General features: G+C 35.3%; 9 protein-coding genes and 2 long non-coding RNA genes across 17 annotated transcripts; 6 read left to right on the plus strand and 5 right to left on the minus strand.

Annotated features, from left to right (window-relative positions):
- The first annotated feature begins 30,434 nt into the window (after positions 1 to 30,434).
- On the plus strand, positions 30,435 to 78,065 carry LOC107066250 (dachsous cadherin-related 1). The gene is made up of 16 exons (XM_015320721.2): positions 30,435 to 30,594; positions 35,003 to 35,470; positions 49,308 to 49,471; positions 49,594 to 49,998; positions 52,075 to 52,483; positions 55,841 to 56,119; positions 56,816 to 57,039; positions 57,224 to 57,890; positions 57,964 to 58,314; positions 60,614 to 60,940; positions 61,033 to 61,516; positions 64,678 to 65,623; positions 65,699 to 65,984; positions 70,255 to 70,551; positions 73,067 to 73,523; positions 73,610 to 78,065. Exons 1-16 carry the CDS (start codon positions 30,450 to 30,452, stop codon positions 75,933 to 75,935), a joined length of 8,235 nt encoding a protein of 2,744 aa, XP_015176207.2. The 5' UTR covers positions 30,435 to 30,449; the 3' UTR covers positions 75,936 to 78,065.
- Positions 52,527 to 57,726, minus strand: LOC149031814 (uncharacterized). Its single transcript, XR_016177356.1, has 3 exons — positions 57,596 to 57,726; positions 57,301 to 57,434; positions 52,527 to 56,038 (listed from the first exon to the last, which is right to left on the minus strand). It is a non-coding gene; the product is annotated as an uncharacterized LOC149031814 (long non-coding RNA).
- Positions 77,914 to 91,442, minus strand: Eaat2 (Excitatory amino acid transporter 2). Of its 2 annotated transcripts, none has more exons than XM_015320645.2 (11): positions 90,102 to 91,442; positions 87,171 to 87,296; positions 86,871 to 87,078; positions 86,264 to 86,306; positions 85,925 to 86,178; positions 85,605 to 85,838; positions 82,777 to 82,971; positions 82,570 to 82,704; positions 82,381 to 82,489; positions 82,179 to 82,297; positions 77,914 to 81,433 (listed from the first exon to the last, which is right to left on the minus strand). In XM_015320645.2, the coding sequence occupies exons 1-11, from the start codon at positions 90,274 to 90,276 to the stop codon at positions 81,385 to 81,387; spliced, it is 1,647 nt and encodes a 548-aa protein (XP_015176131.1). In that variant the 5' UTR covers positions 90,277 to 91,442; the 3' UTR covers positions 77,914 to 81,384. The 2 variants fall into 2 exon arrangements, with proteins under 2 accessions (XP_015176131.1, XP_015176132.1); XM_015320646.2 differs by having other exon boundaries at positions 82,163 to 82,297; positions 90,102 to 91,434.
- Positions 91,443 to 93,097: 1,655 nt separating this feature from the next.
- On the minus strand, positions 93,098 to 94,747 carry LOC107066238 (uncharacterized). The gene is made up of 3 exons (XR_016177380.1): positions 94,609 to 94,747; positions 93,368 to 93,445; positions 93,098 to 93,271 (listed from the first exon to the last, which is right to left on the minus strand). It is a non-coding gene; the product is annotated as an uncharacterized LOC107066238 (long non-coding RNA).
- Positions 94,748 to 94,773: 26 nt separating this feature from the next.
- On the plus strand, positions 94,774 to 101,898 carry Rho1 (ras-like GTP-binding protein Rho1). 4 transcript variants are annotated; one of them, XM_015320686.2, is made up of 6 exons: positions 94,776 to 94,915; positions 95,904 to 95,933; positions 97,941 to 98,023; positions 100,051 to 100,211; positions 100,315 to 100,698; positions 100,870 to 101,898. In XM_015320686.2, the coding sequence occupies exons 3-6, from the start codon at positions 97,966 to 97,968 to the stop codon at positions 100,906 to 100,908; spliced, it is 642 nt and encodes a 213-aa protein (XP_015176172.1). In that variant the 5' UTR covers positions 94,776 to 94,915; positions 95,904 to 95,933; positions 97,941 to 97,965; the 3' UTR covers positions 100,909 to 101,898. The 4 variants fall into 4 exon arrangements, with proteins under 4 accessions (XP_015176171.1, XP_015176173.1, XP_015176172.1 ...); XM_015320685.2 differs by lacking the exon at positions 95,904 to 95,933 and having other exon boundaries at positions 94,774 to 94,915; XM_089174862.1 differs by lacking the exon at positions 97,941 to 98,023.
- Positions 101,899 to 103,131: 1,233 nt separating this feature from the next.
- On the plus strand, positions 103,132 to 104,368 carry Alg13 (Alg13 UDP-N-acetylglucosaminyltransferase subunit). Its single transcript, XM_015320499.2, has 2 exons — positions 103,132 to 103,840; positions 103,922 to 104,368. Exons 1-2 carry the CDS (start codon positions 103,754 to 103,756, stop codon positions 104,336 to 104,338), a joined length of 504 nt encoding a protein of 167 aa, XP_015175985.1. The 5' UTR covers positions 103,132 to 103,753; the 3' UTR covers positions 104,339 to 104,368.
- A 567-nt stretch (positions 104,369 to 104,935) lies between these two features.
- On the minus strand, positions 104,936 to 107,796 carry Scsalpha1 (Succinyl-coenzyme A synthetase alpha subunit 1). The gene is made up of 7 exons (XM_015320731.2): positions 107,430 to 107,796; positions 106,411 to 106,646; positions 106,093 to 106,314; positions 105,901 to 106,005; positions 105,637 to 105,816; positions 105,247 to 105,381; positions 104,936 to 105,166 (listed from the first exon to the last, which is right to left on the minus strand). The coding sequence occupies exons 1-7, from the start codon at positions 107,464 to 107,466 to the stop codon at positions 105,080 to 105,082; spliced, it is 1,002 nt and encodes a 333-aa protein (XP_015176217.1). The 5' UTR covers positions 107,467 to 107,796; the 3' UTR covers positions 104,936 to 105,079.
- A 155-nt stretch (positions 107,797 to 107,951) lies between these two features.
- mago (mago, exon junction complex subunit) lies at positions 107,952 to 108,680 on the plus strand. The gene has a single exon (XM_015320732.2). It carries the CDS (start codon positions 108,124 to 108,126, stop codon positions 108,562 to 108,564), a length of 441 nt encoding a protein of 146 aa, XP_015176218.1. The 5' UTR covers positions 107,952 to 108,123; the 3' UTR covers positions 108,565 to 108,680.
- A 147-nt stretch (positions 108,681 to 108,827) lies between these two features.
- LOC149031815 (uncharacterized) lies at positions 108,828 to 109,615 on the plus strand. Its single transcript, XM_089174863.1, has 2 exons — positions 108,828 to 109,125; positions 109,202 to 109,615. The coding sequence occupies exon 2, from the start codon at positions 109,230 to 109,232 to the stop codon at positions 109,524 to 109,526; it is 297 nt and encodes a 98-aa protein (XP_089030989.1). The 5' UTR covers positions 108,828 to 109,125; positions 109,202 to 109,229; the 3' UTR covers positions 109,527 to 109,615.
- An 8-nt stretch (positions 109,616 to 109,623) lies between these two features.
- Positions 109,624 to 112,211, minus strand: LOC107066254 (lysophospholipase D GDPD1). Of its 2 annotated transcripts, none has more exons than XM_089174861.1 (7): positions 112,077 to 112,211; positions 111,938 to 111,980; positions 111,600 to 111,781; positions 111,310 to 111,530; positions 111,090 to 111,223; positions 110,899 to 111,016; positions 109,624 to 110,814 (listed from the first exon to the last, which is right to left on the minus strand). In XM_089174861.1, the coding sequence occupies exons 1-7, from the start codon at positions 112,195 to 112,197 to the stop codon at positions 110,689 to 110,691; spliced, it is 945 nt and encodes a 314-aa protein (XP_089030987.1). In that variant the 5' UTR covers positions 112,198 to 112,211; the 3' UTR covers positions 109,624 to 110,688. The 2 variants fall into 2 exon arrangements, with proteins under 2 accessions (XP_089030987.1, XP_015176209.1); XM_015320723.2 differs by having other exon boundaries at positions 112,074 to 112,208.
- A 508-nt stretch (positions 112,212 to 112,719) lies between these two features.
- On the plus strand, positions 112,720 to 116,457 carry LOC107066252 (uncharacterized). 2 transcript variants are annotated; one of them, XM_089174859.1, is made up of 9 exons: positions 112,720 to 112,859; positions 113,961 to 114,056; positions 114,148 to 114,361; positions 114,440 to 114,739; positions 114,823 to 115,016; positions 115,093 to 115,248; positions 115,340 to 115,628; positions 115,707 to 115,835; positions 115,922 to 116,457. In XM_089174859.1, the coding sequence occupies exons 2-9, from the start codon at positions 113,986 to 113,988 to the stop codon at positions 116,141 to 116,143; spliced, it is 1,575 nt and encodes a 524-aa protein (XP_089030985.1). In that variant the 5' UTR covers positions 112,720 to 112,859; positions 113,961 to 113,985; the 3' UTR covers positions 116,144 to 116,457. The 2 variants fall into 2 exon arrangements, with proteins under 2 accessions (XP_089030985.1, XP_015176208.1); XM_015320722.2 differs by lacking the exon at positions 112,720 to 112,859 and adding an exon at positions 112,925 to 113,266.
- The last annotated feature ends 5,439 nt before the right edge of the window (positions 116,458 to 121,896 follow it).

Here is a 121,896-nt window from a genome sequence, read left to right on the forward strand (position 1 = left end):
CGAAATCGCGTTTTCTGAATTTTCTTTAAAAGTCATGCGGAAGGTAAAGTCTTTCTAAATAATCTAAGAATTTTGTTTTTTAAGTTTTATGCGATGGAGATAAGACTATAAAATAATGTGAAAGTTATAAAATTAAACAAGATGCAATTATAAATTAAAAATTAACCATTATTAATCGTGCAAGCGTAATGATGTATGGCTAATCATAGATGCATATTACTAAGTTATCTGAAACATTTTTCTATCGAAGAAAAAAACAGAGAAAGAGAGAGATAGAAAGGATGTAGTAAAAGAAAGGAAGTACGATATAAATTATGTCATATGCAGACTTTGAAACAAAAAGCCATAGATGTATACGTTCTCGCAAATGTAAATTATCCGATTAATCGGAGCTCTTCGATTACTGCACGTCGAAAGGCAAACAGGTAATACGCAGTCAAGCGAGCAGACCAAAAGACGACTACGACGACGACGACGACGACGACGACGACGACGACGACGACGACGAAGACGAATCTTTAAAAGAAAAAGCCACACGTTCGTCTAGAATCACCATGAGCCGTTTTCTCAGCAATAAACGCAACTCTCGAGCTCGATGCAAAACATTGGTGAATACGATAAGGGCGACAAGCACATGCATACATAAAAAGATGCATATGTACGTACGCATACATATATATAAATACATATAAACGTATAAAAGAAAGAGAGATAGAGGGTTGCAGAAAGGTTGTGCGATGCGTAGGTATATGCTTCATGCGCATGGCGGATATAAAAATAAATCAAAGCTCCAGCGGGCATAATTCATCATCTCGATGATATTAATGCGATTGCGCGGCCGCGTTAGCCGGAACGTAGGCTCCTTGCGTCGTCGTACGTGTACGAGAACGACCACGGACTTTCGACGGGCCCACTCCCGAGAGAAACGAGAAAAGAAGAAGAAAAAGAGAAAAGGAAAAAGAGAGAAAGAGAGAGAGAGAGAGAGTATGTAACATCCCGGGCCCCGGGATGTTTTCGCAGATGAGAGGCGATACCGCGAAGGCTCTACCTGCGCGCGGAACTTTATTGATGACGAAATACGCAATCTCCGCGATCTACCACCGCGCTACGTACCCTTAATTATATATAAATAATTAACTTTCCGTACCGGTAGACCGATGCGGTCCAATTAAATCCACGCGATGCGGATCGATTCGCTCCAGTTGATTCGCCGAAACGAGTGAAATCTATAGAAAAAGCTTTCTTTCTTTCTTTCTTTTTATTTCTATTCCTTGTTTTTTCTTTGGTTTTTCTTTTATTGTTATTTTCTTATCTTCTTATTTCATCGTTGAAAGTTGCTAAACGAGAAACTCGCGTGTTTCGTATTTGTAACAGGTGTTCATGATTCTATAAAAGGGTGGGAGGAGGAAGAAATAATGCGTTCGTAATCTTTTTTATGAATCTAATCTATTTGAAATACAAGATAACACACAGATCGAGAAACGACTTGATCATCTAGAAATGTTTCACGAAATCAAATCATCCGTGGAAATATCACGCGAATAAGAAAAAAAAAATTCAAGATTTGAGAAACTTTTCGTCTTTTACAACGAGTATATCTAATGTTAAGACATATATATAATATACGTAGAAGCAAGTATATATATGCGTATACGCTTGGAGTAACTAATTATACAGATAACGACGGAGTGCTGGAAAAAAGGACTCCATTGAGATACGTGTGCCACCTTTCTTGTGCCTTTTCAGCAAAGCCACTCTCTTCGATATACATTTACAACCATAGAGACGTTCGCGGTTCACCTTACGAGCCAGATAAACGCGATTCGAGGTGCGGTAAAACGAGTCAGGATTAAAATTCAACTAAACAGAGTTTTATCTATAAATATATTTTTATATATATATATATATATATATATGTCGTTAATTATGACAGTGGACTAATTGTAAGTTCAAAAATTATGCCAATTTATTTGATGATTTATTTTATAATACAAATAATGTTAATATTTTACACAACTATCCTAATTTATAAATGAAAATTATGTTTTTAAATTTCAGTGAAAAGTCTCGTGCCGATAAATAATATTTTAATAGAAATACAATTGTATCTACAAATTGGCAAGAATTTTGTGTATCTCGTTTAATGCATAAATATAAATATATTATATAGGTGCATATAATGCATATAAATGTCAAGGATTGTTTTAAAAATTTATTTGGAAAAACAAATACGAGCAAGATCGAAGGATTTTAGTAAGCCATTCCCGTTAACCAGTGGTAAGATCATTGGTCCAGAGTCTTTCTCTCTCTCTCTCTCTCTCTCTTTCTGTCCCAAGATTGCACTCACACTGACATAGTGCAGCCTGTTAGAGGAAAGAGCGCAGCAGTTTCTCATTAGCGCGGCCGCTTTTTCTCTCAACGAATTATGAATCGTTTTTATTACTTTTAAAATTGCTAATCAACCGCCACGGCCATCGAGGGCAGTCCCATACTCGTTACACGAGTCAGAGAAAGAGAGAAAGAAAGGAGAGTATCGAAAAGCAAGCGTAGTGCCCTTTACGTTGAAAAGCAAGGCCGCTTTTAAACGCTTCTCTTCCCTCGATCCAGACTTTTCTCCTTATTTCGGTATCCTTTGTTTCGTCGAATTAGAAGGTATGCGAGCTATAAACGCGATTTTTATTCGTCGTTATCTTAATTGGATAATTCGTTGTTCATTTCTATCTTTTTCTTTTCAGTATTTATATAGGAATATTAAGAAAAAAAAAAGGAAATTTTAATTCGATATATTATAATAATAAAAAATCTTATTTATATACGTTCATAAAAATCGAAATAAATTATTGTTAAATTATATAGGACAGGTCGGTAGTCGATAGTAAACGATTATTCTAATTTAAAGCTGATATTATAAGGTATCAACGATTCGTTTCGATCAATAATAAAATAATCTTTTGTTATGAGAATTACGAGAAGACAAAAGGAAGATACTTTCATGCTTGTTTGAGTGGTAGCGCCACTCCTACGCCTTTCGAAACATCATTTTCCATCTTTCATGGACATGATTCGAAGACTCTGATTCCTCGGTAAGATATCTTTTAGCAAAGGTACCTACTAGCGATCGTCGAAATGTCAGCGATAAATTTTCACGGGCTTATACGGCACGACATTTCTTCGGTTGCGTTTCATTTCATTTCGTTTCGTTTCGTTCGATTAACATAAAAGCTTGAAGAGAGTATGTAAGGATTTAACTAAGTCACGTTCCACAAAAAAGAAAGAAAGGAAGAAAGAAAGAAAGAAAAATCATTGATCGTCATACCCACACGTCATACCTAGTTCTAGTGTCGTGTTTAGAATGAAAGATGGTTATTAAATCTTATAGATACCTACATGCATAAGTTTGTTTTGTAAAGATAATAAAAGAATAATAGAAGAAGCGTGACACGTATGTCGAGAAAACTTTAATCCTGCTTTATAACGTAATGGAGATATCAATTATATTGCGTCGAAGTAGATGTTAATGCCAGATATGTAATTGCTGTATTAACGTCTCTCTACGCATATATGTTTCACGTCTTTTATGTTTTATCCTATTTTCTTTATTTTTTTAATTTTCTTTTTATTTTATTATTCTGTTATGTTAAGCTTTGTGGACGACAAAAATCATAAGTCGTATTTGTACGATATATATATGTATATATATATATATATATATAGGAATGCATAAATTAAGTAGTAACATCTGTATTGAATCAGACATCCTAACGTGCAAGTACTTATTTACTTACATACAACTCGAGAAACCTGATGGTTTCTTCTTAACGATGATAATATACATCGTAGTTCGATCGATCTTTTTCGTACATGTACATAATCTCTTTCTTTATTTATTTGTCCCTTTACATGCAGTAGGTACTTTGGAATAAATTATTTAACTCGAAGGTTAACTCTCATATGTATCTATAAATAATTTTTGATTCATATTGTAAAGAATATATATTCGACGAAGCAGACATTAACATAACGGGCGTGGTCCCGTTGACATCTTTGCACGTCGAATCGATCGATCGTTGAGGTAGAAGAGGGGTGTGAACACGCGCGGGGGTGTCTTCATGAGAACGTTCACGTGGGTCCAACGATTCGAGAGTATCCTTTGCTACGAAGGGATGTTCCAGACGGAGTTTCGGACGTTAGGTGATTGATCGGTTCCAATATAATGAGAACCGATAATGACCGACACGGAACAAGGCTCGGCACGAACGGAAACCGATCGGTCCAGACGATAGGAACATCACTGAGAATACACTAACCTGTTCTTTACACTTCTTTTCTTTTTATCCAAAATTTAACTTAAACAATAAAATGAAATATTTTATAAATGAGTAAAATATTTATAGAAAAATTTGCTGATCATCTTTTTGTGTCTTTTTCTGTTTAAACGGGAATAAAACAAAGAAGAGAAGCTTTATAAAGATTTACCTTGCAACCAGTTGTTACCCAGTGACACAACGAGTATTATGTTTGCACAAATGGCCATCGTGGATGATGTTGTCGACCCTGGTGTCGGCATTATCTCGACATGGAAGGGCACTTACCTACCGATAATATCTATCCCTCTCTTTTCTTAACTTTCCTTCTTTTTTTCTTGATTATGTGTACGCAGTACATTCATATTTATTTTTATTACCTATTGATACGTCAATCATAATGTTATTATTGTATTTTGTATATAATTGTAAAAAGAAAATAATCTTTGACGAGTTTAAATCGGTCAAATTGAGGTTTGAATTCTGTTAGAAGTAAAAGTAAAGGAAAGAAAAGCAAGAGTAACGATGGTAGATGAATGGAACAAAAAAAAAAGGAAGAAAGTAAAATAAGAGGAATGAAGAAGCAAGGCTAAGGAGTCTCTCTAAGTCCGAGCTGACTTGTGGGTAATGAGACGAGGAGAGGTTATCCTCCTACCAGCACCGTGGGTGCTGTTTATGCAAATGCAACCACGAATCACGTCGACGGTGGCAGTCGCTTCGGGAATTATTCCGAGATCGGCATAAAATGATTATTCCATGGCGTTAAACTTAACTCTTCTAGTTGGCCCAACTCATGGGCTATTGATATGTTATAACATCTAACACGTCCTGTGTTATTACACTTTTTATTTTTACATTTTTTCTCATAGTTACTCATGTATGATTCAAAAATCGAATAAATATATACGGTGATCGATATTGCATTATTTTATTCGTATAATAATAAGAAGGATAAAATCTTAAGATAATAATCATTGAAAACAAGAAAAGAAAGTATCATTCCATGTTAAGTTCGATAAGATTGATCCAAACTTTCATTATAATTTTCAAAACTTGTTCCTAAGATAAGAGAGTAGTCATATGTTTGTTCTTTCTTTCATCATCTACAAAACGGAAGTGTTATTTTCGAGAGAAACCATTTGGAACTTGACCGAACACAAAAATACAAACACATGTAGAAAGAAACACATATATACATAATCTCCAATTAAGCGGATTTAATACTTCCTTTTTTGAGAATCGGCAGGACCTTTTACCAAGTCCCGTGACAATTCCAATTAAGATTTCGTCGCTCGAATAAGAAAATATGTTAGCCTTGGTTCGAGAAGAGCGACAAAGGACAACACTTTGGTTGGGGGCAGCTTTTCCGTTCCACAAGAGCATATACACGAACAAGAGTGAGAAAGAGAGAGGAGGAGAAGGAGATGAAAGAAGAAGAAGAAGAAGAAGAAGAAGAAGAAGAAGAAGAAGAAGAAGAAAAGGGAGAAGAGTAAGAGGTGGTGAGAAGTCGAAGAGGTGCAGCGTGGTCGTGGCCCATTAGGGACTATCGGCTGAGCGGCGAACCGGGGCATAAACATGCTCGACACCTCGCCGCCTCGTGGTAATGCGTTCGTAACTCCTGCCAATATCCTTCTCTTTCTCTCTTATTCTCCGTTGGCTTCTTCTTCCTTCTCACCTTTAGCTCCCTGAGTCCAACCCTATTCCTTCGCAGTTCCGATATCGAAATGCACCGGACACACATTTCTTCTTTTCTTCGTTTGTTATTTGCAAGTGTATAACCCTCTTTGGGTATTTCAGAAGAAAATTAATTCTAAAGATAGAAATATGAGATTATAATTTCTTTTTTATTTTTTATTTCTACAAGAATTAAAATAATAACGGGTGACACTATCTTTTTTTTTTTAATTACATTAAATGTTGTTATATTTATTTATTTTAATAATTGAATTTATCCGTGTGATCGTTCGCTTTCTACTTTTGAATTTCTTCAAATACATTTTATAAAAAAAATAAATCCGTGTTATAAATCGATCGATAGATCGTTGAGTATACAAGACACTAAACGCGTTTTCTCCATTAAAGAGAATACTTTGAACACTTTGAAGAATAAAGAAAAAAGAATAAGTTTATAATTCGGTCCGACGTATCGGTGATTTGAAAGTTTGGTCTTCTGAGGTCTCTCTCATATAATTTTGAAGTTGAAGAGATCGCGTTTTCCATCTCTCTTTCTCTCTTAACTTAGATAGGTTTGGTGTTCTTTTCTAACGATATATCACCGTCCTAGATACCAGGATCCATCGAGGCGCGTTAGATCAACGTCACAAGGCATTAGCCTTATACCACCTCGAAGGGTACACGTGAACGGCTCAAAGAAATGGGCGGTCGATGATCAAAAGACGGGACCTTTGGTATCCGTTTCGAAGGTTCTCCTGTATCCTCCAGGGCAAGAATTAATTTTCAACATTTTATTACTTTTTTTTTCAAGAGTATATTATCAAAATGTGAACAATTTTTTAATCAAATATTTGAAAATATTTGATCTAAACATAGTACAGGAGTGATGAAAAAAATAAAAATAAAAATACTAACATACTTAGATATGATTTGAGAATAAAGAATGAAGAAAGGAATGTGGTAGCATAAAATGGATCATTAAGGATAAGTCAAAGGATCATTTCGATGAGTAGTACGACACGTACTCTTTAGAAGGAAAGTAACAAATCTTTACCGATATCTCGGAAGTTGTATAGTCGTTGTGGTTCGACACTTTGAGTTCGAGGTCGATGAGGAAAAAAAAGAAGAAAAAGAAGAAGATGATGATGGTAACGTAACGAGGGCCGAGATACATTGAGACGTAAGTTTTTCGTCGTCGGCTAATAGCGACATTAGTCATTTCGTTTCGCGTCACTGATATACAAATGGAAGCATCAATAACAGAAAAAAAAAGAAATAAGATGATATTTCGAAAGAAAAAGAAAAAGAGAGAGAAACTAACCGGTCAATTCCAGCCACTGGTAGAAACATTTTAGCGTTTAGGAGACTGAGTGAAATTAAGATTAAGATTCCATCTTATTTCGTTCTCCTTCATTTTGATTTAATTCTTTAAACTGTTTCCATAGAAACTCAAAGAAAAATAAGAGAGAAAGGGTGAAATTTGAGCGATGTATATTATTTCGGAAGATAAGTATTTATCGATCTTGAAATATATATAATAATCGGAAAAGAGAGGGAAAAAGGGCAACCTCGTTACTAAGGATTATTTACGAGTAATTAGTTGAGGATCGTTCGCGTACCGGGTGCACGGTAATTGCGGTAGGTACCATTAATATCGGGCGCCTATAATTTCGGCGGACGTACCTTTCGTGTTCTCACTTGCGCTACAAGGAACTTGTTACCGTCGAAGAGAAAGAAAAAGAGAGAAAAATGTTCGTTTTGAGATCGAGCAACAATCATAGCTCGTAAACCGTATGAACCAGCTCCTCTCTCTCTCTCTCTCTCTCTCTCCCTCTCTCTCTCTCTCTCTCCCTCTCTCTCTCTCTCCCTCTCTCTCTCTCTCTTTTGGCACGACGGCTCGCAATCTCAGGAGAAACGCGATACACCAGAGAAACGAATATAACGGGCCGCGAAGATGCACGGATTAATTACTCATAAATCGCAATCAAATTACGAAAGCGCGTATCCCATCGAATTGCTTTTGCCATTCTTTCTATCTTTCTTTCTTTGTCTTTATTTTTTGTACTCTCTTTCTCTCTATCTTTCTCTCTCTTTTTGTGAATATTGCCATTACGTCCAATCACCAATTCGAATCCGTTAATTTCGCGTTTAATTACGCGAGACTGCGATCGAGTTCTCTTACTCCGAACCCTCCTCGAAGTAAAGAAACGATAAAGAAGGAAAATAAGAGTGAGGGAGAAAGTGTATGTGTGTGTGAGAGAAAGAAAGAAAGAACTATACGACATGTTAATTGGAAACGCGTGAAACGCGTGAATCTAATCGCTCGTGCCGAGACGAACGTTGAGATAAGCCGTCGAGCGAAACTATAAATTCTGATCGAGCCGCATTAGCGAGTAGTGTCTCTTTTACATTGGGCCCCACTCGTCCAGGGCCGTATCGTAGACGGTTTTTCTTTAGATTTCACCCCATCCAAGTAACTACGACCTACGCGAAGGACTTTCTGCGATATCGTTTCTACAAATGAAACACATAACCATCTTCGATTTCTAATGAAACTAATGGAAAACTTGATAATAATTTGGAAAATTGTTTAGAAAAAGATATTAATTATCTTTGAAATCTTAGAAAAAATGATTCCCTGGAACGATTAAGCCCCTGTGTCTCATTAATAACCAACCCCGGAGTTAGAACATCGATAAATATTCATATGAGAGTACAACTCGTGCGCTAAACGATAGCTTTAACAGGAGATTAGAATAAATAAAAGGTAAAACGTTCCCAATGTCGACTTATCTTCGACAATGGTCTATAAAGTGTGCTTTATTACGGAGAGTCAAGCGTTTAAATAAAAACACCAATGCATTTCGCAAAACTAAGATGAAAGAAAATGCAAAGAAGAGGAAGATAAAGAAATAAATAAACTAATATAAAAAAGAAACAGAGAGAAAGATACACACATACATATATATAAAATACCTGAGGCAGTGAAAGGCCAAGTAGTAGATGAGTATCGTGCCAATGTAAATGTCCGTGACAATAGATCGTTTTGTGCTATTGGTTGCATACTTGACACGATTCTTAGATACATGAACGGTGTTAACAGATAATTACAATACATTCTCTTCTCTCTCTCAGTAGCTGCAAGGTGTACGTAGATCTTTTACCTTGAACTCATCATACACTCTTATATTCTCCCACGATTCCGATAAATCTTTGTTTTAAATAGACAATAGGATGTTCAAGATATTCGTTCCAATTCGTATACAGTAGATACACAACGCGTTTTAAATGATATTTCATTTAAGACAAACTTATTCCTATAGCAAGCAAATAAATAAATTCAATGATAATTTATAATCTCTAATTTGTTTTAAAATACACCACTGGAATGATATTTGCATCTAGATTATTCTAATATACGAGTAGTACAAATCGTGTATTCGTATTGCCAGAGGTCTCACTCCATTAGTTGTAAAACCCCATGTAATTCGTTTATACGACCACCTACCGATAATTAGATATTGTATAGAATGAGATAGATAGATAGAATGCTGCGTTATTACGTTTACACACACACATATATGTACCTATCGAAATTGTTGAAGTAATCTTCGTTCGAAACTAACAAATTTGTTATTAAACTTTCTATTAGTCAAATGTAATTAGACACGTATACAGGTACTAACACCGAATAGAAAGTAGAAGCATATTTCAGGACGATCGTAAAGGTAATTCTCTCTCTCTAAAGAATAAGAATAAGAAGAAGAAGAAGAAGAAGAAGGAGAGTCCAATGTGGTCTGCCTTTTATCTTTAAACCGGAGCCAACCTGAGTGGAGGCTACTGAGAGAAGAAACGATCGCGTTCCATGAATTCAATCGAATCTCCTTTTATACTTCGCTTGGGATAGCGTTTTACTCCGCCAGTAATAAATTAGACCGTGATCTATCTAGTCGATACCAAATGGCGAGCCAGTTTTAACGAGTAAAACGCGTTACGACACACCGACTACCTCCTTCTCAATCCTCTTTTAAAAAAACACTAACAGGTAATATAATTACCCAGATTGTCGCCAGTTTTGTTTTTCTCTTTCTTTTTTTGCGTACTTTCCCTTATGCAATAAATTATTTTATAGGAAAAGATTAAAACAACTCTGAGATGTATCTTCTCTTTTTCTTTCATTTTAATATTTAAACAATTGTCGTTTAATTAATTTTGATAATTATTATCATATATCTTATCGTAGTGTTGTGTTAATTAATTAAAAAAAATGAACACACACAAAGAAAAATTGGTTTAGAAGAATAGAAGAATTTGGTGGAATTTAAAGGGAGAAGAAAGATATTAAATACAAGGATAGGAGACATAGATCACAGTGGATTCTCGCCTTGAACTACTATTAGTTCTACCTATATCGTACCGGTCCATTACGTTGCACCGTGTGCGGTGTACTCTCACACTCGACCGCCCGCCGATAATTAGGTACGGTCTGCGTGAGTTTCTCCAATCGTACGCGCGTCTAACGTCGATTCGATGCTTGCAACAACCCCTTTTCTTCCGAAACTTCTATCTCTCTTTATTTCCCCACTCTTTCTTTATCATATGAAAAAGTAAGAGAAAAAAACTTGCAGATGCGTACGAGTAGGCAGTTTGTGACCCGCCGAGCGGGACGAATCGAAAAACCCGTGGGAGATCTTGGAAAGAATTAAATTCAATATCCACAGAGAAAAAGAGAGAGAGAGAGAGAGAAAGTGGCACCCTTTTTGGAAAGCACGAAAGTAGTAAATGAGGTCTCATGAATAATACTTGTCAATTTAATTAAAAACGCAAACTATATTATTTACCATTTTTTTCTAAATGAATTTCACTAAAGGAAGGTGTTCGTGTTTCAGGATACAATTATTAAATTTAATTTCCGGTTAGATGAAAGTACCTTCTTAGGAGGGTTAATGGAGGAACAAATGGCGGACAAGGTTGCTTCTCTTACGTATCAGCTCTTTTTGCCTTTCCAATTCCGGAATTCAATTTCCGTTACTCGTTTTCCTCGAGTCTGTAAGAAGAGCAGAGAATGGGGACGATTATGAGAATACTTGGATATTCTTTTCATTCCATTTTTCTTTTAGTCTCGTTCGATACGCAAGGAAGAATCTAATTTTATTTTAAGACTCTTTCTTCTCTTGAAAATGTTCAAGTATTTTCTATCCTCTTCGCAACATTCTTTCGATGCAATTTTTTGTTTTCTATCTTCTCTTTGAAGGGATCATACGCAAAAAATAGTGAAAGAGAGACCGCAGGAGATAATATTCATCGTCTATTGTCCTTCTCACCTGTGGGCTCGTAACACAAGTTATTATCTTTCGTTTTACGGGTCCCATTCTCATAATATTTATTCCCATATATTTCTTAGAACTTTCAAAAGGAAAATCAATGGAAAAACTTATTTTCTATGTTTTTTAGAATTTTATTTTACAACGTAAGAAAGAAAAAGTGATCGCATTCTCTGTCATTTCAAAATATGCATTTCATATCATTCGATTGGAAACAATTTGATTGGAAGCTGTTTGATGCATTTTAAAGAGACACGATTCTTCAGGATCGTTTGCGTGTTGGTTCATACCACTCGTAAATGCCTGGACCAATCATTAAACTCTGTTGAAGTGAACGACACGATCGATCGTTCAATATCCGCGTTCCACGATCCAATGGATCGTCCCGTATACCAGACGATCATACGAGTATTTTTCTTTTTATCGTTAAAATCGAATATCTTCTCAAAGAGTTTTACAGTTTTATTTAAATCGGATCGTACAAAAACCAGTGATTTGAAGTAAGATGAAATAGTCGAGTATTAGCCGATGTAATCATAGTCATTTATTGGTGATAAACATTTTTTTATTTATATTTCAAAACAGAAATTCTTCTATATTTATCTATTTTAATCTTAAAAAAAAAATGAGTCCAAGAATTTTAATGTATTATAATAAATTTCTATTTCAATACATAACAATTTTCACTATCAGAAAATGATCTAAATCTGTACTTTAAGAAAATTTATTTAAGTGATTGAATAACCAGATTAAAGCTTAGAAATTTTATTACTATCCTTATCTCTTATTTTTAAAATTATCTTATCATTATTCTAAATATTTCAAATGAAAATATGTAAAAGGAAAGATCTGTCAACGTTAAAAAACTTTCTCATTTATTTTATTCTACCATGATGATAAAAAGATCGAGAGAGAGAAAGAGAATGGACGAAGGGCGAGCAAATGGTTGAAATAAAACAAAAGCAAAATAAAAAGAAAATAAAAAAGATACGCATTTATGCTAATTCGTTTGGCGCGCTGAGCTATCATCCGTTTGTTTTATTTTCTTTTGTCCAGAACGAATCGTCGAAACGTGAGCACTGAAAACCAGGTGGACACACCTGGGATACTTTGGTGCTTACGCTTATCATCTCTCATTCCGTCCTTCTTATTCTTCTTATTTTTATTCAGAAGTCATCTCTTAGTACGTTCAATTCATCATCCCCGCATCGATCTTATCGATTAGAGAATAATTCGGTAGCGTGGAACGAAATATCAGAGTCGATTTCTCTCGATGACAAGACCCAAATTCTCGACAAAAGAAAGAAAGTAAAAAAAAAAAAAATAACCATGTAAAAAATCATTCTGAAACTAACCTTCTCGTTAGAAATTTTTCAAACGAGTTTCATCGATTTATAATAATAATCCTTTGAGAAATATGAACACGTTTTATGTATGCATAGAGTAGAACATTTAACAATATATTATATCTAACTGTTCGTAATGAATTAAGAAAAAGAAAACTAATATGAAATATTAGATTGAGTTAGTTATCCTATGTAAAAGAAAAATAAAGAACAGAAAAGAAAATTAATAATCCTAAAAGAATTCAATAGATCGCAAGGAACGTTTCTGATTTTACGTAGGCGCACTGGTTCCTCAACGTTGACCGTCTATGCATGTCGGTGTGTTCTCATACACAGAATACAAGGAGGGAAAAAGAGGAGAAGAGAACAGAAGAGATAGAAAGAGATAGAAAGAGAGAGAGATGGAAGGAAGGAAGGAAGGAAAAGGGAGTCAGCACACGTCGTGGAAGTACAGTAGCGGCAGCCCCAGGCATCACCGCGAAGGGCACCTCATTATTTATCGCGATATCAACCTATATTTCACGCACACGCTTGTAACACGAGGAACAAGAATGCAAGTAGTGGAGGAAGAGGAGGAGGAGGAGAACCCTGATCGAGAATGCTTCTCCTTTCTTCCTTTCTTCCTTCCTTCCTTCCTTCCTTCTCTCCTTTCTCTTTTACTTTATCCACATAATGCTTAATGCTTAGGTATGCGTACCCTTTCTTTTTTACTTTACTAAAAAAAAAAAAAAAAAATATACGAATTTTTCTACTTGACTTGAGTTTTGTTTTCTTCTTGTCTACGAACCGATCAGACGCGTTTAGAGTTGACTTATGTGGATGTATGATAGCACATCAAATTTTTGTTCTTAGTTGTGTGCAAAAAAAAAAACTGGAAAAAACCATGGTAATATCCATTTCTTCGAGTCTTCGGACAAGATGGAAAAACGTGGTCGCGCTTAGGTGTCGATTATTGCGAGGTCCTCCGGTGCTTTAAACGTGGAACAGGATGGAATGGAAAGCAAAGATAGAATAGCACGAAACCGCACATTGCCAACATCCTATCTTGGATATTTACCACCACCACTACCAGCCATTACAGATATGATTTTACGAGGATGTCGAGGTTTTCCTTCTTCTCCCCCTGGTAAATGTAATCGTTGCTTCTTATACTTTTACCTTCTTTTACTGTCTCGAGCAAAATCTAATTCCTTCGTGAATTCTCATGAATCATGAGATCTTTTTTCTCTGTGTATTATTTTTTATTCAATTTTTTTTTATTTAATTTCAACAAAAAATAAATGGTTAAGGTATTCTAATCGAATGAGACACACTAGAGGAGCATAACACTTCTATACTATAGGTAGAAATAAATATAATGGTCGAATGAAATATCGAAGTACGACATGCTCTTGAAGATGAGGAAAGGAGACGCAAAAGAAAAGGCCGAAAGTTATGAAACCGCAGATTTTATAGCACACAGCGCATCACGCAGTGCGCATCGCATCACATCGCATAACATAGCGCATCTTTTCTACCGAGATGCATCTATTATGGCTATCGTTTTACGAGCTACGTCGACGTATCTCTCTACGTTCGAGAAACTCCAGTGTAATCTTCCTTCGCTTTTTCGATTTATATGAGCGCGTAAAGTGCCATCATCGCGTAGGTAAGTGATTCTGAAATAGCAACGGCCTCTGTTTTCTTACAGTTTCGTTTCGAGGAGTACGTTTCGTTCATGTGGAAACTTAATGAGGATATACCAATTATATATACATTTATACATGTAATATACAATGAGTATAAAATGATAAGAGTTCGATCAAAAAATCATTCTTTTCCAAGGTTGTAATTTTTTGGAAAAAATGTAATAAGCATAGGACAGTTATTGTATATATGAATAAATTATTTATTTTCTTTCGTAATTCTGTAAAGAAAAAATTTAATCAAATTGAATAATTCTTTTTAAATTCATTAGAAAAAAACTAAATAATAATAATAATAATAATAATAATAATAATAAAACTATTTTGTTGAAATAGTATTAGCACTGTCTTGAATGTTAATTTTTGGATAGCTCGTCTAATTAACTCCCACGATTGTCGGCCCTCGTAAGAAATCGTCGAGAGGTGCACGCTTACGACTAGAACTAATCTCGGTTAACTGAAAAACTGGGTCTCGCGATAATTGAGGAGAGCGTGCTAGTAGGTATGAAAGAAAGAAGGGAAAAGGAAAAAGCGGACATATATCTTTTTGCTAGGGGCCAGTCTTTAAGTTATTTCGCTTTACATGTGACCCGACTCACAGATATCCACTATGAATTTCTTCAAAGCTTGTGCACGTCATTTTACAACCATCCTCTTTCTACGTTTTCATCGTAAAACGTAATATGTAATCTATTATAATCTTATTGTTTGGTTGTTCATAATTTTGGTTCTTTGAATTTTCCTTTTTTCTCTTCGAAATATTGACACATTATCAAGTTCTTGGATCGATCGATCCTCTCGTTCTTCCAGATTGATATTGTGTAATACTTGTTTTCTTTCCTTTCGACGAGAGCGTGTAACAGCGTGATACCGGTGCGTTCTGTGCGAACAAAAGTTTCCTGGCGCCACGGAAGTTTCGACACGAGCGAAGACGACGTTATAAGCTGACACGTGGACCGCTAGAGTAACTGAGAGAAAAACAGAAAGAGAGAGAGAGAGTAAGATAGAGAGTGACAGGAGTAAAAGAAGAAAGAAAGAAGAAGAAGAAGAAGAGGCCCCCCGTGGGTCGGTATCCAGTGACAAATTGTTTCTCCTTCTACCTTCCTTCCTCTCAGAATCCTACCTCCTTCCAACAGGAAAGATGTTCATTCGTGATAATTTTGGATACTCGGTAGAATCAAAAATTTGCCTCGTAATTTGAAATTATTTCTAAAATATTCTCAAACAATGAATTACAATTTAGCTTAGAGTAATACATTCCAATTAATAATAATTAGAATTTGAAGTTGTAACACTTAACGAGATGTAAAATTGATAATTGTATTATTTTTACAAGCATTACAAGCCTAATTTAGGTTGGACGTACGATTATAGTGGTTCGTTCTCATCTTAGTAAATTTTGCCCAGTCGATTTCTTTGAAAAGATCCGAACGATTAATCAAGGATAAGAGTGACGAAGGTGATCATGCCAAATTAGTATAACGCAGGCCCCCATCTTCCTCTTATATACTTTTCAGCGAGTGGAAATACGGATCGACGTTTGGTATGCGCCAGTCAAAATGGATGAGCCTAAAGAAAGAGAGATAGAGAGTATAGACGTAGGGAAGATCGAAGTCAAAGAAAAAGAAAGGAACGAATTCGAATTCGATCCAAATGCAGCACGACTGGTTCTCCTCGCGCGATCGCAGGGAATCTTAAGCACCTGCCACTTAAGGACTGGATTGCATCGCGCGAATCAGAGAGAAAGAAAAAGAGAGAAATGTATCCTTAAGAATCGAACGATCCATGAACCTCTATCGACATACGTATAAATGAACGTTCTCGTGAAACGACGCGGCGTTACTATAAAACGAAATTGAAAATGCGCTATCGGCTACGACCAGGTATTAACTTATCATTAGCGTGCTCGTTGTTATCGTAAACTTTTGCAAACTTTCTTTCTCTTTTCAACAGCAGCGGCAGCAACGAGGCGGCAGCTCGTAGATTTGCAACTTTCTCAGTATGTGTATATACATATATATGTATATGTAGATAGCAGCATACGCGTACAATCTGGTTTAGTGAAGGAACAAAGAATACGTTATTGCACTTTAAAGATCGTGCCGGAGTATTTTCAACGATTAATATATCGTTGAACTTTTAAGGTAGTCTGACGTTATTAAAGCGACATCGGTGACCTCTCAGAAAAAAGGATATTTTATTAGTTGGACAGTTAGCGTATGATTTTACAAGGTGGAAAATTTCTATACAAGGCTAAAACTTAACGATAAAGAAAACTTAAGAATAAATTTCACTCGGTACACGATGATGAAGCTTGAATTCGCGTGGGAGAGTTTTAACCAAGATAAGAACCAGTTTTTCAAATGGGTATGACTCATTTATCGTATGAATATTTCTTTATATCTATATAAAGTAATCGTAGTAGAGATTATTTGAGTTCGTCTCTAAAAAAAATATTTTCATCGAATAGAAAAGGTTTATTGTATATGTGTATGTGTGTGTGTGTGGATCTATCGAACGGTGGCTATCCCGGTACACGTCCATTACTCCTTAATATAGTCGAAAATTTCAATTCCAATGAAATTTATCGATATTAAAGCCGTGGCAATTTGCGTTCCGTACATCGTGTATTCTCGCCTGCCGATATCTTCTCGGTGCCGATTATCCCTGTTAAAGGGGAAAAAGGGACAACAATGGTCGGCCCACGGCTCGTGGATCGAACTCCTCGAAGCAACCATATTCTCTATCTATCTCTCTTTCTCTTTCTTTATTCGAAGACTTGCCGCTTTTGCCGGGCGCCGTGTGCCACGGCACGACCGGCGATGAAATCATAAATTGGTGAACGCCGACCCGCCGGCACTGATAGCGAACAACCAATAATTATGCTAATACATACATCGTAATACATCCGAAGAGGCGGTCATTCGTACGTACACCGTAGGCTGCTAAGACCGGCCTTTTCCGAACCTGGCTCATTCCTTCGTTCTCGCCCTTTCTGTTCGGGGTTCCAAGTGTGTCTTATACGTATGATGAAATCGTAGAGATAGACGAGAGCTCCTAACCCCTCCTCCTCTATCCCGATTATGCGTGTCGCCTAACTATAAAGGACGTAAAACCTTCCCTATCTCTCTTCTATCGCTTTTATACATAAATATACGTGCGTGTATACACGTGTAGTCGAAAAGTCGCAACATTGCAACCAAGTAGAAACGTCGTGTTAACCGTTTTCTTGCTTTTAGTCGTCGATAACGCCTCCTCCTCTCGATGCTTGAGAAAGTTCCTATAAGCGTGTTAAAGTAAAGTACCAAGTATACTACTCGCGATACCAACGGACAGCAACATCCAAGGATTCATTATTTTCAATGATTTTGCTTCGTAAAACAAGCGTAGGATTGAAGAAAAATAACATCGAAGTAAGATAGTTGAACGATCTTAAGATTAATAACGGATCGACTCGCGATACACTTAACGCAATCATGTTACTAATGTTTCCTCGCTAGTATCCTGACGTTTCGACGTTCGTTCGAGATTCTCGAGAACCTCGTTTCGTTTCTCGATCGATATACGAACAAGCTAGGGAAATTTTCGCACAGGCAAACCAAGTTGTAGCTTTTAAAGTTCTTTGTGGAATTCTTTATGTAAAAACATTCCGTAAAACGTGCTCATTGACCGCAAAGATCGTTGATGTATTGAACCGCGTAGTCTTACCTAACAATATTTATGTATCTAAACTTAACTATACCGTTGGAACGAGAAAGAAGTTGATTTCAAGTTACGAGATAGGCGATCATTCTTCTTCTTCTTCTTCTTCTTCTTCTTCTTCTTCTTCTTCTTCTTCTTCTTATTCGTTCGTCTCTTTTTATCTTGTTCCCCTTCTTCTTATTGCTTTATTCGTACTTTTTCTTTTGTTTTTGTATTTGTTTTTCTCTACTTGCATCACTTCCTCGAGCGTGCGCTACCTCGTGTAATTACCGGTACAATGGAGCTGTTAATTGTCAACATTAATTGGCGCGAACGACTACAAGGAGCGAGCGAGCACGCTGCGTCCAGCCCCCGAGCCTCTTCTTGATGGAAGGATGGAAGGATCTATCGCTTCTGTTATTGAAGTACCGTTCTTTGCGACGATCTTATATACGCGCATCTTGATAGGCTAAGATCGTCGATAATTGACGCATTAAGTCCGGCTTTCTCTATCGAGAAGCGTTTCAGTTACAGTTAAGAGCCATGACCGGCCACGGTATTCAGTTTATCTATACTAACGCATTGATAACCGGTTAATAATACTTTTATAAATTACATACTCATTTAGGTAGCTCGAGCTAACTAATTAATCGTACCTTCTGTCTTTGCATCGAGTATTTCATTAAATTAAACTTCTATTTATGTATATACAAATGAGAAGATAAACTGTTCGTGTAATGTATATTAAGAATTGTAAAAAATATGAATTAATTGATCAAAAAATAACTGTCATTGTAGAAAATAAAAATGAATTTCATACATCGACTAAGACTTAACTTAACAGGTTAATGATTATTCAAGGAACTACTTTTGTTCGTAGACTTACTTCATGGCATAAATTGAAAGGGTTCACCCTAAGCGAAGAGAACCTTTCTCTCTCACCTTTCCCACCTTTACCATCCGCGTTCCATAGCTCAAGGTTCGTTCGGTAACGTTAAAATATTGATTACAAATGCGTCCTTATTATACGACAAGCCGTTACACGATAGCCTTACACATACTATTAACCAATATGCGTGTATGTTAGTGTTCACGATCGGAAATACGGTGCGGGTCGATCGACCAGAAGGTAGAACCGACGCCTCGTCGGCCATAATAAATTCGTCTCGCTATATTAGGTGCCAGGTCGTCGTTGGAGACGTTCCACGAGAGGTAAAGAGGGAATACCGAAGGGAATCTCGTACCGAAGGGAAGGGAAAGGGCGCGTTATTCGGAGACGCGATTATTAATCGGTACGATCAATTAAATCGCAATGGGATACGGAGGCTTGCGTGTGCAGGATCAATAACGTCTTCGACGGATGTACAAGGCGCAGAGGAATCCTTTAACGCGAGGATAGGTGTATCGATTATTGCGATCTTTCCCTTTCGTTCTTTTGTCGGCAACGAACAGTACCTCGCAAAGATACTTCTGAATTTATACCTTATTTATCTATTTCTTTTCTTTTTTTTTTTCTTTTTTAATAAATCTTCTTCATTACTCTCGGCATTTAAATTTAATCGATTCAACTTTTATTTTATATTTGGCAAATTTTTCTCCTTTCAAGTATCGTCGATTAATAAAAAAATTTCAAAAGAAAATAGTATAATTTCAGTAGCTTGATATTTAGGATTTTACGAAATGTTTTCTCTTATAGTCCATGACTATAGTAGCACGTGAATCCTAAGTTGAAGGATAATAAGAAGAAAGAGAGAAAGAGAGATAGTATGGGATGCACGCCAGAGAGCAGACAGCTATCTTAATCGACGACCTTTCTCTTAACCCGACGAAGGGAGACCCTCTGGTGGCGCAGCGCGTTCCCTCTGTCGCGACTTTGCTTTCAGCGAGGGTTCTCGCTGTGAAAGAGAAAAAGATAAAAAGAAAAAAATGTAAAAAACGAAAAGGACAGATAGAAATAAAGAAAGAGAGAGGGAGGGAGAGTCGCGGAACGCGGAATCTACAGACCAAGAGAAGAGAACGAGTCGAGGCAACCAGTTGGGACACGGAGAGATCGATCTGCGCGTGGGCGGTTGCCGAATAATAATAAACTGGCCTCTCCAAAGTCCAGACCCTTTGGGACCCTCCTCTCACCCTCTCCTCTCAACCCTACTCCTCCTCTTCTTCTTTTCTCTTTTTACATTTTTTTTGTTCTTTCTTCTTTGTATTGTTCCCTTTGAACATTGCTTTTATCTCGATACAAACTTCACCGTGAAGTATTAATGTACCAACTTCCTTTCCTACAGCTTCTCAAAATCAATGTTTTATAATCGATTTTCAGATAAGACTCAAACAGGACTCGAATGTGTTCGCTTTTGGGTCACCCCGTGTATGAACATATACGATTGTTGTATATCGATACCACTCTCCAAGTTGTAGGTATATGATAAAGACTATGTCTCTTCTCGATTCACCAACCCACTTACCTACGCTTCTGGTTATTCGTTATCGGATACGATTCCTTCCTTTGGTGCAATTCAACTTGCTCTCTCATACTTTACAGCATCATCCGCTCTTGCCATATTTTCATGTTTTTTATTTATTTAAAAGAGAATACTCTCCAACATACGAAAGGACAGAGAACTTAATAAAAGTCTTTTCTTCCATTGCTGTTTTATCTCAAAGAAAAAAAGAATTATTGTATCTCCTGTTAAAGTTATTTCGTTTTTATTTCAGTAGCTGACTGAAATACTTTCGTATTTTAACCGAGGTTTCACTTATTTCTTTCTTTACCAACCAAACGGAATCGTCGCATTCCAATTAGAGGTACAACTTGGAGTCGCGCGAGAGTTTTGACTCGCGGTTAATATGAGTAAAAAAAAGAAGAGAGAAAAGATTCTTCGCGGTACACCGTACAAACCAAGGTCCGCGTGTTTAAACTGCGAATTTAACTGTCGACATACGCCCACGGTTTTGCAAAGCATACGTTGCCTCGATTGTAAAGGCAGATTACTAACGAGCCCTTCTGCGTTACCGGTACTACTACCACCTCTTCACTCTACTTTTCCTCACGTCGATTTACTTACGAGAACAAGTATGAATTTGAAAAAAGATCTGCTATAAATTCACATAGAAAACTGTATTAGAAATCAGAATGTTTGATTTGTATCATGTAAAAAAAGGGTTCCAATGCTTACCAAATTTGGGGTTGGAAATTTAAATGAGGTACGATTAATTTGTCTATGTTTCAAAGGAGTACGAATTAAAACATTAAGATACGATTTTTCAAAACATAAATTCCCTTTTGGGACCTTTTTCCCAAGGATTCGTCAGGTGTGATTAAAGAAGGCAAATGCCGATCCGATCGGTGACAACGAGACAAACCAGCACCATTATACGAATGCCGAATTTGTGAAAAATAAAAGCACGTTCTTTCGATGCTTGGATTCTCCTCTCTCTTTTCGAGAGAGAAAAAGAAAGAGAGAGAGAGAACTGAAAGGGTGATAACGAATGGTGGAACATACGTCGCCGGGATAGCTTGACAAATATATATTAAACTATTTTAATGAGAAGTGGCCGCCATATCTCATCGCAATTACCGGCCACCGACCCGACAAGGTCCTCTCCCTTTCGACTTGGTGCTTCCCCAAAGGCTCGCCGGTATCCTGCGAAATCACACACCACCACTGGGGAGAGCAAAGGTTAAAAGACGGTGTGTACGGACTTGATTTTAAGTCTTTCCTTTTTTATCTTTGTTTTTCTTTTAAAAATTATACATATATTTTTTTGTTTAAAAAAAATCATTTCCGTACGAGAGAATATTTATATGCAATTTCAAACGATAAGTTTTAATATAAATTTTCTTTAACTACCTGTAGAACATAATTCTGCCGTAAGAAACGTAACGATGAAATAAGAAAAGAAGAAAAAATAAAAAGAAATAACAAAATAAATATATGGAAGAGATGAAATCGAAGAGAGCAATCGAAGGAACACCTTTGCTTACAACTCTTCCTTACGAGGAGAGAAGAAATGTGCAATGAAGGATAATAGTCGCGGAAGGGATCGATCTTCGACTTGCGATGGGTCCAGAGACGCGAGGTGCGGAAGAGACGTGGGTGCGATCGTGCGAGGAACACGATCCTTTCCACATTTAACCGATATTTCTCTCTCTCTCTCTCTCTCTCTCTCTCTCTTTTCTTTCCATAAGTCAGTACCTACATAACACGTACACGAACGTCGATACTTTCCATTGAAAATCAACGTCGATGAACCCGTTGTGGAACGTTGGCAGGACGCGAGAAGCGGAAAGTGCTGGTGAAAAAGAAGAAGAAGAAGAAGAAAAGAAAAGGAGGAAGAGAGATGAAAAAGAAAATGAAGGGAGAGAGAGACGAAAAGAGTGTGCCTCTCACGGCCGATTCTCTAAGCACAACAGTGAGTGACAGCTCTATAGAGTTCGTCGGGTTGGTAGCATTGTGCGAATTTCCTCCTTCTCCTCCTTCTCCTTTTTCTTCTATCTTTCTCTCTCTCTTTCTTTCTCTTTCTTTCTCGTTCACCCTGATCACTTCTGCCGTCTCGTGAGCTCGTATGTAAAGCATCGCACGGGTCTCGGCACCGGTTAGGACGTTTAGTACCGTACGTCGTGTATACCGGCTGTATAAACGAGTCGAGGCCAGGAGACGACGAGACACCGAGCCGTAGACACACCGAAGCTTCTTCTACCCGTCTAACGTCGTCTCCTACCTCACAGAAGACTTTCAATCGACTTTTTCTTTTTCTTCTTTTTTTCCTCATCTTCTATTTTTCTACTTTTTAATCGAGCCGAGTTTCACGTTTTCCCTTTTACACGATCACCACTGTGCATCCTTCGAATAATAACTTGTTCATTTCTTCTACAGTGGCACGCGTTGACGCGTTAAATATTTGACGATTTTCTGTTGGATAAATTAGACGATGTTTGTCGTTAATTGGAAATTCAGTGTTGTATAAACGATATTTGATGAAGCTTGACAAAAGAAATAAATTTCCATAGGGTTTACCTTTCAATCTAACAAAAATTCTTTTTTCTTAAACCACAGCAACCTATGTAAGATCGTACGATTGTGTACCGTATACGAAACGTACGAAGAAGAAGAAGAAGAAGAAGAAGAAGAAGAAGAAGAAGAAGAAGATGAACAAGACTCGGGATAAAAATGAAAAAGAAAGAATGAGAGAGAAAGAGAGAATACGAAAACGGTGGAAGGGAGCAAACACGCGCATATTTATTTATGCAAAGGAAATACGCATCCAGCTAATTGTGGGGCCGCACACCCGCGGTGACTCACGTGACGGGCTACCCGGGCATCGTTCCTGCATGTCAATTCGCGTGACAAAGGGTCGTGGTACTTTTGCTCGTCCACCCACGATACTTCCGGCTCGTCCTCCTTCTTATTCTTTCCTTCTCTCTTTTTCAAGGTTAAAAAGAAGATATGTGCGTGTCCAAGTGGTTTCACCTAGCGCGTAGTTGTGCTATTAGCTGCTCTTATGTGCAAATGAAATGGAATTTTAAGTACCACTTTTTACTTAAATTTAAATAATCTACTCCTAGAAAATAGGAAACTCATATATCAATGAAAATGTTTCACATTTGCTTAATAGCGCCGTATTTCTATCTTACTGATCGTGTAGAAAGTTTCGATTGAAGATGAAACTAGTTGATATATGAGAAAATACTTTCTTTTTTTCTTGGATAATAAAAATACAGAACAAGTTACGTATCAATTCTTTGTATATTAAATCCTCTAATGGAATTATATATACATATATATATATATATATATATATATATATATATATATATATATATATATATATATTATATGGAAATGTTTATTGACAAGATGATAAAAGCATCGTCGATCAATCGCAAAGAAGGAAAGCAAAAAAAAGATAAAGAGTTTAAACGAAGATGGAGGGTAGAATCGAAGTGGTTTGCGAAGCTTGGCGGGTAAGTGTCAGTCAGGCAGAATGAGAGAGCAGAGAAGAGAAGAAGGAAGGGGGAGGAGGAGGAGGAAGGGCTTTGGCGAGCCGGGAATACCGAGGATAGCTTGCCGGCTTAGTCGGAGCGAACAGCTCTATCTGTCGAGGAGTTCGAGCTGAACAAAAAGCTGCGGCCCGCGTGGTCGCACGCACGACGAGAGACGAACGGAAAGTCACCGACAACGACGACGGGGGGTTGGGTCCACCTCTCTTTTCTCTTCTCTTCTTCTTCTCCTACAAAGAAGAAGAAAAATTTCCTCCCCCCTCCGCCCCTGGATACTTGGAGTTGCAGGGTGCATTGCGGGCGTGCAATAATCGAAAGATTGATATATACGTAGAAATGTTTCATTTCCTTTTTTTAGTTTTTTTTTCTTTTATTTATAAAACAAATATGATGGAATGTATTATTAAGTTGCAAGGAAGATCATGTTTTTAAAAGATAATAAATGAATTTTTTTGTATTGAAATAATGATCAAGATATAAGTATTAGACATTTATATCAGGAAAGGTGATAAATTTTCAGGAAGAATGGCAAGTGATAATTCTATGAAATATCGGTATATTCAAGTATATTCTCTTATGTGAGAGTGTGGATAGCGCGGCGTGTTAAGTAGAAACGATAAAATGGCTATTCTCTTAGTATGGTTGACCCTAGGGAATGCAAGGTCCTTCGGTAGGTTCTCTTGGGTCTTTAAGAATTTCATGTAATATTGAAAAATATTTTACTTCTTTTTTTTATTGTTAGATAAAAATATCGTATACAGGTGGTGGCCATTAACTCCTTCAATCGCTCCCATTAATATCAAGTCAACGAACAGGCTGAACAGCAATCATTTAGGCTTCGTCTTTCTAGAAAAGATTCAGAAGGATTGGATATTAAACTTATCGCTTATTTTCTTCTAAAATAATAACTTAAGTACAAAGTTATGAATTTCGATAAATTTAATTTAAAGTATGCGGAAGTGTTTCGATAGGAAGATGATCTATTCCGGATGAAATAAATCCGTCTTTCTATGATCGAAGTATTCGATTGGAGATGAAATTGTTAGATAGATGAGAAGATACTTTTTTTCTTAAATAAAGATACAGAACAAGTTACATTTTAATTCTTTACGACGGTTAGATCGTATAAGACGTCGATGAAAACCGGTTCAGCAATTACATCGAATGACCGATTATAGTTTCTTAATAGAACCTCCCTAACGTTTTTCGTACTTCACTTTATCGTACCGTAACTTGGCAGTAATTGCATCGTACACGCGAACCTAATACGATTTCCCAAAAATAATATGGAAAATCCAGTTCATTGCTAGGTAATTAATAGAGATTTCAAATAATTCACATTGGTGAACTTGGTAAAGGGGGTTGCTTTCCTACGATAAGATCTTAACTAATGTTAAGATAAGCAGAAATGTTCATTAACCAGTTGAGAAAAATTATTATTGCACAACCTTAGCGAATATAAAAACTTTAATAATTATGTCGGATAGTTGTGATAATGGTTGATAATATGACTCTAGTGATTTTCTAAAATGTGTGATCGAAGTTAAAGGGAAATAAGAGTTATAAAATTGGCATGGTATTCGAGATCGATTAGGGTGGTCGAGGATCGTTCTCTTGTCGAAGAGAGTGTAGCGTTTGGTCAGGACCACGAGGAAGGGTCCTCGTGTTGTAGTGCAGAGGCAGAACTAAGGAGAGAATCGGCCGTACGTGCGGTGGCTGTCTACACCGGTTATAAAATACGATGCCTTGGAAGGTTCTCAGCATGCTCGCGCCTCTCTCGCTTAAAGGACGACGCGCGAGACTCCCCTTCTTGTTCTCCCTTTTCTACCCAGATATCCTCCTTGCCATTTTTCTTCTTTTATTCTTTTTTTTTCTTCTCCTTCTTCTTCTTATTCATGATCTTCTTGTTTTTTCCTAATGAAAGATACGATAGTTTTGCGAATTAAATTCAATTTCATTTTCATTGTAAAATACTTTTAATTTTTATTTAAATGATCGAACAATATAGTTAACAATGATGTTTGATTTTTAAATCATACCGTGACAATAGTATAGAAAATTAACTGAAGTTACATTGTAACATTTACAAATGATCGTAAGATTAAAGTTAATCGTAGAGTGCTTTGCGAGTATGTTGATTTTTAAAGACAAGAAATATTTCTCGAAGTGTATATCTCGTAAGAATGCAAAAGGATTTAACCCATGAAGAAGAAAGAAAAGAAAAGAAATGAAAAAGAAAAAAGAAAAAAAAAAGTATATGTCTTCTCACAGATCCCGAATTCAAGTCGAATGAAATCGTTGTGAGTTGGGCTTTAAGATAAAAGGGAGAAAGGGTAAAAAGGTAGAAGTAGAAGGAGAGAGATCCACGGCGCGGATTGTATTCCGCGTACACGCCGATTGAAATCGATATTCCTCGCAAGGTCGGCCGAAAACAAAACCATTTAAACAATGCGTCACGTGGTCCATGTTCACTGGGATATAGCAGGTAAGATTGCTCGCGATTTAATATACCCCTGTGATCATGCGTAAAGGTATGCGATATATACACATATGTATGTGTGATATTCAAAATCGAATTTGTATGTATTCGTGAACGTGTGCCTTTCGAACTTGTAGATCCGGTGATGCAAAATTGACACGAATAGAGGGTAAACGATATTAGAATAAATGTCGAAACTGAATTTGAAATAATTTAAAAAAAAATACAAGTGAATGTAAAATACAAACAATAATTATTCTTTCCTTGATCCCTTTTTTGAAAGCGATAATATTGGAAGAAAATAGACAAGGATCTAAATGGATCGAATTCGAATAGAAAGATAAAACTAACTAAAAGAGAGAGAGAGAATAAAAGATTTTTCAACGGGAAAAAAACGCAGCGTGGTCTCGGTGTGGTGGAGCCCCTGGAAGCGGCTTCGAATTAGCTGGCCAGATCAGCACCGATACTGCTCGGCAGTAATTCATTAGCATGATTGTTTGGGTGGAAAGAGGAGACCGAAATCTCTTTCTTTTTCTCTTCCTCTTCCTTCTTCTTCTTCTTCTTCTTCTTCTTCTTCTTCTTCTTCTTCTTCTTCTCCGGCACTACGGTCCTTACTCTTCGTCTAAGATCTTTTTTTCTCTCTTTCTTGTTCGACCAAGAAAAATAAAGAGAGAGAGAGAAAGAGAATACTCCTTCTCCTTCGGGAGGAGGTCTCGTGCACGAACCAACAAATTTCTCTTCTTCTGGCACCGCCTTTCCTCCTCTACCTTCTCCCCGGAGCTTCCTTTCTCGAGCACCGGCGTGTATCGGAGGCTGGGACCGAACCAACGAAGAAGAAGAAGAAGAAGAAGAAGAAGAAGGTAGAGCCTTCTTCAAGGTGGCAACAGTGTTGGCGGGAAAGTTATTCGAGCGGCTACCACTAAATCATTCCTTGCGGACTCCTGCTTTATTATCTTCCGTCTCTCTTCCTCTCGCCTTATTCTTATCCTCTTCTTTTTCGTTCGTACCTTTTGCCTCCGACTAGCGCCTACCAACCGCCTCCCGCGATATTCGCTCGATTCTTTCCTTTCAGTACCTTACTCCTTCTTGCCATACACGATACTCCCGTGTATACGCGTCTGTATGTCCCTTATGCATATTTATGAAAAGGAAAGGGCTCTTTAATTTTATTATGTGTAAGCTGGAACTTTCGATCGAATTCAAGAAATGTTGTTGTAAGTTTAAAAGTAAGATCGATGGATCTATCTAATGGTCCGAAATCACTACTTTTATCACTAGTCCATCTTATAATTATCCACTTTTCTTAATCGCGATATTATGATTTATGTAATACTTTATATACATATAATGTTGTTACTTTTTATTTTCTTTTCTTAAAGAGAGTTTTTTTACAATATCATTTCATAGCAGATGTAACTTTAAAAACGTGCTAGATCGAGACAGAAGTAGAGTATATGTCAGATATATACGAACGATCTACTTCAAATACAGAGAAAAATAAAGGATTCCAGCCAATTAAGAACCCTCAAACCGATCGTTATACGTATTCGGAACGAAACTCACGAAGACGACTACTGCTCTCTAAACAATTTTGTCCTCGACCCACTCTACGGGAAGAGTCTCTTCTTCAGACTTTCGTATCTCGTTAGAATCCCAAACGTTTCTACAAAGAGAAGAAGAAGAATCAATAATTTCCCATGGTAAGACAGCTGAGAATCTCAAACAACGATCATTCCTTTTTTTCATGAAGAAATCGTTAGATATTTATATATACACATATATATATATATATATATATATATATATATATATATATATATTATCTTTTGTCTTTTTCTATATGAAAAGGAGTGAGCCATTAAATTCGTCCCACCCACAACAAGAGAGAAAGAAAGAGAGAAGAGACTTGAGAATTTTCTCGACGACGAACGGTCTCCTTAATTACGTCTCGAGATCGCAATCGCATTCTTTCCGCGCACCCTCTCGACGATTCTCACGCACCTATGTTCCCTTAGCCGGAAAGTTCTTTAGTGCCATGTGCAAGCCTTATTTCCCAAGTGTTCATTTCGAAACCTATGCGACTCATTACGCTTCGAACGTTACTAGACGTTCTTACTTCTTGACGATGACGATAATAATACTCCTAACTACTTTTATATTATATATATACACATATATATATGTTTATCTCTTTTTACCATCTAATCAATTTAATAACAACATAAGCTATCAATCCTAGCGGATTATTCAATGTTCATTATATACACGATTGTATTGTATCACTTACATTAGTTTTCATACGAAATAGATTGCAATGAGATAACATTGGATACCTGAGTTGTTTTAATAAACACAATACTCTAATGTGTTGTCATTCCATAAGGAGTAGCACAACAAAGATCAAGTAAGAGTGCCGTCAGTCCAAGCTGCGTTTTGTAGACTCTGAACGAGTAGGACGTCCTTCGCGAAACAGGTTATCCTCACAATCGCATTCATTAGTAACTACCCCTCTTCCCCGTTAAATAACATTCTTCGATCCTATATGCAACATTTTATCGTATCTCGTATCTACGTTCTTCGTACCTAAACGTACCCTTCCATGAATATTTCTTCGAAAAGGAAAGTTCAACCACGGTCGTCTCCTGATGCACGTTATTTTATTTATTTAGTTAACTGTTCTTTTTTTCATTTTATTTTCTAACGATAAAAGGAAATATTCTTTCGTAGAGAAGGAGACCTCACGTCGCGAAACTCGAATATTCTCATTGGACAGGTCGTAACGAAGTAATCGATCATCGACGGGATCCGATCCTTCATCAGATCGAAAACGATTCTACGATCCTCGTATCAACTCAGGGCGTATCCCGAGTATTCAAGAATATCGTAGTTAGATCGTACTCGCGAGATATCGCGAGAGTACGCGAGAGGAAACTTTAAACTGTCATTAAGGCGACTCGCTCGGGTTAAGGGGTTCATTACCGTTCCTTAACTTGTTTCTATCTTTTATGCTACCTCTTTCTCTATTACTACTATCTTTTTCTCTACTAGGCTCGATTTCTTCTACACGAGGTACACGAGAAGACTACCACTGTGGTACAAATTACGTCTCGGTTGGATAAATTTACGGTCTCGTACTTCGTCTCGTTTCTTCTTAATCACACTTTCGATCGATTCTAATCTCTCTTTGGTCGCTGGATAATTCGAGTTACATATTCTTAGATCGAATCTTTATACCTTCTTAAAACATATGATCTATCTTGATAATCGAATAAAACTAGGGAATAAGGATATATATATATATATATATTTTATAAAGGAAGAATGATATGTAAATCGGGAAATAAAGGAGCATGGATTTTTCTTGTTTCGTTTCTTTTTTTATGCGTAAAATCACAAGGATCTCTCTTCCATCGGATTTGTTCGAGTCGACGATACATCCTCGTAGAAATAAACGAGCCAGTGGTTAACGCAACGGAGGCGTCCATCACCGCCTCCACGTCCGTCCACTAACGTCTTCTCGTGGTAGATACTTTTTATTTTTCTCTTTCAAGGGGGTAGGAAGACCGAAAGAAGCCACTCGCAAATTAGTCACCGGGTCCAGATTACGAATGGACCACCTCTCTGCAAAAAGGCCCCTTAGGTATCCCGTTTCAGGAACGTTAAGAGAAATTAAACGAAGTACTTCGACTCGAGCGACTCCACCTTTTAAAGGTGGTTCCCGATGACACGACTCTCTTCGTCATCCCTCATACTATGTTACTTTTGTTTCATCCTCATTCCGTTACATTGTACGAACATACAGAAAGAAAGAACCAAAAACAAAGAATTTGGAGAAAAATGATTGCTATTTATTTAAACGATAGACTAACTTGTTACTTATTAAATCACACATGTAATAAAATGAATTTTCTTTAATTTCCAGGTACAAGCTACCGATCCGGATTGCGGAGTTAATGCTATGGTGAATTATACCCTGGCAGCCGGAAGATTGGAAAGCGAATTGCTTCAAGCACGTAGCGACACAGGAGACATTTGCGTGAGAGCACCGCTAGATAGAGAAACTGCTCCCTACCTTGAGATTCCCGTAATCGCCACCGACAGAGGTGAGTTTCCCAAACAAGATATATTCCTACTCACTTACCATTAGGATATCGAAAATATTTGTTGTTCTTGAGGAAACTCCGCGTCACCTAAGTTAGATGAGTATCGACGTATATATAACATACGAACGTATATCGTAGAAAGTTTGAGTCAGATCATGATAATTTACGAGCGACATAGGCCCGTTAAGCCTTGTCAATTTGTTAAGCGATTTATCGAGCGCTTTTAGCGCTACGAACCGAGCAAGTTTGCCGAGTGTGTCTAACCAAAATAGGCGAACGCGACCTGCCCGTTAAACGCTGCGGGCGAACAATGCTTTCTTCCTGATGCTCGTATGTAGCTTTTATTCCTTCGTTGTGCGAGAGAACACGCGATCGGGCAGGTGAGCCGCACCGATACTAAACAGAAATAAACAAATAAACAAATAAAGAATGAAAAAGGGAAAAAGACAGAGATAGAAAAAGGATATGGAGAATGCACGCAACGAAGAAACACAAGAAGAAGAAGAAGAAGAAGAAGAAGAAGAAGAAGAAGAGAAGGAGAAAGAGAAGGAGGAGAATACGCAGGAGCAAAAGGAGCGAGGCGTGAGAGGTGGCTATCGCCGCGCCAACATCTAGTAGCCCTGTAATAGGCTTTATGATTTATGTCGTCGCTGAATTCTGTACCCATTTTCAATAGAATACGACTGCGTTCCTCTTCTTCTTCTTCTTCTTTTTCTTCTTCTTCTTCTTATGGGAAAACGTACGGCTTAGCTTAGCATCGATCCATTGATCGCGGAGATGTCCTGGCGCTACGTTCCTACGACAAGCTTTACCTACTTGCTTTTAGTCCTTTCAACTTTTCAACAAGTTTAACTTATCGTTTTACAAATTCTTTATAATATTATTAAAAGTGAATATTTTGAAATGTAACTTTTAGAAATTGATTTGAAAAAGAAAATTGAAAATACGTGTAAATTCTACGTGTTATTTATTTTACATATTTTTATATGAATAACCACGAATTTATTATTATCTAATGAACGGTCAGACGTTATGTACACGTACCACCATAATTCACGTAATTCTATACGTTTTAGTTTTAAGAATAATAAAAGGAAAAAAAAATATGAAAAAAGGAAGAAGAGTCAGAAAGAAGCCGCACGTATCCCATTGTCGCAAGTTCGCACCGTTTTGCAAATAAGCACGTTTGTATGTACTCGTAGCTCGTACCGTAATTGTCGCTCGTTATCGATACGATTGTTCGACGTGTGCATGCGCGCGCGTGCACACAAGAGTACTTGGGCTGGGGGTGTCACACATGAAGATCGAAGACTTTGCCGGCAAACACGAGATACACAATAGAAAAGGGCCCGGATATGACGGCGATCCCTGCAGCGCGTAGGAACCTTCCTTCCTTTTGCAAGATAGAGAAAGAGAAAGAGGAACGGTGCGGAGGTTGCACTTCTTCTCGTGTGATTTATATCACCCACTGGCGTAGCAGTGTATACTTACCTGCACTACCACAACTACTAACAGTATGTCTAGTAATACTACCACTACCACTACTCGTTACCGTCCCATGTTGTCTACACTTCTCTTCTTACCTTCCCTTTCCTCTCTCTCTCTCTTTGATCGTTCATGCTCCTGTTTGCTCTTAGCTACATGCTGGGATGGTGTAAGACACTGATGCTCATCTCTTTCTCTATGTCGATAGAATTTTCATTGATTGTACATTTTATCTATTAGATTATCTGCCTTATTTTTTAAATCGTTCTTTTTTTTACAAGTAAATATTTCAAACGTAGAATTTCAGCTGTTCGTAGGCACTACCTACTTACTTTGTCTGACCATATATTTCATTTATTACTTATGTCATTACATTGGATAGGATTACACATGAATATCTCCCGAACTAAAAATCGTAGACACTTCAAACAATTCTTATTAATGTTACCAATATACAAATTTGAAACAAAGAAGATATATTTGAATTTATATAAAGTAAAGGAGGTACGAAGATTCAGGATAAAAATGTATTTACGTAGATCGTTGGTCCGAAGATTACGAGAACTAGGAAAGTTAACCTATTGCTTCTTCGACGGAATCATCGAACAGAAAGGCTGAAGATAAGTCGAGTTGAGTCTTGTCTTGTATCTCGCGTTAATGGCGAAGGATAACGGTTGGATACGCGGTGGTGATCGATAATTATTACCTACGAGCGAGGTTGCTTTGAATCACGCGCTGAGATCCGCACCATCGAATGAACCATCATCCTATACGCGAGCTTATAAGATCACCTCGAGGTGTGTGTATGTGTGTGTGTTACTTTGTTTCAAGTTAGAAAAGAGAAAACAAGGAATATGAAAGATAACAGAACCTATACTTTTGAGTATAAATTATACAAACTATAAACGCAAATCTTCATTTAGTTCAATAAAACATTTTTAAAAAGTGTCCACCACACTTACAATTAGTATTATTATTCGTTCGCAAATTTCAAGCGTATCATTGATTTTCTTTTTCTACATTCTTTTTTATATCTTTAAAAATTTCTTTTTATATCATATACATATATATATTCCCTTAGGACTCACGATTACGTTTATTTAACTTCACATCGAAATCCTCTTATCGAGCCAAATAATGTCGGCGTAGTGAACGAAACTACGAGATTTACTTCGAGCAAAGTCGTCATAAATCACTAGAATCCTGCTTACCGTCGTCCTTTTTTCGAGTCCAATCAGCCGACCGTTTTTTATTTTTATTTTTTTTTATTCTCTCGCTTTCTCTATCGCATTTTGCATATAAGTACCTATACCTACTACCTCTCCTTCGACAGTTGAAAGAAAATTCATTCAAGGGAGAGGACTTCTTAATGAAAAATAAAAATAAAAAAATTGTTATCTTAATGAAAGACATCCAATGATAATCAAGATCATTGTATAACATAATTGTATAACATAAGAATGATAATGATTCAACAGTTTTGATTAATCGTAAACGATAAGTTAAGAATGTCTCCTTTAATCCAATTAAGAGGATTACTTTAGTCATATAAATTATAAACCTATAAATAATTCTTATCACGAGCGCATAATCGTAGGTCGATTGCTTTGACCGTAATATGGAATCTTCCGATTATAGAAGACATGTGTTCAACAAATGTATATCTATGTGTATCTATAAGCATGTGTGTGTATGTGAGAAAGAGCGAGAATGAGAGGGGTAAGTGTTAATATCAAAAGACAGTATGTAAATCGGGTAATCCGATGTTTAAACGGTTTACACCCGTAACTCATAGTAATGTATGGACTCGAGTGCTCGAAGGAGCTCCGAGCTGAGAGGAGATTTATAGGTACTAGTGTCATTGGAGTCATGCGTCAACGGCCAAGTTTTCCCCTTTCGTCCCTCGAACCTTTCGACCACCACAGCATCTTCACCAAGTCTGGGGGAGCTTATACTGAGAAGAAAAAAAATTACCTGGCTTTTGCTCGCTGAGAAGAAGACCAACTTCGTTGCATTCTCTGCAACAGTAACGAAGTCAATGGAAATTCTCATCGCTAAATGTATCAAATGAAAAGTAGAAATTAGAATACGAAACATAATGTAAATCAATATTTAGAAGTTTGATTATTTTTCATGATCGTTGCATCTTCTGCTTTTTTTTCTTGAAATTTCGTATTCAGCGTAGGATCAAAGGGCGGCAAAAGGGAATGGTTAGGTGTTTCCGAAGGACTCAGGGGTGTATCAAGTTTCAAGGCGAGTACATCGAGCACGAACACAGCGACATCGGAGGTGACTTTATTGACACCGGCATCATAAATCTTCGAGACTTAACTCCCACCTCCGTTATTCTCGACATTGTCGTACTCGTATTTCTTCCCCCTCGTCCCCTTTGAGTCTTTTTTTTTTAAGTTTGTGCGTGCGTGCACAATTCGGCGCACATTCGTAGCTAAGCATGAAATTTTCTTACCTTGTATAACGTTCGAACGAATGCGGGCGTACAACAAGCTCACAGAGGTTGTGATACAAACTCTAACAAGAGTTACTATTTTATTATTTATTTTTTTACTTTGAGCTGAATTACATTATACCATCGATATTGTGTATACATGATTATGTATTATATTTACGATCATCAATAGTTTACAATTGTTGAACATTTTAAAAGGTTCATTCGTTGAGAATATTTCAATACTTCCAAGTTGAGCACCGCGTTTAACCATCGATAGCATAAATCTTTCTTACATGTCTTCGTATTCTTCTCAGTACCGAAAATGGACTCATCTCTATGATCAGTTGCGTGAAATTAAAAAGACCAGGTTCACGAGTATCAAAGTACACCGAATCATTCCAAACATTCCTAAACCATTTCAAATAAAACTTATGAAAAATAAAACTTAATTAACATATTTTTATTTTGTTTCAGGTGGTCTCAGTACAATAGCAATCGTCCGAGTACAAATAACCGATGTTAATGACAACAGTCCAATATTTGAACCACAAAAGTACAACGTGACTTTAAGAAGTGACGTCCCATTTCAAGGACCAATATTAAGGGTAGTAGCGAGTGACCTAGATGCAGGATTATTTGGACAAGTTGCATATAGAATAACCAGTGGCAATGAAAATGGAATATTTCGAATAGATCGAAACACCGGTGAACTTCACGTTTCTAGGCCAAGTCTTCTTTCAAGATCAGCTTCACACCAACTTAATGTTACTGCCACCGATGCAGCTGGATTGAAAAGTACCGTCGATGCAGAAGTTAGAATAACGATGTCCTCGCAAGGACACAGGACTTGTGAAAGACCACGATACGTTCTCTCAGTTAAAGAAAATCAACCACAAGGTACTGTCGTCGGTGGTATCAAGGATACTACATCATCATTATCAGGTAAGTCAAACTCTATATCTTCACTTTTTCCATAAATACAATTTTTAGTTTAATCTTAGATTGAAATCGGCAATGAATCAATTTTATTAAAAATGAAAAACTACTGGCAGTAGTTAAACGATCTTTATCAGTTTTCTTTTAGATTGCGTTTCTAAATGTACCGTGTGAATGATCAAGGTTAAGATTCCGTTATGTTAGAAATACTCTCAATCTAAAAGATCCCAGAGAAAAAAAATATAGAAGTGCAACGTAGCATGTAACTCCAACGATCGTCGTCAGAAGTACCTAGTTCCGTAGTAATCGCAATAGCTTCGGGGGTCATCGAGAAGATCGGATAAAGAAGTTATCTAAAAAGTTTTAGAAACGCGTTGGCATCTTTTCCTCGAGCTAGGCAGACCTCGCGAAAACGTATTCCACGCGCTGTGCTACCGCTTTAGCATAGTCGCGTCACGAGAGTGGATACGAAGAGAGGAAGGACTGCGACGAAGAAGAAGAAGAAAAGGAGGTGGAGGATGCGAAAACGCCTACGTGGCGATTCGGTATACCTACAAGCACGTGCAAAGTACGATACACTATCGTAGGTAAAACGAGCTTGCTCTCGAGAATATTCTTCTCTTCTTCTTTCTTCCATTGCTTCTTCGGTTGGTTCTCTCCAACCAAGAGAAAGAGAGTAAGAAGAGGTAAGAGTAGTTGGTATGAGCAAACAGCATGTAAATCATACGAGAATATCTATTCAACGTGATAGGAACGTGGAACGCGCGTCTCGTAAGGATAACGCGCCATGCTCGTCACGGGTACTTCGTGCTTGGCTTCGTGCCCACAGGATTCGCAGTTTTCCTTATTGGTAACGACCCCATTTTGACTTCCATTCGGATAATTTAAACTCGTATTGTCGTACCTACCTACATCCTCTCCATCTCGTCTCTTTCTTTATTTATTTCTTTCGTGATCTTTTTTTATTTTTCTTTTTTTTTTCATTTCAATCAACTAACATAGAAAACCCTGATGGATTGTCTGGGATCTTTAAACTCGAACAAGTTGATTTTCACCATGCGGGTCCTTCGTTTTTTAACGAACGAAAAACCTTGAATCAATACCCAAGGTAGTAGAGTAGATTAAAATAATTTCATAAAAGAGTAAGAAGAAGAAAAAAATAAGGGAATAAGCGAAGGTCCGTCCTGATGCACCAAGTAGGGTTTGTAAGGCGAGTGGAGTGGGAGGTGGGAGGAGGGAGGGGTGGGTGAGGTACGTAAAGGAAAAGGTAAAAGGTAAATGGAGGGAGGATGAGAGGTACGTATCCGTGTTTCCACACTGGTGGTACATCCGATGCAAGATACGGCGCGTCACGACCTGCGCTCACCGCGCCATATACCCGGTGCACCGTGTAAAGTGTCTCGGCGTGCATCGAGCACGGCTCCACGGTACATTATAGTCCCGACAATGGCGGATAGTTTACACGGTGGTGCCTTACCGGTGGTGGTCGTATTGTTCGACCGCCATGGCCCGCATATGCAGACCTCTTGCATATCAATGCGGATACTTTCGCGAGAGGGAGAGAGAGAAAGAACGAAAGACCTTATCCACCTTCTTCTCTCTTTGTCATATTATTTTTTGCGAACATTTCTTTTTCATCGGAAATATAACACGAATTTCAAAGGTAATCTTGTTCTTTTTGTACCACTTTTTTTTATTGAAGAATTTGACGCAACGTTACGATCATTGCTATCCTTAATGACGTGAATTTTTGCACGTTTATTCGTAAAAAAAAATGCCATTCATGCATATTGAAATGAACTCATCTACTTTAAAGTAAGTACATTTACGTTTTTCTTTTTTTATACCCCGAAACGGTCTTCAACTCTTGCCATTTAAGCAAGATCGTTCCATTTATCGAAAGTCGCTGATATCCTCTGGATCGAATCGCTGATTTTAGTCGATGATGATGAGACAGACAGAGAGAGAGAGAGAGAGAGAGAGAGAGAGAGAGAGAGGAGAGAAAGGAGTGGGCCACGCGTCCACAGAAGAACCTGTTCGCGCGAGAAGATGCGGCCCGGCGTGCGAGTTCGCAATATTTGACACACAGCAGCCAATCAGATTATCAGATTAAAGTTGAAGGGAGCCGGTGAACGTTTGTGAGCGCTTGCGCACAAGGCACTCTATACGTACACACAGACACTACGATTCGCATCGATGCTCAGCAGCAATCTTTTCCCCTACCCCCCCATTTTACGACACCTGTTTCGATGAACACGAACTCGTTCTCCAGATGAAAGGAAAGGAAAAAGAAAAAAAAACACCATGAAAAAGTTTACGATAGCGAAAACAGGACAAAGGAATATTGTTGTTGCCCATTTGAATTTATCCTTGAACAAAAACTTCCAGAGAAATCGAAATATTTGAAATAATTGTGAAAATTAATCTAATGAATAATACACTCGCGAATTAAACCAACATGTCAAGTGTGGATGAAATCAAATGAAAGAAGAGGTGGAGATTCTAGAAATGGAGAAAAACGGATGACGCGGGACTTGTCCCCTCGAGGTCGATACTTAAAAACACTTGGAAGTAGACGAAGTCCTTATTGGGTGCGTCGTTCGAGAGGTGAACATGCCGGATACTGTATCCTTCCATAAAACCTCGCGACAAAATGAGGAACGGCTTTCATTTTACGGCCGAGTTTATAGCACCTCCAGAGAGGGAGAGAAGAAAATCATCGGTCCGCATCAGATCGGGTACAAATGAAATCTACCAGTCTTATCTTATCTAACAAAACAACTGGCCGCTCCTAACTTTTTAGATATTCTATGCATGTTTGAAAACAAATCTTCCAAAATCACTAAAACAGAGAGAACGAACGTTCTTTTTAACGTGGATCGATTCTGAATTTGAATCATTCAAAGGAAAGGATTCTCAAGAAATTCTGATATACCAGAGCTGAAGAGGAAGGAAACACAATCGAATACCATGACACCCGTGACATGAAACAAGATCGATATGAACGTACAACACGACGATAGTTTGTCTTTTCTCTCGGATGTACGAATCAAAGACAGAATGAGAAAGAAAGAAAGAGAGAGAGACCTTTCTCCGAATCGTTTGAAAGTACATCGGAAGAAACGATAACGACGGTAACAAGCGTCTTCGTTAAGGGTTTAAACGTAATCGCAATAACGATCAGGACTTTCGTATTCTCGCTTCGACGAACTTTCTCGTAACGATCGTAAGTCTCGTAAGAGTACCTAAGTTCTCAAATCCAATTCGATTTTCATCGTACTTTTAAAGGGTTAAAATCAAATAAAAGAAAAGTAAGTAAGTAAGAAGTATCCAGTCTTAAACGTCCATCTTGGTTAAACTCGTGTTCAAAGTTCCCCGAGTTAATCGAAAATACTGGTTAAAATGGTGGCAAGAGTTTGAGGACAGGCAAGGGATTCCATCCGAACTAGCAGTATTTCGTACTTTTCGGAGCCTGAGATTCTTCGTCCCAAGAGAATGCGCCTCGTGTGCCGTTGAGAGAAGGAATAAGATGAGAAGGAGGTGCAGGACCGTCGTCGTCGTCGTCGCCGTCGTCGTCGTCGTCGTCGTCGTCGTCGTCGTTGTCGAGGTCGCATAAATCGTCGCGAGTCGGATTCCGGGCAGCCGAACGCAAGCTGCCATTGTCCAAGACTTTTTGCCCCTCTCTTTCTACTATGAAAAAGAGAAAGAGAGTGAACTGCTAGCTGCTATGGAGCTGCACTCTTTGCATACGCTTTAAATATCACCGCTCCGTTCGCCTTTGAGGCCCCCTCACCCTCACCGAATCCTACTCCTCCCCTCTTTCTCGACGTGGAATGAGATACGAGGGATTGCCAATGTGAAACTTGACGATTCCTTTTCGTGAGAGAAATTTTTTGACTTAAATTCCATTTCATTTCCTTTTTTCTTTTTCTTTTTTGTTAACAACATGAAAGTTGAATTTTTTCGAAACGTTTTTATTGTTCCTGCTCGTGTCTTCGTAAATTCCACGATAACGAAAGCTTCGTACCCAGTTGCCGGTAACAATAACGTTAACGACAAATACGCTTACCAAAAAAAAAAAAAAACGATTCGGTTCCTCTAATGGAAAAAAATACTAGATGGAGATAATTATTTCTACACGATCAGGTCTAAACCAATGCTGATTGTATTAGCACCGGTTTATATTCCAAGATAATTTGAACTCCATGACAAGAGTCATTTAATTTATTTATCGCGTCTCGTAAAAAAAACCCTTCCTTTTTTTCACTCATTTATCCCTGCGTCTACTTAAATCTCATCATCGTACTTTCTGTCTTTTCATTCCAAAATAAACGAGATAGAAACAGGATTCATTTGATTTTTATCGAACATCTTTTGTACCGATAAAAAAGAAGATAATATGAACGATCGAGTGAGTCTCAGCGTTTCCAAAATTCTTTGTAAGCGACGAATCTTTTGGTTCGTTTAACGATTGCTATAAAGATTAAACTACTTTTTTCATGGTCGATTAAAATCCATTCTCGAGTTTCTTGAAAAATACGCGTGATGAGGTCTTTCCGAACTTGGTTGAGTACACAAATGGAATTGTGACAGGCCTACGTTGAGAATACTGGGATTGTTTTATTTCAATAAAATTGCTTAAAAAGGAAACCTTTTTCTTCATTTTTTTCTGTAACAAGATTTTATTATACGAATATGTAGTTGCCTTTAAAAGTTCTTCTCCATCGCAATCGTCTTGTCCACCTTACATTAACTTCGTGCTTACACCGGACTTGCAAATTTTCTGCGACCGTCGTCGTCGTCGTCGTCTGTTGGTTGGTTGGTTGTTCAGTCCACGAAACTACTCGCTGAATATCCTCGACTTTCTGCATCTCGAGCGAAGGGATTTCTCGAAGAGAGTTCCGTGCTGAAAGATCCGCGGTTTGAGATAGCAAAGAGTTTCTTTTCTCTCTCTCTCTCTCTCTCTCTCTTCACCATGCAACGACGAATGCTCGCGGTCTGATTTGCGTAACTCCGTTCCCGGAATTTTGTACACCCCCTTTCGTCCCTTTCTCTCTCTCTCTCTGTCTCGTTCACGTTTATATTTCTATCCTCTTTCGGCACGTAGAATTCGGAGTAGAAAGAATTTAAATAGAATCAAACTGATTCAATTACCATCGCGTTCAGAAAGTAAATTGGACCGTTTCGATGTAGAAAGGTTACAAATCGAGCAAAATCCGATCGGCAATAACGATCATTCTTTTTTCCCGATTGTTCGCCATGCGTATTTCGACTACTTTCTGCAATTCCTATATATATATCTAGCATAGAGAAATGTGCACTATTAATTAGATTGAAATTGCATAATCAAGGATATCGGTAATGATCGGTAAGTCTCGTAATTCGTACGAGTTTACCTCTATTAAGTTTTCCGTGATTGTAGGAAAGTAATAAAATCTATGTTAAGAAAATGGTTTTCGCATAAATACTTAAATATTTTCTAGATCGATACGTAAGCTCAATTACAGATAAAAGGATTCAGAAACTAATGTTTAGTTCTTCCTTTTCCTCTGGTATTAACATCGCCATGAGAGAGATGGGTAGACAAACGGGGAAGATGGGTGAAGGGAGAGTAAAAGAAGCTCAGCTCGGAGCACGTATGATAATCCCAGTTGGCTTCGCTCGGCGGGCCTCAGCACCCGTTTATATCATTTTCGACAGCGGCTGTTTATTGCCCGATGCAAATCGTTCTCTCTCTCCGTTTCGAGAGGGACGACCTCGTGGCATCTCGGCAAAGTACCGCGACGCTGTTGATCTTCTTGGGTTTTGCTCTTTCTCCATTCTACAACTCTTCTCGAAGAATCTTTTCCACTCTAGTTTATCACATCATTAGCAAATTTTATTGCACAATACCAACCCTCAATTCGTTCCACCGTTTAATCTCCGTTTAGAAATCCAAAACGTATTTCTTTTTTGCTTGCAACATTTACTAATAAATCAAATAACTAATTACAAGATTTGAAACAACGAAAATTTGAATAAAATAAAACGAAAGAAAAAAATAGAAAAGCGTCGATAGATTTGGAAAAGGAAACAACAACGTGCTTGATCGGGTTCTCTCAAGGCTAGAAAAAATGTTAAAGCGAGTAACCTCGGTGAATCGGTGGAATCCTTAGATGCTCGTAAGATATACCGAAGCGCGCGCACCTCGGTACGCCTCGGTATCTCGTCTGAACCGTATACGAAGCGTTTCTCTCCCTCGCACATATATACACATACAAGTTGAATGCATACACACCTATACCTATACCTATAGCACGATCGCTGGTTATTGGAAGACTCGGCTTGTACTACCGCAGTGGGTACGACGAAAAAAGTACGCTCGGGCGTGCAGAAATCACGGCTACTTTTACGACGTGAATCTAATGTGTATGTGAGAATTGATGTAGGATGTGTGCGTGTATGTATGTCTATGTGGGTATAGATACGCCGAAGATACGGTGCATATGCCGCGATCCTAGATGTTGTAAAAGGCCAACGATAGACCGGCTCTCCCTTTTTCCCTCTTCTTCCCTCACACAATCCCTCTTTCGTATATGATGCACCTCCTCGACCCTTATCTCGCGCCTCGTTATCGCCGTTTACCATCGCCGCTAGCATAGACGTTTTCTCCATCCCTTTTACTCCACCCTCTCTCTCTCTCTCTCTCTCTCTCTCTCTCTCTCTCTCTCTCTCTCTCTCTCTCTCTTTCTATCTTACTGACAATGTATGTGTGTGTATGTGAAAATATAGGTATCTATACGTCCTTCTTCTACTACTGATGCATTTCTCTCTCTACCCATCTCTTTCTATCTTCCTATCAGATATCTTATGCCGCTTCGATTCGAACCTCTTTAAGCTCGTGCCTCACTTTGGAATTTCGACGAGGGAGAATTACCACAGGGTAATACTAGATGAGATTGTTTCCTTGCAAAAGAGGATGGTAAACTCGTTCGAGAGAAAGAGAGAGAGAGATCGTTCAACGTTTTCACGCATTTAACTTTTTTCCACGTAATTGAGGAGGAAACTCTTGAAGAATATCTTTGATTATACGTCATCGAATACGAACGAATTTAATTTCAAGAAGTTAGTTCTATTTTTGAAAATATATATTCGTGTTTTGGAATGATAATTTTTGAAATAAATTATAGTAGAGTAACAATACAAGAGAAACATACGAATATTATTATTTATTCATCCCCCGTAGTTAGAAACACAGATCGAATAGGCTTGTGAATCTGAATCTAGGAGGCCCTAAGTTGGTAAGACAACGTCTACCGAGCCATGTACGCAGAGTTTTGAACTTGTAGGAAAGAAATCTTCTTCCTGCGAAAAAAGGGAATAGCAATGGTAGTAGTAATAGTCGTAGTCTTTGGTGGTAGGCTCGCGCTAGCTAATGTCGAGCATCATTTTAATTTATTTTCGCGTCGTTGGATGCCCAGCAGCCTTATTGTCGCCGTCCATTGTCTTGTCTTTCTTGCGGTGCAGCGTCTTGCTAGAGAAACTCTCTTTCTCTCTCTTCCGTTCTCTCTTCTTCCTCCTCCTCTTTCTACTCCTTATTCTCGTTTTTCTTGAGGGAACATAGCCAACCATTTAGCCGCGTCCTACTCCAGGACGTCTTACGCATGTACGAAGCCCTATTCGTTTGTTTACCGATCTCCAATGCGAGCGTACGTTTCTTGCACTATTGTGCACTACTCCGATGCACGGCTCTTGCTACGATCCTCGACGTAAGTTTATACGTGTATATCCTCCTACCAATGTTTTAAGAAAACGATTTCCCTTATAGTATTTGTAATCCCATTTAAATGTGATACCACATTTCAGTAAAATTATATTATATTTTGTGTTTTTTATTAGTTTGTAAAAAAAAACAGGAATAAGAACATTTCTTTAGTATATGTTTTATACGTGACACAAAACAATTTTTCAAATATTTACTCGAATGAGAAGTAAAACACGGGTTTGACTTTTTTTCAAGGAGACGTTACATTCGAACGACGACTCGCGACACTCTTCGAAACTGAAGGAAAAACGATCTCGTAATTAAATAATGATGATTAGCCCCGGGATTCGCGGTAGAGTCTAGCAACGCGATGAATGCGATGAAGAAGCGATATCGCGGGTAAAGGAACGTTGTCGTTGACGGGGGTCTGCTCGTTCTTCTTCTATCTTCTTCTTCTTCTCCTTCTCGAGACTATCCGGCTTTCTCCGAGCCGACTCGCGACCCTCTCCTCACATTTCAATCCTTTACGTCGATTCGTTTAAGGAATATATATTGACGTGTCGTGGCACATAGACGCTAGGAGGACTTTACGAGACAAGATCAGGCTAACTTCAATCCCATATACCTAAAACGATTTCTCTTACTATCGGTAACTTTAATAACTGTATAACATGCTATACACGCAAACATATACGAATTAGTATGAATTTCTTTTGATTAGATTAATAAGAAAATAATTGTTATATTACAATTAATCTAATTAGTAATTACCACGATCTTACATAATTCTAAATTGTAAAAATAAAATGAGGAAAATGAGAGGAGATGGAAAGAAGTTAGGTAGTTCTATAAGAAAAAAGATGCCCATATTTAGAGCGGTAGGGCTCGTAATTCGGCGGGTTACGGCTTTGCAAAATGGACTCCCCACTCTATCTCTGTTTCTTTATTTATGTTAATTTTTGTTTGATCGTCGATAGGGTAGCACGGTGATGTCGATGAAAATGTTTTCGTTGGTGTTGGTGGTTAAGAGATGGTCAGGCGACAAAGTATTTACCGTAGGCGATTACGACTTTTTCCTGAACGATCGTAAATGCGCGAGTTTCTCTCTCTCGTCGTTGGTGAGCCAGTGTGTGATGACGGCGCCGCCCATGAAAGAACGGCCGGTGACCGGACGACCGGCCACCGGAGTCCGACCTCGCTCGGTCCATGGGATGGCCCGTTACGAGTTAATTAGCAAAATAAAAGGAGCTCCAAACTTCACGACTACCATCTCGGTGAACCGAGTTATTGAGAATGCTGGAACGTAAAAGGGAGCACCGTTTACGATACGTATCTTATACCGATCTATCATTATTTTTTTTAAGTATATTTCACTCATTTTATATATTCTACTTCTATATAAGTTTTTTCTTTTATTTTTTTATTTTATAATTAATTCATCGTCAGTAGAAATATTTTAATATCGTACATAACTCTCGTAAAATTCGTGTCGATTTAAAATCGTTATCTCTCTCTCTCTCTCTCTCTCTTTATATATACATTTTATGAAATCGTCACCAACACATTTTAATGATGTTTTTTTTTGCAATATTTCTACGTATACTTGAAATATAGATATTATTGGATGACCGTCGATTAATGGAACATCTCTGTCTAAAGGATCATTAGAGATAAAGTCAATCTCATAGACGAAATTCACAGCTGATCGTTTGGAAATATATAAAAGAAAGATGATTGCTCTTAAATAAAAAGAAAAGAAAAATGAAAAAAAGAAAAAAGAAAGGAAGTTTAGAAAGAAGGTTGTGAGGTGTTTTATTAAAAGATAAACGTTTCGACCGGTTTATTATTCCGATCGGCGCTTCTGAAACACGAGAAGCGACAATAAAGGATAAGCGCTCGTCGTCGAGTAATGCCGATGGAAGAAGCAGCTTAAAGCCCGTGACAAATACGAGCCTGAACGACGACGTACAACTCGCTCTCTTACGATTTACGATCCTTCTACATTCCCTAACCCTCTTTCGATCCATCTCGCACCCGTACCAACAACCCACCCACCCTTGTCATCAACTTAGAACGATCTAATTTAAGAGATTTAAGCTGTAACCCTTGCAAAAAGGGAATAGTCAAAAAAAATTTATAAAACTTGGGGATAGATCGGTCATTCATTCCGATCTACGATCATTCGAAATGATTTCAACCAGTTTAGCAACGCCTTGATTTCAATATAACCACTCGGTACCAATTAGAAACTTTTTACCAAGATTAACGACGGGATCGAACTAGTAGCTACCAAGTAACCAAGCTACTCTCTTTCTTTTTCTCTTTCTCTTTCTCTGTGAGTATCTTTCTTTCTTTCTTCCACTCGATCCTTGCAAACTCACTCGACGTGTTTTCCGATCTACGCTCGATGCGGCGAACGCAAGAGCAAGAGAACTACATGGGCGCCGAAGGAAGAACACGAGGAGAATCTATACCATGCTCTGGATAGATATATACTTGCTATGGGAAAGAGGAAAATCGTTTTCGAGAGATAGAAAAAGAAAGAAAAAGAAACAGATCTCACGAGATAGTTCGATCGACCAGAACCGCTTTTCGTGTATGGTCTTTTCGGTTTTCTTGTGATCTTCTTAGATAAATGTACACTGTTTCACGTTTAGATCTTGATTAGAGCTTGATCTTGATCATCCAAAGAAGCTATTGGTATAGAGAAAAAAGTTACATACAATTATAGGATTGAGTCGTACTTATCCGAGTTAAGTTAGAATTTATCAGAAAAGTTGGCAAGAGAAGTTTTCAAGTCGACGCCCATGGTGATCGTTGTAGGGTGGCCTCTAGTGGACTCACGTGAAGACTATAGAACAAAAATAAATAATCAATAACGTACTACTACCGCGAGGACCCTTGCAGAGTCTTCCATGTCTCTGTCTTTCGCGGCCATCGTTGTTGAGTAAAAGAAAGAAAGAGAGAGAAGAGTAGTGCGTTGTACACGTGAGAACGAGGCGAGCAAGGTATCTGAAAGGAGAAGGAATTATACGTCGAACAAGAAGGGAGAGAATAAGAAGGAAAGAGAGAAGTAGGTACATGGGAGTCAAGGAACTAGAAATGGATTCCGTTTGCGCGATTGAGAAGGAGAAAAAGGGGAAGGAAAAGGATGGGGACACCAGAAGAAAAATAGAGAGAGAGAGAGGGGGGTTGAATAAAAAAAGTTGGCACGATGTCGGTTGCGAGAGACACTGCTAGGGCTAACGAGAGACTTTGTAAAAGAAGAGGAGGGTGAAGATGCTAGTAAATAAGGAAAGAGAACTCTGACCGAGACTTACCGTATACTTTAAGTCCCAACATTATACTACTAATCGTTTATAAGGTAGTTACCATGTAGAACGCGTGACTTTTTATATGTTTTCAAACTAACGAAACTAATTAAAAATATTTTTGTTATACTTTCAATACCCATATTTGTTTTTTTTTTTTTCAAATTATTTTTCGTTCTACATCCCACGACGAGTATTCATGAATATTAACAAAAGATAAAGGAAACGTAGTTTTAGCCAAGTTGCAAAAGGGGGCGAGAATCAGTAATGAGTAGGTTGCAGAATGGTTTTCTCTCAGTTGTCGACTCAGGGTGCTAGCAAAAACTCGCTCTCGATTCGCTTCACGAACGTTCATCGGTCTCAGAAAGAGAAAGAAGAGAAAGAGAAAGAAGAGAAAGAGAAATGAAAAAGGGAGAAAAAAAGAAGAGAAAGAGAGAGCGAGATATTCGGGAGAAAGGTTCCAGCGTATTAATCAAATACACGAGCGATTTGTCTTCGTTACACCCACGATGGCACCCTGATGAGAAGAAGGAGACCCTCGGGAGACATGAAGAAAGAAAGACAGAAAATGTTCTCTTCCACGTTCCGATGACCAGGAATCATTATTATTCGTTCGATCAAGCAAGCAAGCGAGCAAGCAAGCAAGCAAACCCCTTCTCGCAGATTTCGCTCAAACTCAGCACGCATACTTTCATGCATATATATATATATATAGCAATGGAACGATAAGCTCGATCGCTCGTTAGTCCCAAAGGATCGATTCTATGCACTGATGGTGTTGGAAAAACGATTCGTCTTTCTCGTGGCCATGAAACGTGAAAGAGTCATCGATTTTCTTCGATCTCTTTCGGAATCACGCGTCTGTCTCGTGTCGAGTGGATAATTAATCGAACTTCGAGCATTAACCTAAGCCATTGGCAAATTGCACTTTACATTACAGTACAGTTTAAAGATCCTTTAGATTTTTTCTTGTATAATACCAAAGGTCAACAGTCACGATATCATCGATCTTACCTTAAAGATACGCGGAAAGAGTATTGCGAAGGAACGATATATTGAATAAATGTTTTCTTCTTTTTAAGAATAAAAGCAAGTGTAATAAGATACCCGTGTCGGTCTCTTTTAACCAAAAACAAAACTATCGTATACGTCATAAATGTTAATCCATTTGATAGAAAAATCTATTAGATCTTTTTCTGTTCGATAAATTTTTATCGAATCCTTTGGTTTTTGTTTAATCGATCCAAGGATTTAGAATCAGATCGGTAGGATTGTATTACACGAGCACACATATTCGTAACACGTATATGTATATAGGGCGGAGTCTGAGGGAAAGGATGGTGACGAGGAAAACGAGTATAAATAGCGGTCAATAAATTATGCCGGTCACGTAAGGGAACGAGTAGCATCTTTAAGGACACTGCCTGAACGGCCCGATGTCACTCGATGTCACCGATGACGGTCATCCATGAGTAGGATGAGAAAGAGGTGGAACAGTTGCAGTAGGCTGAGCAACGGGGGAGAACGCCATCGGATATCGTGGAAATGGAAGAGATCGTTCTTAGACCGCCCAGCTACTCAACAAGACTTTTATATATATATATATATATATATATATATATCTCTTTCTCATGGACACCGTACACCACCAAGTCCACCTAGTTTTTCCTTCTTCTACTTGTACGAGAAAAACTCGTATGATACGTCGACGTAGATCGAGAACAACGCGGGAGATCCACAGGATTTGTCGGAAGCGTGATCGAGTAAAAGAAAGAGAGAGAGAGAGAGAGAAAGAGAAAGAAGAAAAGAGCGCGTGCTCCGTGATCTTACAGCAAAAGGGAAGATCCCGATTTGGATCAAAATCGTGGTGGATCGATCTATCGATCTCTACAATTACCCGTACGCGTGCACTGTATGTCTAACTCCATACCGTATTTGATGAACTGTCGATCACCCTCCTACGGTGAAGTACTTATTTCTCAATTGATTTTAAAATCATATTTTTAATAAATAATACAGCTTTATCGGAAGATAGATCTCTATCAAGAACCTGATCTTTAAAGTTAATTTACATCACACTTTATAAGTACCAATGAGATAGATTTTTAAAAAAGTCTACATAGTTTTTGTTCGATCAGTCTTTCCGAGAAAAAGAAAAATCATTAAGTTAAATTACTTGCGATCATGGGACAGAGAACATTGAAACAGGTACGAGTCTCGAATGTACATTTTGATGGAGCCGACTTAACAAACAACCATCGAGAGAAACCTTTTGGCTAATTAGCCAAATTAACGGGATACAAAGAGTTCGATCGTTATGTCGGTTACAAGGACACGTAGTCGAATTCGTTTTCGGTATCTTTCTTTTTCCAAAAGCGTTTACACATCCCCCATGCACTTTCCTACCCAAAAAGTCTTTTCATGCGTTCATTCGTTCGTTGGTACGAGTCTCTTGTCCGACCAAATCGAAGCCATTAATCGAATCCGAGTAAATAAATTGATTTGACATCCAGAACAAACCTCGAATTGTTACGCTACAAGTGGATCCTACATTTTATCTTTAAACGTTTCGCTGAAACATTCGATACAAAAATCTTAACAATTTTCTACGTTTTGTTTGTTTTATTTTTATTTATCCTTTATCGTTTAAATAGTTTGCTAAAAGTTCAATCAATTTCCTAAGCAATAAAATAACGAATTAATTAAGCAACGAAATAATTATTGTTAGTGTTACAATTTTTCTTTCTGGTTATATTAATATTTTCTTTTTATTATATTATATTTTCAGGTGAACGACCAAGTCGATTTTATTTAGCTACAAACGAACCTGATCTATCCATGGATCCCAACACGGGGATGCTGAGGATTCGATTACCCCTCGATCGAGAAACACGAGACAAATACATTTTAAGCGTCGAAGCGAGAAACGGTGTTTCAACTGGATATTGTCAAGTGAGTTTGGTTATTCTTTTTTTGGTAATACGATATTTTTCTAATCCGTACTGACAAAAAAAAAAGAAGATGATGTTATATTTGTTTTAACGTCAAACATTTGATATCAATTTGTCTCTTAGGTGGAATTATTAGTGGAAGATGTAAACGACAATGCACCTTACTTTCGAAGTGTAAGCTTACGAATTTCGGTACCAGAATCGCATCCCCTCCACACGGCCCTGTTCGTAGCACATGCAACAGATCGAGACTCAACACCACCATTACCAATTCGTTACGTGTTAGTACAAAACAGCAACGATTTATTCGGCATAGATGGACGTACTGGTGAACTTTATCTAGCAAGACGATTGGATTATGAAACTCAACAGAGGCATGGTTTGCTGATAAGAGCTTTGGATGGTGCAGGACTCTCCGCGAATCTCAGTTTGAGCGTGGAGGTTCAGGATGTGAATGACAACCCCCCAGTGTTCGAGAGGAACGAGTATCACGTGGAGGTTCCCGAAGGCGCCAGGCTCGATTCCCAAGTGAGAAAAATCTTCATTACACGCCCGTCACACGCCCATTTATTTGTCCAGTTGAATCCATTTCTTTTTCCACGATGTATGGGTGTCCGTATTAAATCTTTCTGCTCGTGATATTCACTACTACTGGTCAAAAAAGTTTATAATCGTTAGGTAAATTCAGAGAAATGAGACATATATATTTGTATATATTACCAAAATTAGAAATAGATCAGTTTGTCCAAATATCTTATGAGCACTATATTTTACATTTTTTATTATTTTTTGCTTATCAATTATTTTTTTTAAATATTTCTAATTGAATATTAGGAGCATACAATACAAAAGCATAATAGACAATAAAAATTCAACTTGTTAATAAGTTAGAAAAAAAAACTGAAAGATGAATCGTAGTAAGATTTAGAATCTTAGTAAAGTTAATAACCTTTTAACGTCGGAGTCTCCTTAACTTTATTATTCTCTTCATTTGGATTCAGTAAAATCTTCTTCAGCGAGTATGTAATTTCATTCGGTGGGAGTAATGTGTTTTAATAGATAATCGTCGGCCGTCTTCGTATTACGCTTCTGAATCAACTCTTTGAAGAAAGAGAAAAGAGTGAGAGAGAAAGTAACCTAGACGAACGAGTAGAAAGGGATTAGTTAAGTCGAATCTTACTCAAGAGGGATTAGCTTCGACCAACCAAGAGCTTAGGAAAGAAATTTTATTCGGAGATTAATAAGAAATAGCTTGATTATCTGATATATACAAATGTGAGTGAAGCAACATAAATGTCAGTTTATAGAAGTGATAGGTAACAGAGCTGAAATTAAATACGTACAAGATTTTCCGCGCTTGTCTCGATCAAATAAGTGATTTTCAAAAATAAAAAAAGAATGAAAAAGAAAGAAGAAGAAAAAAAACGTCTATCATTAAAGATGTGCTGTACTTGAACTAGTACGAAAAGATGATGAGAATGATCATCAAGTTATGGTATTTTTCTTTCTCTTTCAATGATCGTCATCGAAGAAGATCTTTCTGCGAGACGGATAACTCAGGCAGGTATCTTTCTCGCGATGTTAGCAACGAACGAACGTAATCCCGAATACGAGGATCCCGATGACGAATGACCCTGAGATCTTTGCCGCAAGATACGCCCGTTAAATGACGTCACATTTTTAATACAACTCGCACGAGAGAGCGATAGAAACGACCCTCTCTCTTTCTCTCTTTATTTCTGTCTGTCTCTCCTTTCTTGAACCTTCTCATTCTTCCTCATTTTGGTACTCGATCTTCAGTTTTATCTTTCTCTGGTGTACACGTATATATCGGTAGTATCTATCGGCGAAACAGATCTGTGAGCTGTCGGTGCTATCTGGACAATATCTTGGCTTACAGTGCTAAAGAAAGAAAGAGAAAGAGTACATAGCAAGAGTAACTTGGCTGCAGTGAGCGTAACCCTTCACCCGGTGCGAACTAATAACGTACAGTTAGACACATTACAGGCTGCTCCCACGTCAGGTTTTCTTCTAATGGTACTACCTCGTCTCCACCTTCAGTTTCATTCTGAAAATCTTCCTTTTTCTTCCTTCCTTCCTTCCTTCCTTCCTTCCTTCCTTCCTTCCTTCCTTCCTTCCTTCCTTCCTTCCTCTAATAATATTATTTCATTCTTTTACATACTCATTGGTATTTGAAATTTTATTGACCTTCTTAATGCGCGATACTCCCTCACTGGAAAAGATCGACCGGTTCGAACGTGTTTGAGGTTCACGGGGTCCTTGAGGAAGTGTAATTAATACTGAACGACCGGATCGACGAGTCTTTTCTCTCACTCTCTCTCTTTTTTCCTCTTATCTCATTGGATACTTTTTCTTTCTTCCCATAAAGCCCCTCGTACTATGAGAAACGTTTGACTAACACGTTTGAACCTACGTTTGATCCTTTATAATATCCACTTAAAAAGACTCAACATTACGAGATTCCTTTTATTAAACAACTTTGAATATGTAAAAGAAAATCCGATTAATTTTAATTCATCAATTTGTTCTTAACAAAAAAATATCTTTTCTTTACTTTAACGACGTTCATTTTATCTCTAATAGATTCTACAAGTGACTGCAGTGGATCTCGACACAGGAAACAACGCGAGATTGAGTTATCGTCTCCAGGGTTCCGCGGCGTTTCGCATCAGTCCAAACACCGGATGGATTTACCTGGCGCAGGTGCTCGATCGTGAAAGCGTCGATCGGTACGCGTTAACAGTACTGGCAACGGACAACGGTTCACCGGCAGCTACAGCAAGTGCTTCCGTTCTCGTATCCGTTCTCGATGACAATGACAACGAGCCACGTTTCGAAAAAGATTTTTATGCATTCGATTTATTGGAAAATTTACCATCCGATACCATAGTTGGTTCTGTCAGTGCAACCGATTCAGATCTTGGAAAAAACGCTTTACTAAGATACGCCATCGTTCAAGCTAACAGCAGTTTTTCTGTGGATCCTGATACAGGTAAGAAACACAATGTTGTTTTTTTTATCCTTTTGGTTTTTTTTAAGATCAATACTATATTTGTGATTCATTCATACTTCCATCACTAATCTCTAATCCGATTACACGCTTGAAATTTTCTATCATTGGTATCGTGCGAATAGAATACATAGACGTCATCTCGCTTTAGAAAATTTATTGCTAATTGGATACATTAAGCGGACCATTACCCAACGGCCACCGGCGTATACCTTTAAAGATTCTTCGAGAACTAAGAAGGAGAATAATACACGTGGGGATATCGATGACGAAGAAATAAACCATCTGAGAAATAATTTAACGGAAGTAATCTAACAATCCAAACGATTCCCTCTTACGTTCGAACCAATGATCCGATTCTCTTAATATCTTTTGTTTCCTTCTAAACTGTTTAGTATCTCAAGTATCTATTACTACTCAATCATCTTAAAAAAAAAAAATAGACATTTTATATAGCCTCATCTATCGTTGAAATACCGCAAAAACAAGCTGCGATCGTAAACCCAAGAATCTATAAATTTTGAAGACTCTTTTAAACTATACGACCGCAAAAACGTGTTAATATTTTGTACGTTGAAAATATTATTTAATCTCTTTTCTTTAACTTGATATCTTGACGATACAAAATAGAAAAAAAAGAAAAGAAAAATGCTTTTAAACGCATACCACGTTGATTAGTTGAAAATTATTAGTTATACGAAAGTATCAAATGAGTTTTGAAAACAAACGATACAAAATGACGAACAAAATCTTTTCATCAGACTTTTGAAAGCAAGAAAAAAAAATATTTTAGCAAAGAAAGTATCTTGAAAAGCTTTCTTCGATCTCTTCTTCTTCTTCTTTACACACTTGATATTGTCTGGTCCTATCAATGGATAATTACGGAACAAATTTAGCGAGACGATTCGATTTTATTTCTTCGCGTTAATTGCAACGACAGAATGTCTTGGTTGGAAGAGTTGAATGAAGAGACGGACACCAGGTAGAGGGATCGTATCATTAACAAGGAAAGGTGTGGTGCATTGCAACGCGAAACGCATCCTTCCGTGCAACTGCGCGAGAGCGTTCTCGAAACGACACGTAATAAGATGCAATGAGTGAGATAGCATGTGCTCGCGACCGCGTACGTGACGCTTTTTGCCCTTTGCATTCGTGTATCCTCTGGGTCATGGGTATCAGAGTATAATCTCGTAAGAGGTGGTGCTTTCGCTTCATCGGCGTGTAACGAATCATCGGAAACTGGCCCAAGAATTGCTTGCGTGTGTGTATTTGTATTTGTGTGCTGTGTTTGTGCACTGTGTGCGAGTAGTCGATCCTTTCCACTCTCTCTTTCTCGTTATATACCTTTGATTGGCATGCGACGTAAGAGTATTTGTGTATGTTCTCTCTTGGTACGTGGCAAGACCAGACCCTTACATTCTTCACGAAAAAGAAAAAAAGAAGCAAAAATAAAAAAGAAAGAGAGAAAGAGAAAGAAGAAGTGGGGGGGTCTCGTCGGACTGCCTGTTTGCGCTCGATGGAAAAAGTTAAAATAAAGAGGAGGATCCTACACTTGCCGGAAGGATCGGTCCTCTCCTCCACGGGTATTTATATGTTAATCCTTCGACAAAAGATGCTCCCTGCGTCGTTCCGTACAACTTGAAATACGAAATTAAGACGACGAGGAAATGAGACGAGAAATTCCTTTCTTACAACTTTATGATTTTGTAAATAGTCCGTAATTGTTCCTTTGGACAAATATCTTATTTCATTTTTTAAAAAGACAAGAATATAAACGAAAGAAAAACTTTTGTCAAAATGATCAAAAATGATATGTAAAAAGACTCGAAAGAAAATGGTTTTCAAAGTTCATTCGAAACGTGATTAGATTTGGGTCGGTAAACGATACGAATATATTCCCAAATATTGGAAGGTGGGAAGGGAGGGAAAATCCAGAAAGGTTGGGTCCCACGGCTAACACGAGAAACGCATTAGCACGCGTCCTACGATATACTTCTTATTGTTCCGCGATGGTATCCTTCGATGCCGGCGCGTTTGCATGTTTCTCGTCGATCGTTTGTCTTGTCGACGAGGTGGAGGACTACGAACGAACGAACGTACGAACGACGTCGACGACGACGACGACGTTTCTGCCGCGAACAGTCAAAAGGAAAAAAGAGAGAGAGAGAGAGAGAGAGAGAGAGAGAAAGAAAGAAAGAAACAGGGACCAAGCTACGTTGAGAATTCGTCGAGGCACGCGAGAATCTTTTTTCTTTCCTTCTCTCTCTCTCTCTCTCTCTCTCTTTCTGTCCACGAATTATTATCCTGATCCTTTTTCAGATCCTGGAATAGTTATGCCGGCAGACTAGGCGCTTCCTTAATTACCCATTAATACGCAGACCGGTCGAATGGACAGCCAACACTAGCTTTCTGTCTCTCTCTTTTTTCTGGTTCTGACTCTTTTCCACTTTTTTCATATTTCTTCTTCACCTTTCGTAATTACAAAGATGCTCGTTACAGACGATCCTACGTACGTCCTTGAAACGGTTATTATATACGCGAGAAAAGTCACTTACATATAGAATGAAAGAAAGAAAGAGAGAAAAGAGAGAGAGAAAGAGAATAAGGGGGGAATGTCAGAGACCATCACACGAATGACGATTATCCAATTAACCATACCTGGCGAAGAAAATTGATAAAGTCTCTCCCTTTCTCGTATTTGTCCTGTACCTCTCTATTTTATTACCCTAATCTCTTTTTGCTCTTTATACTGTAACTTCATGTTGGAATTTGAAGCTGAAAATCGCTTTAGTCTTATCGAAGGAAACTAAGACATTTGATGTCGAGCGTTTTAAGTCAATGTGGATATCCAGTATCCTTCGAGATTACTATTAAACCATAATCGATTTCATCACGGTTATATTGTGGGAATGAAAATTGCATTTGGACTTATCTATTTCATTAGACTCGATAGAGTATACGTATATATGTAATAATAATAATAATAATAATAGTAGTAACGAGGACAAAAATTCTTGAATGTATCTTAATTCGTATCCGCTCGAGGATAATCTTGGAAAATAAAATATATAAAATTATTCAAAAGCATAGTACATAAAACATAACTATCTTTTTAAGATCGAGACTGATGAACGCATTGCTTTTTGTCGTTGCTCGTAAACATCTAAGTCACTGGAATACTCGTTTTCTTCTAACAAAAAGAAATATAAGAAACATTCGTTCCTCTTTTTCAGAGGAATCACTCGTTAGGCAGTCCACTATAGCCAAAAGAACAAATTGGTTTTTTTTTACGTATCAATTATCATAACTTATATGTTAACTTTGTCAAACGATTTTCAGGCGAAATTACAACACGTGAGCCTCTTGATCGTGAGAGGAAAGGATCGCACGAGTTGGTACTAGAAGCAAGAGATCAAGGGACACCCTCGAGGGCAGCTAGAGTGTCCTTGAAAGTGACCGTACTCGACGTTAACGATAATTCGCCAGAGATCGTCGATCCTCAGGGTGACGTCGTCAGCGTGAGAGAGGAGCAACCACCTGGAACAGAAGTAGCAAGAGTCAGAGCTTTAGACACTGATCTCGGTGAAAATGCATCTGTAACTTACAGTATTTTGAAAGGTGAGTTAATATATCACTAAAGTAAAAGTTAAATATTGACCAACTAAATTTTTTACTTGACCAGTTTTTTCCAGCTTTCTTTCCTTTTTTATTTATCTATTAATTCATAATGTTTGAGTTTCCCTTTCGTTTTATTCCGGTGATGTTCGATCATTGTCCAATTACGATTATCTCGGAACGAGCTGAAAGCATCGCAGTCGCTAATTACGAGAAACGAGAGTGAAAGGCAATAATAATGTCTCGTACCTTAGTGGCTACGAAGCTGTTCCTTGGTTCTTTATTATCGACCAAAGGGTTGAACTTCTTAACGCTTTAATAGCCAAAGCGCAATTACCCAAACGATTATGCACGGCTTTAATGGCAAAGTTAAGTGTTTTTGTCTTACAATATCCAACAGCAATATAGTATCGATTAGAGAATGTCGCCGCGAGACATTCGTAATAACAACGATCGGAAATGAATTTTCTTTCTAACAAGTTTAAACAAGATTCCTCGATGCCATTTTCAGAGAGAAAAATCTTCAACAGTATTGACACTGACGAGTCCGTAACTTTGCATTATTTATTTTCAATTATTTCAATACTTTTGTCAAACATGTTTTTTGTTCAAATTATTCTGTAAATGGAAAGTTGATTTAAAGAAATCATCCTTTAGTTTTGGATTGTCAATGAATCTTTTGAAATTCTATTATCACAGATCGCGACTCCGATGGTTACAACGTCTTCACGATCGACCCGATCACCGGCATGATCAGGACCAAGGCCGTTCTGGATCACGAAGAACGCAATGTATACCGGGTGTCTGTGAAGGCAACGGACGCTGGCCGACCGCCACGACACAGTGTCCGTGCTTTGAGAGTCGAGGTTCTGGCACTAGCCGATAACCGGCCGACCTTCACCAGCAGCAGTTTTACCTTTAACGTGAGTATCATACATTTACCGCACTATAGGATACGTTCTTCCCTCGTTTACTTCCTCTACTAACCTCTGGATCGTTCATGACTTGACAGCTATACCTAACGGGAATATTCTAGTTTTTTTTTCATCCTATTCGGAAATGGTAATTTGAGATATCAACAAGTTTCGAACGAAAATAATTTCGCAGGTGTGCGAGGACGCAAATATTGGACAAGCAGTAGGATCGGTATCAGGAGCAGGTCCAGCAGGACGAGTGGCATTTACCTTGCATTCGTTAACACCCATCAGTGAATTCCCAGCTTTCGACGTAGATCGAGGTTCAGGTCAATTGGTGGTCGCCCATTCTCTTGATCGCGAAAATGTGAGCGAGTATCATCTGGAAATTCGTGCGTTGGACACTACGTCGATCGGAAATCCACAAAGTATAGCAGTTTCGGTGAAAATCGTCATCGAAGATGCCAATGATAATCCACCACGTTGGCCACAAGATCCAATAACGGTTCGAGTCTCAGAAAAAGCTACGATAGGCTCGACAATTTATAATCTAGTAGCTACTGACTTGGATAGCGGTTTAAATGGTGATCTGAGGTATGGCTTGGTTGCTGAGTTTCCTACGAGTGGTGGCTTCGTCGTTGATTCCTTAACTGGTGCCTTGTCTCTAACTAAACCTCTGGACAGGGAAGAAAGAGCGGAATATACTCTAATTCTTAAAGCTTACGATCGTGCACCACCTGGTGAACAATTGGCTTCAACTGTTACGGCTCGAATAATGGTACTTGATCAAAATGATAACGATCCTGTTTTCGTCGCTCCAGAGACCACTAAAATCGCAGTTACATCGGATATCTTACCAGGTAAGAACAAATTTACGAACTCTTATTTTTATAAAGATTCTTATTAACTTATTTGTCATATGTGACATTTCAGGAGCGACTTTAGTCAGAGTTGTCGCAATAGATAAGGATGCAGGTGACAATGGTCGAATATCTTACGTGATTACATCGGGAAACGACGAGGGAAGATTTTCAGTAGGTTACGAGTCCGGTATAGTGAGTCTGGCAAGACCCATGATCCGACCCACGGAACTCGAGATCACGGCCAACGATCACGGATCACCGCCACGCAAGGCCACCCTGAAGCTGACCTTGACCCTTGCCGCTGGACAAACCAGAGGACCTCCTCGACTACTGCTTTCTAATCCTGTCGCTCGGATCTCCGAGGATCTTCGAACTGGCGCATCCGTTATGGACGTTGCTGGACCAGCCATCGTCGATCAAGGTAAGAAAAGACTCTAATGATTATTTATTTTAGTAGTCTGTAAGAAAATTTGTCGAGCAATTTATAATCTCTTTTTGATAAATGATATATTTATCTTTCTTCGGCATTGTTAAAAGAATTAATCGAGTTCAAATGGCAGAGTTCCTGTTATTAGGAATATAATCATGATATTAGAGTGGATCACGTTTTAATACTTTCGTATCTACTCTTATTATTTTTTCACGATCTTTTCTAAAGAAACATATCACTCATCATCATCATCATCATCATCATCATCATTGAGTTCTAGTTGAAATTACAACCTCGGTTCTTCTATCTTCATCTCTTCTTTCATCCTCATACTCGATTCTCTTGATCTTCCTCTCTTTCAGCAAAGAGATATAATACTACTTTCCTGGTATACTCTATAAGACACCACCTACACGTACGGACACGCGAAGGGTACATAATCGGAGACCTCGTCCACGAAGGATGTCCGTTCTCGGCTAATAGAAAAGCCTTGCTATGAAAATACCTCGAATAATTGCCTTGAATCCGACCGGTACAAAGCATTATAGTAAATTCAACGAAATGACTCGCGGGACTACGTTGAACTCAAGAACGTGTTTCCTCCTTCCTTCCTTCCTTCCTTCCTTCCTTCCTTCCTTCCTTCCTTCCTTCCTTCCTTCCTTCCTTCCTTCCTTCCTTCCTTCCTTCCTTCTCGCGAAACTTTGCCTTATTCCGATAGATATAAAACAAAAAAAAAGTAGTATTTAACTTTGATCAACAAGATCATCGATTAGTTTACAATTGAATAAAAACAAAAATTAATTAAAAATTACAGTAAACACATTCAGATATTCACTAAACAAATTTAAAAAACAATAACTATTAATCCTAGTATTTCTCTTATTGCACATGAACACTATAGGGGAATGGTGTTAGGATTTTGAAAATAGTAATCCTAGTAGCAAAGCTTACGTACATACTTAGTAGTAAAAACAGTTGGACAACATGGTATATAGCTGGTTTGCCCTTATCTACGGGGGTGCTCGTGTATCAGACGAGCGCATTAGCGCAACCCCGAGAGAAGCGGCGGCAGGACGAGTGTTTCATGGGGCGGTGGGTTGGAAAAACAATGGTCACGTATATCATCGTGCCGCCAAGCTGCCGCCAAGCTATACGCATAGGCCATAGGGCCCATAGGCAAATCACCAAGCAAACACACCGACGACACATACTATCATCGTCTACGATTCTTTCTTTCTCGTATTAGTACCTGTTCTTAGATGCATGTGTATATACAGGTACTAGCAACCTATCACTGGTACGCACATGCTACCAAACGTGTTTAGCCTTCGCTTTGTTCTAAAACCGCTAAAAATCGACAAGCAGATAGGCCGATTTCTTCGTCCTATGGAATTTGAGAGCTTCGAACCTGCTCGTGTCTCTTTTCTCTTCCTCTTCTAGAAGGAAATTTTTATCGCATCAAGAATTCCTATGCTATTAAGGATCAGAGGAAACACAAAGAAAAAGTTATTTACCGATTATACTTACAATTAGTTTAATATCGTCGATCGGATCGATTAGAATATTTCGTTGATTTTTAGTTTTTTTCTTTTTTGACCCCCTAATGATTTTATATTCTTGATCTTGCGTCAGGGTTGTATGCAAAGTAGATTACAAGTACATGAGATATAACTACATGTTATAATAATTTATCCCTACATTAAATTCTTTCGGCGACTTCGAATTTGTTTTATTTTTTTTTTTCTTACAAGAGATCTTTTGCAAAACGTGAGAATTTATTGGAGGACTCGAGTTTCTTTTTGTACAAATGGAAATAAAGGAAACAGGTGAGATACGAGAAAGAAAAAAACCAAGGATCCTCTTCTTTCGACGAGGCCACCCAAATTCCGATTGAACAACGCGCGAATTTTTGGTCCTTGGTGTTAGCCGTCTTACAAAATTTATCCATTCAACATCTGGTTTTTCTCGATATTATTATTTTATAATAGACAAGAAAAAACCAAAAAATATCTTATCATGAAAGATTTAAAACGATAAAGAATCTCATAGCCAAAAACTTCGAAAGAGTTCAACGTTGTTTGATCTTTTTTGATTTAAAGGAGTGGTCAAGAAAGATCTGCATTTCATTTCCAACAGGTGAATTCATCCTACCGGAATAGTTGCATTCTTCAAAAAGATAAAACAGCTATTTATAATCCTAATCGAAATAAAAGAGATTCTTATCTAAATTATCTTAGTCATTTGACTTTTCTTTCATCTATATCATTAGAGAATCTTTCGTTTCTTCTAGGCAATATTAGCTTCAGCATACCGACAAACGTAGCCGCAAATAAATTCGCTATTTCACCAAATGGCCTTGTTACTCTTCGAGGATCTTTGGATAGAGAAGAAGTTTCGGAATACTATATACCAATCATCGCTAGATCCTCCAAACTTTTGGATATCACAACTTTGGAAGTACAGGTTTTAGATGAGAATGACAACAGTCCGAAATTTCGTGCTGGATCTTGCTACACTTTGGCTATACCTGAAAACGGAGAAAATTCTATTATTCATACGATTGCTGCTATGGATGCCGATGAAGGAAAAAATGGTGAACTATATTACAGCATTATTGGTAAGTTTTACATTGACGATAATAAAAACCATCTTCTTGCATCAAATAATACAATATAAATTTAAAAAAACACAAACTTTTTTATTTATCAGGTGGCAATATTGGAAATAAATTCAATTTGGATTCTACGACTGGTGAATTATCGATGATAAATCTGGATCGTGAAACCGTGCCAAAGTATGTTCTCACGATATCAGCAAAAGACAAAGGACGACCAAGCTTAGAAGCTCGTTGTAATCTGACAGTGATCATTCTCGATGTAAACGATAATGCACCAATCTTTTCCCAAAATCAATACACCGAATCACGTTCTCGTGGTGGACTTCAAATCGATTACAGTGGCTATAGTTTATCCGGTGGCTTTCAATATGGATCGTCAAATTATCCTACGAGTTATCATCCTGGAAAATACATCGCAACCATTTCGGAAGATGCTGCACCAGATTCAAGTGTAATGTCTGTTAGAGCAACTGATCCTGATCAAGGTGTCAATGGAAAAATCACATACGCGATTGCTGAAGAAAACAGCTGGTTGTTCAGGGTTGACAATTTGACTGGTGTTATAACTACAGCTGGGTGAGTAATATTTTATATTCAAATGGATCGTAAATTTATTTCACTAATCAACTAAAACGTGTTTGTCGCATATCATAAATATAACAATAATTCTTTTTCGATTCGCGCGTATTTCTTTATTTTTTCTTTTGGAATACTCGAAGCTCTGTTGTAAGATAAAACGAACTGATAGACCAAACAATTAAAACGTCCAATTTGTTTTATGACTTCCAAAGAATTTCATCCGACGAGTTTCTATTTCTCTTTTACTTTCTTTCTTTCTCTCTCGCATCACGTAGAATTACAGTCTAGAACTTGTCTACCTAACACCGAGGAGGAACGTATCTTCGACCAATTTCATCCAAGCGTTAATTGCCGCGACCTTTATTGCGCGATTAGGATCATCGTGAAGGGATATTACGTTCGTAATGCTACGTCGTAAAACGTAGAAGCTGAGAGAAAGAGAAAGGAATATATAGAAATAGATAGTGAATGGTAGACAAAGAAAATAGAAGATCCATTCTCAAAGAATGAAGAAGTCCGATGATATGGCGAGCGAGGGAGGATAAACGTAGAAAATGTTCTTAGGAAAGTCATAAAATTATAAAGTCCTCTGATGCGCTTCGCGGTCATTGTACTGTAGCCGATTAGATGATTCTGTATGCATAAGCCGTTCGTGTAGCTCGGTGACTAGAGAGACGGAAGAATAGATTCTTTTATTCTTCATCGCTATATCTCTCTCTTTGTTTTTTTATTTCTTCAGTTATCCTGTATCTTTTAGCAATGCGTATTCAAACTTTCCTTTTCCTTTTTGTTTTTTTCTTTTAAATTTATTTTATTCGTATAAAACTGCTTATTAAACTCATATCTCGGAACGTCGTTAAATCGAAAAGATTTTTCTAAACTTCCGTCTTCCCAACGGTGCATTACTAGAATCACGGTTTAACTAATTAATAGATGATTTCACCGTATAAATGCAACAAACTTTGATCTTAGCCGTGCATACTCGGTTCAATTTTCTTCGTTAACCTGTTCGTTAATAATAATGTTCGATCTGGCATCTTAGGATTCATTCGAATATTTAATTATGCGTTTAGAGAAGGAAAGAAAGAATAAAGGAAGAAGAAGAAGAGGGATAGATAGATAAATAGATAGAAAGAATCTCAATTGGTAAAACGTTCCGTGAACGGTGCACGCTTTTAACGATCGTATCTTATTCAGGACCGATCCATAAAGATAATCTTTAAGATATGGTAGATTCCTGTAAGAGATCCTCTTTCCCTCCTCCTCTGCCATCATCTTCGTCAACGTTGTCCTCGAGTTGTTTACTTGAAACGATTGCTCAACATATGCATAATGAGATCCGTTTCTTCATTAAAACCCTTGAAATTCGCTTCACAATAAATTTCGTCTAACTTAGGAAAGTACCAAGAATGGATAGAATTCAAAATGTATTTTTATTTTAACACACTCGATGACTCGAAAGGAGAACATCAAAATCTCCATCTTAGAACTACGTGTCAGGGTCTTAATTTAGAAAGCAAGAAGGAGGGTTGGTTAATCCCAATGGAGTCGGACATTCACTCGTTAGACCTTTTGTTTATTAATCCACGTTTCTCAAGAGCCTCTCTCATCCTCCTCTTGTCTCTTCTTCTTTCGTCTCTTTAAAAGACGCTCAACGGTGCGAGAGCGAAGGTAGAGAAGGTTCGACCGTAACAAGACGGAACTTTAAGGTAGAATGAGGGGGAGTGAAAAAGAAGGAGAGAAAGAGATGGTATTCGTAGCTGCGAAGGAGGAAGGCAAGGGCGTACTTTTGCGGCACGACAGCCGTGTGTCATTTCAGCGGGACACCATGTGGCATTTCAATGCATTATTTCAACCGGCAAAAAGGCTGATATGCAAAACGAGATCCCTAGTCTGGTTGGTCTCCTACCTCCTTCCTCTATCTTTCTCTCTTTCTCTCCTCTCTCTCTTTGTCCTTTTTTTAAGCGATCAGTAGCCAGGCAAAGCCGCACTCTCATGTCGCGTTGTTACTGTTGTTGCCGTTATTGTTGTTATTGTTTCCACTGCTGTTACCTTTGAAGGCCAACAGCGTCCACCGCCACGTACCCTGGTCAGCTCTAACGTGTACAGAACCCTGTTTATTTCCTGGACCTCCCGGTAGATAAAACGCGAATTCTCAAGTCGGATTTGGTCCTCGTTAGATCAACAAGATAGTACAGATTCGATGGAAGATCTGGAGTAAGGCTGATTCTGGTTGTATGATTCGCGACAAAGCTAGCGGATCTTTCTCTTCTTCTTCTCTTTCTTCTTCTCTTTATTGTTCTTGTCTCCTTGGAGAAGTCCTTCGAGAAGCCATTAACGCTCGTGCCGAGTCAAAGGGGACACCGAAATACTTTGTAAGCTATCTTGATCTCATGCAACTCGAGCAGCCCATTTAGAACGATTTGCTTGGGGTTTGGCTTAACGAGGTAAAACAGACGAGAAAGAGAAAGAGAGAAAAGACTTTGTGTGTTTTACGTAAGAAGCATTGACGACGACAAGGAGAAGGATAAGAAAAGAAAAAAATAAAGAAAAAGAAACAGAAACAGAAAGAAAATAAAAAGAAAAAAACAGAAATAAACGGGAGTTTATCAGGAATTGAATCGATCACAGTTCGAAAATGATAATTCACGCATTCCTTTTCTGCGAGTCCGCACGATTAAAGACGCGTATCGGTTCAGCACAACATCTACCGCTTAGAGTGGATCCGCAGAGTTATGGTAATGGTGGACGTGGATTACACAAGATCGCCGTGCGCGATTAAGGTTTCCGTCACACAAACAAGCTGCCCGCCACGGAGCCGCCATCTCCTACTTAAATCCGGACTTCCATAACCCCCGTGGACGTTTCCCTTGTCGATTCGTACTATCGCTTATTCCTCGATGAATCGCCCAATGAGAGAACGTACGAATGGCAGAAAGTGATAAATTCCTGCCATATTCGGACCCGACGTATTTTATCGTATTCCAAGTTTTACCCACCTAACAGTCGATCTACATTATCAAACATGAAACGTGTATGAAACGTGTGTGTATGCATTCTTTAACAAACAAACTAACAAAAGCCAGGAATCTCTTTTTCCTCCAAATGAATCTTATTTATTCAACGTGTTAGTAAAGTATCTTTATTGGTAATTTCAGGCCCCTCGATCGTGAACGTCAGAGTTTGTTCAACTTCTTAGTCGTAGCTACGGACAGTGGAAAATACGACGCTAAGAGTACGTCGATACCGATTGAGATCACCATCACCGACGTGAACGATAACGCACCGGTTTTCGAGGAATATCCTTTCCGTGCTAGAGTATCGATAGGTACTCAGCCAGGTCAGAATGTACTTCGAGTCGTGGCGAAAGATGCCGATCACGGTGCTAACGGTGAAGTCGTTTATTCGTTTGTGCACGAACAAGAGAAGCCAAAATTTCGTATACATCCAAGTACGGGAGTAGTCACGGCAACTTTATCATTGTCGCAAGACAACGGGAAGACCTATCGATTGGAAGTCCTAGCTCGGGACAAAGGAAATCCACCAAAAAGTGCTAAAGGTTTGATCGAAGTTCAAGTAGGAGAATCAGCCGATTTAGGCCCAACTTTAAAATTCCAAAATGAAACTTACGACGTGGTGGTCCAAGAGAATTCCTTATCTGGCACCGACATCGTCCAGATAACTGCCGTTCGTTCAGACGGCAGGAGACAACACGTGTCCTATTCGATAGGATCTGGAAACGACTTTGGTACATTTGCCATCGACGAGGATACAGGATTATTGCGTGTGAACGACCCAGCCAGACTGGACGCCGAGCTTTGGAACGATCTAACGGTCAGACCGAATGATGAACAACCAGACGAAGGCCGCACGAATACTTGGGGTAGATCTCTCGAGAATCAACAACCTAAGGAAGAACCGAGAGAAAGCTCCAAGCACACATTGACTGTCGTTGCTAGAACTGCAGGACCGGATTCCCTTGAGGCCTATGCCAAGGTCGTTGTAAGGGTCTCTGACGTCAACGATAATCCACCTATTTTCACACAAACGCAATATTCCGCGACGGTACTTGAGGGTAATACTAAAGGAGATTTTGTGGTCAAGGTGAGAATAAGATTGAAAATATATAATCAGTTATTTGTTTTAGTTATCTAATTTATAATCATTTTCATTTTACAGTTATCAGCAAGCGACGCGGATCAAGGATTGAATAGCAGAATACTTTATCATATAGTTGATGGTAATCCAGACAATGCCTTCACTATTAGTCCACCTTACAGTGGCATAGTTCGGACCAACATAGTACTCGATCGTGAGATTCGTGAAAAGTATAGATTAACGATCATTGCAACTGATCAAGGAAACCCACAGTTGACTGGTACAGCAGCTCTTAGCGTCAGAGTAATCGACATCAATGATAACCATCCGACATTTCCTGAGCATAACGTAATCTCCGTGTCTGAAGGTAAGTTTTGCAATAAGAAATTAAGACAGGAAAAAATGTAAAAGGAAAAGATAGAAATTTGGTGACTCGTCGTTTGCTAAGGTAGTCAGCAAGAAATATTTTCTCAGAGATTTATAAGAAGACGAAGGATACCGTGGCCTGTTTCGACACGGCACAGAGCACACAGTGATTAGCTTCTCCCTGTAACCACCCTACACGTATGCTGTAATAGCTTAATTACCTTGCTTTAATTAGCCAATAAAGTGGAGCGTTGGATGTGAGCCAAGTATATACGAGAAGAAATTCGCTGAGAGAGAGAGGGAGAAAGTCTTTTTAACGATTCGACGCGCGCGCACATCTCTTCACTACGAGATGCGAAGAGGTTATTATTAAAGGGGCGAGTTTCCAGCTTTCAGTTAAGCTCAGTGTGTCTTATTACCTTGCACTTTAAATCACAGGACTTGTCCCCAAGATAATTTGTTCGTTGATCGATCGCGTTTATATAATAAACAATTAGAATGAATACTATAAACAAGTTGAAAATAATAATTCATAACACTTGTCCATGAACCCATGTCAATAAATGATGACGTATGACGTGTTACTTATAGTAGTTTTCAAGCTAATCAAATTTACATCGTAACAAGTGAGGCTTAACATTTAGCCGGTAGCAAATTCCACCTTGAATCTATGAGGAAGAACCGATAGTACGTAGTAAGTACGGTTCGGGTTTCAATCGTCGGTCTCGCGTGCACTCGTCTTCACGTGCAGGTCTCTCGAAATCTAGCCGCTCCTATGCAACAGCGACTGCAGGTTAACCGGTCGCAAGGTCGCCCACGCGAAGAGAAAAAGAGACGTTCGTGCTGCAGGACGAAGTGTGCCACGATGATCCCCGTCCCCTAAGAACCTACAGGCAGAAAGAGAAAAAGATATATGTATACATGTACCTATATAGCAAAAGAGCGAGAACAGAGAGAAAGAGTTAAGTTAAAGAGGGACGAAAAGCGTAGAAAGAAAAGGTAGAGAAAGAAGAAGAAGAAGTACCACGAAGTGAGGTGGGAGTAGTGCGCTTTGCTCTCCAAGTATAAAGTTAAGTGGTAAAGGATTTATGCTGGCATTAAAGTCCGACTGTTCGGAACAATCTGCATAACTTAGGGCACGCTGCCGATGCGGGTTTCGTGGCTAACCATTTCTCTCCTTCTTCGACGTCCTCCCTCCCTCCCACCTCTTCCATTCACTTTCCCTCTCCGAAGTTCTTACTTGACGGATACGATTCAATGTTCTCGAACGTGTCCCGATCGAATTTATTTGTAATGTATATACACGAATATCGAGCCGAGTTTGAAACAACCAAATGGTTTATTCAATAGGATTAACAATTCATAAAGTACGGGATAAAAAAATCTAATGGAACATATCGTAGGAGGTGTGGAAGAAAAAAATAAAATCACGTAATAATTCGTTTAAAGTACAAAACCTACCATTCCCTTCGTCATGAAAAATCCTGATAGCGATCTTATAATTCGGATGATCCTTAATTCAAGTCCATGCTAATTGTCGGAACAAGTAAAGGACGCTTCCCCTTCTCCACTCGTTAGGTACCATTCCCTCTTACTCCTTTACTTGTATTTTTTTTTGTTTCTTCAGAACCTTGAAACCTTTCTTCAACATCCAAGAAGAAGCTCGCGCGTTTGTGTACTCTCGCGCGCCGATGGCGTAACGCGAGATTACTATCTAATTTGTATCGCCATAAAACTTGAAGCCGGTGTAAACGAGGCTACCTACCACTTCTGTCCGCGATGCCGTGCCCGATAGAATTTATTTAACACCGCCCGCACTCGTGCACAACGAAAGGGGACACGGAAAAAGAAAAGGATATACCGGTAGCGAGTTAGCGCCGCGGATCTTTTCAGAAAGCCACCTGCAAGAATCCCGTAGAAATGTCACTCGAACGAACGAGGATCTGATTAAGGACCGATTAACAATATTCTCTCTCAACCCCTCTTCGTTCAAAACTTTAACCTTTTTACCCTATCTCATCATATATAATAATTAATAAAAGAAAAATATTATATTCGCTTTTAATTCCCAGTAATTTTCCTCGTTACGATAAAAGATAGAAATTGGATTATTTTTATAGAGGATATTAATTCGCCCAGAGATCGTTCTGCCCCAATGGGAAATATGCTCGATGCGAGGAACATATCGATGAAATCCTTCTTATCCTTTTTAGTTGTTTTCTATCCCTTTCTCTCTCTCTCTCTCAGGATTTCCTTCGAGCGTAAATCCCCAACAACGTCGAGGCGATAATCATTAGGGTCTCTCGAAACGGAAATCGTCTCTATCGCGTCTCGAACGGCTGCTCCGATCTTATGCACATATGTATGTATATATGTATGTAATACCTTTCGCCGATGCGCAACAAGGTCGAATTTGAACGTGGCACGTAGTAATCGTTCTTTATTACCCCGCCCCGGAATAAGAAATTTAATTACCCGTTGCGTTAGAATGAGAGGTGCGGTCGTTGCTTGATAACTCGGAGCCTTGCTCGCGTTCTTGCTCGAAGGCTCTTTGAGGGCCACGTGCACCTATAGCGCAAGCGCGCGACCCTTTTGCCAGGGGAGGATTTAATCAAAGGCATCGATCGATTCCGAAAGTGGCATTGACACGAGATATCGAAACAATGGTAGACCACCGACGAGTAGATTTTCTTCCTTACATGGAACACACCGCGACCATCTTATTCCCATCTTGAGATTTCCGTTCTAGGAAGCTTCGGAAACAGATCCAGGTACTTCCAAGTAATCGAAATTAATTGTATTCGCGTTAGAGTTAAATGGGTCTTTCTAACATCCTCTAAGAACATTCTAAAAAAATATTTGGCTTGATGCTTAAGAGGTTCGTCATTAAACGATCGTTAAAACAAACGATCGTTCGGTATAATCCTCTTTTCTATGTACATATATGTATATACACAGTTATGTACTTACTTACGAGTAGTCTGCTTAGCGTCGAGATTAAAGGCAACGTTTATAATCTTCGCATCGTCTTTCATCGTTTCAATTCTAATACCCGCATTTCGAGAACGTAAATTTTCCACCCTGACAATATCTTTCTCCAGCGTTACGAGTTACGAGGTTGGAGGGGAAATTCAAAAGATTAGTCGATACGTAAGGCACACTCGAAACCGATTTACACGACTTTAACGATCCGCGTTGAAATTTATGAACGGATTCAGCCGCGTGCCAACTAGTTGCCGAGGCCCCCTCGGACACGTCGCGCTCCTACGGAATAATTCTTTCATCGCCGCAGGTGTTGCAAGCCAGTCGATGTTGCTGACTCCACCAAGAGTGTGAACTCTCCTTCGGAATCGAATTCGAATGTCTCGCGATTCAATGTCATCCATTTTCATGTAATTCTTTTACAATCTTCTAAGGTTTGCTTACACTAATACGAAGACTGTCGTACATTTTTATTAAAAATTGAATTATTTATTTATTTATTTAATTATTTATTTAACGAGTATAGGAAAGAGTCGTAAAATTCGATTACACTGTCGAGAAGAATGACGAATAACGAGGAACTTATGAACGGATGTTAATATCGATCGATGAAGAAATTTTTACGAGAATAAACGTCGAAGGCTCGTTACGCGTTTACGAGCCAAGAGAAATTATTACTACTAACCAAAATGGAGAGTCTTTGAAAAAGAGTTAGCTACTCGCGACAACTCCCCTGCGATCTCATTGCTGAGAAATCCATCTCATTCTCTCTAGAGTGCTTCTTCTTTGCACGAGAGCGAGATAAAACGACGCGATAGTAAGAATCCAATGCATTTTAAACGCGACTCCATTGAAGGGAGCTCCTTGCCATCGCAAAATGGCGCCACACGATCTTGTGAAAAGAATAAGAGAATGAAGAAAAACAAGAGAAAAAAGGCCAAGTTGATGCTCGACTTTCGTATCGGAAAAGATCGTCACCGTTGACAATGCGAGACGAAAGATGTCACGCGAATGAATAAAAATCATTTCTTAGTAACCACAACAAAGAATAATAACATTTTCGCGATAACTTCTTAATTGAAAGTCTCTTTGTATACAATATAATATTGTACTTGGATTAAAATGTTTCAATGGTTTCTACTTATTTAAGAATAATTGACTATTGTATAATATACAATGTAGAAATGTATTCGTAATATGAAATTATGAGATAGACTTTAAAATACATTTATATATTCTTACCTTAATCGTAAATAATGTTATTTCTAACAATCTTTTGTATTTGACAGGTACTGCAGTAGGAAGCGTATTAACGACCATGACAGCGAACGACGTGGACAGTTCACCTGCATTGATTTATCGCTTTAGCAATACAACGGATCCTGGTCCGTTCAGCATCGACAGATATGGTGGGAAAGTTATTTTACGAAAACCATTGGACGCAGAAAGAAAATTCGAATATACTTTAAGAGTAATTGCAAGCGATGGAATACACGAGGCAACAACAGATATGACGATACGCGTTGCTGATTTGAACGACAACGCTCCGAGATTTCAACAAACTGCCTACGTTGCTACACTCTCAGGTTGGTATCTAACCTTTATATACAAAGTATAGAAGAACTAAAAGTGAAATAGATAAAAGAATTCTCATCGAATAGGATTTCATTTTATCGCTTCGTCCTTTGATTTATCTCAAAATGATGCTTTTTCGAGATTACCCACGGCCTTCTTCTTATTATTATTCTTCTTCTTCTTCTCTAGCTGCCATATTTACTATAGTTGGACCGTATCTTGTTCAGAGTTCAATGTTATATCATCCGATAGCCTTTGTCGACCGTAAAGATCATAAGATTTTCTCAGATACATCGGCGATTCGATTCCAGTAAATTGTTCTACTACTCTTTCTATTTTCTTTCTCTTTATCGATGATAGAACAATGTGAGAAAGTTTCATTGCTTTTTAGTTGGCGTACAATTGCATTTATCTCGGTACACGATAACAAGAGATCAACGATTAATTGTCAAAGGACAATCCCTTTTCCCCCATTAATATAATAGTTTATGAAAATGATTGGTACTTAAATATCTTCTGCTGTTTCGCGTGATTATTCGCGATCTTCCAAAGACAAGGAAATTAAAATAAAAACTATCGATGTTGGTTGGAGAAGAAGAAAAAAAAACAAACTCGCAGCTTGATAACCGAGCCAAAGATTTCAGCTTGCTTTTGCATGTATTATTTTGCCGTTGAAGGACGAGGAAGAAGTAAGAGAGAAAGATGAAAAATGAAGAGAAAGAAAGAGAGAGAGAGAGAAAGAGAAACTTGGAACGAGCCCCCTCGGTGCGAAATAAACGCGCGTTTAAAAACTGGTTTTTAGTAGACACGCGTTGTCCTGTTGCCCGTGTTCCAAACTCGAATTGACACCGCGCCGAGATAAAGCGCGCAAAGAAGAAGAGGGAGAAGAGAAAGAAAAAGAATGAGAGAGAGAGAGAGAGAGAAAGCGATGAAAAGCTAGCTGCAAAAGAGAGAAGAGGATTGTCAAGGGGGGAAAGGAATAATGTGGGGTGAGGCGGTGGATTGCAAACGCCTCGCACATAAATAAACGCGGGGACACCGTTTGCGAGGCAGCCGAAAAGCCGCCTTCGTTCCAACCACCGGCCGAGATCGCCGGCTTCGAAGTCTTTCGAAACTTATTAAAAATACATAGGGCCAAGCCTAATGGTGTATTTGCTTGCCGGAGAATGGGAAACAGGGTGAAATCCGATTGGCAGAAGGATTCTCTCTAGAAGAACATGTTTTTGGACGATCTTACGAATTTACATCTTATTTTTTTCTTCTTTTTACACATCGTGAATTCGTGACACAAATAAAAAAATGTCTGCATAGATAAATATAATACAACATTTTAAAAATAATGTTACAATCGCGTTGTGTTCTCTCGACGAGATGAAACTGAAGGAACACATTCGTGTATGTATGTGAGAAAAGTTGGGATGGTCACGTGATACAATGAGAGAATTTGCAAAGCGGGTTCTTGTCCGGGGATCTTACGCACTCGGCAATAATTATACGGTCCGTCCCTCTCGAAAGGGTTTAAAGTCCCTTTTGCCATCTCGCGTTGTTCGAGGTCGTCCTACCACCTCACCTCCGAACATCCCCCAAAGGGCAACCGCGAGCTTTATATGCTCCTTATTTCCGATCCTACCAACCTTCCTACCTTCCTCCTTCTCCTTGGCCTCTCGCTTTACGCCGCGGCTTGGCACATTAATGCCGAGTTATCCGACGATTTGAAACGCATCGAAATGATTTTTGTGCGCACGGGGCCCTGGTCAGGCCCAGGGCTCCGCCGAGCGATTTATATAACTGGTTATTATTTCATACTTCCGTTCGGTCCGATGTCAGGACGGCTTATCCTCCTCCTTCGTCGGGAACGAGCCAAAGAAGAAGAAGAGGAAAAAGATGAAGAGGTGGAGGAGGACGTAGCTGGAAGAAGAAGAGCCTAAGGGTACTTGACCTCGACGCGCGTGATCTCTCGATCCTCTCTCGAGAACTCTTTTCGAGAGGTCCCGCGGCCTCCTACGATTCGATAATCGATTCTCACCGAGTGCGACGCAAACGTTTCTTTCTCTCTTCTACCTTATAAAGCTTTTCGGTGTCGCCAAGACCCACACTCAGTAGAAGAAGAAGAAGAAGAAGAAGAAGAAGAAGAAGAAGAAGAAGAAGAAGAAGAAGAAGAAATCGCGTCCCATGTCCGACGCGACAATAATTACGTGCTGGAAAATTTATTATCGGATCTCCCGAGCGTCATTCGCGTGAATTATCGTCTTTCGGGTTCTTGAGAATGTTTCTCTCTCTCTTTAACTCTTACTCATTCTCAAAACGTCTTAAACGACCAATAGAATATGTTTTCTAATGGAGCGGATTGGGTAGACCGAAATAAAAAATATTATTCTCTCTTTCTTTCTTTCTTCCTTGGTCTAATACGCATTGCACTTAGCATGGCTAATTTAATGCGTGGGTGACGCCATGAAACTTGCGTTGTGATTACAGTTACACGCTTTGTTCACGTTTGTTTAACTCCTTCTTTTATGTTTCCTGTAGAAGGACACGGTGGACTGCAAGAAATACTCACGGTCAACGCTACAGACGACGATTTCACGGAAGACAATAGTAGAATACGATATTATCTTTTACAACCTGTCAAGGGTTTCACCGTTCATCCAAGTACTGGTGTATTGACAGTTAATCGTACAGCAATACCAAGACCATTACCAAAAGAAGTAGAACTGACGATTGTGGCCGAAGATCATGGCAAACCATCGGCTTCAGCGACTTGTTCCGTCGTTGTAAGACTCAGCAGTCTTAAGAACACTTTACCTGGACGAGAATACAAAATCAATGCGAAGGAGAACTCATCGAGAGGCAAGACTTTGATGAGATTATCGGATGTCGATCTTTTGGACGGTGCTATCGTCGCTGGCGACGAGACTGGAGTTTTCGAAGTGTCCAGAGGAAGATTGATCTTGGCTAAATCGCTTGATCGAGAAACGAAAGACATGTGAGTATTATATTTCCTTTTTTTCTTTTACTATTATTTCACCAACTAGTTCAATTATTTAAATCTTTCTTTTTTTGGTTTTTTAGGTATACACTTAAACTTGGTTCGAGGGATGAAAACACAACAATGGGTTCCTTGGTAGGAGATGAACTTGTCACAGTGACAGTTATCGTCGAAGACATAAATGACAATTATCCAAGCTTCCTTGAAGAACTTTATCAAGTTTCGATTAAAGAAGACGCAGCATTTGATAGTACAGTGGCCATGTTACATGCCAAGGATGACGATTTAGCTGGCACCCCAGCAGCCACTTTGACGTATGATATCACGTCAGGAAATGATGCGGGACTCTTTCGTGTTGAGAAAAATACTGGTGCTATTTTGGTTAATGCAACTCTCGACTGCGATTTAGAACCAGAGATTCATAATCTCGTTGTCATGGCATGTGACAGCGATCCTTTGCTACCTCTTTGTGCTTTGGCAAGATTAAGAATTCGTTTGGAAGATGTGAATGATAATTCGCCTAAATTCCCTGTTTCTGAATATTTAGAATTCGTTGGTGAAAATGAGCCAGCTGGTACAATCGTTTTCTTGGCAAGAGCATCCGATCTTGATCGAGGAATATTTGGCTCGTTGAATTATTCGATCGTATCAGCAGCTGCAACTGGATTTTCTGACATCGACGATAGTTGGAAACTTTTTGAAGTTGATGCCAAATCAGGAACTGTTACTACGTGTGCTACGTTTGATTATGAACAACGAAATCGTTATGCGTTTACATTGCGAGCAACTGACATGGGTGGTCGTACGGCAGCAGTAAGAGTTAGAGTGGAGATCGAATCTAGGGATGAGTTCTTCCCTCAATTTACCGAGAAAATGTACAAATTTGGAATTCGAAGTGGTTCTCAGATGATGCCGGGTACTGTGATAGGTCACGTAACTGCTACCGATCGTGACAAGGGACCAGATGGACGAGTGGTTTATCAATTGACATCTCAACATCCTTATTTTAAATTAAATCGAACTACTGGTGCGTTAATTATCAAACAAAAATTAATACATATGGATATGGATGTTGAAGGGTCTTCTAGATTAGTAGTAAGCGCCAGTTCCGGAAGACAAGGTTCTCTGTCGAATAGTACTGTAGTAGAAATCACTTTGGTTGATAACGACAATAACGATTTCAGAGGAGTAAGTGCTACAGCAATACCAAATGATATTGGATCGAATATGGCCGTTGCCGCATCGAACGGTTTACCTGATTGGGCTCTTGGTCTTTTGATAACTTTACTTCTTTTGGTTCTCGCATTTGGCGCTGTATTTTTGTATTTTCACTTGCGAAATCGTCGTCACAAAAAGCCAGGAACAAAGCCAGGTTTAAACGGAGAAAACAACGCCACTGCCTCCAACAGTTATGTGGATCCCAGTGCCTTCGATACTATTCCAATAAGAAGCGTCGTTGGAGTAGGTGGAAACGGAAATGGAGGTTCTGCTGGAGGTGGTGGCGGAGGAGGTGGTGCTTCGTGTCAATTCGCACCACCCAAGTACGATGAGATACCACCTTATGGAACTTCAGGACAATCGGGTCAACAGCAAGCTACATCTGAACTCTCGGGTAGCGATCAATCAGGATCATCGGGACGAGGATCAGCAGAAGACGACGGTGAAGATGAAGAAATAAGAATGATCAACGAGGGACAACAAACGGGAGACTCAGCAAGCGATTTGTCCGTTCACAATACGCAGGAGTATTTAGCGAGGTTAGGTATCGTTGATCCACCAGCTGGTACTCCAAGAAGACCACCAGAAGCTCTTCCTTTAGATAGTCTCCATTTATTTGAAGATGAAGCTGCGACGGAAGCAGACATAGCTACATTAATATACGGAAAAATCGGCGAACCTGGAAGACCTACGTCTGGTCTGGAAGTACCTGGTGGACCCAGCATGAACGGTTCCTTAAGTTCCATTGTTCATAGTGAAGAAGAACTTACTGGGTCTTATAATTGGGATTATCTTTTAGATTGGGGTCCTCAATATCAACCATTAGCTCATGTTTTTGGTGAGATCGCTAGGCTCAAAGACGATGCTGCCAGCGTACAAAGCGGAAATTCTGGTAGTAGTGGTAGAGCCAAGTCTGTACATAAAGCACCACCGCCACCTCTTTTAACTTCTGTTGCCCCAAGATCCTTGGCAGCTCCAGCCTTGGCCAGAGCTATCTTGCCAAGATCACCAATCAGTCACGATGCTTCCACATTCCCTTCGGCAGCTCTAAGTCCAAGTTTCTCACCATCCTTGTCACCATTGGCTACTAGGAGTCCAAGTATCAGTCCTTTAGTTCCACCTACAACGCAGAGAGCCAGTCAAAGTGCCAATAGAGGTATCCCCGTTACCAACACTGAATTAAGGATCTAAATTAATTACTTTCTAAATTTGTGTGGAATAATATTAGTATTGTTATATTGTATATTTAAAGTTTAATGGCTAATGGCTGTTTTCATCGAAATCAATAACTTTATAGAAAGACAGTGTAAAGGAACATTTGTATACTAATTAATTTGAACAATTGCTGGAGACTCTTCGTTAAAACAGATCAAACGTGATAGTTTCGTATTGATTATTGGGTGCTGTTGGATAACGAAGATTGTATCACGAGTGAAATGTTTTTAAGTGAATGAATGTGTTTTTTAACTCCTTGTATGAATAATACATAATTTCTAATCGAATGTAATAGAATTTTGTTATTATAAAATATTGTAATTTAAAAAAGGAGTTTAAACATTTTCTTCAACGTTACTGTTTTCCGTTTAAATGAACTTGTATTTAAAATGTAAAAGAAGAATCTCTTTAGTAGATAATAATTTATAGATTTTTATTCGTAAAATCATGTATGTTCGACGACAAAAAAACAAACAAAATAAAAACTGGATGTGTTGTATGAATGTAAATCTGATGATAAAGAGAATACGCGCGAGAAGAAGACTGATCGCATTTTAAAAAGAGTTCTCAATAAGATTGTATTAATGTATAATAATTATCTCGATCGATAGTATAATAATAAAAAAAAGATAATAATACTCGTGCGAATATTGTAAATACGATAAATAGTATAAACGTTTAAGTAGACGTGTAAATAATTAATTCAATCGACGAAATCGTAACGAACTCGCCGTTATAATCAAAAACAAAAAAAAACAAAAAATATGAATTTCAAACAAAAGGTCTAGAGACTGTTTGTAAAATAGAACAAATAAGAAAAGAAGAAAAAAATTACGATCACAACGCGTTGAACGAAAATTAATTACGCTTTTGTACAGTTAAAACTAAATTCTTGTAATAATTTTTAATTATTTCTATAACGTAGAGTTCAAAATTCAAAATCGGTAGCGTATTTTTTCGTCGAACTCGTTGTGCTCGTTCGCATAATCGATTTAATGAAAACTAACGCATTGTCGTGATCGTACTGATCGCTATTAATTAAATATTCGCGACAATGTAACCTCCAAAAGCATCCCTTTTTTTCTTTTAATATCTCTTTTTGTTCATTTCTTTTCTCTCTCCCTCTATTTCTCTTTTCTTTATTTTTCTCTCATCCGGTTCTTGAAAAAAATCTCGATGTAACGAGAACCGGTTGTTTCATCTTGTTCAAGTAAATGAATATACATACTCATCAGCGAATATAGATAATTTCATATTTTGTATAAAAACAAACGTTCTCTCATTCCATTGTACAAAGACTCTTCCGAGCCGAAAAAGGGCCTACTTCATGGTGGGCTTTAATTAAATGAATTTTTTAACAAAAAAGAACACAATCACTTGTACTTACTTTCCTATTATCATCACAGACCCCTTCCATTTTCAATTAAAGGAGATTTAAACTTTTTCAAAGAAGTCACCACTACTAATTGATGAAAACAATAGGTGAAGACAAGGTAAAGGATTAATTAACAATCATCAATTTCTCCACGTACAAACCTGTATTTTATTATACAACACGTTAAGATGTTATATCTATATATTAACACGTAGTCTTTGAATATCTTGATAATTTGATAATAATTACTTATTTATTTATTTTTATTTTTGTTCCTGTTGTTGTTGTTATAGTTGTTGTTGTAGTTTTTGCGTTTAGTATGTTACTTTTAAATTATTCATTTTAAGAACACAGACAGAACGAAATTTGTTCTTTCATATATATATATATATATATATATATATATATATATATATATATATATATATGTATATATTATTAAGGTATACTGCACGCGAGCTTAAAAGGAATCATGTCCGATAATAATCTTGTAATCTGAACACGTTTTGTTTGAATTAAAACGTGCAAAATGTTATTTAAATATGTGTGTTTATAAGAATTCAAATGAAGAAATCGATCGAGATCGGAACACCGGTTTTATTTATATCTAAAATTATTTTCGAAGCTTTCGTAACGTGTGACAAAAAAAAAGAAGTGATCATTGGTCTCTAATCAATACCGTGTACACCGGTAAAGCGTTTGTTTTTTTTTTTTTTTTTTTCTTTATAATAGTACAAATCGAGTTGGCCAGCTTGCATGAAAGAGTTATTCACCAAAAAATTCAAAATAAAATAAAGAAAAAGTAAAAGAAAAAAAAAAGGAAAAAGAAAAGTGAAACTCGTCTCGTTTGAAAAATTCATACGAAATTGAAACAACGTACGTACCACCTACGTAAATGCTACGTACTCGAAATATTTTGTACATTGAAACAGCCTCTACGATAAAACACGTATCGACCTACCTATTTAACTTGTCTAAACTTAGCGAAACCTTATAGGAATCGTTTACCCATAATAATACATTATGCCGATGAAAAAGACGATAATATTTATCGTATGGCGTGTCCAGTCTTGATTATCGGTCCCACCGAAATGGGGACCTAACTAATTAACTTTCTTCCTTTCTTTCTCTCCCTCTCTATCATACTCTCTTTCACTTTCACTCTAAACCCTTTCGCTCCATTTCTCTCACTCTCTCTCTCTCTCTCTTTCTCTCTTTCTCTCTTTCTCTCTTTTTAACATCGAGATAAAAATTGCAATGGTATTTTCTGTTCTCGGACGAAATACTAACGACACTTTTCCTTCCTCGATATAACTCGTGAACGATGATAAAAGTGGGATGCATATGTTGCTGGTTTTGTTCTCTTTCTTTTTTTCCTTCCATTCGTTTAATCATTGTATGTGTGTGTTTATATATATATATATGTATGTATATATATATAATATATATATATATATATGTTTGTAGTGTATATATATACTTGGAAGGCGAGCTGTCTTATATATATACTGTGGAACACTCTAATTACAAAAGTGAGACAGAATAATTATTATCTTGATTGATCGTTGTTCATCGCATTCGTCGCTCGCGAAAAGTTCCAACTGATATGAACAACTTTTTAATCTTTTGAGGAGACTTCATTACTATCTTTTTCAATTTTTTTCTCGTCGATTAATTTACTTATATTATATTTATTAAAAAGTATCCTCTTATTTTTTCCACTCGTTTTCATTCCAAATCGATACTCGCAAGTTTTTACCCCCAGACCCCTTTCTCACCCCCGAAAGTTAATCGAGGATTATAAAGGGTCTCGAAAATGATAGTTAACGCTTTATACGATTAACCCTCTCGTGTTAATTTGACAAACAATTAAACGCGAAACGCGCGATATGACGTTTTATACCTGTATCAGTATTATTTTGAAATCCTCACTTCTCTTCTTATCTAACTCGTCGCACAAAAATCGATTTTAATTTCGATTCAAAAATCCTACACATAATCGACGAGAATGTAAAAAAGTCAACAACGTTTGTGTCCTTTTTGCGATACTTTCTTTCTTTCTTTTTTGTAATCAATTATTTGTTTCTTTTTTTTCTTTTTGATTATCATCATGTACCTTTACTTTTCTTCTGTTTCTTTCATTTTTTGTTTTTACTTTTTTTGTTTTTTATTATACAAGCATCGAATCGTCATAGCCAATGACGCGAACACTACGAGAAAAAGAATAAAAATAAAAGCTAGGCTAACTCTTTTCTTCCTTTCTTTCTTTCTTTCTTTTCTTCTTTCTTTCTTTCTTTTTCTTATTGGTGATAAGAAACAACGACGTCATTTCGTCTTTGCATAAACACCTCGTAGCACCTTTTGCTTATTTTTGTTTTTTTCTCTTACACGACTAGCAGCGCATCGCGGATATGTAATTATACTTAATTACAACGAACTTTGTTTAATATCTTAAGATATCTACGTATAATCCCATCTAATGTGGTGCATTATTCTTTTATAATCATCATCATTATTTTCATCCCCCCCTAAATGGGGAATGAAAATACGATTGAATAATTTGTAATTGCTAAAAACTATCGGACGAGGCTTGTATTTGTTTAATGCATTTTTTTTTATATTATGAATGATTTTTTTTTTGTTTTTTCTTTATGTATTTTTTTTCTCAAAGGGTTCGATGATGCTAAACACACGTTTAACACGCAGGAAACGCTACTCGTTTAAAATGTACATTTGTGTTTAAATCTTAAATCTCACTCTCTCTTCTCACTAGTTTTCACTTACGATGTCTCACTTACTATAAGTATCACTCGCGATGAAATTTTTCTTGTTTATTAATTTGGTTATTGTTGTTTTGTTGTCTTTTGTTTTTCCTAAAACCACTGACACGATTTCTATCGCGTCATTGGCTAGGATCGATCGATCGATCATCGTACGTCGATGATTTAAAATACAAAGTACTAAGATTAATTATTATTCATCATTCCAAAAACATTTTTCTGTAGGAAAACACATTAATTGTTTTTCTGTTTTTTTTTGTTTCTCTTCAAAGAATTAATGAATGATGTGTTTGTGTGTTGTTAAAACGTTAATGAAAATTAATACATCTCAACGACGCGCATTACTTTCATCGCACCTGATCCGAGGGCGCATCGAAATTAAGGCACCACCATTCGACGATGCGAATGATCACTTGTCAAGTGAGACAGACTAAATATTTTTAGTTTTTTTTTTCGCGTTTAATAATCGACAAGTATATTTTTTTTATTTTCATTTACCTGCAAAATTGTCGATCGTTTTTTTATCGTTCCGAAAACTACCGTTTCTTTCGTAGTAACAAGTACCAATTTTAGTTTAAAAAAAACAAACAAGGAAAGAAGAGGAAAAAAAATAAAAATAAAAAAATATAGAAAGATCTATTAGAGAAAAATAGACAAAAAGAAATAAATAGACGGGAAAACGCACTTTCGTAGTATAACACGAGCGAGATTTTTTTTTTACACGCGAATCGGTGCTCCTATAATAATTTATAGAAGCGCATTTTTTTTAAATCTTTTTTTTAAACTTACGTATCTCAAATATTTTTATTGCTACTCTTGTATCGTAAACGCACGAACGTTTCGATACGATATTGACTCCTTTTCATTTTGTTTTTTAATATTTTGTTCTTTTTTAAAATTGTCTTGCGTTCGAACTTTCTCTTTTTTTTTTATCTACCTCTCTTTTTTTCCTGGTCGATCGAATCGCAGTCTAAAAACATTGCTCACTTAAACTCTTTCAAAAAATGGAGAAATAGTAAATCCGTGACTTTTCATAGTCATCCAGTGTCCAAGCCGAGTATCTCTGTCGACATTTTCTTTCTTTTTGGGGGATTGAAAAGTTGGTAACTCTAGTTTAATAAAATTAAATGAAAAATAAATGAAAGGGGGAAAATTAAAGGCACTGGTCGTGCCTAATGTTTAACCTCGCCACTGAGAGTTTGTTTTCTCAATCGATCGGCATATCTCGTTGGTATACCGTATTAAATTGTCTTGCGAGATCGGCCATTAGTCAAACGGTCTCCTCCGTTACACTTCGTGGTATTGGTAGTACGCTGATGCTAAAAACAAACCAAAAAGACAAATATTTCAATGTTTAATAAAGTCTTAAAGAAACACTTTTGATAACAAAGTTAAAACTAAATAGCAAAATTGTTTCCTGATATGAAACAAAACATCTAATGCAACAAATGCAAGACCAAAATGAATCGAATGATTCTACATCGTGTGATAATATGTTCTACATTTATATAATTAATCAAATGAAAGAAGGGATTGAAGAGTTTGTACTGTTGGTACTTGTTAGATATTCATCCAACGATCGATCGATCGATTTACAAATAACAAAACGATAAAGCAGACTTTCATTTATAGGCAGAACAAACAATGGTATTTTTCCACGTAGTTCTAGTCTGATCATTGAACTATAACGTGTAAACTGAATGTTCTTACATCATCACCGTATCGACTTATCGTGTTGTATGTATTTTAAAGCATGTTGTGCAATGATTTGCATACAAGCACACGTGGTGGTGGTGAGTCGAGTTCGAGACTCGTTTTATGAATCGCGTTACATTACCATCGACCTATTATTATTTATGCAATCTGCGATGTAATCAACGACTCTCCAGTTAGAAATAAAAGCGTATTAGAGGATGGTTTGATGATTTAATAAGCATCTGATTTTTAAATGAAAAAAAAAAAGTACTAATCGACAAGCTTGAATAAGTCGATTGGATTTGCAAAGCGAATGTCGTTAATGAGCATATAAAGTGATAGCCTAGCCCTACCAACAAGTTAGTTTACTTGGCGATGCCGGCTATCCTCGTGTCGTCTTGCATTTCAACGACGATAGTATCAGGATCGGGTACCCTGTTAGCCGAGATGCATCCATTGGCTAAGGTTGTGGGCAGTACTGTTTCAGACTTAAAGAAACATCACAAATACCAGTTAGTAATGATACTTAAATATATAATATTGTAATTACCTAACATTTATTGTAACCTACCTGATAAGCTGCTGCATCCAATGCCATTAATTCTTTTTTAGACAATTGTTCTACTACAGCAGCAGCATAACAATCTCCTAACATATTATTGGTCGTTCTTATACGATCTCTGTAAAACATAGTTTGTATAGATTATGTTGAATCGTTGACGATGATATCTATATGCAAATATTACAAGAAAAAACTTACACAAACCAATCGATAGCAAAGAGAAGAGAAACGTCATGAACAGGTGCGTCAATGGCACTCAAAACAACTAGTAGTAAAACTAGAGCTGCACTTGGAACCGAAGCTGAAGAAACGGATGCTGCTGTGGATGTCAAACTACGAAAAAAAGAACAAATTAATTTTTTATGACTAGTTGATTAAAAATTACTTAATAATAAATAAACTTACATAACAGTAATGATCTCCCCGAAACCCAAAATAATCCCGTTCATCTGAGCGATGAAGATACTTGCAACCGCGACGAAGAGTGCGGTTCCGTCCATATTGATGTTGCACCCAATCGGGAGGACGAATCTGGTGACTCTGGGATCGACCCTGAGCTTCTCGGTCATCAGTCGAAAAGTAACGGGGAGTGCGGCGGCCCTGTACAAAGCTATGTTAGAAAAACACCAGGCCAACGTTCTCGTTTTTAATAAAAAAGGATAAATCCGCATGCCCCAGGGTTGACTGCCGATAAGGATCATTCTGGCGTTAAATAAGAGATCTTTTTTTATCGATTAAAAGAATTACTTTCTTTCTAAACGATAGAAATATTTTAGAAATGTATAGTATCATCGTATTATTACATATGCATCTATATAGATAATATTATACGAAATGATTGAATTGGCAGTAATAATAGTAATGATAACAATACGGAGAGGTCATTTCATGCTCACGAAACCGAATGATATGCAAAACGAGTTGACTAAGACTCGTTCATCTAATATCTTTTTCATTTCTAAACGTACGAACGGGAGAAGGATCGAGAGACATCAGAGAATCTATCAAGGACAGCCAGAATGACCGTGACGAAGAACTGAAAATCAAGCGGCATTAATCACGGATTATGATCGAGGTGGCCTGCTAATCGATCCAATTTCCAAGTTGACGTTGAAGTTCATTCAATCTGTAACAGACAATTGTATGTACCTTCATCTGCGGCCATTAAATACTTACCAAGGGCCACCCTCGGTCACTCTCTCTCTCTCTCTCTCTCTCTCTTTCTCTTTTTGTTAGTGTCAACCACCTGCAAAAGGCCGCGTGCAGCGCGTGTTCTAATACATCATCATGATATTCATATAGTCTTTGTTCAGATACACTGATAACTCAGTGTCTCACAGTGTCACAGTGTACGCACAGTTGTGTACGATTCTTTTCTGGAAAAAGTTAATCCACAGAGAAAACAGGTTGAATTAGAGATATGCACTATCGATGAATCGACGTTAACGATGATTATGTCTGAGTGATTAAGGTCCAGGGTGAGGGAGAGAGGAACCAAGGAAAGCTGGAGATCGACCGCTCTGGTTAAACCACAGATTTCCATCGGAGACACTTTGTCTTATTAGGCTGGTAGAAATGAATTCGTGGATTGACGTAGAAATGGTATTTAGAAAAGTGTTTTTTTAGATCTTTACCGAACGATTCTAAATTTACATTAATTTTCGAATCTCGATCGAAGGAAGAACATTTCGAAATAACACTTACAATTTTAGGTTCGAAGAAGGAAAACCGGATTTAATAATATTTTTACGAAACAAATGAAGAGACTTTACGTGTAACACGATTCGTTAATGAAATATTGAAAACATTAAATAATATTTAATATTGATTTTCTTCATAGAAGATTAATGAAATTCTTTTTCTGCGCACCTTTTAATATAAAAGTAATTCTACGTCAGCAATTTGGGAAGGTGGATAGGTTATTGAACTGGAAAAATGATCGTTGCTTCGCGCGATCCGCACAAATGAATGATCGAGATGTAAAATATAATGATCGCACGTGGTCCAGCAGCTCTCGCCAGTCAAGGACGTCCCCGTCAAACCTGGAAGAGCGGGCTCGGCGCAAACAACCAATATTTTTCCAGTTCCTCTAGAAAAATTGTACAAAATGCTAATACTTAGCTAAATAAACGATGAAGATATTATCAAACGTGGAGCCCTCCTCGAGAAGATATTCGAGGAAGCTTCCACGTCACAAATCAGTCCAGGTGACACGGAGTCAGCCGATTTCCGGTTCAAACGACATTAACAATTTTCCTGAAGAGTTCCACCATAATAATATTAAACCTATATGAAAAATGTATTTTTATGCGCGTTACGTGGAAATCTTTCACTCCGTTTTTCCACTCGAACTTCCATAATTTAAAATCGATGGAATTGATCGGAGGAAGTTGGAGTCACGGAGTATCAGGTACCGGTAGTAATCCACATCCTAAGTGCCACCCGGAACTGCATACCTCTCTCCCTTTCTCTCTCTCTCTCTCTCTTTCTCACTTTTTCATGGGGCATGACGAGCTCTCCTCGCGAACAACGCGATAACAATAGAGAGATTGTGTAAAATGTTCTAGGAAGGATGGGAAAGGAGAATTATCACACGGCTAGAATTATACAACGTTTTGTCGATATGAAAGAAAAAAAAAAGAAAAAAAAATACAAACCTAATTGACAAAAGACGTTTTCCGCAAAAAAGGGAAACGATAATTGCAATGACGATAAGATAAAAAATAATACATCTGTTAAACGCCGTATAAATCTCAGGGCCAAATTTTAGGAAATAGGATTCGGGGACCACGGCCTCGTAAAGCCACTCCACTCGGCTGGCTGAAACACATTGTTTCTATAAAAAATCGATTCAAGTCGTTTCGACACGCCCTTCCGTTTCTCGAAAACGTTCACTGTCTTCACGTCGTCATCGGTATATCGTGCGCGTGCAGATTTAATAGGACGATCACCATCACGTAAGAGAGTCACATATGATAAATAGATTACAAAAATTATATTGACAAAGACGATGGGAAAATGATATTTTTTTTTTGTAATGTTGGGAAGAGAAGAAACTGATATTTTTCTGAAGTTCTTTCTGTTCTCTTAAATGATGCAAGGAAACAGAAAAGAAAAAGAAAAGTGGAGAAACAGGATCGAAATCGACAATGACGATGACGACCGAGGCCCCTTAAGGCAGGCGTGATGGGTTCTCTGAAGGTCGGGCTGGGATTCGAAGGTCGACGACTCACGTTGATGCCATGGCGAAGGCGGTGAGTGTACCCTGGGCGAGGCCGGCGTAGAATCTAAAGGGGTTCTTTCTCACGACGGCCAGGTAGATCAACTGCATCACCACCAGCTGATAGAAAAAGACACCGATCACGATCGTGACGATGAACCAGGCTAGCTGCGACATTACCAGCGCCAGATCATTCACACCGAGGACTTTCCCTGCTATTACCGAAGTTATACCTATCGGTGTCATCCTGTTTAATCAAAATCATTTTAATTAATAATTTCATTTCAATTGAATTTTTTTTCTTGTTTTTTTTTTTTTCTAAGATTTACATACCACATTACAGTGGAGACCATTCGCATAATGACCTCGAAAACAGCCTTGAAGAAATCTATCACAACCTGACCCTTTTCACCAAGGGTACCTAGGAAAGTGCCAAAGACTAGACAAAAGAAGACGATGCCTAAAGTATTGGTACCACTTCTATATTGGATCACTCTTATCAGGTCTTCTTCGCCGACTACTTTGACCGACAAACCATCGGTTTGATTTTGTACCGGTGGTTTTCTTGGTACATAAACGGTATGTGCCTTTAAAACAATATCCATTATCATTACCACATTCACATCTTTTGATTTATTTTTCATGAAAATAAATAAAGTAGATTCTTTTTACCTGTTGAAATGCAGCTTGAAAGAGGTTGTCAGGAAACATGTTCCTAAAAATAAAAGCATAAAAAACTATTGAATTAAATGACGTCTCTACACCCAAGTAGCGTTTCTATAAAGAGGACACTTTACGATTCGAAGACTTTGAACAAAACGTTTAGCAGTGCCGCCCATATGACGAAAGATACCACGGACAAGGAAAAAGTGTACTTCGCGCATGAATAAATCACGCACGATCGATGCACATCTATTTTGGTCTCTTGGTTAGTAAATGTAGTGGTATTCGTGATCACAATGACTGTTCTTCGTTTTAATAGTTTTGGCGATCGTGAAACCGAGCGACCTTAATCCTTCAACTTAAAAGCTACGATATTTCAACTTTTTCCCACTTTTTCTATTTTCTTACGTGTTAAATCTTCCATTACTCAACACCTACGACTGTTTTCACGCAATAAACCCGTGTTTTATTTTGGTTAAAAATAAACAAGCTTATCGTATAACAGAAATAAAAGAACGAAATAAAGAATTTATTAGAAATGGAAATGAAATTTATCGACTCCTACGTCTTGGAAAATGTCAGAATGGAAGATAAAAGTAGGACTGTTGTTCATTACCTTCCTAAATCCAGAAGGCTGTCTAAGATGTTGACGGCTCTGGCGTGAGTCGGAAGTGTAATCGATTCCCTGATTCCTGGATTTCCAGGATGAATAACAAGAACAAGGATAACTCCTATTACGGCGTTAAGGAAAGACGTGAGTATGAAATAGACAAGAGTTCGTACGGCTATCATTCCGTTCATCCTAGCGTTCAAACTGGCTGAACCTTTCAAATGAAATAAAAAAAAATATATTTAATAAATAATATTAAATGTATTACTTTGTTGTTGTTGTTTTAAATATATCAATAAAACTTACCTGATATGAGGCTAGCAATTACCAACGGTAGAATCATTAATTTCAGTATTCGCATAAAAAGTTCTCCAGGATAGCTGATCAACATGACAGCGTCTTCGCTAAGGCCCAATGGTCGCAAACCAAATCCTGTAATTATAAAAAATCATTTGTAATGGAAGATACATAGTAACATGGTAAAAATAAATTTCAAAAGAAATTAACCAACTTCTTTTAGATTGAAGTATCTACCTATCGAGATAATTATATCTCTAATTGAATAAAGTTTTTTTTTTTAAATGTAAGATGTTAATTGGTAGAAAGTATTGGTGTACGTTTCATTGTATTTAAATAATAAAAGTTAATAAGATGTACTAAGAAGCTCGTCAAAAATAAGACATTTGATAAATGGAATAATCTTTGAACGAAATGAAAGGATTACCGAAAAAAACGTAGGTGTAAGTGCACTACGTGCATTCTATATGGATTCTAATTCGATATAATATTAAGAAGAAATGGAAACCGTCCTTGAACCTTTCCAAAGGGTCATGTTAAAGATACGAGTTTAAGTAAGATCGAGTTTCGGTAGGAAAAATTAATTAGATGAGACTTTTGAAGGAAACCTCTCGTAGATGATTGACACCTTTTAACGAGATAATGTGACAACGACTAAAGTTTTACGTAACGAATACGGTAATTTCAAACTGGGTCGTCAATAACGTACACACGTAATCAATTTCACCCCCGTCCTATTCGTCCGACACACAGACACATGTTAGAATAGTATTTCTTTTTCTTATGAACATAATCATCGAGAATTTTTCACTACGTTCTCGTTGGCACGAATTCTTATGAAATTCACGATCGATATTACGAAGATGACTCGACGAGCATCGTAGATATGAAAATTAACGAGTAAAAGCCTTGAAGATACGACGAAACGTTTCTATGTATAACTGTTTTTAAAGTGCAACGTGTGTGTGACGTTTCTCTTTTATTATTATTATTAAATTATGATAATAATTTGTTCTACAATTTCGTTTGTATATTTATGAAATTTATAAACTTTAAAAAATTGGTTCTTTTCTTCCTTTTCTCTCGTATAAAAGTAATTAAATATTATTGAATAGAATCATTTGAAAGCGTATAATCGAACGTGTTAGTCTTCCTTACGGATGAAATAAACTTGGAAAATAATTAGCTAAATAAATTTGACTGAATTCTCTTCTCAATGTCTATATTACATGTACCTTTGTAAGTAAAATCTATATCGTTGACGTGGAAATATAAAATATAACTCTCATAAACTTAAGCTTTATTGATCGACGCAAATACCGACTATGCGATATTCTTTGCATAATTATCTTTGTAAAATATACTTTCTCTATTTTCTACGAAAATAGCTCACAAGAGATTATAGTAAGCTTTGATTTGTAATTTAATTTAATATTTATGAACATTCTAGCGACGAAAATCTGATGTCATCGGGTATTGAATTATCAACGAGACCCACGTTGTTTTATTATGAGCTTTCTGTCTTACACTTGATTCATGATCACCAATAATAATAAGAAAAAAAAATAAAAAAACATTCTTTCTAATAATACAAAATTGATACCATTAAAGATGACAACTAAACGATACTCGTATTATTCAGTTTCTCGAATTATGGCTCAGAAATATATTGTCATTAAAATCGTATCGAAGATACAAAGAACATTAAAGTAAGAGTCCACGTGATAAATCGTTTTTACGATATGCCAAGAGCAGCTATATGCCAAGAGAACCAAGGCCAACAGAAATATAAAGAACGGTGTACATATGATCAATCATGAAGAAAAAAAGAAAGAAAAGGTAGAAATAAAAATGAGAGGTGTTCCACTATGTACAATAACGATAAGTATCTGTTGTTTGCTTTAACACACTGTAACGAACTCGATCGAATGCAAAGAAAACATACGAATGCCAATGATAAAATAGTTCATTATTTGGTCATAGATGTACACGTCATTTTCAATAATAATAATAATAACAGTAAAAATACAAAAAATATTGGTGGATATAGCCCGTGAACTTTATCAAATCAAATAGTAGATAGGATCGATTTTGTATTTTAAAAGACCAATACTTGGAAACGTATTATATTTAGGTATACGATAGACAATTCTTTGTAAAAGAAAGAATATAAAAGCAATGTGGGAATTTGAAAGGACAATAACTTTAATGTATATGTACCCAGGCCGATATTCCCTTCTAGTTCTATAGACAAGCAATTACTTATCGACCATACATTTGCATATATGCACTTGGTACTTGTCTTACTTCAACCTCCATACAATCCATTGATTATCGAGAGTACACGTGTGACACGATAGAACTACGAATGGTTCTATTATTTATTTCAACTTATTTCTTTTAGGAAATAAATTCAAACAATTATTAATTAATCAATAATAATTATTTTGTGAATAAATAAAAATGTAAACATAAAAAATCTTTGAAATATTTTATCCGAGTAAAATAATAAATATCGAATAGAAGATGAAAATTTCGAGAATAGATATGACACGTAGCGTAATAACGAGGTGGCAATTATCGGTTACTTTGGCTTCTATGGTAAATCATTAATTCGCACTTTATCCTGCAAAGTAAAAGCCGTTTGACCCATCCCCATCCAAGGTTTATAAATAAACAAATGCGGTTACTGAGAAAACTGTTAGGGTAAAAGATATGCCTTGTTTTTTTTTAATCCTTTTTTTTTAATATCAATAAAGACCTATAGCGTGAATAACAAATCAATCAATCAATCTTATCGCGTTATTATTCAAAAATGTATATTATATCCGGTTAAAGCATAAATAAAATATCCTCCTCAGGGATATTTCGTATGCATGATCAATAAATTGATTGAAATGATAAGGATAAATAAATTTGTGGGGTTGGGGGGATACCTACCAAGGATTACACCAAGAAGTACACCTGACAGAGTGATCATAAGCAAGAGATTCTCCCGCATCCACTTCCTAGTGTCGGCGGTCACCTTGCGGGGACCCTGAGAGGCCGAGACGTCCTGCCCGTCCATCTTGGCGAACAGGTACTCCGAGAAGCGCGCCGAGGACTTCTCCTCCATCTCACTTGGCCGCCAACAAGATGCGGCGTAGGAAGCGGTGGTAACGTTTGCGGAGGAGGCAACCGATTCTGCCGTGCTCCCTTCTCGCGATCTCTCGCGGCTAACGGCGGGGCCCCGGCAGCACCACGACAACGACGGGTTGCCGTTTTGGGAGTGTTGAGATAAATCACTGCGGAACGAGCAATCGCGAGCGCCTACCAGACGTCCCAACAGCCTGCCGGGCTTCTCCTTTCCTCTTAACTCGATCGTTGTACTTGAAAGAATATTCGACACCAATATTTTCACCGACTTCAAATCGTCTTTTTCCTTATTCTCCCTTTTTATTTATTGGATTTATTTGTAATCTTCTTTTTTATTATAGAGAATAGGATTGAATCCTCTCCGAGAAAAGAGAGGGAGTGTGAGAGTGTCTGTCTGTGTGTGTGAGAGACAGATATAAAGAAATACAGACACGAATCGATGTCGTTCTCGATTAATATCACTAATAATACTTTCGTCAATAAATATTTATTTCTTTTTGGATATTTAGTCAAGGAACAAGTTGTATAGTTTTCAAGTGATCTCCTCCTTCACGTTAGAAGCTTTACGATAGGATCGAGAGAATTGCCACTGTTGCACAGGGTCAGTTACCTTCGTGATACCTGCTCGACACCCTCTACCAACGATATCACCCTTCCACCCCCTTCTCTTGTATTCACAGAACTATGATTCAAAAGGTGGTTCCGCCTTCCTTCCTTCCTTCCTTCCTTCCTTCCTTCCTTCCTTCCTTCCTTCCTTCCTCTTGCTTTCTTTCTTTTTTCTTTCTATATTTCCTCTTATCTTCCCTTGATGTGCAATTTACGTCGCTCAACTTTCTTCTTTTCTGTTTTCACTGGTAATTATTTAAATTTCTGGTACGAGGTCGATCCTTGTTTATGACCTTCGACCGAAATGGACCCTCCTGATGACGACTATGCTGCTGACGTAGTAACGTTGTTGATCTTGCACTAGCTTCGATGCGATACTTGCAAAGGATGAGCCCCGACTGGGCCGGTTACCGGCGGACATTGCCGTATTGATTTCCCTGACGACCCTTTCTGTCTTCTCTCACCCTCTTTCCATCCTTCTCTTACTCCCTATCGTGAGCTTTAGCAAACAGGCGCATGTGCGAACTCAGACCGCCTAACTCGGTCGCGATAGAAAACGAGGATACGTGCCGATGCTGATACCTTTTGCTGCTTGCTTGCTAGCTCGATCGCATGACAGGCGAAAGTGAGATGCTACAAATGGAATGAGAGAAAGCTTCGTCACAAAGGAAACGAGAAAGGGAAGGGAGGATTTAGCCGAAGGGCACAGAAAAGCTTTTCATCTTTCCAATGCGTTATTATTGTTTCGAGCCCTATGCGTCCGTCTGTCGAGAATAAGAAAAAGAGACACGTTTTTCAAGTCATCCCTTTATTTTACTGAATAAAGAAATGATACTACGTTTTCTTTTCATTCTTTTTTTATTTTTTTATTCTTGGTTATCGTCGTCGTCGTGTCGTCGTTGTCCTCGTCGTCATCGTCGTCGTGAGAATCTAAGCCGATGGGAATTATTTCATGAATACTCTACGTACCACTCGTTATTCCACTTTTTTTTGTCGATCTTTGTCTTGACTCGAGTTGTTATGTAATATTTGATATATATATATAATGACCCAATTTTTAATCGTCAAGGTTTCTTTTTAGAATTCAACCCCCTTCCAAAACTACCCTATCCCAATTCGGTTCATGATTAGATTGTATTTTCGGTACAATTATAAACTTTTCAATAGTTATATGCATTTACTTTTTGTTCAACTTTTGAAGTTGTTCTGATTGCCTTTTGGGTATTCTCTTCTGATTAAATGATTATAATTTTATTTTATAAGAAGACGGTGTAATTGTCCCCACTTCTGATTTTTTTTGAATTTTGCAATACTTGTAGTAATCCATGAGAAGTAAGAACAACATTCTGTCAATGCATAAGTCTACGAAAAGTTTAGTCAATGCTCGAATGTATCAAAAAAATTTTTTCAATTTACAAGAATCAAAGAGCTACGAAGAAATTAGTCAATACACGAGTCTACGAAAAGTTCAGTCAATGATCGAATGCACGAAAAAAAATTTTTCAATTTTCGAGAATCAATGAGCTACGAAGAAATTAATCAATGCACGAGTCTACGAAAAGTTCAGTCAATGATCGAATGCACGAAAAAATTTTTTTTGATTTTAGAGAATCAATGAACTACGAAGAAATTAGTCAATGCATGAGTCTACGAAAAGTTCAGTCAATGCTTATTAATAATAGCTAGTACCGCTAGATGGCGGCACATAGTCTATCAAGCAGTAAGATGAAGTAATAGCTAGTAACACTAGATGGCGGCACATAGTCAACCAGACGATAAAATGAAGTAATAGCTAGTACTGTTAGATGGCGGCACATATTTTACCAGTCGATAAATATAATTTACTTTTGTTAAATTATTAAAAATTAATACATTGTAAATCATTTTTATATAATAAAAAAAAAGGAATCTTAATAGTATTATAATACTTAATAATAATTTTTACTTCTAAACATGTTATTGTCTAGATTATTTTTTCTCACTGCAGTTGCATTCTATTTGCATAATAATTCACAGGAAATTTCTACAAAATAGACATGAATTCATATAGATATATAAATTTTTCTGGTCTCAGTCGATTCTCAGGAATGTTTTCAAACTCCCAGTAAGATATACAATAATAAATTTAGTACATGTTAAGAACTGCATATTACAATGTGTTTGCACTTGTTTTCTCAATTTAAAAAAAACAAAGATGCATTACTTGTGCATTTCTATTGATAGAATACTACTACATCTGTTTTTTTCCCAGTGTAAGTATAATAAGTGCAGTGTCTCCAAAAAATTTTCATAGTTGTGGTATGGTTGAATTCTTCTTATCATTGTTGAAAGTAACGAGTAGACACTTCCAGTCAAACAATTTAACATCACTGTTGAAAAAAATCATTAAATTAAGGTTATGAAGAAATATTTCTTAAGAGTAATATAATATTCACTTTTTACAAATATCAGTATATTACATTTACCATTTTACAATTCATAATTTTGATTATTTCTTGACACAACAGCTGCATTCTATTTACATAATAATTCACATAGAATCCCTACAAAGAAAATATTAATTAATACAAATTTATACAATTCATTCATTCATATAAAAACTTGTAGAAAGAAAAAGATTTTGTATAATAATAGAATTTCCTAATATAATGTATTTGCCGTTTGTTTTCTCAATTTGTGATAACTATCAGTCTTCTTTTGTATTTCGAGAAGTAAACATCGTCGGTACGTTCATTCCGTGCTGTTATGATAAAATAATATATACTTTCGATTATTTTTCATTTATTTAAACAATATATAGTTTATATATGTTATTTTAATATGATTTATTAAAATTTAAGCAATGTTATAATTGTTTAAATATTACTTATTTTATTAACATTTTATACCTAATATATTCAGTCGTGTTTACATTGTAGTTTATACTTTTTTTGGTTATGAAGTAAATCGTTATACGAAGTGAGGTGTCATAATAAATTTAGAACCAGTGTTTCTTCTGTCATCGCGTTCAATTTTATTATACAAGAAATTTATCTAAAGTTTTTCTTTTTTTCTTTTGTTTTAATAGTTTCAATTGTCTTATTATTTAGTGTTCTGTTGTTATCATTCATGTGAATTGTGAGTATTTAGTTTTTGTTTAATGTAAGAATTTCATTTTATTTGGTTGAACAAAGGTTAGAATAATACTATTACTTTATTTGGTTGATTAAAGGTTAGAATAATATATACTAATCACATCTGCAATTATTATTACAGATAATTTTGTATTATGTATTATTTTCTATTACAGTTAACCTATTGTGACGACTTGGGATTGTTACAAATGTTTTTAAAACATTGTAAAACTTCTTAAATAGCAAGTATAATGTAATACATTATTATAACCATTTAATCATGTTTAAAATTAAAAGGTTTGAATTTGCATAGATGGTTTGTCGTAATTTTTAATAAAAAAGTAATGAATGATCAAAAGTCAATATTCTAACATTAATATTTGAAAATAAAGATATTACTTTTATAAGTATATGTATTATATATAGTTCTAAAAAGTATTATAACAAATATAAATAATAATAGTATATATATATATATATATATTAACAAAGAAAAATGAGAACTTGGTTAGAGAAATTATTTTAGAATTTATTAAAAAGTTTTTATGAAAGTATAAAAATTGCGTGCATGTAAATAAGTTGACACACTTAACCTCATTTTTTATTAATTAGGTGAAATTGTAAAATAATAATCGTATATAATAATTATAATAATTATTATTAGAAACGGATGCAGGACGAGTGATAGGAGCTTGTCACGTAACAAAAGAGAAAGAAAGAAAAAGAGAAAAAGAAAATCAACAAACGTCCGATTACAGGAAGTGGTGGGCACCCAAGGATAGACATTCGTTCCTGGTTCCTTTCTCCCCTCCATCGTGTCGATCGCCGCGCTACTCACAGATTGAGGTGTGGCCAGTGAGGGCAGCCATTTTCTTGACTTTCTGTCGCTTAAGATTTCAGGTAAATGCGTAATTATTTATCTTTAATAATGTGTCTCGATCGTAGTAATGCGAGAGTGTGTTTGTTGTGTTATTGTGCTCGCGTCCTCGCACCGTGTTGTCCATGAATTAATATGAGTTCGGGGTTATAAGTCTGTGCTTTTAAAATGAGATGAGAGAAAGAGAAAAAAAACTTCACCTACGGATGCCTAGGGAGAAAGAGAGAGAGTGTGTATGTGTGTGTGTGTGTGTGTGTGTGTGTGTGTGTGTGTATGCGAGAGAGAGAGAGAGAGAGAGAGAGAAAGAAAGAAAAAAGACCGAGAAAAAGAAAGAAAGAAAAATCTAAGGGAGTGCCATGCGTTACAAATTAACTTCATGACGGCGAGTCTAAGCTCGATAATAAAAGCAAATTTCTTTTATTTTATTTTCTTTTAATTTTGATTGGTTAACTTTATAAATACGACCAGCAGCAGCAGCATTCAAGCGCACGTCACGTCATGCACGTCACGTCACGTCACATTTTCGAACTGACATTCTTTGGTTATGTCGAAGAAAAAAGATTTCTCTTTCCAACCGATATAGATGATTATTAGTGAATTTTTTCATTGAATGAATTCTCCTTCCTAACCTCGGGGCCTTCAAAGACCCCTGCATCGCTATCTTATCCTGCCTGCCCTGTCGTACCATGCCCCACCCTACCCCACTCCACTCCATCAGTCCACCACTCTATTTCATTCCCATTCCATTCCGACCCACCTCGCCTTTCCTCGCACTCTCACACACACGCAGCGCCCTCACGTCCGGCTTCCCCTTCACTCTTCCCCTCTATCTTTCGTCCTAACTCTCACCGAGCAGCGATGCACATCTTCCATTCGATGAGTGGACTAAGATTTTTTTCCTATAATCATATCTCTACTACGATTAGCTGCTACTCGTCAAAGATTACAATTGACTTTTTACCTTTATCTAATTTAATAATAACTTTTTGCTAATTTGTTTTGTTCCTCAAGTCAAAGGCAGCATTTCGCTATAATAAAAAGGTCGGTATATACTTTGACGTACATTTGAAATATTACGTCGTGATCTCAAACCGTACCGTGGAAAACCCCCTGTGCTTTTTTTTTTGTTTTTCAATTATACTGACTAATCATATCTAGAAACGTTATTTCTACGAATTCATCATTCCATTGCATACGTTCAATTTACATGGTGATTTAATTTTTTTGGTTTTTTTATATTTTTTTTTATTATTTATTTTTTTTACTTTTTGCAAATAATATATAATGTTCTTCTACCCTGCTCATTATTGAAATTTGTTATTGATTTATATTCTGTTGCTTATACGATAATGAACATAAAGTAATATTATTTGATATGATCATTTAAATTCTTCTTCCAAGGTATCTGTATTGTGCAGTTTTGCATAACTTCTAATGTTTTAAATACAATTGTGTTATATATATATATATATTGTACAAATCAAGTCAGATTTCCTTTTGTCAAGTAATATATCTTCTTATCGTTCAATATCAATACGAATACCTTATTGGTAGTCTGATCTTTTGATGATCTGCAGAAGTCATAGAATAGTATTTATTTCTATTTAATGGTATGGCTATTGCATCACACTATAAGCTTTAACTAAATTAATTGTAAAAATCATCATCCATTATAAGAATGCATACAAATCTATAAGTTTATATTTCATGTTGACGTATAACATTTTAACACTAAAATTAAGATATTTATTACGAAAGGTGTTTCCTGCATACTCTTTTTTATGTGATGGATGGAAGAAAATAAAAATAGATTTTTTAAATTCATATACATATATACGTACATATAATATACTTATCTTGTGTACGCAAAAGACAAGGTCAATTAAAATTCTTCTCATGCAGTCACGTATTAAATACATTTTTCTTTTTATTTCGTTTAGCTTTGGTAAAATATATTATAAAAGTATTTTATTGTATTCTTTAAAATTGTACGCTATCAAATTTATTAACTTTTTAATGTTCTTCATTTTATTTCGTATTTTTTTATTCGTTTTTTTTTTTTATAAGTAAAGCATACAACGATAAGGCACCCTACATATTTGCAGATATAGTAATGTCTAATGAGAAGTAATGAATAATTCCTGTAGAATTATTTTAAGTATTACAATTAATAATTTATGCAATGCATATGTATATAAAGCAAATGTGTTTTATTATCTAAATATCTGTTGAACAAAATCTATATATTATAAATCATTATCATTAGGATCATTCATAATATACATGATCGATATTGTAACGTTTAATAAGTTTGTAACATATAATATATGCAGTATGAAAGTCTTCTTTAACTTAGGTACGCTTTTCAAATTGTTTTTTTCCAATGAGTATGTTCTGTCCTAATGCATGTTTAACAGATAATATCTTTTGTTTATTTGCATGTAATCTATAAGAATGTCATATTATTTAAATCATAAGGTATTGTCTTTTTATACACATTTTACACATATCATATTCTAGGAAATAAGCCATAGTTAGAAATGTAAAAAATACAATCGTTTAACTTAAAATGATCATATTTCTAAGTCATATACATTGATCTCAACAAAGACTCTACCTTATGTGATTATATAATCTGTTATATGTAACAAAATTTACTATACAATATTATCAACTATTTTTAATTAGTTTCTTTTGAAATCCTATGAAATTAATTTATATAAATATATATATGTGACATTGGAAGGAAAGAGTTAAGAATGTTGATTGCACGATTTAAATATCGAGCAGTGCATTTTCTCATAATAATATTTACACATCATTTTTATTATTATTATTATTATTATTATTATTATTATTATTATTATTATTATTATTATTGTGAAGAAAATATAAATATATTATATAAACAAAAAAAGAAGTATAAAGAAAAGTAAAACACATATTATTTACACAGAAGTATACACAGACAATTTTTGTTGTGTGGAATTTGAGTTAGTCTCACAGCTTCCTACTCATTCTAACATATAAAATGTCCACTTAAAACAGAGACGCTGAAAGAAAGACTAAAAACATGGGATGCAATGCGGGCCGATGCCTCGGTCCAGACGATACGGGGTACCCTGGATCAGGTACGACCCAGTCAATATCCTCTAAAGCTTCAACCCTCGTAGGTTGCTTTTCGAATAGCATTCAAGTAGATATGAGATTAAATATGGAATCTATAGGGAATCTTTACTACAACCATTATGTAAGTAGCTTGCAGTAAACAAAGTTAGAAATGATTATTAGTCGAATATCTTTTAAATGCAAAGTATCGAAAAGGTCCAATGATAGTATTACATATTAGACATTCAGGATAGTTTTGTAATTCATTTAATATATACAATTTAATTATAAATAGATAGTGAATTCAAACTACGAGGTTTGAACTCTAGTCACTGTTTATTATAACAGTTTCAAAAGAGATCAGTAATGTCAAGTTACGCAAGTTCAAAAGTTTACCCTGACTTTTCCTAACTCTATCCTCGAAATTGCTTTTTTAATCTTGTCCATTTTTATTTTATATTATTTTCGTTTACATTTTAACATTATTGCAAATGTGCTGATCTACACATATGTTTTTAGTAATTGCTTACATTTTTTTCTTGTTTTTTGTTTTCTTTTTAAATTATCATAAACAAAAAATATAATGAAATATTAATTTCCCATTTCTTTAGCGATTCTTACGTTTCTATAATTTTTGCATTGTTTTTTTTATATTGATCTATGTTATGTACTTTACAACACATTCATGCTGCATGTTGGTAGATATATTTCTGCTTTTATTATATATTTCTGTTTATAATAGAAGATTGCTAATTTGATATTTTCTTTTTCTTTTTCGCTTGAAAAGAAACTTCTGTTATTTATTTGATCAAAGAACAATTATAGAATTTACATGATAATGATATTTATCAATTTCTATAATTATATAAAATAGTTTCAATTAAAATATTGGATATTTTGAGATGTGTATGTATGCATATGTCAACAATTGATTTATTTAATCAATTAAGAAATGTTTTATGCATATCGGTGCATATTTGCAATGGTCAGCAATCTGTTTGTTGATTTTATAGTTTTACATATCCATATCTAAACACTAAATAATCAGAAATTTTTATGTACAAGTGAAAAACATCTATATATGTATGCATACTAGTCAATTTTAATACAATTGTAATTTATGTATAAATATTGAAACTTATATGTAGTGCATTATTGTACTATATTATTATGAAATGTAATATACAAAATTACAAATCAGTAGCGCATAGGTAAGTTATCGATTAAGCATAGGATTGTTTATAACTAATAAATTGTGGAACACACCGCTCTAAGTTTTTTGCACATTGTTGCTTTAAATGTGCGTATGTCTAGTTTAGAAATACATGTAAATATATATATATATATATATATATATTTATGTCAATAAAGTAAAATTAAATAGTTTTATGTAGAATGTTTTTTATAATTATTATAATTAAAAGATCAAAAAGCTTATAATGGTATAACTAGAAATATATTTTTAAAATTTTAGAATAAAATGGTCTATATTCTGCATAAAACATCATAAATTTTTATTATTATTATTGTTATTATTATTATTATTAATATTATTATTATTATTATGTTCATCAAGCTTTGTACATACACACACACACATATATATATTGTTGTATTATATATTACCAGTAATAAGACAAAAGTAATATGAAATAATTATATAACTTTTTAATTGTGTAGCTTTTTATTTTATACGAAGGCGCAAACTTTGAAATTATTTAAACAGTAAATTATGTAATTATAAAATAAATTAACTATATATTTTCAAACTATTGTTTTTTAAGAATAAAAAAAATCATGTTTATTGAAAATTTGAAACAAAAGTCTGTGCCTATATTATTTTTAATCACGTATATGAATGGACAAACACTTTGCAAGATTGTTACTAACTTATAACGATTTATTCTATCTTGCTTTTTGCATAATTCAAATTGTTACGCAAATTTACAAATTTCGACACTGTTTTTGTACAAAAATAAAGTAGTCCTTAAAAAAGGTCTTAATATATTTATATTAATACTTTTCGAATAAACGTGTATCTTTATTTTAGGATTCATGGCAGCCATTAGGAAGAAGTTAGTTATCGTGGGGGATGGTGCTTGTGGTAAAACATGTTTACTCATAGTATTCAGCAAGGATCAATTCCCCGAAGTATATGTACCCACTGTTTTTGAGAATTATGTTGCTGATATCGAAGTGGATGGTAAGCAGGTATGTTGTCTTAACATAATTCAAATAATTTATTATATAATATTATCGATAACTTCTAATTTATAAAACTGTAATTACAATATGTGTATCTATATGTGTACAGGTTGAACTGGCTCTTTGGGACACAGCTGGGCAAGAAGATTATGATAGATTACGTCCGTTATCATATCCAGACACAGATGTTATTTTGATGTGTTTCTCCATTGATAGTCCTGATTCCCTGGAAAACATTCCTGAGAAATGGACACCAGAGGTGAAACATTTCTGCCCAAATGTGCCCATTATTCTTGTGGGAAATAAAAAAGACTTGCGCAATGATCCCAATACCATCAAAGAGCTTGGAAAAATGAAGCAAGAACCAGTCAAGCCAGAAGAAGGAAGATCCATGGCTGAAAAAATCAATGCCTTTGCATACCTTGAATGTTCTGCCAAGAGCAAGGAAGGAGTCAGGGAAGTTTTCGAGACAGCAACTCGAGCTGCACTTCAAGTGAGCTCATTTTAAATATTATTTCTTATACAAGCATTTATAAGAATGTTAGATATTTTTGTACAGTATAAAAACTTGTTTAATTTATTTACTATTAATTGCTACAATGTTATTTTTCTTAGGTGTTTCATTCTATTTATTACATTATGTAATTAATATGATATATTTCAGGTTAAGAAGAAGAAGAAGGGAAGATGTAGGCTTCTTTAAAATGTAATGTCAGATGGGCCCAAAAAGTGGGTGAAATTATGGAATTGCAAAGCTAGCTGCAATAAAGCTAGTTGTAATACTGGAGGCCCCCAGTGAAGACCATAATATAATAACATCTTTTACCTTTAATTCTTTTACATAATAATCAAATCTACAAACATGTTCACATCAAAGCCACTGAATAACAAATCTTTCATGGTACAGGACTTCTTTAAACTATAATGAAAATATGCTTCAAGTTTGAGCGAGTGAAAGATTGTCATGTCAACTATTTACATTCAAAAAAGAAAAAAAGCGAAAATAACGTAACTGTTTCATTGTAGTGGCCATTACTGTTAATATTAGTATCATATTACTATTATATGTATACATTCTACTTTTTTTTATACGTATTTGCTCTTCATGTCGATGATAAAACAGAACGAACGAAATTGGGGGAAAAAAATTAATAAGAAATATTAAAAATAATAATAATAATAATAATATTAAACGAAAACAAAATAAAAAAAAATGCAAAAAACCAAAAAAAAAATATAATACGGAAGAAACTTACATAATATGCAATGCAAAGTTGTAAAACTTTTTAGAGCACTGTAAGAATCTTAAGAGAAGAAAAAGCGTTACAGATTCCAAATGTTACGTCGCTATTTGAAACGAACCATCAATCAATATTTCTTAACAAACAAACAAAAAAAGAAAAAAGGAAAGTAATAAAGCCAACAAACAAACATAAGTAAAGTAGGCGAGCAGATCATTTTCGTCTTTAAGGTACCAGTTAGACTAAATGTATTATTATTATAATATTATTGCTATATTAGTATAATACGACACTAACATAACGGATTGTAACAGCGACTATATTATATTTATGTATTTCGAAAACATCCTTTGTGTTTAATCACGATCATGAACAATGCTTTAGAGATCACACTGTATCTATATGTTAATATGAATCATTCATGCAAAATACAATAACAAATTTATAAGGATCGTATACGAGGAAAGACTACTAACCTGTCACGCGTAATGCTCAATTTTGATTAAAAAATGATTTAGCTTATTTTTTCAATTATTTTTTAAATTTATCAACTTGTACATTTATTTTCTTCAGTTTTGATTTTATACGTGATTCTTCGTTACAAGCTTCTTTATGATATAATTGAAGTTGACATTAAAATAAAGAGAAGGAGAGACAAACGGACGAACAGATGGGTAGACAGACAAGTAGAGAATGCAAAAATAATACACTCTACCGCGTTTTCTCTTTATGTTTTAATTACGTATATCAGGGCATTCGAAGTATTTGTAAACGTAGCATCGGGCATGTTTAGTGAAGCCTAATCTATAAGGAATTTATTAAAGAAACATAACCAAAAAAAACGGAAAAAAGGAACAACAAAAATTTAATAAGAAGTTTGTGAACCAATCGAATTAACGGCCTTTGGTACGCTATAAATACAAAAAAAAAAAAACCTTAGCCATTAATTCAGTGAGTGACTGTGAAACTGTGTTCATCTTGTTTTTTCTTAAACGATTAGCTGTATCATTATTGAAATGCGCTTTTTGAGAAAAGGGTCCGATCGCACAGTGGGCTAAACAATTTTTAGCAATGGTAAATGGTATACACCCACACATAAACATACGTACACACACTTTTACTACGTTTGTACTTTATGTACATACATACACTTCCTGCTGTGTTGTTAATTAACTTCATCAGAAAAGAAAAGTAAGAAAAAAATCTTAATTACTGCCGACTACGAGCCCACTTACCCCGGTATCGAATTATTAACAACAACAACATCAACAACAATAATAATATCTATTTTCGTTTCAGTAATTTATACTCTGTTGCGAGGTTTGGAAGTGATCTTTACAATTTGTACATGGCTTTACTATTACATCTATATTAATTACGATTTAAAGATTGTATATAAATCAACCTCAACCATTCTTATAGTAGACGTGATTGTTGATAAAAATACCAAATGAAAATTAGAGAAAATTAATTTCGAACACTTTTGCATGATACGATAAAACAATAATAAAGTCACAGAAGGTGTTATTATCTCATTTTATTTTTCAGTTGATAATTTTTAGAATTATTTAGATTTCCCTGATTTATTTAAAATGTTATTTTGCTTATTTTTGTTTAAATTTAATATATTCGCGTAAAAAAAATATATATATATATATATATATACATATATATGTATATATATATTTGGAATAATTAATATAAAAATTAAACTTTTATTTAATTTTCTTTAAATCCCCTTATTTTTCCTTTAATTCTGTATAAATTCATCAATAAAACTATAATTATGATATCGACAAAAGAATTATTTAAATTGATTTTACATTAATTTACGTCGATTATCTATCATTACATATGCATTTTTTCTTATAGAATGCAATCACTATCTTTAAATTATTCGCAACTCTGAAAGAATTATTTTTCATGGATTTTAATCATTAAATAAAATCATACGTAAATTAATTGGTAATATCTAAAAATATATAACATCATCTCTGTGAAATATCTAAAAAGAATTTATATTAATCATCGTAAAATTCAAAGTGCAACGCGATTATAAAGCGATTCAAAGAAGAAATGGTGGGGGTAGTTTAAGACATGCGCAGAAGAGTCAATATGATAGTCATAATCAAGAGATAATGGTTGCAGAAAAAAGTAGGAAATAAAGGATGATGAATTTTATTTTTGAAATATTCGATATTAATATCTTGTTTTTTTATATAAAAAATTAATTATTAATTATTAAATAACAATGGTTTATTAACAATTTAATAACTATTATATAAAGTCATAATTTCTAGTAAAGAAATGTCAGAAAGAAAAGTTTTTGTAACAGTTGGTACTACAAGTTTTGATAATTTGATTTCAACAATATTAACTCCTGTAGTGCTTCAGGTATACATTGTTTTTTTTTATATATTCTTAATTATATTATAAAGAAATAATAAAATATTAATAATTTTTGTTTAATTTTAGGCATTAAATTTGAGAGGTTATAATTATTTATCTTTACAAATAGGTAAAAGTTCTTTAAAACCTGATTGTACACCTCGATATGGTATCAAACATATTGAATATTTCCAATTAAGTTCATCTATCGAGAATTATATACAGGCAACTGATTTAGTAATAAGTCATGCAGGAGCAGGAAGTATTTTAGAAGCCTTGGAAGCTAAAAAACATTTAATTGTAGTTACTAATGAGTTACTTATGGACAATCATCAATTAGAATTAGCTCAACAATTATATGAAGATAAGTATTTATTTTATTGCACTTGCGATACTTTATTAAATACTATTCAAACAATGGAGTTAAATAAGTTAAAACCATTTATGTCAGATGGAAGTAAAAATATTGTTAATCATTTAGACCGTATCATGGGTTTTAGATAAAATAAAGTATGTTTCTATTTATAAAACATATTGAATTGATAAATTATATTAATCAATATCTTAAACTCTTTTTTTTCGTAAATTATATTAATGTAATAAATTAACATTATCAGGAAAACATTAAAAATGATTACAAAGCTATATAAGAATGCAAGGAGAATAGTAGTTTAGGTACAGTGAGAATGTGAGAACCATATATTATATTTATGTTGAAGTACATATAGATAATATAGAATAGATAAACTCTATATTTAATAACAATATAAAAAATAATATACTTAACAAACAAGCGTGGCTTAAAATGTTTATTTAGATATAAAGACAACTTTCTTATTTCATGTAAGAATAAATGATAAAAAATGTGGCAGTCAACTTTTTAAAATTTTTGTTAAATCGACATATCATTGAATTAATTTCTGATTAGTTACTTAAACACTAAAGTTGTCCATTTATAGTGTTTCTTGATAAAGCACTCTAGTATTTAAATAAACTTAAATCGTTAACAAATATTAGCTATAACTTTTACTTTACCATTATTTTACACATAATATGTTAGATAAATATCATCGAATTTTTATGAAACAATGCGTTATCGGCTTTAGGATAAGCAACTTTTGTTTTATATTTAGATCTTTAAAACCGTTGTGTTTCTCAATCACAACAGCTATTACATTTTCAATTTATTTCATAAAGATACACGAATATGCAGAAATGAACTACATTGAGCCAAGGAAATATATTTTAATTACAGACCAGACCAAGACGGGTCATTTCTTTTAATAGTTCATTACCCATTTGTGCAGGACTCCTTGTTACTATTACTCCAGCCTGAAAATTAAATATTTCATTAAACAAAAATAATTATTAACAACATTTTTTTTCTCAATTTAAATATAAAATTTTCTCACTTTTTCAAGGGCATTGATTTTATCTTGTGCACCTCCTTTTCCTCCTGAAATAATAGCTCCTGCGTGACCCATTCGTCTACCTGGAGGAGCAGTAAGACCAGCAATAAACGAAACTACTGGTTTCGCTTTAGAACCCTAGAATTTACAATGAAAACAATATTTAATTTTTTTATAAGATAGCCAAAGAGAATTATATTTATATGCATAGAAAAAAGAGAGAGGAAGAGAACAAAGTATGAATGAATAAACAGAAGGCTTTAATGAGGAGAGCTAGGGAGAGGAATATTAGATTATTAAACAAATTGGAGTTAATATATGTAACATATATCTTGTAAAGTAGGAGGGTGTGGATCAGGATTTGGGTACCAATAATGTTTTACAGCAACCAACAGTATTATTTTCAATAAGGTATTCCGCTGCTAGTTCTTCTGCACTTCCACCAATTTCACCAATCATGATAATTCCTTCACAATTTGGATCTTTAAGGAAGACTTCCAAACAATCTATGAAATCTGTACCATTAAATGGATCTCCACCAATTCCAATGCATAGGGTTTGTCCAAGACCAGTCTTAAAAAAAAAAAACTTCTGTTATACTTTTTTTTTATGTTTTTGCATATTAATAAGATTTATAATAATTAATTACTAACTTACAATAGTTGTCTGATTTACAGCTTCATACGTTAATGTTCCTGATCTAGAAACAATACCAATTTTTCCTTTTTGATGTATATGTCCTGGCATAATTCCAATTTTACACTAAAACAAATATTATTATTATTATTATTATTATAAAAATTGGTATTTAATCATTATATTATCAATAATTATTAAAAATTGTAATACTTGTTCGGGAGCTATGATACCAGGACAATTAGGTCCAATTAGTCTTGATTTATTTTGCTCAAGTAACCGTCGCTTCACTTTAACCATGTCGTGTTGGGGAATACCTTCCGTAATACAAACAATTAGGGGCATTTCTGCATCCATTGCTTCCATAATAGCTGCAGCAGCACCCGGTGGTGGAACATAAATTACAGACGCTGTAGCTCCTGTTGCCTCTTTTGCCTATATATATTTTTTCAGAGGTAAGTTTTATGTTTTTTAAAGAAATTAACTGAGCCTTATATAAAATATGAAATGAAATAAAAGTATAATACTAACATCTTTCACACATTTGAATACAGGTTTTCCAAGATGAGTTGTTCCTGCTTTTTTTGGATTAACACCACCTACTATTTTTGTACCATAATCTAAAGCTTGCTGGCAATGAAATGTACCTTGTTTGCCAGTAAATCCTTGACATATTACTTTAGTATTCGAGTCAATTTTTAAATTCTGCCTAGTTTCCGTGTACTTGAATCTTATTTGAGATTGTAATATTCTTTTACAACTTCCAACTGAAATAATAATAATATACATGTTAGAAAATCGATAAGACACAAACATAAATATTAAAAGTATTAAAAAAAATAATTTTGTTTTTAAAGTTACTTTAATAAAAAAAAATTATTTGTTATAGAAATAAATTACTTTAATAATATGCGTTTAGGAAAAAACATTTTGAAGTCAATGTTATTCTTAGTCACAATAATAAAATTGAGACTTTTGGGTCAAGGTTCAAAGGTACTTTGACAATTTATCTATTAAAAAGTAAGAAAATAACAGAAAATAAGATCTATTTTAATGCAATAAGATAAATTAAATAAAATGCAAATCTAATTACTATTCAATTTAAATTAAACTCGATGAAAAACATTGACAGTTTTAAGAAGATGAAGTAAATTCAGGGTTTCTTAAATAGAATTATTCTCTTAGCTTAATTATAAGTAACATTTGATATAATTACAATGAAAAGGGCGTATAAAATTGGACATTTATGACATTAAACCAATTTAAATACCATTATCTATGGGGAAATAAATTCTATTATGCATTGTCTTATGTAATATATTGGTAAATACGTGAATACATAAATCAGAATTATTTTTAGTTCGAAATTACAGTTATTTATGACATAAGGAAAAATATTTAAAAAAAGAAAAAGAATGCAAGGACATGGAAATGCATGTATTAAATCATTTAATGCGATACGTCAAAAAGATGCTATGGTTATCTTTAAGTTAACTTTAATTTCTAAAATCTTTAAATAAGAATTGTTAAATCGAAATAATTAATCTTACTTGCAAATTTAGAAAGTGTCCTAGTAGCCACAGCCATGTTCTATTAGTAGTTTTTCTATGGAAAAACTATTGTAAATATCTTGATAATTGAGAAACCACCATTAATAGAACTACCGTGGCAATGGTTTGGCAAGAAGGCCAAGAAGCAAGTCAATGCAAGAATAAAATGAAATACGACAGTATCACTGTAGACCAGTGAGTGTAGCGCGCACGATTTAGTGAGCTCGATATTTATCTCATTCTTGATAGTGAAAGTACAATTTTTAACTACGAAAAAAATAAAATTATCTAAATCTATTCTCTTCTTTTTTATTGGCAAATTTTTAATCCATCTAACATGATAATACTAAGTTACACTTAAATTTACTTTTTTTTTTGTTTAAATTTCATATGACGATATTCTAGGGGTTTTCATCTTTCTTACTGTTGTATTTGTTGCATTGAATCAACCAATAGGAAATGTAAAAATGTATCTAGGAATTTTATCGAATTAATGATATATCGAATAATCGTGATTGGTCGATACTTGTTACGATGTGTATCAACCATGTTGCTGTCATGGCGGGTATTTAGTACCGCTACATTGATCATAATACAGTAATACGTTTGTTTTTACCGAATAGTGAAACAAAATATACGTCTAAGGCGAATTAATTAAAACTAAAATAGAAAATATAAATAAATAAGCGTCATTATGTCGACAGATTTTTATATACGATATTACGTCGGCCATAAAGGAAAATTTGGTCACGAATTTCTTGAGTTTGAATTCAGACCTGATGGAAAATTGCGGTACGCTAATAATTCCAATTATAAGAATGACACTATGATTCGGAAGGAAGCTTATGTTCATCAATGCGTTATGGAAGAATTAAAACGCATTATTCAAGATTCGGAAATCATGCAAGAAGATGACTCGTTATGGCCACAACCTGATCGAGTTGGACGTCAAGAATTAGAAATTGTCATCGGAGACGAGCATATATCATTTACAACTTCAAAAACAGGATCACTTTTAGATGTTAATCAATCACGAGATCCTGAAGGACTACGTTGTTTCTATTATCTTGTACAAGACTTAAAGTGTTTGGTGTTTTCTCTTATAGGATTACACTTTAAGATTAAACCTATATAAAACAAAAAAATAAAAAGGGAACAATAAGATTAATTCATATATTCCTCATTGGAAATATATTTCTATTATCAATGAAATATATGTAATTTTGTAATAAATAGGATTATAAAATAATATTAATTGATTTATCATAAATGATCGCCATGCTTTCACATGTATGTTTGACGTACAATAATATTTTATATTATAAGATAACTTTTTCTAAAAAGAGTAGAAATATAAGATAATTTCAAGTGTTTACTTTTAATTACTGTATTATCTAAATTATTTAATTAAATATACGATGACTAAAAATTATGAATCATCAATGAGAAAAAGAGATACTAAATCTTGCATCTTGCTTGGATTCCATGTTTTTATTCAGTCACACTACTAACCATAAGTATGGCTGTGTAAATTCATATTTATTCTCGAGAACGAAAGACTATAAAATTAATAATCAATTGGTTTTTCATCGATAAACATGAAAGTAATCGAATTTATACCAAAAACGAATAGTGTAATAACAAAAAAGATACGTACGATATATTTCTAATAGATCGAAATTCGTCTTTTTTTGAGGTTAGCATTTTCTAATTATTAATTGGAAAAAAGACATTGCTGCTGATGATTTAAATAACATAATATTGAATTATAGATGTGAAATATTTTTTACGAAGGATAAAATGTCTGAAACACCAAAAAATGGAGACCATAGTAAAAAAAATGAACGAGTTAGAACGGTTACAGATTCCGTTCATGAAAGATTCCGTGAGGTTCGTGTCTATTGCGATATTTGTAGAATTGCTTTTATTGGAAACCGTAAAGAAATAGAAAAACATTTTAACAATTCACATCCCTCAACGACAATGTGTTGTTATTGTAAAGGCAAGGTATTCAAATATCAAGAATTAAGAGATTACAGTTTTGATACTAAAGAACCTCAGGAATTTATCTATCACAAGTGTCACAGTTCAAGATAATAGTACAAATCTAAATGGATTCCATTGGAATTCTTATAATTTATGTACAAAAAATAAAAGAACAAAATAAATTTATTATTATATGATAATACCGATATAAGAAATAAATTTTATTTACAAATAGTAAATTACAAAGATACACGAATTTTTGTACACAGTATAATATTACATATTTTTTTCTTAATTATTTATAAAGAGAGTTCACATTTTCTATTATAAACAATAATAGGCAAATGTGATAAAATACATTATAATACTTTTTATGCATATAAAATTTGGTTTCATAAATTCCATTATCATAGGCAATACCCTTATCGTATTGTTTAAGGCATACACCAGCACAGAGTTCGGATATAGTGATTTATAATATAAAAAATAAACTGTTTAACGCAATATTACTAGACATCACAGTGACTCAAATAATTCTTTTATAGAAAATTTAAAATATCTAAAATAGTAGAGAGCAATAATTTTAAATTTATATATCAATGTTAAAGACAAACAATTTATAAACTCACTTTTTGTTTTAATTTTTATCTATCGCATTAATATTGATAGTATTAAAAGAAGCACCTATTAAGTATAATTAAAGGTACGATCATACATTAGCTGTTAGATATTTATACATAACTTATAGAAGATGATATCGTTAAAAAGAAATATTTATGTTAAAGAATTTTAAATAAAATGTGAATACTGTTTATATAACGTATACCAAGCATTTAGAATAAACTACTTAAAATGTGCAACTTATATATACTATCTGATAATTTGGTACTCTAAAACTGTACATTTGTAATTATTCTTATTGTTCTCAAATATTATTACAGCACACATTAAAAAATGCATTATATTAATCTTATACGCAATAGCAAGAAATATTAATTTTAAATAAATACATATTATATAATAGTCCTATAAATTTATATAAATTGTTACTTTGGCATTAAAATGTGCTGTGCGGTTTAAAGTGCGTTCAGGTTGCATTTGCTCAAGGTATAATTAAATTTTTGAAATTAGTATTAGTGCATAGAATTTAAAATTCAAAATACTTTTCTTTTGTTATAGAAAATTAAACATACATTATTGATGCACTAATACGAATAAGTAGATATTTGTTGATATATCAATTTCATAATCCTATTATAGAAATTAGGAAATATTATTCTAAAGCATAATTATCCAAAAATAACTTTAATCTTGTAGGATAATCTGTCATTACTCCTGTTGCTCCAAGATCGAACGCTTTCTTAAATTCTTCATCTTTGTTTAAAACCCAAAAGTATACCTGTTATAGTGTTTTTATTTTTTTTTTAATATTTTCCTTTTTTTTGTAATATTTAGTTAATGTAATTTGATCAACTTTACTCACATGTATTCCACGTGCTCTTAAATGTGTAAATAAGCATGGTCTCATTAACAGTAAATTGATAGTGCGTACAACTAGTTTTTCTAATGGAAAGATCGTTGGGTTTGATCTATTCTTGCGTCTTAAGAACATAAAAGTATTTTTCTAGAGGTATTACATGTATTATATATTTATTTGAAATAACATTAACTTACCGTAAATAAATAGAAGGTAAAAATATTTCTAAATGTGTCTCCTTTAATGGTACAAATGGTAACAATCCAGTATATAGGAGAAATAATAGCATTGTGACACGTCGCATAGAAAATAATAGATTTACACTTGGATTCTGTAACGTAGTATTAATAAATGTTAATCAACAAATAATAATTTTATAAAATTAATAATATTAAGATTGTTAAAACAATGATGTACCATTTTGTAACATTTACGTGTTATTTCATCACTAAAATTGCCCCAAACTGTATATTCCTCTCGTTGAAATTCAATAATTAATTCAGATACTCTTTTTATAAGTTCATCGTTGTTTATCTTTATGTCAATATTGATAGGAATAGTTGGAAATTCCTCGAATACTTCTCTCAATAAAGGAAAACGTCTTTCATCTTCATTAGCAGAACCAATAAATTCCATGTCTGTGAACTACTATTTTTAAATAATTTCATTCAAGGCTGTTAATATTCTTAGAAGAATAAGCAAAATACCTGGATCAAAATCAATAGGAAGACGTGGTTTCAATGGTGGCAATTCTTTGTAATTTAAATCTGAGATGTTCTTATTGGTACCAGTGCTACGCAATAAATTTTGATCATGCGATACAACCACTTTACCATCTTTGGTAAGATGACAATCTAATTCTAACATTTCAGTACCGATAGCCACTGCTCTGTAAATACATATATTATTTAATTAAATTATTTTACAAAGGATGACAGTTGAATGAAAATTGTCAACGATTATATAATCATGCATTCAATAGAATGACATAAAGAATTTATTGCACTCATAAACATAACCCTGAAAAAATAATATTAAAACTAACCGTCGAAATGCAGCCATGGTATTTTCATAATTTTCTCCAGCTCCTGGAATATGTTAGAATAATATTTAAAAGAAGTATTCATATAAAGTAACTCATAGTAATATAAAGTGATATTAAATAAGTAAATAGAACATACCACCTCTATGACTGATATGATGACAATTAAATTTAATTTTCTTCTTTTTATGAAGTAATGTTGGATATTTAAATAATATCATTGATGTCAAAACGTAACCTCCAATTAATGTATATAGCAACATCTTTTTGGCGTTATTTTTTCATCCAATGCACGTTAAATAATTATAGAAATTATTAATGCAGTATTAAAAAACGTTAAAAGGCAGAATTTGCAATCGTCACGTTATTGTAAGTTTTTTTAGAGATAATAATAGCCACCAATTTTAAACAATTATAATAGATAATATAAATTCATGTAAATTGTTCTTTAAATGCCATGTAAACCTTTTATGACAAAGCAAAATTAATCGGCTTTTAATTTATTATTAGTTTTTTTATTGGAAACTGGAAATTGGTTTTTATTGAGAAGAAAATCAGGAATAAAAAATTGTGTTAATTTGTAATCGTTTTTTTTGTTTTTAGATATCCATAAACCAACCGTGTATGTTCCCGCGCCCTGGGTAGATCTTTGTTTTCATTCATGAAAACGTCAAATATTTGATAAATATGTTTATCTTCTTCTTACATTTAATCAAAAAATTTTATAATTTCATTATTTATTTTACTTATTTAACGTAATAAATAATGACATATAATCTATTTAAAAAAATGATAAATTTGAAGTTAAAAGTTAACCTAAAAGATAAACGGGGCTACATAACTTAGTATCAATGCAGAATACATACAGAAAATTGTTTCAACTTTATGATATTCAATAAAAATTGATCTTAATTAATTTTACTAGGTAATTATAACTATTTAAAGAAAGGATATTTTATTTAAAGGCTATTTCTATTCGAAAAAAAATGATTTAAATACACGGTCCTACGATATGTGTGAGTTTCTATATATATATATTATGCATCTGGCATATGTGTGTGTGTATATATGGTTTTAAAGTCAGTGGCTTGCATAGCTCAAAAAATAATTATGGATAACTAGATGGCGTTGCATATTCAGTATCTTTACAGTGTACATCATTGATAATCTGGCGCTTTATCACCCTCTTAAAATTAGTTAAAAGAACATTACGATTATTAATTTCTTTGTATTCAATTGTTTCTAAATATTCAGTTATCGTTGAGTATTTATCGTTGAGTATTTATCAATATAATACATGTATTTTTATTGCATTGATAAAAATTTAAAGTGGTAAGTTAAAGTGATTTTATTTAAAAAAAAAACAAAAAACAAAAAAAGAAGAAGTATGAAGAAAGAACACATATCTGAATATTTAAATATTAAATTATTTTTCTCCAATTAATAATTAAAATAAATCATTTTTGGTAATGTGTAATAATTTTTTAAATATTTAATTTTTTTTCTAAAAGACAAGCTAAGAATTTTTAATAATAATTAACTTTTTATATTGTACTTTTTATTTTATAATTTTTGAATAATTATCTTTAAAAAAAAAGAAAAATAATGTAAAAAAATAATGTTAAATCGTGTGACAATTTTATTTTTTATGTTTATTTTGTTTTTTATGTTTTTTTTTTTATAATAAGATGTATAAAATAATTATTTAGCATTAGTATATATTATAATAGTATATTATAATAATTTATTTAGTAAAATTACATTTCCTGTAACTATCATTGAGAATAATCTTTAGTAGCTACATATGATAGTAATGTTCTTTGTTTGTGAAAGGTCATCGTGTATGACCTTTTTCTTATCTTATTGTTAGCTGTGAATATTGAATTAATTATCTAAGAGTTGAAATACTGTTCTTTATTCATAGTAGCACATCAATACATTGGAGTATTTGTGATAAAACAGTTATATTGAATAAATGTAAATGTCATTATACGTGTTAATTAATATTGAATAATATTTATTTCAGATATTAATCAATACTAAGAAAAATAATGAAGTTATTTAGTCTATTATTACTTTTGCCTTTTTTTTATATTGGTCTATGTAGGGCTAGGGAAATTACGTAAGTATAATTATTTATTAGAAATATATAATAATTTATTCATCAGTTTAATAATAAAATAATTTAATCTAATAAATTTTTATAATTACAGACATGAAGACATAAAAGATGCTATGTTAAGTTTGGTGCATATGATGAGAGAAAATACTGAAAAATTAGAAAGACATGAAGCACGCGAAAGACAATTAGGAGAACAATTAAAAAAAGCTATCTCCACATTAACAAAACGGATATCTACCATAGATGGAGTAAAATTGGCCAAATTGGATGAAAGATTAGGAGGAATTGAACAATTAATAGCACAGGTAATAAGTGCTTTATTATTTTATTATTTAGAAAAATTAATATTATTATTTTAAATGCAATGGTTTCATTTTGTTTAGAGAGATGAACGAGAACGTATACAAATGCAGAAAACAGCGGATGCTTTAGAAGATTTGGAAGTTAGATTGGAAGGATGGTTAACGGATTTAGAAACTAAAGTAACTAAAACTCAGGAGGATTCTAATGCATCATTAAATAATAAGGAAATAAATCCTGAGATTTTATCTAAGTTAAATAATACTGAATCGTTGATCATGGGACACATTACAGATCTTGAATATACTATAAAAGCAACATCAATGGAGTTACAAGATACTATGACTAATCAATCTGAGAAAGTACAGTCAATGGCTGCGAAGGTAAATTTTATATAAACAAAATACCATTCTTAATTAAAAATTTTGTTCTAATAATGCATGTATTTTTTTATATATTTAAACAGTTGGAAGATGTTAATGACAATTTGAAAAATGTTAAAAATTCGATAGAATTAGTCAAAGAATCATCCAAATCTTCAGAAAAACATGTAAGCGAGCAATCAATTATTCCTTTACTAATACAAGATCAAAATAAAGCATTAAAACATATTGAAAAGTTAGTTAAGAATTCTATAGAAGATATTCATGAACTACCGCAGTAAGTTTATTTATTAATATAACTGTATAAAAAAAATAAGTTAACTGACGTTTTAATGTCTATTTTTAATTTTTAGAGTTAATGAAGTTCGAACATTGCACAACGAAACGGAATCGCTTTTACAAGAAACTAAACATTTGATTAAAGATATTATTATTAAAGAAAGTAATGATATAAAAGATAAAATATTGAAGAGTAAAGAAGAATCAAAAGATACAGTTGAATCGTTGAGGTATAATTATTATAAATAATTACTTATTTGACAAAATCTTTTCCTAAGATGTAAAATATATTGTTAATTGTACTTATTTATCAAATTTTAGAATGGCTATGGCGGAAAATTCTAATCATGTAAGCAAGGAATTACATGATCTTAGTCAGGGTCAATTACTAATGGTTTCTATGGCTGATCATGTGTTAGATACGAAAAAAAGAGTAGAATATGGCGTACATCAAATTCTTTTAGAAGTAGGAGACTTGGTGAAGGCACAGAGTAATAATATTAACAATACAATTAATACAAGATTCGATGGTATCTCTAATGATATTATGGACAATCAAAATGGAGCTTTAGCTAATTTAACTACTAAGATGGAACAAGAAATGAATCAGGTAAATATATAGAAATAATTTTATAAAGTAGTCTTTTAAATAGTTGAACATCTGACGTATATTTTTTTTCAAATAAAGGTTTGGAGACAAATAAACGTAATGTATCAGCAAATGACAGAAAGTGCAAGAGCTTTAGATAAATTACACAAACAGAATGAAGTTTATATTAATGGTACAACTTCTACCATGGATGGAATGGAAAATAAAGTAATTATATCTAATAATAATATATTATTTAATTTAATTATAAATCTGTAATGAATATATGTGAAAATAATTCATTTTATGTGTAGGTAAGTGAAATAACGAAACGTATGACAGAAGTAGATAAAAACTTAAATTATCTATTGGGTCGTCTTTTATTGGTAACGCAAGAATTTACTCAAATTAAAAGTGGATTAGGTACGGCATTAGATAAAATTAAAGCATCTTTCAAAGAGGTGCAAGAAAAAGCCCGTGATTTAAGTAATCCAGGACCATATCCATTACCTGAAAGTTATAGTGAAATAAATTAAGAAAGAACTGATTAATTATCTCTATGCATGTAAAAATGAAAGATATATATTGCAAATAAGGTAGGAACCAAAGGAGTTAGAAATTTGAATATTTTATAACCTATGTTTAATATTTGACGATTTACATAATACACTGAAAGATATTTTGCGTGAAAGTTTTTATAACTATTTTTATTTTTAATTTTATAATTTTTTATATATATCATTTTTTATTGTGTATTAAAGAAGATATTAAATATTATTACTAATATATATATATATATATATATATATATTATATACATATTTAGAATATAACTTGAACGTACAACTCATTTTTTATACAATGTTTTAAATAATATAATTATATTAAATAAAAACTTCTATATATTATATAATTATTACCTATGGTTTTGTAATGGCGTTCCATTGAAGTCTATGGTGAAAGCATATATGTATATATTACTCAATTTTAAATTACGTCATCCGGAAGCTAGTATAATCTCAGTATTGTGCAATGGTAAGCTATTTAACTCTCTGTTATGATAGTAACATATTTTTACAATTTAATCATTTTTTTTTAGATTTTATTTTTCATGGAATACCTCAGTGAAAACATTAGAAATGATTGGTCCTAAAATAAGTGAAGAAAGTTTATCAATTATCGAGGTAATTTTAATTAATTTATTTTGTATTGCCTTCAATATTTTTTCATTTTAATTTCTGTAAAACATTTTGGACGATTTTAATAGAAAATCAACTTTGATTTTGAAATTATCATAGTGGTTTAGTTTTAATATTTAATTTGATAAGAGCTTAGAGATGTTTTCTAAAAGGGGGAAAAAAATAGAAAGAAAATAAAGTAGAAAGCACGATCGTACCTTTGTTAGTACAAAGTAGGGTGAAATATGCCAAAAGGGGAACACGTAACTCGCGAATTGGTATGGTATCTTTAAAGCGCGATTAAACGACAGGAGAATTTCGATCACGATCGAGAGAGTGCACCTGGAGAGATCGAGATGGAAGTTCGAAAATGCATGTCCATCGAACTGGAGTGAAAAAAACGATTCCGTATCTTCCCTCGACAAGAATGACCTACATACTCGACATACCACGTTCCTCAAAGAAGCAAGTTTCAAATTGCGTCATTGTCATTTTTATATGAACCCATAGAATCGTATAATTAAATCATAAAATATTTATTTATATAAGTGAGAAATTAATCGAACGGTTATTGTTAAATTATTTTACAATGAAAAAAAAAACAAAAGAAAACTGATGAATAATCAACGAAAAAATTGATTTGGATAATTTTTATTAGTCGGATAAAAATGGTCGGTGAGTGATAAATGAAACAAAAAATTGATTGATCGTCTAACAAATGTAACTTTCAATATTTTTCTTTTACAATCGTATACAACGTTAGCATACATAATTAGCGTACAAAAATAAAAATAACCTAAGTAATATATATATATATATAAATATTTAGTATTGCGCGTGATAAAATAGAAGTTACGAAATGGAATGATTAGACGGGTAAACATTTCATATCGATAAAACACTTTCCTCATCTATCACGGATGCACCTGTGCTTTTTCGAAAGGCGCAATACGCGTATACACACGCAATGAGAGAGAAAGAGAGAGAGATGAGAATCGGTAGAAAGATGGACTGTCTTCTGTCTGGATCGTGCACTTGCATGAGCACGAGCAGGAGCACGCATGCATGTAAGTACTTTACGTAAGTGCGATCGAGTCTTTCGATGAGTATTATCTGGAGGGTAGGATCGGTTAGTAAGATCAGTAAGAAGGATCGACTTTGCGTTGGAATACTTTTTCGCCTGTCTTTCTCTCTCAAATAAGAAGAAGTAGAAAAAGAAGAAGAGGAGAAGGACTGCGTAACGGCATAACGATTTTCACAGGTGCAATGATAATTACGACGTTCTCGTCGAGGCCGTGAAAGAGGAACGTGCGCAAACGTACGATTCAGTACATATCGTATCATATATATATATATACATATATATAGATATTACAGAGACGGTGGACACTTTCTCGGTGAACCGAATCGAAGGCCTCCGGAATCTACAGCTTGCAAATAATAACAGCTTTACGCGTTGAGAGAAGAACACCAAAGAGTAATATTTATCCGCTTGCCAAGTCCGGTTTTCTGATTCTCAGTTTTATACGCATAAGATGTGTTAATACATGTTTATAACGTGTACGAGTATTACCTATACAGGTGTATATCTTTTCCAGTCTGCTTTTCCTCTTCCTCTTCCTCTTCCTCTTTTAAGACTTCCTCTATCTTTGTTACTATTGTTATTCTTGCTTTTTTGTTCATTTTTTTGTTTATTACGGATTGGATTTATCATACATGTAATATTTCTTTCATCTTTATAATTGTTTTTAGTAATTTAAACTTATCTATCTCTTTGCAGATAATTAAATGAGAAGAGAAATTTTAATCTCCGAGTAGGTCGAATTTTTGTTAATAAGTATTATTTTCATTTCGTTCGAGAGCAAAGAGAAAATGAGATTTCGTTCAAATTTAATGTAAGTATATAAGGCCCATCGTTATGCAGTCAAATTAACGTACGGTATATTCAATGATTGCGACCTTAATGCATTTAATTCAGATCATTAGAGTAGAACACGTAAAAAACATTCGTTATCTACGATTTTGATTGTGAATATTTAGGAAGTAAACCGAAGAGAATCATGTTAATTTCATAATAATTAAATACATTTAACGTTTTATTTTCCTTTTTTTTTTTTTTTTTTTTTGAGAGAGATCATTTTCCTTGAAATACGAGCTGGCAAAAGGCAAGTGAATTGTTTCTGAACTGTGCTTGGCTATAACCAATGAGTAAAGAAAAGGAAGGAGTTTACCAATGAGTATTTGTATATGTGTGTGTATGCGTGCGTTGCTTTAATTAATAAGGAAAGACTGCTTGTGTCTGCGACAGCTGCCGCGATAGCCCCGAAAAGTACGCGCCTACTTACTAACGTCCTTTCCCTTCTTCTCTCTTACGACCACTTATTCTCTCCTCTTTTTCTTTCTCTCCCGTTTGCGAAGTGAAGGTAAAACCCTGTTTCATATTGAAGTGCGCGTGCGAGTGAGCGCGAGGGCACGCGCCGATTACCTGCAAGTGGAAGAACCTTACGATGGGGCACGCGTATGTCTCGTTCGTCCCTCCTTCAGGCGCACGCGCCGAGTATTCTGACCGATTTTCTCCAAGAGATCTCTACCGATCCCCGTCGAAGATTAAAAACAGAGAAAAATTTCATCCAACCATTTCCGGACTTTATTAATAAAAAAAAGAAAAAAACAATTATCGAAGGAATATAACTCGGTCATAAATCAACGATTCGATTAGATTATTATCATTTAATTTATATTTATCTTTTTCTTTTTTCTTGGGTCATTTGTAATTAATATTTTGTAATTTTTTAATATTAATTTATAAGAATAGTTAAGGTAGATTTTTATTGTGAGTTTAATTTTTAATTTGTGTATAATTTTGTTGAAAGGTAGATAGGAATGTATCACGAGTTATAAATTAATTATTGAATTAGATTATTATATAGTTTGTATTTTTTCCATTTTGAAACTCTGTATATATTTTTTATTATTAAATATTAACGAATAGCAAAATAGATGAGAGATATAGTATTTTAGTTTAAACAATCCTAAATATTAGTAAATATATTAAAATATTATAAATATCTTAAATAATTAATTAATTAATCGAAGGAAATGTATATTGTAGTTTAAAAATACTTAAAATATGTTTGATGCACCTCCCTTGTTGAATTCTACTGTTAAACTGACCTATGAAAGTTATTTTATTAAATGTTGTTTATATGTGACTCGCAGGAGGCTAAAAATATGTATAACGAAAATAATATGTTTAGTGAATAGAATTTATTCATAGGTAAATGTCATGTCAACAATATACAGTAAAATAACTTTGACAGAGGACAACGTGCCAGTCTAACGGTGGATTTCGAAGAGGAAGGTACATAGAAAGATAAATCCACGTTTTTAGATTACAATATATATATTTTTCGATTAATTAACAATCATTTAGGATATATCGAACATTTTCAACAATAACCATTAATCTTATCATACATATATACAAACACACACATACTAATCCTAGAATTTGTTATAATTTCTTTCTCTCTCATTTTTACATGGTTTCATTAAATTTTATTCTTATCTTTACGCTTAAAAAGTTTCACTTTAAAAATGAGAATAATAAAAGAAATAATATATATTGTGTAATATTATCATTCGGTATTTTTTTTTTATGTTTGTTCTTTTCCACCACACATCCCTTACATGTGTAATTATTTTTTCAGCGTACTAATCTTAATATGAGAATAATTTTTACGGAGATATAGGTTGAGTTGTAATGGTTCTCATTCTATTTTTCATTCGATGTATCGATAACTCTCTCGTATATAATCGTTTTGCCAAAATTAGCTTGATAATTATAGCTCGTATTTTGTACACCCACAGCAGCCTGGAGGTCCAGCTTCCGGCTACCACTTTTACAACGATTTTCACTTTCTACAGAATTTTCGAGGCCACCAATTACCGATGCGATCGATACTAACGGTAAAGCGTCGCGTGCCCACCGTGATCGAGACAAACGGATTTGGCCGGGAGTGTTACATGTTTTTTAATTTTTTTTTTTGGTCTTCTTGCTGGACCAAAAATTGAGGAAGAAGAATAAAACAAAAAAAAGAAAACTCGTACGGTTACATAAACGCGAACAACCTACCTACGCGATTTTCGATAAGTTTCTATTTAATGTTTTCTCTTGATAAAATTACTAAGATAAGAATTCGAAAGTGTAGGAAAAAAAAGAATATTTTCTTTTATGTTTCGTGTACCAATAAAAAATATTATTATATTATTAATTTAATATTTTATATTTTTCTTATTTTATAGTTTTATAGTTTATTATTTTATATTTATATTGTATTATATTATTATAATATTTAAATTAAAAAATATAAAATATTGAATATATAGTATTTAATATTTTTATTTATTATTATATTATAAATATGATATCAAAATGTATATATTAAAAAAAGCATATAATACTTTATTCGTATTTCCAAAATTAATTATTAAATTTCCAAAATGTGTAAATTAAGAGTTTCATCATCAAAATTTTGATTTATTTCAGTAAGATGGACAATTGCAAAGCCAATATTTCCGATAAGAATTTTTCAGCTTTCCATTGTGTGTATTGTACTTTAAACATTATATATACGTATATATATATATATGTCTTTAGCTCGCTTAATCTCTTTGGTTGTGTTCTTTCGTTCATCGATCAATGTCCGGCGTCGTTTGCTTCTACAAGGCCCGCGTTCACCATAAATTTAAACCGAGATGGACAGCGCGACGTACGAGTACGAATGCTCTTGTGGATTGGCTTAAAGAGAGCCAAAGCGATTTCATTTGACCGTGAATGACGACTAAATGTAAATGGACACGCGTGTATACTCGCCTCGATATGCCAAGAAGGAAGGGATCGTTACTTTTCGCTTCGAGGCATATCAACGAAATATGCTACCGAGAAAACCTACAGTTTTCAAGCTTTAAAGCTTGATCAAACATATCCGAACGATAATAAGATTGTATTTACATTTTATTTTGATTTTTATTTTTAATTCGATCCTATATATCTCACTTATCGTACGAAATAAAATGTCAAATTTCATGCGATAATATTGGACAAATTG

The sequence above is a fragment of the Polistes dominula genome, unplaced genomic scaffold (genome assembly GCF_049000335.1).
Source record: "Polistes dominula isolate Pdom_NZ unplaced genomic scaffold, Pdom_raw_medaka contig_16, whole genome shotgun sequence".
Taxonomy (NCBI): domain Eukaryota; kingdom Metazoa; phylum Arthropoda; class Insecta; order Hymenoptera; family Vespidae; genus Polistes; species Polistes dominula.

Bases quoted from the DNA above. Each gene is read 5' to 3' on its own strand.
- Scsalpha1 (XM_015320731.2), bottom strand. From the start codon at position 107,466: ATGGCTGTGGCTACTAGGACACTTTCTAAATTTGCAA. The intron at 106,315-106,410 runs GTTAGTATTATA...AAATATATATAG, and splicing joins TATTCAAATGTGTGAAAGAT to GCAAAAGAGGCAACAGGAGC. The intron at 106,006-106,092 runs GTATTACAATTT...TATTTGTTTTAG, and splicing joins GTATCATAGCTCCCGAACAA to TGTAAAATTGGAATTATGCC.
- Eaat2 (XM_015320645.2), bottom strand. From the start codon at position 90,276: ATGGAGGAGAAGTCCTCGGCGCGCTTCTCGGAGTACCTGTTCGCCAAG. The intron at 87,297-90,101 runs GTAGGTATCCCC...TTATAATTACAG, and splicing joins ACTTCTTGGTGTAATCCTTG to GATTTGGTTTGCGACCATTG. The intron at 85,839-85,924 runs GTATGTAAATCT...TTGATTAAACAG, and splicing joins ATGGTCTCCACTGTAATGTG to GATGACACCGATAGGTATAA.
- LOC149031815 (XM_089174863.1), top strand. From the start codon at position 109,230: ATGTCTGAAACACCAAAAAATGGAGACCATAGTAAAAAAAATGAACGA.
- LOC107066252 (XM_089174859.1), top strand. From the start codon at position 113,986: ATGAAGTTATTTAGTCTATTATTACTTTTGCCTTTTTTTTATATTGGT. The intron at 115,017-115,092 runs GTAAGTTTATTT...TTTAATTTTTAG, and splicing joins GATATTCATGAACTACCGCA to AGTTAATGAAGTTCGAACAT. The intron at 115,249-115,339 runs GTATAATTATTA...ATCAAATTTTAG, and splicing joins GATACAGTTGAATCGTTGAG to AATGGCTATGGCGGAAAATT.
- LOC107066254 (XM_015320723.2), bottom strand. From the start codon at position 112,197: ATGTTGCTATATACATTAATTGGAGGTTACGTTTTGACATCAATGATA. The intron at 111,017-111,089 runs GTAAGTTAATGT...TATGTTCTTAAG, and splicing joins TTACCTTCTATTTATTTACG to ACGCAAGAATAGATCAAACC. The intron at 110,815-110,898 runs GTGAGTAAAGTT...ACACTATAACAG, and splicing joins TAAGAGCACGTGGAATACAT to GTATACTTTTGGGTTTTAAA.
- mago (XM_015320732.2), top strand. From the start codon at position 108,124: ATGTCGACAGATTTTTATATACGATATTACGTCGGCCATAAAGGAAAA.
- Alg13 (XM_015320499.2), top strand. From the start codon at position 103,754: ATGTCAGAAAGAAAAGTTTTTGTAACAGTTGGTACTACAAGTTTTGAT. The intron at 103,841-103,921 runs GTATACATTGTT...GTTTAATTTTAG, and splicing joins TAACTCCTGTAGTGCTTCAG to GCATTAAATTTGAGAGGTTA.
- LOC107066250 (XM_015320721.2), top strand. From the start codon at position 30,450: ATGGTGAATTATACCCTGGCAGCCGGAAGATTGGAAAGCGAATTGCTT. The intron at 58,315-60,613 runs GTAAGAAAAGAC...CGTTTCTTCTAG, and splicing joins ACCAGCCATCGTCGATCAAG to GCAATATTAGCTTCAGCATA. The intron at 60,941-61,032 runs GTAAGTTTTACA...TTTATTTATCAG, and splicing joins ACTATATTACAGCATTATTG to GTGGCAATATTGGAAATAAA.
- Rho1 (XM_015320685.2), top strand. From the start codon at position 97,966: ATGGGATGCAATGCGGGCCGATGCCTCGGTCCAGACGATACGGGGTAC. The intron at 100,212-100,314 runs GTATGTTGTCTT...ATATGTGTACAG, and splicing joins TCGAAGTGGATGGTAAGCAG to GTTGAACTGGCTCTTTGGGA. The intron at 100,699-100,869 runs GTGAGCTCATTT...GATATATTTCAG, and splicing joins CAACTCGAGCTGCACTTCAA to GTTAAGAAGAAGAAGAAGGG.